At 40.5% G+C, this 144,179-nt stretch overlaps 2 protein-coding genes and 1 pseudogene across 2 annotated transcripts; 2 read left to right on the top strand and 1 right to left on the bottom strand.

Annotated features, from left to right (window-relative positions):
- The first annotated feature begins 25,460 nt into the window (after nt 1-25,460).
- On the top strand, nt 25,461-29,804 carry LOC139457234 (uncharacterized). Its single transcript, XM_071238645.1, has 3 exons — nt 25,461-26,153; nt 27,556-27,951; nt 29,355-29,804. The coding sequence occupies exons 1-3, from the start codon at nt 25,461-25,463 to the stop codon at nt 29,802-29,804; spliced, it is 1,539 nt and encodes a 512-aa protein (XP_071094746.1).
- Nucleotides 29,805-51,592: 21,788 nt separating this feature from the next.
- Nucleotides 51,593-92,646, top strand: LOC139458293 (mucin-17-like). The gene is made up of 7 exons (XM_071239681.1): nt 51,593-52,496; nt 73,617-73,731; nt 75,589-75,697; nt 76,789-76,990; nt 78,472-78,560; nt 84,255-84,485; nt 85,222-92,646. The coding sequence occupies exons 1-7, from the start codon at nt 51,695-51,697 to the stop codon at nt 87,253-87,255; spliced, it is 3,582 nt and encodes a 1,193-aa protein (XP_071095782.1). The 5' UTR covers nt 51,593-51,694; the 3' UTR covers nt 87,256-92,646.
- A 25,630-nt stretch (nt 92,647-118,276) lies between these two features.
- LOC139457233 (uncharacterized) lies at nt 118,277-120,217 on the bottom strand (annotated as a pseudogene).
- Between the last annotated feature and the right edge of the window lie 23,962 nt (nt 120,218-144,179).

Here is a 144,179-nt window from a genome sequence, read left to right as displayed (position 1 = left end):
TGTGTAACCCATGTAGATACCACACTCATCTCGTACATCGTCTCTGTCAGACACATGTGTAACCCATAAAGATACCACAACCATCTCGTACATCGTCTCTGTCAGACACATGTGTAACCCATAAAGATACCACAACCATCTCGTACATCGTCTCTGTCAGACACATGTCTAAACCATGTAGATACCACACTCATCTCGTACATCGTCTCTGTCAGATACATGTGTAACCCATAAAGATACCACAACCATCTCGTACATCGTCTCTGTCAGACACATGTGTAACCCATATAGATATCACAACCATCTCGTACATCGTCTCTGTCAGACACATGTCTAAACCATGTAGATACCACAACCATCTCGTACATCGTCTCTGTCAGACACATGTGTAACCCATGTAGATACCACAACCATCTCGTACATCGTCTCTGTCAGACACATGTCTAAACCATGTAGATACCACTACCATCTCGTACATCGTCTCTGTCAGACACATGTCTAAACCATGTAGATACCACAACCATCTCGTACATCGTCTCTGTCAGACACATGTGTAACCCATACAAATGTATAGATATCACAACCATCTCGTACATCGTCTCTGTCAGACACATGTCTAAACCATGTAGATACCACAACCATCTCGTACATCGTCTCTGTCAGACACATGTCTAAACCATGTAGATACCACAGCCATCTCGTACATCGTCTCTGTCAGACACATGTGTAACCCATATATATACCACAACCATCTCGTACATCGTCTCTGTCAGACACATGTCTAAACCATGTAGATACCACAACCATCTCGTACATCGTCTCTGTCAGACACATGTCTAAACCATGTAGATACCACAACCATCTCGTACATCGTCTCTGTCAGACACATGTGTAACCCATGTAGATATCACAACCATCTCGTACATCGTCTCTGTCAGACACATGTCTAAACCATGTAGATACCACAACCATCTCGTACATCGTCTCTGTCAGACACATGTCTAAACCATGTAGATACCACAACCATCTCGTACATCGTCTCTGTCAGACACATGTCTAAACCATGTAGATACCACAACCATCTCGTACATCGTCTCTGTCAGACACATGTCTAAACCATGTAGATACCACAACCATCTCGTACATCGTCTCTGTCAGACACATGTCTAAACCATGTAGATACCACAACCATCTCGTACATCGTCTCTGTCAGACACATGTCTAAACCATAAAGATACCACAACCATCTCGTACATCGTCTCTGTCATACACATGTGTAACCCATAAAGATACCACAACCATCTCGTACATCGTCTCTGTCAGACACATGTGTAACCCATATAGATACCACAACCATCTCGTACATCGTCTCTGTCAGACACATGTCTATACCATGTAGATACCACAACCATCTCGTACATCGTCTCTGTCAGATACATGTGTAACCCATATATATACCACAACCATCTCGTACATCGTCTCTGTCAGACACATGTCTAAACCATGTAGATACCACAACCATCTCGTACATCGTCTCTGTCAGACACATGTCTAAACCATGTAGATACCACAACCATCTCGTACATCGTCTCTGTCAGACACATGTGTAACCCATATATATACCACAACCATCTCGTACATCGTCTCTGTCAGACACATGTCTAAACCATGTAGATACCACAACCATCTCGTACATCGTCTCTGTCAGACACATGTCTAAACCATATAGATACCACAACCATCTCGTACATCGTCTCTGTCATACACATGTCTAAACCATGTAGATACCACAAGCATTAATTCACCTGATGAAGGAGTAAGTCTATGCCCTGAAACGTTGTATTCTTCATAGTTAAGAAGTTGACCTCATTTCCTTTATGTGTCTTGAGATTGAGTCCACAGTGTCATCTGCTTGTCTGTTTTGAGGGGAACCAGTTATTTTTATCTTGTTGTGCACATTTTTTTTCTTCGTATATTCTATAGGGTTTTACCAAGCACACCCAGATCCAATAAAAATAGTTGTATGTACATTTGTAGCATTTTTAAATACTATTTATGTCTTGACCTTCAAAGTGACATTGACCCTCAAATGTACCTCTTCGGTGTTTTAAATAAGCATGGATTTTAGGCAAAGCTTTAATAATATCCTATATAGAAAAGGTATTTGCAAACGGTGATAGGTATGTGTTGTATAAATCTATTATTAATGAAAATAGCAAAATGAAATAATGCACATGATGATTAAATGGGGGGTGGGATAAGAAATTACCAATTTTGTTTTAAATTATAAAAGTTATGTGGAATATGAACACTGTCATCTCATCACAAGACGTGTCGGCTTATTTTGAGATATCAAATTATTATAGCTTGGTGGATAATACTTATAAATCATTACGGTTCTTTTTCCAATAAATGGAAAATAGAGCAAAACTATTGCAAGACCATATTTTGTACTTATTTATTTTGTACTCAATTTTGTGAGAGGCTATAATTAGAAACATAATAATGATTCAAGTCTACTATGTTTCAACCATCACGTAAATGATAAGAATAAGGACTCAATGCATACATTACCTTTCTTTTTTTTTTCTTTTTTTTTTTTGGGGGGGGGACTTTATTTCATTTTGTCTATATTTTGGAGGGGTATGTCGGCAGTTTGAGGATCTTGCCACTGCTCTGTTATGTCTATGTTCTCAGAGAAACCTTTTGTTTCATTTGCAAAGCATAAGGCACTTTATAAACACGCGTCAAAAGAATTCACCCATAATGCACATATCACAATATCCCAGGACGTTGAATTAGCCATAAGCTTGTCTGAAAAGAATACATTAACAATGCATCAGGCAGTTATTAACACTTAAGTTTTCGTTCCAAGAATTCATTCTCTTTAGGGAAGATTCTAGTAACTGATGAATTACCTACGAGCTTATAAAGTAGTTGTCAACCCTTAAAAAGAATGTGTTAATATTTAACGTCACATCGGCAATATTTCAGCACTACCGTGACGTTATACATTAAATATACATATATTTAGACTTCATAAAAACCTGTCATCGAAGGACAGTATGATAACTAGAATATCACAGATAAGATTTAAAACTAGTTGAGGAACATCTAAAAGCAGAAAAAATAAGTGAACAACACAATATAAAAATGGGCTAGAGATCGCCAGTAACTAAAGGGAGATCACCATACCAGGGACAATGGGGACTTACAGTGCCTTTGCTTCCTGCATGGACCCTGGCAGGATTTATATCAACCCTTCAGTCACTGGCGATAGTTTACCAGTTAAGCCTTATATCAAAATGACAAAAATACGACGTTTTAAAATTCTGGCATGCATAACAATACTTTGAATGATGTGGGACTTACATACCCTCTTAGGGGGACAAAACATTTACGTTACTTCAACCCCCGTCGAGGGTACAGCCATTTACCATCTAAGTTATGAATTTGCACTACCAATTTATAAAATAATACATTAAGCACATCAAAATTTATAAACAAGTTCGATTTCTTTTAAAAAAAACATAATATTAAACGAGAATTAACATCATTAAAAAGGTCCCTAATTGTTTTAACACTGAAATATGTATCCCTTGTGATGGAAACATCAATGCAGTCAAGCATGACATGCTTGACTGTAATTCTTTCATCACAAGGGATACAAAACGGAAGATCCTCACCTTTTAACAAATACTCATGTGTATATCTCGAATGGCCAATACGGCATCGTCGCATAATGACCTCTTCAAATCTGGACTGACAGCCCAAGTAGGTGTAACCAATATTTGGTTTAATTTCATGTAATTTATTGATACCTACTTGGGTGTCCCACTTCTTTAGCATCAGATCACGGATGTAAGATCTAATTATAGGTTTATGGTCACTGTATGGTAAAAGAAGTGGTGTCACAGATTTGTTGAGTGCTGCTTTTGCAGCAGCATCAGCAATTGTGTTACCAATGATACCAACATGGCTTGGCAGCCAACAAAAGACGATGTCATATTGGCCAGTAGCCAGATCATTAATTAATTCGCGAATTTGGATTAAAGGTGGATGGTTCGAAGACATAATTTTAATCGCCTGAAGGCACGAAAGTGAATCAGAAAAAATTATGAATTGTTTATGTTTAGATTGATTACTGATACATTTTAGTGCAGTAAAAAGGGCGTGTTCTTCTGCTGTGAATATGAAACTGTTATCGGGTAATCGTGATGATATTGTTCTGGATCTAATGACAGTGGCACTAGCAACTTTAGAAATAGTTCAGGGTCCTTAAGCGGTTTATATTTTCTACAGAAATATATACAGTTAGTTTTTTATTTGGAAAATTTAAACCCGTTCTCTAGACACCACTTGTGAATTTTATTCAGACATAATTGTAATTGCCTTTCTATTGTGTGCATATTTTTACCACGACAAGATATATTAAAATCATCCACAAAAAGTGATCCATCAACTGAATCATTTAAAACTTTTGACAAACTGTTAATTTTTATACTGAATAAAGTGACAGACAAAATACTGCCTTGTCGGACACCCTGATCCTGATTATAATGATCAGACAGGGTTGTACCCACTCGGACTTGAAATTGCTTGTCTGTTAAAAACTGTGATATAAAATGAGGCAGACGGCCTCTTAATCCAAAATCATGAAGACCTTTTAAAATATCATGTTTCCATGTTGTATCGTAAACTTTTTCTAAGTCGAAAAGGATCGATACAGCATGTTGTCCATTTACAATGGAAATTTTAATGAACGATTCCAAACACACTAAATGATCGATAGTACTTCTGTTTTTACGGAAACCACATTGTATATTGGTAAGAGGATAATTTGTTTCCAAGTACCACACTAATCGATTATTTACCATGCGTTCCATAGTTTTACAAACACAGCTAGTTAGAGATATTGGTCGGACTTAGGAATTGATTCATCAGCAATTATATTCAGCTGATCTGAGAACAACTGAAGAGCATGAAGAGATGCCACATGATTGATTATCTGAATCATTTGTCTGACTCTCTGATGTTGTAACCATAGGCACAGGGTGTTCAAAGTGTGCCCATGTCAAGTCAGTTTGACATTCTATAGATCTTGTTGTAGAAGGTCGAGAGACAGCAGCAGCATAGGTTTGCGCTGATGGCGGTGTCCGGCTGGCAACGACCTTTTTAGCCTCCTGAAAAAAATGTTGTTTTGACATTTGACTGTTAAGATATCTTTTTCATGATTCAAAAGAGGACAGGATTTCGAAAACACATGCAATTAGCACATTTGGGGTCAGCTGTACAATCTGAGGCGTCATGATTTCCACCACAACGGTGACAAACAATCGGCCGATCGCATGATTTGGAGCCAAACTTCTGACACTGGTAACATCGGAGTGGATTGGGGACATACACCTCCACCCGATGTTAAAATAGCCTGCCTTAATAGATTGCGGTAAACTGAAGTGACATGTTAATCTTGGATTTCATCAAGAATATCATCTTCTGTCATTTCCGCCAAACAACGGCCTCTATCGCGGATGATCCCCCGACGCGAGTTTAACGTTCTGTGTGCCGAGACAGCAACTTCAGTGTTTGTAAATGTAGTACATTTCAAGAGATTGACAGCTTTCTGTCTCCGTGCACACTCTACCAAAAGAGAACCGCCCCGGAGCCGTGAAACATTCTTGACTTCACCACAAATACCTGCAATGGCTTTAGATATGGCAAAAGGATTTGTTTTTAGAGGTTATTCATTTCTTGATTCAACTACTAAAAACCGAGCCCAAGAATTATTATTTGGAATAACAGAAACATCATCACCAGATGATGAAAAAGTCTGTTTCCAGACGTCTCTTCTTTTCATTGCGGTTCGAACCAGAGTGATTGTGAGCAATGATGAAAGTAATTTATTCAACACCTCCCCACCCACCATGGAGTGCCACAAAGAGTGGAGTTATATTGCACCGGATCTCCAACATGCAAACATCAGGGATACAGAGGTGGTATACTCCAGTAAAAACAACATGAATAGCTGTATTTGTCTATCAAATAAAATGCCAGCCTGTCCGGCCCATGACAAGAAATTGAAGACATACAGAATTCAGAGGTCGAAAGTACTAAATTGGCCCATGAGCTACCGCCTTCTGGCTTGGGACTCTACGCAAGTTAATATCAGGGAATTTTCATGACAAGTATACCCAACATTCACATAATTCTAAATATTCAAATATGAACGTATTTCATACACAGGGCATGGCGTGACCAGCCGATTGATAGAACCGGGCCCATTCTACCACCCGTCTAGGTGAAGTAAGGGTCAAAGTGGTGTGTTGGGCAAAAGGAACTCCGGTTCCTGGTTCCAGTGCCCCCATCCACCAGATTCCTGTCCTCCACCGACACACGGGCGCAACCCAATGCAAACAGGTTGCCCAATTTTGTCGCCTCTTACGACCAGCAATGGGGTGCTGTCGAAACATTCTACCCTGGTTCCACACGGGGGAAGAGCTATTAGCGTTACCCAGCACTCACCACGGGCAGCTTGCTCTTCACCATTGCCCCTATAAAAGAGGCTTATTTAAGGAGTAACCTCTCCCCCCAAATAGAACAAAGCACAACAGAAGGTTTCTCTGAGAGCACAGACACACGCTCCAGTTGAAATCAGGAGAGTGGGTGACAATGGAGAGCATCACCCTTCTCTTGGTTATGTTCCTGGCAATCAGAGACGTCTTTGGTACAGACGCTTTCCTAGCCAAATTGGTACCGTCCTACCCTATGTGTTATTTTCTGTGTCTACACCACCAAGTGTGACTCTTTCATCTGGGATGCCGACTCGAGAATATGTCAGCTGCTTGACTCAACCGACACCTCTGTGGCCAGTACCTTGAAATACAAATATCAGGTATGGATACAGATTCATGTTGTTGGTTTGAGTGTGGGTTATGTTGAACTCTATATGACGCTGACCTGTAAATATACCAGTATGGACCAGACACACCACCCACACATGTAGGTAATGTGTCATGTAATTCAGTCCACATTGATTACGACTTATATCTTCTAAGATATGAATTGGAAGTTAATGGTTCTACCTATGTCACCATCGTGCCCCTAGTTATGGGTAAGTGTCCGACCATTTGATATTGTAGGGGACCTGGGAATAACATACATTTCTGGCTATCGGCTAATGAAATGTAGAATGTCAAATTTTACAAAAGATTTTGTCAGAGTGTGTAGGTGAACATTGTTATGACCTAGTTAACAATATGCACTTATGTGATAGTGGCCAGTGAAATATCCAAGTGAGGAGCTTCATCCTGGAACCTGGAGCCGCTACTCCTGCAGCTGAAATAAAGAAAACCGCTGGACAATATACTAATAACGGTAATAGGTGGTTCTGGGATGAGTGTGAACGACTGAAAAGAATCTGTTATGAATCTATGGCGGATAGTTTTAGAAAACATAAAAGATAGTTCAATTTTGGAAGAATATATAATAGAATCAGGAATGTTTGTACTAGAAAAAAATAAGGGACTGTTTCTTCCAAAGACCAGAGTGTTGAGAACGCAGCATTAATGATATGTGAGTCGTAAGCAGGTTTCAGGGAAGGATACACAACAATCGATGGTATCTTTACACTGCGGTTGCTCATTCAAAGATATTTAGGTTGCAAGGGTGGGACAATAAAATTTGTACGTGTTGCTTGACTATGTTGCAAAGGAATTGGCTTTTGTCGAGAAAAGTAATTTATGGAACTTTTTATTCGAACATGGTCTTAGTCTTAATTCCTAAACTGTTGAGTAACATACATGCAAATGTAATGGTTTGTGTTAGAAACAAGGTAGAATTATCTGAAACATTTAACACTGGTGTTAAAAAAAGGTTTTCTTCTCAAGAAGAATGTACTATTGCAGTTTGGAAACTAGAAAATCAAAAGTCTAAGCTTCCACAAAGAAATGATGTTTTATTCATAGAGCGAACATTAAAAAAACAAGTATTTGAATTCTTGGCACTCAAGCTTTGCTCATAAAAAAATTATGAACTATTTAGGCCACTAACCAATGAAGCAGGATGTAATCTACGCGTCCACCATATATCTATAAAATAATGTAAATGTGAAGTTATTGCAATTCTGTAGTAGAACTTCATGTAAGGCGGCTGTTTCAAACGACATGGTCAGTTACCGCCAGATTCTATCATCAGTTCGTTCCTTGAGAGCGGGAAGACATAGTTGGATAGGATAGGATAGGATAGGATAAGTTTTATTCCATACTGAAAGGCCCCGGGCCCATAGTACAATTCTAGTTGGAAAAAAGCGGGTTAAAAATGTGGGACCCAGGCGAGTTGGAAGAAAAAACTGGCGAGCGAGCCTGCACGTTTGCTATTACATTCTTTCTCGGCCTTCGGTCTCAAGAGTAGTTTGGACAATGAATATGCATGAATTTTGCTAAATGTCATGTGCATGACGATACACGTGAGCAGAAAGGGAATTCCCTCGACTGTAGTATTGGGATTCCCTGACATTCCGTAGTAATAAAAGTAGTCCGCCTCGGTGGGCGTGGCTTAATCTTTAGTGGGATATGAATGTAGTAACACGTGACCATTTCAGCTAATCAGACAGCAGGAATCCAAATGAGCACGACGAATATTTTATCATTGTCCTATGTACATCTGCTCTCCCTCGAATATAGGATGTCACACATGAGGTATCCACAGTTATGTTATCATATGAGGTCAGTGCATGATCTAAACGGAGAAAGAAATTAGGCTACAAACGTCAGACAACTAGTGTTTAAATGTGGTTATGGCTATGTAGGAAATGAACAACATGTAAATGTTAAAAGGCATTTTATGACGTCTTTCAACTAAGGTTGAAGGAAAAGAACAAATAACATACGCCTTTACGTTTAACTTAGGCGCGTATTTATGAATGAAATGTGGCAAAAATGGAATGGAATTAAAAGACTGTATTACAGTATATAAACAACAGCTAAGATATTCAAATGTACGCTGGTTAAAAGCGAGTGGACACATCGATCGGTGTGGAATTGGACACTTTAAAACATGCCCATTTTACAAACTATTTACAGATGAAAAATCAAATCAAGTAAATGAAACATTGTTTATGAACATAGTTTAACCTTGTAAACAATTTATGATATGATGCTGAATCTATTGAACGTATAAATAATAGGAGCTTATTATTGATCCATGTACATAGTTTCATTTGACTCACTGTAAGTCCGCATAAGGATAACATTTAAAAGGCATTGGTTCAGTTCACACACAACTCTCGTATACACTCCTATCGATTTTGCCGGAAGCAAAAAGAAAACAAACAAAACTCCGTTTCCTCAAGATGGTACAATCGAATCTCACAAATAATCACATCAATATTTAGGACATAGTCATTGTGTTTCCATGAAGAAGTAGGATGGGCGGCAATTTAACTGCACGCAAATGGTTTTCGATCCGAAAGTGCTTCTCAGTTACCAATTAAGAGTTTCCGTCCTCTCAGAATCAGGCACCGTTTCAAACAAAGGAATAAAAGAACAGGAATACACCCAACGAGTTCTACCATAAATTGTGGAATACGCCATTGTATAAATCACATTATCATAATATATATCTCTAATATACCACGGACCGATTCTATCGTATAACTGTAGTTATTCTGTCATGACAGACAGCTGGTCCGACGACCGTATACTGTATAAATGTATTCTGCCCTTAAAACAGTTTTTCATTGTTGTTTTTCTCCCAAGTGTATTCTTGGGTACAACCGATATATTCAAATGTGTATCATTTTTTCCATGATCTGTCTATTTATGCATACTTTTGTGATATTTGGAGGACCGGTGAGAAGAAGAATGAGCAGGACATTTTGGGAGTGCTAGGGAATTCCCAGGGGTTCCTAAGGAATGTGGAAGTAGTCCGTCAATGTTTACGTCATTTCAAGAACACGGACTCGTGAAAAACGTATGAACGTCACATTGTGTAGTTCATACACTCATAATCAAATTTTCGCTGTGTTCATTGTAATTCCTGCATTCTGATTAGCTGAATTGGTCACGTGTTATTGCATTCATTTCTCAATGAATGTAAAAAATTAAGCCACGCCCACCAAAGCGGACTACTTTTATTACAACCGAATGTCGGGAAATCTCATTACAGTCGAGGAAATTCCCTTTCTGCTAATGTGTATCGTCATGCACAGGAGATTCAGCGAAATTCATGCATATTCATTGTCCAAATTACCCTTTGAGACCCAAGGTCGACTAGAATTGAAACAGCAAACGTGCAGACGTACTCGCCTGTTTTCTGTCCGCTCGCCTGGGTTTCACAAATTTCATGACTTCGGGTTTCATATCCAACCCGCATTATTCCAACTGTGTCTTCGTGTTCTCATTGAAATATATTGAATTTGGCGGTAACTGATAATTGCATTTGAAACAACCGCCTTCTCCAGGGAAGATTTGTTGTGACTGTTGCAGTTCTTCCCACCTCTTGCTTTGACAGGTCCTATGAACTTTATTTCGCGGATTCATACAGTTTGCACATCGGTTTTTCGATTCATACCTCATTGAACCGAAATGTCGGTGACCGATCTCTCTTTCAGTGGAAAAGCCGTATATCGTGTAAACTTCAAATTAAAAAAAATATTGGTGTATGAACCTCCATAGTGTGAGACCAAACTACATGTTCCACTGTAATTCACAAAGATGAAGGACATTTTTAATTATTTTGGTGTCAAGGTTTATTTGTTTGTCATTTAACAGTGCACTCAGCAATATTCCAGCCGGTCTGTAAATAATCGAGTCTGGACCAGAGAATCCAGTGACTGACATCATGAGCATCGGTCTTCGCAAGGACGACAACGAGATCATATACCATGGGCCTCACCTTAGACAGAATTGTTTGACAAGGACAATCCTCATCAATAGGGGAAAAGACAGGAAACTGTACTTTTGAAAACAATGATTTTATTTCTAACAAGAATTAAATCAAAGCTTCTAGCTTATCGGTGTGTGAAGCAATTTAAGCAGGCCCTCCCTTGTTTCAATAGGCATATCTAAATGAAAGTAATCAGATATGATAGATATGGACACAACTGTGTGCATAATAACAGGGTACTATCAAAGATTTGCATACAATCATATTCGTGCATGGAATTACAGAATCGTACTTCAGAAGGTTTCCATTTACAAATTAACACTGACTGATAAACATGAGAAAAATACCTACAATAATAATAATGATAGTACTATTGATGATGATGATTGATGGATGATGGATGATGATTGATGGATGATGATCGATGGATGATGGATGATGGATGGATGATGGATGATGGATGATGGATGATGGATGATGATGGATGGATGGATGGATGGATGGATGATGGATGGATGATGGATGGATGATAGATGATGGATGATGGATGATGGATGGATGATGATGATGGATGATGGATGGATGATGGATGGATGAATGATGGATGGATGATGAATGATGGATGGATGATGGATGATGGATGATGGGTGATGATGGATGGATGATGGGTGATGGATGATGGATGGATGATGGATGATGGATGGATGATGGATGATGATGGATGGATGATGGATGGATGGATGGATGGATGGATGGATGGATGATGGATGATGATGGGTCATGGATGGATGATGGATGATGATGATGTCCAACACAATGCATCACTGTGTCCAACACAATGCATCACTGTGTCCAACACTAAACAACACTGTTCAACACAATGCATAACTGTGTCCAAGACAATGCATAACTGTGACCAACACAAAACAACACTGTTCAACACAATGCATCACTGTGTTCAATACAATGCATTACAGTGTCCAACACAATGCATCACTGTGTCCAACACAATGCATCACTGTGTCCAACACAATGCATAACTGTGTCCAACACTAAACAACACTGTTCAACACAATGCATAACTGTGTTCAACACAATGCATTACAGTGTCCAACACAATGCATCACTGTGTCCAACACAATGCATCACTGTGTCCAACACAATGCATAACTGTGTTCAACACTAAACAACACTGTTCAACACAATGCATAACTGTGTCCAACACAATGCATAACTGTGTCCAACACTAAACAACATTGTTCAACACAATGCATCACTGTGTTCAACACAATGCATTACAGTGTCCATCACAATGCATCCCTGTGTCCAACACAATGCATCACTGTTTCCAACACAATGCATAATTGTGTCCAACACTAAACAACACTGTTCAACACTATGCATTATTGTGTCCAACACTAAACAATACTGTTCAACACTATGCATCACTGTGTCCAACTCAAGAGCATCACTGTGTCCAACACTAAACAACACTGTTTAACACTATGCATCACTGTGTCCAACACAATGCATTACTGTGTCTAACACTAAACAACACTGTTCAACACTATGCATCACTGTGCCCAACACTAGACAACACTGTTCAACACTATGCATCACTGTGTCCAACACTTAACAACACTGTTCAACACAATGCATTACTGTGTCCAACACTAAACAACACGGTTCAACACAATGCATTACTGTGTCCAACACTAAACAACACTGTTCTACACTATGCATCACTGTGTCCAACACCATACATCACTGTGTCCAACACTAGACACCACTGTTCAACACTATGCATTACTGTGTCCAACTGAAAGCATCACTGTGTCCAACACTAAACAACACTGTTCAACACTATGCATCACTGTGTCCAACACTAAACAACACTGTCCAACACTATGGATCACTGTGTCCAACATGATGTAACACTGTCGAAGGGAATGCCTGTGTCCAACTCAAGAGCATCACTGTGTCCAACACTAAACAACACTGTTTAACACTATGCATCACTGTGTCCAACACAATGCATTACTGTGTCTAACACTAAACAACACTGTTCAACACTATGCATCACTGTGCCCAACACTAGACAACACTGTTCAACACTATGCATCACTGTGTCCAACACTTAACAACACTGTTCAACACAATGCATTACTGTGTCCAACACTAAACAACACGGTTCAACACAATGCATTACTGTGTCCAACACTAAACAACACTGTTCTACACTATGCATCACTGTGTCCAACACCATACATCACTGTGTCCAACACTAGACAACACTGTTCAACACTATGCATTACTGTGTCCAACTGAAAGCATCACTGTGTCCAACACTAAACAACACTGTTCAACACTATGCATCACTGTGTCCAACACTAAACAACACTGTCCAACACTATGGATCACTGTGTCCAACATGATGTAACACTGTCGAAGGGAATGCCTCACTGAGTCCAACACAAAGCTACACTGTGTTCAACACAACAACACTGTCAAACACAAAGCAACACAGAGTCATATATATTCATAATTCATTCAAACATTTAATTAAGAATACGTTTTACCTTAGGGATAAGCCGGGCATTTAATAGCTGGACCAACAACGTATAGGGTGGGTGACGCCATTTCTTGCAAATACGAAAACAACGGAGATAGCTCCCGTTTGAAAGTAGAGTGACCTCCCTTACCCAGTATGAACCACTGATAATGCGGTTTCACCATGATTTCTACAAATTTGCTGAAAATCACCAATCAGCTCCACCATCTACATCAAGGACATGTTCCTTGATCACCACACAACACTCACATGACACTAACTTGGCCATCTCACCGAGCGCTGTTCTTTTCCTCGCTCTCCCTCTTGATAAATACGGTTTTCTTTTTCATTTCGGAACCACCTCCACCTGGATCCTTTCTCTTCTTCTTTTCAGTCTTCTTTCCCCCATCAATGTTTTGTTTACCTCCATCAATGTTTTGTTTACCTCCATCGATGTTTAACCTGGACCGTTCAGTTGGGTAACTGTCAACTGGTTTGGCCAGATGTTCCAGTATTTTGGAAACCCCTACTTTGCGTGGTTCTGTGGAAGAACCTGCGGAATTGGGCGCGATGCTGACGGGAACTAAATTGCGGCAACTTCAGGACCCGCTCCGGAGCAGTCGTTACAGTCTCATTAGACTGGGTTGTCGGGGTAACAGTCACTGTGGCATTTGCCAATGCCTTTGTTGCGGAATCTACATGTGGTGAATTCAGCACTCGTTGACGCAACTTGGCAGCTATGGCTGAATTAGCAATTGATTTCACTGGATTCATATCTGCAGTAGAAGATCCAGACTGGGATTTAGAACTACTTTCCGGTCTGAATTTTGGAATGGGTGTTGATTTGGGTTTTGAATTAAGAAGTGTTTCTGTGACAGGATGAGAAGTTTGTTCCTTTGTTGAAGAAATGGCGTCAGGTATAGAGGAGGTAACTTGTGTGTCTCCATTGCCCATCTTCTTGGTTGCGGATGCTGTTGCACTTCCACCAGCCTGACTTTTGGTTTTCCTAAGTGATTTTTCAGATGCAGTTTTTTCAGACACATTCTGTGACTGCTGCACAGGCAGTTCTGCAAGCCTCATCCCTGGGGAAGGGGAAGCAATTTGGAAATGTCAGCCATATTGAATTCAGTGGATCTCAAACTAGGTGTTCGCTCAAAAGGCTGAGCTAATTTGTTACTGTTCCCTTTCTCCTGATCTTTTCCCTTAAACTCATCTGCTACCACAGAATTAAACTCGGGGGACCTGGACGTTGTCCTTGATACAAATTCTGATGGCCTCTTTTCCATTACCACTGCCATCTTGTCCATGATGCTGTTGCCAACGGTTACTCGAGGCACAGTTTCGGGAGGCTTCACTGCACTACTCTGAGTGAGGCTCACTTCATTGTCAGCAGCCAGTGATGAGGAAGCTCGGACAAACGTTGCCACTGGGGCAGTCTGTGCGGTGCCCTTCTGCTTGGTTGCGGGATTGCGGAGGGGAACAGCATGATTCCACACCCCGACTGCCGGGTCAGGCAGGTACACACTGACCTGAAACAACACAATACAACTTTAAGGAGTGAGCTTAACACTGCTTTGAAGCTTTATGTTGGAGGATTTGATTGTTTGTTGTTTAACAACACTCAACAATATTCCAGCTATATAAATAAATAATCGAACCTGGACCAGACAATCCAGTGATTGACATCATGAGCATCAATCCACGCAATTGGGATACGATGACATGCATCCACACAGTTAGTGAGCCTGACCACGCGATCCCGTTAGTCGCCTCTTACGACAAGCACAGTCGCCTTTTACGGCAATCACGGTTTGCTGAAGACCTATTCTACCCCGGATCTTTACGGGTCTAATTTTGGGAGGAATGTCTGTCTTAGGCCTTAACCAATTTGCTGAAACATATGAGCGCGAATTGCAGAATATGGCGTCCCCAGCATGCAACCCTGCATAGTATGTGCTCCTTCGGACACCTGGGTCCCAGGGCAAGTCTGGACCAGACAATCCAGTTACCAACAACATAAGCATCAATCTATACAATTGGGATACACATACATGCATCAAACAAATCAACAAGTCTGACCACCCGATCCATTCTGCTGCAACTTACAACAAGGATAGGTTGATGGGGACTTACATTCTAACCCTGAATCCCTCAATCCTTGCTTGAGCGGGACTTTCACGATACCAAAGACCATTTAGCAATGGGGGATTATTTCACACAACGGTCACATACCTCCGAGGCTGGAGACGATGTTCCACTCCCCTCCTCATCATTCCACTCCGATGCCCGACTCAGCATCTTCGTGATCAGATTGAAGTTGCGGGCTTGAGCTGCCATGATGGCTGTGCTGCCTGCATAGTTCAACACATCAGGGTTAGCTCCCCTCTTCAGAAGCATCTCTACCATGTCTATTTCATTGTTCTCAGCCGCGTGGAACATTGGTGTGCGTCCACTCTTGCCATCCTGGGATCAAACAATTAGTCATATCATCATGTTAAATGACTGTTTTGCTTTTTTTGTTATTTAACGACGCACTCAGCAATATTCCTGCTATATGACGGTGGTCTGTAAATTATCGAGTCTGGACCAGACAATCCTATATGTAAACATAAACATTAACAATGGAATACATAATGCACTAAATGTGAACGTTTAAGTACTGTAGCTAAAGTGGATAGAATTATCATAAATATACCCGCATATTAACAGAAATCTGCGGGCCACAGTAACTTGATAGCAGTCCGCTTTTCCCTGACGACGGTCTGCTATCTATTCATTGACGTCACATTTCTTGTTTGTGACGTCATCCTATAGTATGTTCTATGACGTTGCTATTTGTAACTCAGTGACCTCCGCTGTAAGTTTTTTTTCTCTATACTTTTTTTATAAATAAAGTAACGAGCGTGTTTTTTTTAATAAATAATGTCTCTGCTCATCACAATTAATGATATTAAAACACAAAACAGTGTCGAATAACGAATTTCTGAACCAGAATTTCAATGTGAAATATGTGAGGTGGGTGTTTGAAATTCAAAATGGCTGTCACTGACAGTATTCGGGCTCATGTGGGTTCAGTAGTTCTGCTCTCTGGTTGGTCAATCTCACTTTGAGGCATAATAAATCACAATATACAGCAAGAGTGATATGGTGAAGTTGACATCAATGATAAGTGAATATATCACAATACACAGCAAAGATGATATGGTGATGTTAACATCTTTGATACAGGAATCTATCACAATACACAGCAAGGATGATATAGGGATGTTAACATCTTTGATACGGGAATATATCACCACAAAGATGATATGGTGATGTTAACATCTTTGATACAGGAATCTATCACAATACACAGCAAGGATGATATGGTTATTATAACATCATTTATACAGGAATATGTCACAATACACAGCAAGGATGATATAGGGATGTTAACATCTTTGATACGGGAATATATTATAATACACCGCAAAGATGATATGGTGATGTTAACATCGTTGATATAGGAATATGTCACAATACACAGCAAAGATGCTATGGTGATATTAACATCTTTTTTACAGGAATATATCATAATACACAGCAAGGATGATATGGTGAAGTGGACATCATTTATACAGGAATATATCACAATACACAGCAAAGATGATATGGTGATGCTAACATCTTTGATACCATAATGTATCATAATACACAGCAAGGTTGATATAGGGATGTTAACATCTTTGATACCATAATATATCATAATACACAGCAAGGATGATATGGTGATGTTAACATCTTTGATACAGGAATATATCACAAGACACAGCAAAGATGATATGGTGATGTTAACATCTTTGATACCGTAATATATCACAATACACAGCAAGGATGATATGGTGATGTTAACATCTTTGATACCATAATATATCACAATACACCGCAAGAATGATATGGTGATGATAACATCTTTGATACAGGAATATATCACAATACACAGCAAGGTTGATATAGGGATGTTAACATCTTTGATACCATAATATATCACAATACACAGCAAGAATGATATGGTGATGATAACATCTTTGATACCATAATATATCACAATACACAGCAAGGATGATATGGTGATGATAACATCTTTGATACCGTAATATATCACAATACACAGCAAGAATGATATGGTGATGATAACATCTTTGATACCATAATATATCACAATACACAGCAAGAATGATGTGGTGATGATAACATCTTTGATACCGTAATATATCATAATACACAGCAAGGATGATATGGTGATTATAACACCATTTTACAGGAATATATCAAAATAAACAGCAAGGATGATATGGTGATGTTGAGTTCCTTGACAAAATCACGATATGATGATGTCAAAATGTACATGAATATTCACCAATCAATGATGTTGAAAGTATGCTCATATAATCATATTCACATTCTTTCATGTCTAAATCAGATATATAAAGAATTCCTTCAAGACAAATGTAATAAATCTGCAATCCAAGTTTATAATCAAACCATGTTATAACATTGATTCAAGACGGTAGGGGTGGAATTCAAAATCTCGTGCTCGCTAACGCTACACAAAGATCTGTTGACATCCAATTACAGGTCACGTAACAGGAAGTCGATATAAGCCAGAAAGTAGATTTCTCGAACTTTCAGGCAGTAGTTTCAAACTGGCGACTCCCTTTCCTTAATACACTTTTGAAATAAAATATTTTGACAAAGTTCTCTATTCAAAACTTGAAAACTAAACAAAAGAAAAATCTGGAATCTCTCATCGATGACAGAGATTGTATCGCAGTACTTCCCACGGGCTATGGAAGGTCTCGCTCCGTTTCTAATATCTATCCCACTAGAGTGAGTGAGTGAGTGTGGTTTTACGCCGCATTTAGCAATATTCCAGCAACATCACGGCCGGGGACACCAGAAATGGGCTTCACACATTGTACCCATGTTGGGAATCGAACCCGGGTCTTCGGCGTGACGAGCGAACGCCTTAACCAGTAGGCTACCCGACCGCCCCCTATCCCACTAGAGCGACAAGTCAACGATGATATTAATTTCAGTCATATAGCCTGTAACTGTCGCTCGGAATGCGTCGTGTTAACATTTTCGAGGTTACATGATTAGTAAACTAATGCAGACGTTCACTGATTGGACGGATGAAAAGACTTCTGACGTGACCCATGTGGGATGTCCTCATGTCTTTGTGTCGTGGTAGCGAGCGATAGGATCTGATTTTAATGAGATTGTTAGGAACATAATACAAAACTTATGTAAGAGGAAAGTTAACTTTTTTATTCTTCGGGGAAGCGAGCTGCTTGAGATGAATTAGAAACAAATTTTCAGAAGATGAATATCTGATTTTGTAATGGGAAAAATATCCCTTAAAAGCGAAACACATTGATTTCGGCACTCTGCATGATATTAAAGAACTGTTAATGCGTCAACATATATGCATTAACCAAATGCAGTGGTTGAGTATATCCTAGATCTCATTCAGAGATGTATTTGCTCATAAATGGCCATCCTCCAAATCCCTCCGCAAGTGTTCGTTGGGTCCGCTGCACAGGGTCTGTTGCACTGGTCATTGGCCACCTGTGCGTAGCCACTCTTGATCATCTTACCGCAGCGACATTCTCGTCCCGCCTTCAAAACAAAGCATGCGACTGACAAATTTGGAGATTTATTTAACGGTATTGATTTAATGGGAGTGAGTAAGTCCAAAGTTCAACTGTCATAGTGGCTGTGTTAATGTGTCATCTCACATCGACTTCTGTTGGGGGTGTCCACAAATACTACTACATTAGAATCCTGCTTAGCCAGTCAGTCAAGCCGGAGGTAGGTAGGTGGGTAAGTGGATAGTTATAAATACAATATTATAATCCTGCTCAGCCAGTCAGTCAGTACCTAGGTTGATAGGAGGGTAGGTGGATAGTTATAAATACAATATTATAATCCTGCTCAGCCAGTCAGTCAGTACCTAGGTTGGTAGGAGGGTAGGTGGATAGTTATAAATACTATATTATAATCCTGCTCAGTCAGTCAGTACGTAGGGAGGAGGGTAGGTTGATACTAGTAGTTATAAATACAAGATTATAATCCTGTTCAGCCAGTCAGTCCGTACGTAGGTAGGTAGGAGGGTAGGTGGATAGTTATAAATACAATATTATAATCCTGCTCAGCCAGTAAGTCAGTACGTAGGTAGGAGGGTAAGTTGATAGTTATAAATACTATATTATAATACTGCTCAGCCAGTAAGTCAGTACGTAGGTAGGCAGGAGGGTAGGTGGATAGTTATAAATGCTATATTATAATACTGCTCAGCCAGTCAGTCCGTACGTAGGTAGGCAGGAGGGTAGGTTGATAGTTATAAATACTATATTATAATACTGCTCAGCCAGTCAGGCAGTACGTAGGTAAGTAGGAGGGTAGGTGGATAGTTATAAATACTATATTATAATCCTGCTCAGTACAAGGGACCACCCACCTCTAGTCCAAAGAAGGAGTAGAATTTCTGAATGCAGTGAAGTCGACACCGTTCAACCGTCATCGTGTCCTCTTGGAAATTTTCGTCGGGAAGGACCCGTTTGATGTCATCGATGTAGCAGCCCCTATATACAGGATCTACAAGAGAAACATTAACCATGACAGGATACACATAGCAGCCCCTATATACAGGACTACAAGGGAAACATTAGATATTACCTGTTCACATAGCAGCCCTATATACAGGATCTACAAGGGAAACATTTGACGTTACATGTTCACATAGCAGTCCCTATATACAGGACTAAAAGGGAAACATTAGATATTACCTGTTCACATAGCAGCCCCTATATACAGGATCTACAAGGAAACATTTGACGTTACATGTTCACATAGCAGCCCCTATATACAGGATCTACAAGGAAAACATTTGACATTACATGTTCACATAGCAGCCCCTATAGATAGGACCTACAAGGAAAACATTAGATATTACATGTTCACATAGCAGCCCCTATACATAGGACTACAAGGGAAACATCAGACATTACATGTTCACATAGCAGCCCCTATAGATAGGACTAAAAGTGAAACATTTGACGTTACATGTTCACATAGCAGCCCTATATACAGGACTACAAGTGAAACATTAGACATTACATGTTCACATAGCAGCCCCTATAGATAGGACCTACAAGGAAAACATTAGATATTACATGTTCACATAGCAGCCCCTATAGATAGGACCTACAAGGAAAACATTAGATATTACATGTTCACATAGCAGCCCCTACATACATGATCTACAAGGGAAACATTAGACGTTACATGTTCACATAGCAGCCCCTATACATAGGACTACAAGGGAAACATTAGACATTACATGTTCACATAGCAGCCCCTACATACATGATCTACAAGGAAGACATTAGACATTACATGTTCACATAGCAGCCCCTATACATAGGACTACAAGGGAAACATCAGACATTACATGTTCACATAGCAGCCCCTATAGATAGGACTAAAAGTGAAACATTTGACGTTACATGTTCACATAGCAGCCCCTATATACAGGATCTACAAGGGAAACATTGGACATTACATGTTCACATAGCAGCCCCTATATACAGGATCTTCAAGGGAAACATCAGACATTACATGTTCACATAGCAGCCCCTATAGATAGGACTACAAGGGAAACATTTGACGTTACATGTTCACATAGCAGCCCCTATATACAGGATCTACAAGGGAAACATTGGACATTACATGTTCACATAGCAGCCCCTATATATAGGACCGTAAGGGAAACATTGGACATTACATGTTCACATAGCAGCCCCTATAGATAGGACTACAAGGGAAACATTAGACATTACATGTTCACATAGCAGCCCCTATATATAGGACCGTAAGGGAAACATTGGACATTACATGTTCACATAGCAGCCCCTATATATAGGACCGTAAGGGAAACATTGGACATTACATGTTCACATAGCAGACCCTATATACAGGACTACAAGGGAAACATTAGACATTACATGTTTACATAGCAGCCCCTATATATAGGACCGTAAGGGAAACATTAGACATTACATGTTCACATAGCAGCCCTATATACAGGATCTACAAGGGAAACATTAGACATTACATGTTCACATAGCAGACCCTATATACAGGACTACAAGGGAAACATTAGACATTACATGTTCACATAGCAGCCCCTATATACATGATCTACAAGGGAAACATTAGACATTACATGTTCACATAGCAGCCCTATATACAGGACTACAAGGGAAACATCAGGCATTAAATGTTCACATAGCAGCCCCTATATATAGGACCGTAAGGGAAACATTAGACATTACATGTTCACATAGCAGACCCTATATACAGGACTACAAGGGAAACATTAGACATTACATGTTCACATAGCAGCCCCTATATATAGGACCGTAAGGGAAACATTGGACATTACATGTTCACATAGCAGACCCTATATACAGGACTACAAGGGAAACATTAGACATTACATGTTTACATAGCAGCCCCTATATATAGGACCGTAAGGGAAACATTAGACATTACATGTTCACATAGCAGCCCTATATACAGGATCTACAAGGGAAACATTAGACATTACATGTTCACATAGCAGCCCCTATATACATGATCTACAAGGGAAACATTAGACATTACATGTTCACATAGCAGCCCTATATACAGGACTACAAGGAAAACATTAGGCATTTAATGTTCACACATCAGTCCCTGTATACAGAACTACAAGGGAAACATTAGACATTACATGTTCACATAGCAGCCCTATATACAGGACCTGCAAGAGAAACATTAGGCAGTTAATGTTCACATAGCAGCCCTATATACAGGATCTACAAGGGAAACATTAGACATGACATGTTTACATAGCAGCCCCTATATACAGGACTAAAAGGAAAACTCTAGACATTTAATGTTCACATAGCAGCCCTATATACAGGACCTGCAAGGGAAACATTAGACATTACATGTTCACATAACAGCCCTATACACAGGACTACAAGGGAAACATTAGACATGACGTGTTCACATAGCAGCCCTATATACAGGACCCACAAGGGAAACATTAGACATTACATGTTCACATAGCAGCCCCTATATACAAGACCTTCAGTCGTTATAGGTTCACTCAGCAGACCTAATATACAACATACAAGTGACGAAAGTCCCCGTTGTCATGACGGTTGGGATACGGTGAAGATGCCATTGTTGTTAAAGTGAGTGAGGGAGTACTGTTTTACGCCACATCAGCATAGGTCGTTTTACGTCACGAGCTTGAATTTGTGCGTGTATGTGTGGGTGCGTGCGTGCGTAAGAAATTATAACCTACCATATACATTTCCGTATGTTGTGTCAGAGAACCGTTGGACTATAGCAGCAGAGTCGTCCTCTGCTGTGAAGACTTGATACATGGTACAGAAGGATGGGTACCGTTTGTAGTCAAAACCGACACATTTTAGGAGTTTACTGCACTCAACACCGCACTGGGGGAGAGAAACCACCCGCTTCTGATCCAGAGTAGTAACACTGAAAGGAAATGGTTTATCTGTTGTCCTTAATGTCCACTGGTGGACGTCAGTTGATGCTGCAACTCCGGCAATGATAAGGGCAGGGCAAATGAGAGAAGCCAGCACCCGACACCACATTCTGCATGGATGTGTGATATTAGGATCCAGTAGTCGACTGGTCGGTTGACCCTGTATGATATTAAACTGTTGTTTTTCCAAATGTTACACACTAGTGATCTCCACTAACTTTCCATTGGCTGTGCTCCCTCGTGACTGCTGCCAAGTCAGTGATATTCAATGGTATGTTGAAGTATCAAAGCAATTGTCTAGAGGGTAAAGACACTGAGGGGGGTATGCATGATGCAGAATTTAGCAAGCCTCAGCTTAACAGTGCTGCAGAGAGTCCGATTGACTTCAGAATAATCAGTTGGTTCCTCACGATGAACATTCAATGTATACCACAGACATACATTACTGTTAGAAATGCATTGCCCTGGTGGCGAAGGTAAACAATAAAAAAACAAACTTGCCAAACTGGAACATAAACACGGATCAATATCCGGTTATTGATTGATGTGTTGCTAACTGCAATCTCCATGTATATGTTGCTAAATATGCACGTTGATTAACATCAGTTCCAAAAAAATAATTTCATGAGTTAAGACATGTCCGGGCATCTCATGGTTGGCTGTGAAAAGCAACTGCATTAGATTGGGTGATCATGGCCATGTGTTTTGTTTTTGTTTGTTTGTTTGTTTGTTGTTTAACGCCGCACTCGGCAATATTCCAGCCATATGACGGCGGTCTGTAAATAATCGAGTCTGGACTAGTCAATCCAGTGATTGACAACATGAGCATCGGTCCACGCATTTGGGTATTAATGACATGTATCAACCAAGTCAGCGAGCCTGACCACCCGATCCCGTTAGTCGCCTCTTATGACAAGCATAGTCGCCTTTTTACGACAAGAATGGGTTGCTGAAGACCTATTCTACCCCGGATCTTCACGGGCCTCATGGCACGGTGAATTGGCCCAGTGTGTGTCGTTGCACCCCAAACGCATAGGTCATTCTGTTCTTAGTTTCTGTTTTACCCTTATCTCGGTGTATGTCATGTTTGCACTACCCATCAGCTGTATAAAACAGGTCAGTAATGTATGTCATGTTTGCACTACCCATCAGCTGTATATAACAGGTCAGTAATGTATGTCATGTTTGCTCTACCCATCAACTGTATAAAACAGGTCAGTAATGTATGTCATGTTTGCTCTACCCATCAGCTGTATAAAACAGGTCAGTAATGTATGTCATGTTTGCTCTACCCATCAGCTGTATAAAACAGGTCAGTAATGTATGTCATGTTTGCACTACCCATCAGCTGTATAAAACAGGTCAGTAATGTATGTCATGTTTGCTCTACCCATCAACTGTATAAAACAGGTCAGTAATGTATGTCATGTTTGCACTACCCATCAGCTGTATAAAACAGGTCAGTAATGTATGTCATGTTTGCTCTACCCATCAACTGTATAAAACAGGTCAGTAATGTATGTCATGTTTGCACTACCCACCAGCTGTATAAAACAGGTCAGTAATGTATGTCATGTTTGCTCTAACCATCAACTGTATAAAACAGGTCAGTAATGTATGTCACGTTTGCACTACCCATCAGCTGTATAAAACAGGTCAGTAATGTATGTCATGTTTGCACTACCCATCAACTGTATATACCGGCTCAGTAATGTATGTCACGTAAGCATCACCCATCAGCTGTATAAAACAGGTCAGTAATGTATGTCATGTTTGCACTACCCATCAACTGTATATACTGGCTCAGTAATGTATGTCACGTAAGCATCACCCATCAGCTGTATAAAACGGGTAAGTAATGTATGTCATGTTTGTACTTCACATCGGCTGTATAAAACAGGTTTGCACTACCCATCAACTGTATATACCGGCTCAGTAATGTATGTCACGTTAGCACAACCCATCAGCTGTATAAAACAGGTCAGTAATGTATGTCACGTTAGCACTACCCATCAGCTGTATAAAACAGGTTTGCACTTCCCAGCAGCTGTATATAACAGGTCAGTAATGTATGTCATGTTTGCACTACCTAGCAGCTGTAAAAAAGCGGATCAGTAATGTGTATCACTGTTACTGACCTGTTTTATACAGTTGATGGGTAGTGCAAACATTGGGAATATGTCTAAAAGTTTTCGGTTTCAGTCTCAATACGAACAGACTAATGAAGTCCGACGCCAAATAAGGGGAGCTAATAAGTCCCTGACCCTATACAATTATTCTCCCAAGAACGTTATAAAATCTCAACAAATACACACATCCATAAACCATGTATAAACCGAGTGTAACTGTTCTGTTCGGTTACCGTTCTCTGAGATAAATGTATGTATTGATCGACACTTGATACATTTTACGAGGCGTATGTGGACGCGGAAACTAACTCTTAGAGGAATCAAAGAAAACATCAGGATCACTGTCCCGGAACATTTAATAAACAATAAACAACAAATACCAGATGAGTGGAATACCTACTCTGACAACATAAAGACAACGATAAGCGGAGTTTCCACCATAGATATACATGAGGTGAGCGGAGTTTTCACCTCAGACAAACATGAGGTGAGCGGAGTTTTCACCTCAGACAAACATGAGGTGAGCGGAGTTTTCACCTCAGACAAACATGAGGTGAGCGGAGTTTTCACCTCAGACAAACATGAGGTGAGCGGAGTTTTCACCTCAGAAAAACATGAGGTGAGCGGAGTTTTCACCTCAGACAAACATGAGGTGAGCGGAGTTTCCACCTCAGACAAACATGAGGTGAACGGAGTTTCCACCTCGGACAAACATGAGGTGAACGGAGTTTCCACCTTAGACAAACATGAGGTTAACGGAGTTTCCACCTTAGACAAACATGAGGTGAACGGAGTTTCCACCTCAGAAAAACACGAGGTGAGCGGAGTTTCCACCTTAGACAAACATGAGGTGAACGGAGTTTCCACCTCAGACAAACATGAGGTGAGCGGAGTTTCCACCTCAGACAAACATGAGGTGAGCGGAGTTTCCACCTTAGACAAACATGAGGTGAGCGGAATTTCCACCTTGGACAAACATGAGGTGAGCGGAGTTTCCACCTCAGACAAACATGAGGTGAACGGAGTTTCCACCGAAAAAAAACATGATTAGAGCGGAGTTTTCACCTAAGACAAACATGAGGGGAACGGAGTTTCCACCTTTGACAAACATGAGGTGAACGGAGTTTCCACCTTAGAAAAACATGAGGTGAACGGAGTTTCCACCTTTGACAAACATGAGTTGAGCGGAATTTCCACCTTAGACAAACATGAGGTGAGCGGAGTTTCCACCTTTGACAAACATGAGGTGAGCGGAGTTTCCACCGTAGACAAACATGAGGGGAACTGAGTTTCCGTTTTAGTAGTCTCTTACGACTAGCAACGGGGTGCCTGGGACACATTCTACCCCGGGTCTACCCCAAAGTACCATTGGCATGGGGGCGGTCGTGTATCTAGTGGTTAAAGCGTTCGCTCGTCACATCGAGGACCTGGGTTCGATTCCCTACATGGGTACAATGTGTGAAGCTCATTTCTGGTGTCCCCCGCCATGGGCATGTTGCTGACAAACCAAGATCAGGGCGAAACGGATTCGGTCACGACTAAGGGACACAACTGTGTGCAGCGACTTGCAGAGCATGCGACGTCTGGCCACGAAAACGCGAGAATGCGACATTTCATTTTCTCGCGATCTCGGGTTCTCGCGTTTTAGACGCAGTCCGTGCGCATGTGTAATATCAAAAGGTCAAGGCGCATCCGCGATCCAGATCCAGATCGCTGGCATATGCCGTTAAACATTCAACACAAACACATATGAACAGAAATAATTTGTTGAAGCGGGTGTAAAATAACTTTGCAATAACATCATTAACAAAGACTAACCAACTTGTCTTGGTACATGAAGTGTGAAGCCAGGAGTGAATGAGTGAGTTGGGTTTAACTCTGCTTTTAACATCATTCTATCACCATGTGTTGGCTTAATGTGAAAGGAAAGCCCGAAGTGATGCAGGTGTCAGACGTTTACCACTAGGGTGAAACCCACAAGCACAGGAATGGTGCTCACAAACCTAGAAACATAAACAGATCGATCCGGGATTCAGCTCATGGGTTTCACCGAAGTGGTAAATTTCTGAGACCTGCATCACTTCGGGCTTTCCTCCCACATTAAGCTGACACGCCGTGTTATAACTGAAATACTGTTAAAAAGCGGCGTTACACCCAACTCACTCACTCACTTAAAGAAACAACTACCCACGCGTGTTTTTTCTCAAGCAATAAGTGTTACTAATAAGTAGTAACGGTCTTATTTCCGAAGGCTGGAGACAAAGTATAATTAATACTATTCAGAAGTCGAATCTGACAAACCACAGAGACCCTCTCTCGTACCGTAGCATTACTTTAGCTTCAGTTGTGCTCAAGCTATATTGTAATGTGTTAAATGTCATGAGGTGAGCGGAGTTTTCACCTCAGAAAAACATGAGGTGAGCGGAGTTTTCACCTCAGACAAACATGAGGTGAGCGGAGTTTCCACCTTAGACAAACATGAGGTGAACGGAGTTTCCACCTCGGACAAACATGAGGTGAACGGAGTTTCCACCTCAGACAAACATGAGGTTAACGGAGTTTCCACCTTAGACAAACATGAGGTGAACGGAGTTTCCACCTCAGAAAAACACGAGGTGAGCGGAGTTTCCACCTTAGACAAACATGAGGTGAACGGAGTTTCCACCTCAGACAAACATGAGGTGAGCGGAGTTTCCACCTCAGACAAACATGAGGTGAGCGGAGTTTCCACCTTAGACAAACATGAGGTGAGCGGAATTTCCACCTTGGACAAACATGAGGTGAGCGGAGTTTCCACCTCAGACAAACATGAGGTGAACGGAGTTTCCACCTAAAAAAAACATGATTAGAGCGGAGTTTTCACCTAAGACAAACATGAGGGGAACGGAGTTTCCACCTTTGACAAACATGAGGTGAACGGAGTTTCCACCTTAGAAAAACATGAGGTGAACGGAGTTTCCACCTTTGACAAACATGAGTTGAGCGGAATTTCCACCTTAGACAAACATGAGGTGAGCGGAGTTTCCACCTTTGACAAACATGAGGTGAGCGGAGTTTCCACCGTAGACAAACATGAGGGGAACTGAGTTTCCGTTTTAGTAGTCTCTTACGACTAGCAACGGGGTGCCTGGGACACATTCTACCCCGGGTCTACCCCAAAGTACCATTGGCATGGGGGCGGTCGTGTATCCTAGTGGTTAAAGCGTTCGCTCGTCACATCGAGGACCTGGGTTCGATTCCCTACATGGGTACAATGTGTGAAGCTCATTTCTGGTGTCCCCCGCCATGGGCATGTTGCTGACAAACCAAGATCAGGGCGAAACGGATTCGGTCACGACTAAGGGACACAACTGTGTGCAGCGACTTGCAGAGCATGCGACGTCTGGCCACGAAAACGCGAGAATGCGACATTTCATTTTCTCGCGATCTCGGGTTCTCGCGTTTTAGACGCAGTCCGTGCGCATGTGTAATATCAAAAGGTCAAGGCGCATCCGCGATCCAGATCCAGATCGCTGGCATATGCCGTTAAACATTCAACACAAACACATATGAACAGAAATAATTTGTTGAAGCGGGTGTAAAATAACTTTGCAATAACATCATTAACAAAGACTAACCAACTTGTCTTGGTACATGAAGTGTGAAGCCAGGAGTGAATGAGTGAGTTGGGTTTAACTCTGCTTTTAACATCATTCTATCACCATGTGTTGGCTTAATGTGAAAGGAAAGCCCGAAGTGATGCAGGTGTCAGACGTTTACCACTAGGGTGAAACCCACAAGCACAGGAATGGTGCTCACAAACCTAGAAACATAAACAGATCGATCCGGGATTCAGCTCATGGGTTTCACCGAAGTGGTAAATTTCTGAGACCTGCATCACTTCGGGCTTTCCTCCCACATTAAGCTGACACGCCGTGTTATAACTGAAATACTGTTAAAAAGCGGCGTTACACCCAACTCACTCACTCACTTAAAGAAACAACTACCCACGCGTGTTTTTTCTCAAGCAATAAGTGTTACTAATAAGTAGTAACGGTCTTATTTCCGAAGGCTGGAGACAAAGTATAATTAATACTATTCAGAAGTCGAATCTGACAAACCACAGAGACCCTCTCTCGTACCGTAGCATTACTTTAGCTTCAGTTGTGCTCAAGCTATATTGTAATGTGTTAAATGTCATGAGGTGAGCGGAGTTTTCACCTCAGAAAAACATGAGGTGAGCGGAGTTTTCACCTCAGACAAACATGAGGTGAGCGGAGTTTCCACCTTAGACAAACATGAGGTGAACGGAGTTTCCACCTCGGACAAACATGAGGTGAACGGAGTTTCCACCTCAGACAAACATGAGGTTAACGGAGTTTCCACCTTAGACAAACATGAGGTGAACGGAGTTTCCACCTCAGAAAAACACGAGGTGAGCGGAGTTTCCACCTTAGACAAACATGAGGTGAACGGAGTTTCCACCTCAGACAAACATGAGGTGAGCGGAGTTTCCACCTCAGACAAACATGAGGTGAGCGGAGTTTCCACCTTAGACAAACATGAGGTGAGCGGAATTTCCACCTTGGACAAACATGAGGTGAGCGGAGTTTCCACCTCAGACAAACATGAGGTGAACGGAGTTTCCACCTAAAAAAAACATGATTAGAGCGGAGTTTTCACCTAAGACAAACATGAGGGGAACGGAGTTTCCACCTTTGACAAACATGAGGTGAACGGAGTTTCCACCTTAGAAAAACATGAGGTGAACGGAGTTTCCACCTTTGACAAACATGAGTTGAGCGGAATTTCCACCTTAGACAAACATGAGGTGAGCGGAGTTTCCACCTTTGACAAACATGAGGTGAGCGGAGTTTCCACCGTAGACAAACATGAGGGGAACTGAGTTTCCGTTTTAGTAGTCTCTTACGACTAGCAACGGGGTGCCTGGGACACATTCTACCCCGGGTCTACCCCAAAGTACCATTGGCATGGGGGCGGTCGTGTATCCTAGTGGTTAAAGCGTTCGCTCGTCACATCGAGGACCTGGGTTCGATTCCCTACATGGGTACAATGTGTGAAGCTCATTTCTGGTGTCCCCCGCCATGGGCATGTTGCTGACAAACCAAGATCAGGGCGAAACGGATTCGGTCACGACTAAGGGACACAACTGTGTGCAGCGACTTGCAGAGCATGCGACGTCTGGCCACGAAAACGCGAGAATGCGACATTTCATTTTCTCGCGATCTCGGGTTCTCGCGTTTTAGACGCAGTCCGTGCGCATGTGTAATATCAAAAGGTCAAGGCGCATCCGCGATCCAGATCCAGATCGCTGGCATATGCCGTTAAACATTCAACACAAACACATATGAACAGAAATAATTTGTTGAAGCGGGTGTAAAATAACTTTGCAATAACATCATTAACAAAGACTAACCAACTTGTCTTGGTACATGAAGTGTGAAGCCAGGAGTGAATGAGTGAGTTGGGTTTAACTCTGCTTTTAACATCATTCTATCACCATGTGTTGGCTTAATGTGAAAGGAAAGCCCGAAGTGATGCAGGTGTCAGACGTTTACCACTAGGGTGAAACCCACAAGCACAGGAATGGTGCTCACAAACCTAGAAACATAAACAGATCGATCCGGGATTCAGCTCATGGGTTTCACCGAAGTGGTAAATTTCTGAGACCTGCATCACTTCGGGCTTTCCTCCCACATTAAGCTGACACGCCGTGTTATAACTGAAATACTGTTAAAAAGCGGCGTTACACCCAACTCACTCACTCACTTAAAGAAACAACTACCCACGCGTGTTTTTTCTCAAGCAATAAGTGTTACTAATAAGTAGTAACGGTCTTATTTCCGAAGGCTGGAGACAAAGTATAATTAATACTATTCAGAAGTCGAATCTGACAAACCACAGAGACCCTCTCTCGTACCGTAGCATTACTTTAGCTTCAGTTGTGCTCAAGCTATATTGTAATGTGTTAAATGTCGCCTAACGTTATGAACTGAACTATATCGGACATATGGATAACATCAGTTACTTCTTTTTTCTTTGTAAAACGTCTCAGAGCTAATTCTTGCTTCTTCACTCACCTCATGAAAGACCGCCTCCGTGGTCTAGTGGGAGAGCGTCCGCCCGGAGAGCGGAAGGTCCAGGGTTCCATCCCCAGCCGTGTCATACCAAAAGCCGTTAAAAGATGGTACTTGTTGTTACCCTGTCTGGCGCTCGGCATTGAAGGGTTAAAACAAGGACTGGTCGGCTCGTAGTCAGTATACTGTGTCTGAGTGGGGTATTCATGTTAAACTGTGGCATGGTATCTCAGTGTGCTAACAATATAAATCGGCATCAGTCCGAACTAGTAAAAGCAGCCACACACACACACACACACACAAACCACATTTCACCTCACCTCACCTGATGAAGGAGCGAAAAGTTGCTCTGAAACGTCGTACAAAGAATACAGAAGTTGCTATCCATGAAAAAGAGTCATGTATTCTTGTTTTAACTTTTAACTGCCTATCAAAACCTTTTTTATTTGTGAAACATTGCTGGTGCAAAATATGCTGCGTTTCTGCAAACCGTCATTAGTCTTGCTGGAACTGTATTTATCTGGTTCATTTTAGTTTTGAAAGTTTCGCATTGCAAATTTTATGTCGTTCAATCATAATCTACACTTGCGTTTCATTTGCTGTTCAGTATTTTTAAATCGTGAGTGTATCGTACGGATTTCTTTGGCCCGTGGATAGCCAACACGTAACGTGAGGTAAAGGAAAGAAACGCTGCCCTTGGAGAGGAGGTGCATGGGTAACTCTGCTCGGTAGGGTTGACTTTAATCCTCAACCAACTAAATCACGGGTCATAAAATGACTGTGTTTACCTTTTGCAGTTGACTTTGTTTGGAATAAAGATACACCCAACAGCAAATGGTTAGATGAGATGCAAACTATTCTAGAGCCTATAGGGTTGGGTTGTATATTTCCCAGGGAGCTGAGAATGTAATTTGAGTACATCCGGACACATTGACTTTGGTAATAATTTTGCAGCACCATAATCACGCCTTTGGACATGGATACAGCCACAAATGTGTTTGTTTGTTTGTTGTTTAACGCCGCACTCAGCAATAGTCCAGCTACATGACGGCGGTCTGGACCAGACAGTTCAATGATTGAGATCATAAGCATCAATCTAGGTAACTGGCATGGGATACGATGACATGCATCAACCAAGTCTGCGAGCCTGACCACTCGATCCCGTTGGCCGCCTCTTGCAACAAGCATGTGTTGCTGAAGACTTATTCTAAACCGGAACGACTAAAAATAAATTCATTTTTTGATTATGAACACGTGTCAGAATGCACGCATTTCCCTCGTTCTCCACTGAAACATTCATGTCATGATCTGTATTATAGTGTACATGTTTGTTTTTTTTACGCATGTAGTGTTTTTAAGTGCCAAAAGTATCATATGGTCAATAACATACTGACCAAATTAAAAACTTAACAATCCTAAAATTTTAACATTTTGACCAGTTATCATTTTTGGTCCTTATTGTTTATTTAAACAGTAATAGCCACGTATTATCTTCAGATAACACCCGTTTTTTGTGCAGGTGAATCGATCAAAATCATGTGCACAGCACTATAGTGGCAAAAGTGGTTTTTCACGTGCAACTGGTCACGTGGCCATAATACCGGATGTGTTTTCAGCCATACTTGTTAGCAGTCATTAACAAAAAAAAGAAAGACACAAGAAAACAAAAGTCTTTACGGCCATTTGTAATGCCAAGCCTTTCAAATGTGCAACGTGAACGTGCCATCGGCATGTTGCAGACGGGAACGTCCGTAGCTGAAGTCGCAAGGACGATGGGTTGTAGACGACGGACTGTTTATGATTTACAGACGCGTCTACAGCAAACGGGTACCACCGCTGATCGCCCTCGGCCAGGTCGACCACGTGTGACGTCACATGCAGAGGATTGTCAGATTGTCTTACGCCACCCCCGTAACCGACTTTTGACGGATACATCAACCAGAAATGAACTGTTTAGGGGTAGACTGAGTGCGCAATTGAGTGAGAACTGCTCACCTTCAAGCACGACGGCCATACTGCGGGCCGATTCTGACTCAATTACACAGACGTCAACGTCAATTGTGGGCACAGCGATACTTAAGATGGACTCAGAGGAATTGGAATCAAGTCGTCTTCCGTGATGAATCCCGATTTAATCTTCGATTTGCTGATGGTAGGGCGAGGGTGTGGGGGCGCCGTCATGAACGTTACGCCCAGTGTTGTGTACAGGAAGTTGACAGATTTCGAGGCGGAAGTGTCATGGTGTGGGGTGCTTTCTGTGGCAATGCACGTTCCAGGCTTCTTGTCATCCGTAGCAACCTCAACGCTGCTGCTTACCGCGACCAGGTACTGGAACCAGAACTTCTGCCTTTTATGGCAGCACATGGACCCGGTTTGATCTTCCAACACGACAATGCCAGACCCCACACAGCAATTTTGATAAGGAATTTCCTTCAGAATGCAGGAGTCAACGTCATGAACTAGCCGTCAAGGTCTCCCGGCCGCAATCCCATCGAACATGTCTGGGATGCTCTTGGCAGAAGTCTGCGCACTCTCCAGAACCAACCACAGAATTTGCAAGATCTTGGCACCATTTTGCTGCAACAATGGCGTCGTATTCCCAATCATGTGTTCACAAGCATCACAAGGTCCATGCGGAGGCGTTGTGTGGCAGTTGTCAACGCACATGGTGGCCATACACGCTACTGAACTTGTGTGCCATCAGATTCTCGTGCTTGGGACTTATGATTTAAACTATTGATGTTATTACCGAATACCGTAGGTGCTTGGAACAAATTATGGTTACCACCTTTAATTAAAATCCTTCTTTGGACATTAATGATTAAAAAATACCTTCTCTGATACATTTGTCCGTTGTATATCATATATGGGATTACTTTTAAAAATGCGTAGTTTTTAATTTGACTCAGTATACTATATTCTCCATTGTGATATGTCTTTATGCGGTTGGCATTAATAACATTAAATAACAAATATATATTGTTTGCTGTTTGTTGGGGTGCCACCTAGCGGTGTGTAGTGCAGCAGCAGAGAAATGTCGCTCTGAGAAAAAAATGAAATAACGTCAAAACCAATCTACCACCAAAGGTAACATTTTGAGAAGTTCCTCATATCAACAACGTCTAGAAGATGAGCTGTGAAAATGCAGATTATACAGCCAGAATCGGCTGTTTTCACTCAATCTTTATCAACTTCATGTTCAAAAGAGCTAGACGAGCAGCCATGAGGCCGCACGTGCTGCGCGTGCCGAAGAACACCAGGTTACGTCTGCGTCTCTGTCTGTTTGTGTCTGTGTTGACGTTGACACTTAGCAACGATGTTGAGTCCAACCCAGGCCCGCCAAAAACCCGCCAACTGACGATTGAGGGAGAGTTTTCTGCTTCTGAAGTCCTAAAAGAACTGAAAGAAATGCGCCAGGAAATAAATGGGAACTTTGATAAACTTAATCGAAAAATTGAATCTGTTGAAAGAGATATGCAATTGGTGATGGAGGAAAACAAAGAACTGAAAGACACTGTGAATAATCTATCAAATAAAGTGGAATATCTGGAGGGACTTAGCAAGAGAGATAATCTGATATTCTATAATATTGAAGAATCTACTGGCGAAACCACAAGCGAAATCGAAAATAAACTTAAAGAAGTTATCACCAAAATGGAACTGAGACCCACAGACTTTGTATATGATGACATCAGACGACTTCCTACCAAATCACTGGGACCCGGACCTGTACTCGTGTCTATTAGAAATTCGCTTGACAGAAAATCGATATTGAAAGGATCAAGCAAACTGAAAGGATCGAAGTTTGGTATCTCTCAGGATTTTCCAGAAAAAGTACGGCAAACCCGACGTAAGTTGAAAACGTTTCTAGATGAGGCAAGAGATGAAATGAAGTATGCAGTACTGAGATATGATAAGATTCAAATTGATAACAAACTGTACAGACTTGATCACATAAATGAAAACCTAATACACATAAAGACATTCTCACCAGTCACTAGAAGTGGTATAAACAATGCGGCAGCAGTGACGGAATCAGCGGAAGCAACAGATACGAATGATGATGATTAGGGGTGTGGCCAACGTCCATTACGCACAGATATCAGCCTAAAACTGTCAGTGTGGAACTGTGAAGGTTTTAAGAGATTACTACAAAAGAGTCTTTCTTTAGATTTTATCAATAAACATCATATAGCATGTTTCGAGGAATCCTGGTTGAATAAAGAAGATAAAGTAGACATTAATGGATATAATACATACAGCAAAACCAGAACTAAAGCAAGTGGTGCTATCAGAAACTCAGGTGGGATAATCACATTCGTGAATCAAGACATTTCATCTAACGTCTGTGAATTACATGGCTGTACTAAAACAGATAATGTCCAGTGGATAAAACTTCAATTAAACATTACTGTGGTGATAGGCACTGTGTATTACTCTCCAGAAGGATCAACCAGCCCACACTTAAAGGAACAATTGTTTGATATTCTAGAAGAGGATATTGATACGTTTCGAAGTTCTTTTCCTAATTGTGAATTCATTCTACATGGTGACTTTAACGCCAGAACTGGGAATTTAGCAGACTATTTAGAAAAATGATGATACCACCTATTTGCCAATTGACGAAAATATAAACTATATAATGGATGAACCCGCCCCAAGAATATCTCAAGATAAAAATGTAAACAAAAGGGGAAAGTCATTGTTAGACTTTTGCAAGAAAAATGAACTCCGTATCTGCAATGGTCGTTTGTTTCAAGATAAAGACATTGGGAAAATAACTTGTGTTGTGAATGAGGGCCAAAGCGTTGAGGATTATGTTTTGTGCTCAAATAACATATTTCACCAGTTTACCAGTTTCGATATTTGTAACGAAGTTGAATCCACACACTTTCCTATCACATACTCTGTCTTGTTCAAGGGATATAGATCACCTAAGTTGACCAACGATACATTATCTAAAAAGTCAAGATATGTCTGGAACGAGAACAAAATGGTAAAATACACTGAAAATTGGAATTTAATATCGGAATATTCTATCCAAGAAATAACAACAATAGCAGCATGTGGGCGTGTCGAGGAAGTGGCTGAAACATTCCACGATTTGCTACTGTCATGTTCAAAGGACTTCAAAAAATCGTCAGTATCCACAGTCAACAAGGGACATAACTGGTGGGATGCGGAATGCTACCAAGCCAGGTGTGACGCAAGCCGTAAACTTCGTGCATTTTATGCAACTAACTGTACACGCGACCGCCTCACCTATATCGAAGCATGGAAATCATACAAACATTTATGTCACCTGAAATGTACACGTGCTCTCAATATGAAAAAGGAAAAACTTCAGGAGAGCCTTCTTAATAGGGACAACAAACTATTCTGGTCAATTCTAAAGGGAAAACGACAATTCACTAACCCAGTTATTACACCTGCCGAGTGGAAAAGACATTTTGAAAGCCACTTTAATAGTATAAGCACTTCACCCGATGAACAATCCTTTATTGAAAGCATAATGGACTTTATTGACTCAATCACCGATGACTTGATAGATACAACTGTAAATACGAATGATTTAGATAGAGATATTAGCTATGATGAAATTAATGCTGCTATTTCAGGTATGAAAAACGGCAAAGCTCCAGGATATAGTGGTATACCAATTGACTTTTTCAAAAATGCTCCATTTGCTTGCGTTAACCTATTACTGACTTTATACAATGCAGTATTGAGAACTGGGATCTATCCAAAACAGTGGTCACTTGGTGCAATACTTCCAATTCATAAAAAAGGAAATGTTAACAATCCTAAAAATTATCGCCCCATAACTTTATTGGAAGTTGCTGGTAAAATATTTGCTAAAATTATATGTGAAAGACTGACCAAATTTGTTGAAACTAATGATATTCTTATCCCTGAACAAGCTGGTTTTAGACATGGATTTCAAACACTGGACAACATCTTTGTTTTAGATACATTGATCGCTAAATACTTTGCTTTGTATAAAGGTCGATTATATTGTTGTTTTATTGACCTTAAAGCTGCATTTGATTCAATTAATAGAAAAAGTATGTTATATAAGATTTGGTTGTACAACATAAAAGGAAGTGTTGTTCGCCTTATTAGAAATATGTATTCCAATGTTCAGTCATGTATTTCACTGCAGGATGGTTTTACTGATTTTTTCAACTGCTTAAACGGTGTGAAACAGGGATGCCAACTATCTCCATTACTTTTTTCATTGTATATTAATGATATTATAGATATTTTGAATGTAGATGAGGACAGATGTATAGAACTGGGTATTTGTAATATTTTTATGTTACTGTTTGCAGATGACATGGCACTCTTCGATAGTACAGTAAAGGGTCTACAAAAAAGACTTGACAAACTATCTGTTTATTGTAAAAAATGGAGCCTCTGCGTTAATGTTGAGAAAACAAAAGTAGTTGTTTTTAGAAAAGGTGGTAGACTTAGGAAATATGAAAAGTTTTATCTTGACAATAGACCATATATTTAGGTGTTCAGTTCTCTAGCAGTGGTTCCTGGTATAAAACACAGAAAACTCTGTCTTTTCAAATGTCCAAGGTTTTGAACCCAATGCGCTCCCAATGCAATAATTTTAGAAATTTATCATTGCCAGTATTGCTGTATATTTTTTATGTTAAATTGTTTCCAGTGTTGACTTATGGATCTGAAATTTGGGGTTTCCATCCATCGCCAGACGCAACCCGCGTTTATGATACTTACTTTAAGCAATTACTCTGTCTTGGTAGAAAAACACCAAATGTTGTTGCTAGAGGTGAAGTTGGATATTGTTCATTAAAAGCTAAGATGTACATCAAAATAATTAAGTATTGGCTGAGATTAATCTATCAACAAGATAATGTGATTTTACAGCAGGCATATTCTTTTCAATATAGGTTAGCTGAATTAGATAAGAGTTGTTGGGCATATAATGTTAAAATGCTTTTATTTAAGTACGGTTTTGGATTTGTTTGGAAAAACCAAAATGTTAATTGTATCACTTCCTTTTTGTCAGAGTTTGAAGAGCGTTGTAAAGAGATTGATTACCAAATGTGGTTTGAGGATTTGTCAAAATATTCTAAATTGAAAATGTACCAGTCTGGTAAGACTGTCTTTAAATTCGAAGAATACCTATCACTTGTCATTGTACATCCTTATAGAAATGCTCTGACTAAATTTAGATGTTCAGACCATAAACTTATGATTGAATACGGACGTACACTTGGTATAAGTGCGAATGAAAGATTCTGTCCATTGTGTATCGTACCTTGTGTCGAAACTGAATACCATTCTATAATGATATAAGAAGTCTATTACCGAAATACTATGTACAAAACCCAACTCTTTTTAAATTCCAACAACTACTGTCATCACAAAATGCCTACACTGTAAATGTCTTAGCGAAATATATTTTCCTGTCAATGAAAAAAAGATGTAAACAACTCAATATTAATTAATTGTCACTTTGATTGACCAATGTATAATATTGTATGGTGCTCAATTGAATTGAAAAAATCAATGAAATATGTATTGTATAATGGGCCGGTGGCCCCTTTACTGCAATAAACTCTCTCTCTCTATAAGGTAATGATCAAAGGTAGGAAAGAGAAAACTGTCAGACACCACCAGAGTGAGTGAGTGAGTGAGTTTGATTTTACGCCGCTTTTAACAATATTCCAGCAATATCACGGCGGGGGACACCAGAAATGGGCTTCACACATTGTACCCATGTCGGGAATCGAACCCGGGTCTTCGATTAAAGCTGGGGGATTTCCTTCCGAATGCCCCGGGGTTCCTGGTCAATGAATACATTCACAGTTTATAAAAAAATAAACTGCACTGATTCTTAGTCAGCATTCAAATAGTATTTCTACATGGTTTATTTTTTAAGAATACAGTAAACTACGGTTATTACGAACACGCTTATAACGAACTAACGGATATAACGAACTAACTTTTTAGTCACGACTATTTGCTGTAGTTATGCTGTATATATGCTTATAACGAATTACGGTTATTACGAACTAAAATTAGTAGTCCCTTTGAGTTCGTTATAACCGTACTTTACTGTAGTTTGATTTAAAACTTTTCTATCTTTGAACATCAATAAATCTGCCTTTTTACAACACCACAGGGGTTCATGTGGTTGAAATAACATTTTTTACCCCAACTTCACTGAAGCAATATATTTGTACACAAAATCACCTCGCCACAGGTTACTTATTACAATGGAAGCAGGAATGAGTGATTTTTAAATAGACATAATCAAATTTAACAAAAGTTCTTTGCAATTTGCAAATACTTGGTTAGTTCGGGCGGGTGTAGTGCTTGGTCTGTGTGGTTATAGAAGATAAAGAGAAGATGAAAATTAGTAACATGTCATATTTTACTTCACAGAATAAAACATATTTTTCACATAAGACTTATATGCATTATCAGGCCTAAAGGCACGATGTTCACGACTACCAAACGCGGAGCAACCCATCTCTCTCTCTCTCTCTCTCTCTCTCTCTCCTCTCTCTCTCTCTCTCTCTCTCTCTCTCTCTCTCTCTCTCTCTCTCTCTCCTCTCTCTCTCTCTCTCACTCACTCACCCGATCACTCACCCGATCACTCACTCACCCGATCACTCACTCACTTACTCACTCATCCGATCACTCACTCACTCACCCGATCACTCACTCACCCGATCACTCACTCACTCGATCACTAACTCACTCACTCACTCACCCGATCACTCACTCACTCACTCACTCACCTGATCACTCAATCACTCACTCACTCACCCGATCACTCACTCACCTGATCACTCACTCACTCACTCACTCACCCGATCACTCACTCACTCACTCACTCACTCACTCATCCGATCACTCACTCACTCACCCCGATCACTCACTCACTCACTCACTCACTCACTCACTCACTCCTGTGGTACTTGCCTGCTCGATGTGAAATGAGTGTTCGCGACTATCCACGCCGAAGACCCATGTTCGATTCCCGACATGGGTACAATGTGTGAAGCCCATTTCTGGTGTCCCTCGCCGTGATATTGCTGGAACATTGCTAAATGCGGCGTAAAACTAAACTCACTCACTCGCTCACAGTTCGCGGCTGTCATGACTGTGTCGGTGTGCCTGAAAGGACATGCCTGCAACACCCGCCAGCAGGCTGACGTTTGGCTTACCCCTGACCCGCAAGGGAAACTTCATATCATTCAGCACACACCATGTACCCTTTACTTCCTTCATAAACGCAGTTACATTCAGTAGAATAGAATAAGTTGCCCATTGATCAAGTCGAATGTCAAACGAACAGCCCTTGACCTCCAAACATGTCCTCTATCAAAGGACGCGTCCTACCCGCATATATGCAAATGCTCGTTCAGGGCTGAATGCCTAGCCGATACCTCGCCTGGCATGGATATATATCCTTATGAGTGTACAGCTCACAGCGTATCTGATGCACAGCCAACACTGAACACAAGACTGCGACAGAATGTCGGTTAAGAATAAAGCTGTTAAAGATGTCCATGAAGTATAGACACTTAACGAGTGTGATTCACACAGGTACAAAGACCACCCCCACACGTCCATGATGTACAAACGTCGAGGACTGTTCACGGAGAAGTAAATACATACGCGTTGTAAATCTGATGACATATTTACGGCGTTTATCAACGCCACAGACATTAGACTAGATATTTCCCTTGAGGAATATGTAAATAAATTCACATGGGATTAACACATATCTGTAGTTGTGGTAGTAGTAGTAGTAGTAGTAGTAGTAGTAGTAGTAGTAGTAGTAGTAGTAGTAGTAGTCGTAGTCGTAGTCGTAGTCGTAGTCGTAGTAGTGGTGGTGGTGTTACTAGATGTAGTAGTAGTGGAAGTAGTTGTAGTAGTAGGGTTGGTGTGGTACTACTTGTAGTAGTAGTGGTGGTAGTAGTAGTAGTAGTAGTAGTAGTAGTGGAAAATGTAGTAGTTGTAGCAGCAGTAATTGTAGTAGTAGTAGCAATAGTAGTAGCAACAGAAGTAGTGGCAGCAGCAGCAGTAATAGTGTAATAGTAGTAGTAGTAGTAGTAGTAGTAGTAGTTGTAGTAGAAAATGTGGTAGTTGTAGCAGCAGTAATTGTAGTAGTAGTAGTAGTAGCAATAGTAGTAGCAACAGAAGTAGTGGCAGCAGCATTAATAGTGTAATAGTAGTAGTAGTAGTAGTAGTAGTAGTAGTAGTAGTAGTAGAAGTAGTAGTCGAAAATGTAGTAGATGTTGCAGCAGTAGTAATATTTGTGGGTGTTGTAGTAGAGGAAGCAGTATGTGTTTCAGGTCAATAGAAGTAGATAACGTAGAATAACAGTCAGTAGAATTACAGTAGAATTACTGCAGATTTACGCCAATTTTAGCAATATTCCAGCAATATCTTGGCGGGGGACACCAGAAATGATCTTCAGACGATGTGCCCGTGTGGAGAATCGAACCCGGAGTCTTCGGCGTGAAAAGCGAACGCTATAACAACAAGGTAAAATTGGGTTTAACGTCGCATTCAAGTTATTTACACTTACACGGATGTGTGAGGCTGCTTGAACTAATCCCGTTATCATGACATTATGGAATAAAAACTGTTGTGACGCTTTCGGGTTTCGAAGGAAATCTTCAGGTATCGATTCTGCTTTCGAAACCTTTGAATTAAAAAATCCAGTAAGTCTTAAAAAAACCTTTAAAAAACAGAACTGTACCATAAGACTGTGAGAGAAGACAAGATACACGTGGTGACACGTGTTTCAACCTATACATGGTTCCGCGGGACAGGCCCCCTGGATAACCCCGTCGACTGAGGATCAGTTTTATATGGCTTCATGTGAGCGGAACGCGGTGAAGGAAATGCTCGTACACAACTTTGGGTAAACCACGTGCTCTGGTATAGTTCTGACATACCAAGCGTAGTATTCGACCACATGGGGACGATGGGGTAGCCTAGTGGTTGAAGCGTTCGCTCGTCACGCCTAAGACCCGGGTTCGATTCTCGACATGGGCATAACGTCTGAAGTTGATTTTTGGTGTGACATTGCAGGAATATTGCTAAAATCGGTTTTAAATTACCAACTGACAGTAATTCTAAAGTAATTCTACTGTAATGCTACGTTTTCTACTTCTGTTGACTGTATACTGCTTCCTCTTCTTCAACAACCTCAAGTTTTACCACATATGATTACAATGTAATATACGCCATAATATTGCTGGAATATTGCTAAATGCGGCGTAAAAACCATACTCACTTACTATTTGATCCATGATGACTGGATCCTGGTACATGTAGGGGGTGGAACTATGCATAGCGAATTCCAGCACCTCAAGCTATTTGCGGCCAGCGCCCATTAAAGGAAGATACGTTAGTGAATATGCCACTACAACCTCAACAACTTCCTCTACTTCCTTCTTCCTCCAACCTCGTGGGTTTCACCCAAGTGGTAAACGTCTGAGACCTGCATCACTTCAACCAGTCAAAGATGTTCACGCTGAACAAAACCCCCGCATCGGGGAAACCATATTGCTATAACATGGGCGGATACAGCTTTTTTCAAAAGAGGGGGTGCACAATTAAGATCTATTTATTGTCTTTGGTGGTAATTTATACAGAAATAAAGATTTTTTTCGAAATAAAAAGGGGGGTGTATAACATTTCCCACAATGCCACGGCCAAGGTACGCTATGTTGGGCCATTATGTTGGGCGCTTCGAGGTTTTACCGATCATTTTTACGATTAAACACCGGATTCTCGTGGTCTAACCTGTACTCATATACGTATCAATGATATGAGGCATTTTGCATTTGCCAAAAAGCCAACATAGAGACGGTCATATCACAGGGGTGTGATAACAGGACCCGTATTACATCCCGGGTTGATATGGCTTGTCAATCCATTTTGAATGAGCGATCGATATAGCCCGGGTGGTAAAAAATTGGAGTTACGTCCCTTAGTCGTCTGCTCGTCTGCTCGGCAAGCGTTCCCGTGACAATGATGTACAATGTGAAAGTATATTGGTGACAGCCAAATCATTCAGAATGTAAGTCCGTAAATGTACTGCATTCACTTGCAAATAGATACAATTTACAATTTGCTGTTACAGTATATGATAAAAAGATTATATCATACGCCACATCAACCCTGACCCCCAAATAAGCCCTCTGACCTTCGGCCTTCGGCTTGTACGGGGGTCGGGGGTTGATATGGGGTATGATATGAAAACTGCCATGTGATACCGTCTAACTAATACACTCAATCACTACTGGAGAAGATACACCAGTCTGGGTTAATGTGAGGTCACTCGGGGTCACTCGTCCTGTTTTATCATTGGATGTTTTTGAACTGCAAGGTGTATCAGCGGTTCTACACGGTCGTGACTTTCTGGGCAATTGAAATGAGTTATTACTCCGATTGTATCTCAGCAGTTATCAATGGTCCCATTCAGCGATACAGCCGGGTGCTTCACCGGCCGACACGTTGGCATAATTTGTCACTGGCTATGTTTGTATGTTGTTCAGCTGGGTCCTTTTCTGCCTCCTGATTAACTGGGTGTATGTTTAGGGCAACGTTATATATCAGTTGGGGGAACAGTCACATTTTGGCAGTAGGGTCGGGGTTAGGCCGAGCTGGAGTTGAGGCTGGTGGTCAGGAAGTGATATAGGTTGTGGACAAGGTGGAATATGCGTGGAGGCCACGGTAGGGTCAGGGTGGGATATTAGTGGTGGTCAGGGTAGGGTTAGGGTGGGATATGGGTGGTGGTCTGGGTAGGGTCAGGGTGAGATATGGGTGGTGGTCTGGGTAGGGTCAGTGTGAGATATGGGTGGTGTCAGGGAGACCAGGTGGGGATCGAAGGTTACATAAGGATGGGCATCAATGTGAGTATCTCTCTCTCTCTCTCTCTCTCTCTCTCTCTCTCTCTCTCTCTCTCTCTCTCTCTCTCTCTCTCTCTCTCTCTCTCTCTCTCTCTCTCTCTCTCTCTCCCTTCATATGAAACAATAAGCGACGAGATGACCGGACAGGCTGTTGAAATTTCCGTCATATTTGTGTTTTATGTCGTGAACAGAAACTATTTTGGCAAGTCAGTGTCACGCGGTAGAAAAAACTTATTTTCGGAATCGTCCTTCTCCTTTGTCAGTTTAGACACGCAACGAAAGGGTGACTAATGTTAAAATTTCTCGTCAACAAAATAGATCGATTACAGAGCACCAAACTTAATCATTAGTCAAACATAACCTTAACTATGCGATCATTCAACGTCGTTTCAATGTCAGGAAATGTATAGTCCTACTGTGGAGAGACCATGAGCAACTGTTTAAAATTAACAAACTTCCTGACGATACATCGGTGTCGCCGACAAGAATACATCCATATTTGTTTATCTTCTTAGGTACGATCCTACAGAGTAGGAAAAATTGTGAAGCCAAATCTTGATGTTCCCCGACGTAATGTGGCACAAGATATCATAATTCGCAATGTTCACGTCATTAATATTCATTGAGATATTTGAAATACTTGAATTTGAGGTTCGTGGTCCGGAAATAGAGACCGCAGTTGTGTCCCAACGCTACGAACCGTATCTCACACTCACAACCGTCCATCCACACCCACAACTGTACCTCACACCCACACCCACAACGACACCCCCCACACACAACCGTATCCTACATCCACATCCACACCCACAACGACACCCCCCACACACAACCGTATCCTACATCCACATCCACACCCACAACGACACCCCCCACACACAACCGTATCCTACATCCACATCCACACCCACACCAGCATCCCACTTCCACACCCACAACCGAGTCCCACACCAACACCCGTACATCCTCACTGACAACCGAACCCCACATCTACATCCACACCCGTACTCCAAACCCGTACATCCACACTCGTACTCCAAACCCGTACATCCACACTCGTACATCCACACCCGTACATCCACATCCACACCCGAACATCCACACACACAGCCGTACATCCACATCCACACCCGTACATCCACATCCACACCCGTACATCCACATCCACACCCGTACATCCACATCCACACCCGTACATCCACACTCACAACCGTACATCCACACCCACAGCCGTACATCCACACCCGTACATCCACATCCACACCCGTACATCCACATCCACACCCGTACATCCACATCCACACCCGTACATCCACACCCACACCCGTACATCCACACTCACAACCGTACATCCACATCCACACCCGTACATCCACACACACACCCGTACATCCACACCCACACCCGTACATCCACATCCACACCCGTACATCCACATCCACACCCGTACATCCACATCCACACCCGTACATCCACACACACAGCCGTACATCCACATACACACCCGTACATCCACACCCACACCCGTACATCCACACACACAAACAACGATATCCCACATCGACACCCGTATATCCACACTCACAACCGCATCCCACATCCACAACTGTATATCCACACACACACAACTGTATATCCACACACACACAGCCGTACATCCACATCCACACCCGTAAATCCACACACAGAGCCGTACATCCACATCCGTACATCCACACTCATAACCGTATATCCACATCCACACCCGTACATCCACACTCACAACCGTACATCCACACCCACACCCGTACATCCACACCCATACCCGTACATCCACATCCACACCCGTACATCCACACCCGTACATCCACACCCACAACCGTACATCCACACCCATAGCCGTACATCCACATCCACAACCGTATATCCACACACACAAACAACGATATCCCACATCGACACCCGTATATCCACACTCACAACCGTATCCCACATCCACAACTGTATATCCACACACACACAACTGTATATCCACACACACACAACCGTATATCCACACACACCCCCGTACATCCACACCCACAACCGTACATCCACACCCACAGCCGTACATCCACATCCACACCCGTACATCCACATCCACACCCGTATATCCACACCCACAACCGTACATCCACACCCACAGCCGTACATCCACATCCACACCCGTACATCCACATCCACACCCGTACATCCACACCCACACCCGTACATCCACACTCACAACCGTACATCCACACCCACAGCCGTACATCCACATCCACACCCGTACATCCACACACACAACCGTACATCCACACCCACAGCCGTACATCCACATCCACACCCGTACATCCACACACACAACCGTATATCCACACACACAGCCGTACATCCACACACACACACGTATATCCACACACACACAACCGTATATCCACACTCACAACCGTATCCCACATCCACACCCGTATATCCACACCCACAACCGTATCCCACATGCACAACCGTATATCCACACACACACACAACCGTACATCCACACACACAAGCGTACATTCACACACACAAGCGTACATTCACACACACAACCGTATCCCACATCCACAGCCGTACATCCACACCCACAGCCGGACATCCACACCCTCAACCGTATCCCACATCTACACCAACAACCCTACATCCACACACACAACCGTATATCCACACACACAAACAACGATATCCCACATCGACACCCGTATATCCACACTCACAACCGTATCCCACATCCACAACTGTATATCCACACACACACAACCGTATATCCACACACACACAACCGTATATCCACACACACACCCGTACATCCACACCCACAACCGTATCCCACATCCACAGCCGTACATCCACACCCACAGCCGGACATCCACACCCTCAACCGTATCCCACATCTACACCAACAACCCTACATCCACACACACAACCGTATATCCACACACACAAACAACGATATCCCACATCGACACCCGTATATCCACACTCACAACCGTATCCCACATCCACATCCGTACATCCACACACACAAGCGTACATCCACACACACAACCGTTTATCCACACACACACGCACAACCGTATCCCACATCCACACCCGTACATCCACACCCACAACCGTATCCCACATCCACAACCGTACATCCACACACACAAGCGTACATTCACACACACAAGCGTACATTCACACACACAACCGTACATTCACATCCACACCCGTACATCCACACCCACAACCGTATATCCACACACACAAACAACGATATCCCACATCGACACCCGTATATCCACACTCACAACCGTATCCCACATCCACAACTGTATATCCACACACACACACACACCCGTATATCCACACACACACAACCGTATATCCACACACACACAACCGTATCCCACATCCACATCCGTATATCCACACCCACAACCGTATCCCACATGCACAACCGTATATCCACACACACACACACACAACCGTACATCCACACACACAAGCGTACATTCACACACACAAGCGTACATTCACACACACAACCGTATCCCACATCCACAGCCGTACATCCACACCCACAGCCGGACATCCACACCCTCAACCGTATCCCACATCTACACCAACAACCCTACATCCACACACACAACCGTATATCCACACACACAAACAACGATATCCCACATCGACACCCGTATATCCACACTCACAACCGTATCCCACATCCACAACTGTATATCCACACACACACAACCGTATATCCACACACACACACAACCGTATCCCACATCCACATCCGTATATCCACACACACACAACCGTATATCCACACACACACACAACCGTATCCGACATCCACACCCGTACATCCACACCCACAACCGTATCCCACATGCACAACCTTATATCCACACACACAAGCGTACATTCACACACACAACCGTACATTCACACACACAACCGTACATTCACATACACAACCGTACATCCACACCCACATGTTTTCTTTGTGTTTGTCGTTTAACGCCACACTCAGCAATATTCCAGCTATATGACGGTGGTCTGTAAATAATCCTGTGATTGACATAATGAGCATCGATCCACGCAATCGGCCTGGATACGATGACATAAATCAACCAAGTCTTGCAAAAAGCATGGGTGAACCTGCTGATACCAATTCTAACCCAGATCTTGAATGCATATAACTTTCATATAACTTTGCCGTGGCTGGGGCATGTGCGAGACCGATATTTTGAGAATGTAGGAAAAAATATATTCGAGGTCCAGGTCCTTAACCGAAAATAGATCAGTTTGGAAAGAGTATTCTTTGACGCCATATCGTCTTAACGGAGTTCGGGTAAAAGATATCTTCCTGAGGCAAGAGAGTTAACTGACTTTAAAAGGGGTAGCCTCGTGGTTAAAGCGTTCGCTCGTCTACTGATATGAACTAGTCAAGCTTCCGACGATCTTAGCTGAGACTACAGCTGCCTTTGAACGGTAACTGGGGTAGCATTGGGTGTGGACAGCACCCGCAACTAACTCTTCAACTTCACCAAGAATCCAGAATATACGCTACAAAAAAAACCGCAAAGGTGATTTTAGATGTATATTTTACATATCATACAAATAATCAGCAGATGGTAATCGATTGTTCAGAATTGGCCCACCTCGTTGTTATTGACCCAGGTTCCATATGGCACACATGGAGCAACAGATTTTCAAGATGAAGGTAATCTGCTTTCAATATCTTGTATGGCCACTATTAGAGTTCAAAACTGACTGGCATCGTCGTCCCATGGAGTGAGTGAGTGAGATTGATTTTACGCCGCTTATAGCGATATTCCAGCAATATTACGGCGGGGGACACCAGATATGGGCTTCACACATTGTACCCATGTCGGGAATCGAACCCGGGTCTTCGGCGTGACGAGCGAACGCTTTAACCACTCGGTTACCCGACCGCCCCCGTCCCATTGAAGCAATCAGACCCCGAATTGTGGCCCAGGGAATGTTCACCCAGTCTGCCTGCAGTGCTTGTCCCAATCGTCGGAGGTTCTGTTGTTGTTCCTGGCGATCTCGCAGTCGTTGATCCAGTGCATCTCATAAATGTTCGATTGGGTTTAAGTCTTGAGACCTGGAGGGCCATGGTAGGACCTGGATGCTGTGATTCCTGAGAAATGCTGTTGTCAGTTTTGCAGTGTGAGGTCTGGCGTTGTCTTGTTGGAAAACGACGTTCGCTGGCTGCATAATGGGAAGAATCTCATCCGTGTAATGTTTTGCCGTTAAGTTCCCAAGAACTTGCACCAAGCCTGTAAACACGACGTCTATATACCATTCGCACGGCGAAGCATGAAACATGGTAAAGGACACTGATAGGTGTAAGAATGGAGCTATGATAACTTAAGCGTTGTCTTCCATTGTCTATTGCTAATCACCTATCAGCGCCAATAATATGTTGGCTTCCTTTGTAAGCTTGTACCTTTGTTATTTTCCGCCTTTTGTTACCTTATTAATTTTGTTGTCCTTACATGTACATATATATGCTCTCTGACTCATGGCATTCCTTCACCTGATCAAGGAGAAAGCATATACTCTGAAACGTTCTGTTCCGCATAATAAAGAAGCTGACATCCATATATCCTCTTCCTTTAGTGTGATGAAGTGCTCGGTGGTGCCTAGTTTGACACGAGTGGGTTGAACTCTTGACCAGGAGAGATAACTCACCGGATGCCCATTGTGTAATTCCTATTCTTTGAATGACATTGTTATATACTTGTTACAACTGATATTCAATAAACCGTGTTTGTGTTTATATTCAAGTTGGTATTTCCGCTATCATAAGTGTGCAGTGATGCCGTCTTGTTATTGATAGTCATTTCGGAGACATAAATGCGAAGTTTATATTAGTTATATCACACCCAGTTTTCGCATTTAATTCACATTCGCGTAAAAATATTGAGACACAAAATAAAAATCATATGTATGATTGTGTTTACTATTTTTGTGTTGAAATATAGACATTAATAATATATATATATATATATTTATATATATATGTGTGTGTGTGTGTGTGTGTGTATATATATATATATATATGAAAAGGATTTCTGAGGAACCTCTTCAGACCACGAGTTATTTACTAAATTTGCTGGGAAGTTTACAAGTGCATTGATGCAGTTCCTGGAATACACGTTCAATGTCGCAATATCAAGAGGTATTACGACAGTATCCCAAGCGGCCATGTCTCTTACATCCTGTTTGCGACCAGTGTTAACCTAGCTGTGTTAGGTCAGCGTTTATCCAGCGATAAGATCATATATACTGGGTATATAAGGAGCTATATTCGCTTGTGCATGGCTTGCTACGATTTGTGCTTTTCTATTTTAAGATTAAAAGAGAAAGTCGGGATAAAAAAATCTGCATAAAATAATAGAGAAATAAATTCAATAAAAACATCATTCAGCAAAAATAGCTATTGACGTTGGTCTCGGCACTGTTCCACAAAGCGATCTTAGCGCTATAACAGTCGTAAGTCTATGTTAAAGTATGGGAGTTACGATCAACTTAGCGCTAAGATCACTTTGTGGAACGGGGCCCTGGTCTCAGTTTGATATATATAGGTCATTGTCGCTATTTCCAGGAAAACAGGATGTATTCAACCCTCGTGCTATAGGCCTAATGCATCACATGGGCGGATAGAGCTTTTTTGAAAAGGGGGTGTGCACAATTAAGATCTATTTATTGTCTCCGGTCGTAATTTATAACCCCCCCCCCCCCCCCCCCTCAGGCATTCAGATTCAAATACGCAGAAACAGCAGGCCAGGCGGTCATGGCATATATATATACGTGGGCCGATACTGTACTTATGAATTCACCAGCTTTTTTCATATTTTTCGCTTGAATTTTATCACAAAAATGATGAGATAATATACATAATTACATAAATATATGGAATCAACATATTCGAAAGATTAGTTGAACAGCGCTCCCCGATATTGCACAACTGACATCCGCCATGTTTTCGACCTCCGAAAATACAAAACTGGTTTTTCCACGCAAGCCATGTCGCTTAGGACGAGGGGAGATAACTTGGTAGTGAAAATGGCGAATTTAGTAACATCTCTTTGAATACAACACACGCAGACAAACTGAAGAAAGAATATACTAAGTGGACCTGAAATAAACTGTACTTCTTCGTCTCACGTGAAACAAGCCCGTGAAACACCTATTTTGCCTTGCGCAATATGGCGACTCCGTCTCGCTGAAATGAATATTTTCTATTTATATCTGCCACGTAAGTCCCTAATGCACCGGGGGAATCCCCAATTATTCGCAATACGTAGGTTTGATTGGCTGCGCGTGGTCACGTGTTCCCTGGGACTTTCCCTCCTGCTCAGGTCGGTGCTTTCCTGAACCATGTTTCCTTGGGATTTTACGTTTGTTAGAATTACAAGCTTCGTCCATGGTTCGATTGAAGAGGAAATTGGATTTGAGGGTGTCCCTCCTCAACAATGACAGCCACTTTAGTTGAATTTCCTACAAGTTTCCACAAACAAGAGTGTTTTAGGATCGTTATTTCCACCAACATGGAGGTTGACATCGATGAGAAGGAGCTTGCGGACAGAATGGCGGCCGCGGAGGCAATGTCTGCCTTGTCGTCTGTTGTGCGCGTCAACCCTGGGGATTCCCCCGCCTCGCCTCGGACTTCCAAAAGGATTGCTAGCAGGGGAACGCGAGGTGGAGGCAGAGGTAGGGGTAGGAAAATAAACCAAGGTGATAAAATGTCGAATTCAGAAGCGAAAAAATCTAGGTCACGTGCCAGGACAAATCATGACACGACAAAAAGCAGCGTGACGGATACCGCCCGAAATAAATCAAGTCGTGTGGCGTCGAAATCGAAAGGGGGTGCACAGGAGCAGGCTCCTAAACGGTCACCGAGGAGAAAATCGAAATCAGGTCAGCCTGAGCCAGAAACGCCCACAAAGACAAGGACGAAGCGGAAAAATACGAGTTCAGAAAATAGTGAAATGCCAGTGCTAGAACCCCAGGTTACAAATGCAAGTAGCACTGTGTCAAATATTCCTAGTTTACCAAGTACATTATCTTTGACTTTACCCAGTTTGAACATTCCATCACTGGGCACACTGCCGACTCTCAGCAGCATATCATTATTTCATACAGACTTAAACAGTGGTGACAGACAGAAACAGGACAATAAGTCGCTGCCTTTCAAGAAGAGGAGGCTGATTAATAATGAACACAGCGAAGATAGCGAAGACCAGGAGAGTAAAACTGAGGGTGCTCAAACTCAAGGTTACTATAAGGAAATTGTTATGTAATCCTGTTCAAAATCCTAAATCCTTGAATAAGCATCAGTGTTTGTCTTGGTATGTCCTCAAACCCGGGCTTAATATTTTTAAATGGGTCTTTTTTTTAACGTTTTAAGAGAATACTTTAACCAGGTATTTATTTTAAGCATGCATGCATTCCTCAGGAGTTGTGGGTCAACCCAGTACTTATTCAAGGATTTATGGTGATGCAATTTTTTTATTTCATATTGTGTTGAAACTTTTGATGTTCTGGGCAGCATAGCATATGAGTTTCCATAATGGTTGTAAGTAGTCTAGCTGGCTAATATTCATCCGTCGCCAATACATGACTTCAGCAAGAAACACTCCCTAAACTCCCTCCCCTCACTCACTCATTCACTCACTCACTCACTCACTCACTCACTCATCCTAACTGCAGCTTCCGTGAAGCATATTTATGTAGAAAGAGGCGACTAACATTTCAGGATCATTCAGTCAGGCTTGGGAACGGGTGGTCAGGCTCACTTGTCTTGGCTGATGCATGTTATCGTATTCCAATTACCGTATTCGACGTAATAAGCGCCCAGGGGGATATTTGTTAATATATTGGCAAGTGAACAATCCCAATTAGCACCCCTTCCAACTGATCAATGTACACAAGACTTATTTATTCGTGTATGATACGCACTCGTGTGTTATATGCACCCTTAATTTTGGGCTATTTAATTCTGGAAAAACATATCTGTCCTACACAAACATTTCAGGTTGTCAGCTTAAACCACAAAATTTATCTTTCAATTCTGTTTTTTTTAACTAAAATAATATTCTAATAAGAGCCCCCTATTCCTAATTTTGAGAGCGCCCCGGGCGTGTATTACGTCAAATACGATATGTGGATTGATGTTCATCATATCATCATATCAATCAATTTATAGTCTGGTCCAGATTCAATTATTTACAGACTGCCATCATTTAGCTGGAATGTTGCTGAGTGCAGCATTAGACAACAAACAAACAAACAAACACAATTTCAAAGAACAGTTCTCAGCATAGTTCAGTATTTTAGTCATAAGGCTAACATACTCCTCTGTGTTACCTCCATGTGAGGATGTTGAGATCCAACTGATTCCCGTGATCTTCCTAAAATACTTGTTTCACACCTGAGTGGGGTAGACTAACATATAGTCTCTGAAATGAACATATCATACAGAAAATAAAAATCTAATAAAAAGGGAGCCCAGTGATTCTCTTCACTGCAGTAATCTAGACTTGCCAAACATTATAGACTTGCATGGGCTGTAGTTGATATAAATGTATCAGGGTCTGTAAGACAGACTACTGAGTGGGGTAACAGCATCTCTTGCACTCTGCAATGGAAGAGAAAGCTTCACATATTTTACGAGTAAATGAAAGTCATGTGACACAGCACAAATCGACCTCAGCTCATGCTTACAGCTGTTTTCCATAAATTGTACATCAATTTTACAACAGTTTTCTATCAAATTTACATAAATTTTCTATCAATTTTACATCAATTTTCTATCAAATTTACATCAATTTTCTATCAATTTTACATGAATTTTCTATCAATTTTACATGAATTTTCTATCAATGTAAGGCCTACTGCTACGACAAATTTATCTTGCCGAAATGTTTCAATCTGCCATTGTAAACACATGAAAACAAGTTGAAAATTGATAGAAAACAGCTGTTCGATTGAGTTGAGGTAATCTTGTGCTGTGTCATGTGACTTTCATTGACGCGGACAGGACACACAAGGTCACTTATAAACCTACTGCCACTGTTGCCTTGCGTAGGTATCTTCCTATCTCATGGTAACATTGTGAGAGGTATTACTTTCACGTCAGATGGGCTAAGAGGTTTTACATTTGGATTGTAAGACCTAGGTTTTAAAAATGACATTTTATAAAATGGCCTCTTGATATGAATATTGATTGGTTAAAAGTCACGAATTTGTTTACATGACGTGAATCAAATCTGCAACCTCATCGGAGCAGGTGATGAAAGGGTGTTCAATTTTACATGTCATGACTTCATTTGTGTGCATGCTGCACATGTCCATGTTCTCGCACACTTTGATACAATTCCTGTTATACCATGGCAAACTGTATTGTTGGGGCCTTTCCCTCGCTTGCAGTTTTACGTTTTCAAACAGAACCTTGGAGTCGTGTTTTATCCTCAACATATACCCCTCGTGATACTGCTACTTATGATGACCATGTTGAGTAATTCCCCAGCTCTCCTACACTGTCATTTTTTTAAGTGTTTTATGTTAATGTATCAAATATAGTTTCCTCATAGCTTGCTTAATAATTTCCCCGTGCCCACTGTAGTCATAAGAACGTTTATGACTTAATTAAATTTTAACATGAAATTTTACAAGAAAATCAATGATATTCTTTTTAATGTTGTCCTCAGCTTAATTATTAGTTGGTTTAAAAATTGAACTGAAACTCAGTGTAGGTGGTCGAAAAAAATTAAAATTCCACTTCCAGATCGTCTTCCCGAGGCAAGAGAGTTAACTGACTTTAAACATTGTTAAAAGTCCAGTTTCCACCCTTGCCGAACTAGGCTGGTATTATGGAGTTACATTTTGGCTAGACTATTGAGTCTATGCATAGTCCAATCAAAATTGCGCTCCGAAATCAAAATCCTGTTCGTAAACTGTTGTGCAGATTACGGTCGATTGCAGGATTTGCAAAACATGTGCACCGTCAACTCGTTGTCGACAGATATTTTCCAAATCTTTTCATGTTTTTAATCAAGGTGCTCACATGATTTGATGCATTTCACGTTGTAAGACCCGTTTTATCACAATATAGATCTTGATAGGGTTATTATCGATTTGATAGGGTTGATGCATGTCATTAATCCCAATTGCGTGGATTGATGCTCATGATGTCAAACAAACAAACAAACTAAACAAACTAATGAATGAAAAATAAACTTGAAGTTAACACATTCATGGAAGTATGATGGTGTAATGATACTGATAGATAATGGATTGTTTTTTGGTTATAATAAAGATTTCTACACACTATTCACCATGTCTTGAGAACAGCGGTGATAAAATTTTGTGTGTTTTATTTTTCACTTCAAAAACCCCGCCCCCCCCTACCCCCCAAATTGTGAGGAGTTATTTTTTTTTTTTCTTGTTCCATTTTTAAAGGTCTGCCTCGAAAACCAACTAAAAAATTATATTTCATAATAATATATAGCAATCTGCACACAGTTCTGTACATGAAGCATGGATGGATTATTAGAAAATTAATAATTATATTTCCCTAAAGAATCCTATGAATGTGAATTTATTTTAGCTACTTTTCATGTTTTTGATAGAGTGCTTCCTGTTTGTTCGTAAAGAGACTAAACGTCAGATAGTTTTTATAAAAAAATTTGAATAAGTTTCCAACATGATCCGATGACCAATGTCTAGTACACGTTCTGATCTGACATTCTCAAACAATTTTCTAACTCAATACCAAGGAATGTTTAGGTCATATTTGATAAGTCATGGTCACTTTCAGTCACGTTACTTCCTGAATTAATTAGTCAATGTTTCATACAAACATCATCAATGCATGAAGTTCTTTTCAATGACATATATCAGTGTGCATACCCGTGTTTCAGTTTCTGGGCTGATAGCGACTAGCAGTGTAAAACTGAAGTGTTGTGACTCCTGCCTGTGTTAATGTATAGACGCACACTGTTAGAATTGAAAGAGGAAGTTGATTCACTCCCACAAGGGGAATCCCGACATGATAATGTTGAGCTGTGTTAGGCTGACCAAGTATTTGGTAAACAAGTATTTACGAATACAGTTATGTATTACTAAGTGAAAGTAAGAATAACATCCCCTTTGTAAGAGGGGGTGGTGCAAGTGACTGGTTTTACTTAAATGTACAAGCCGATCATTGTAATTTGCAGTCGGAATGTAGGTCAGTGATATTGATTACGCAATATATGCCTGTGATACTGAATCACCTTGTGACTCTCGCTCCCTATATAAATAGACGTATAAATTCCCTAAATATGTACTCTGACAGTTACAATTCCCCTAATTCTAAATTAGAATCATAATTCCCACTGTTAAATGAAACTTGAAAACATGTGTCTTCAAAACAGACAGTCATGGCTAGGCAGACACATCACCATGGAAGCACTTGACTCTCGAGAAAGATTTTATGAACTCTTAGAAATTGATAAGTCTAAAGCAGGCAAAAACCATCAAGAAAAAAGATATATCGACAAGGAGTTGTATGAAAAAACAATTCAAGCTGTTGAATCACGAAAATATGAGCGTTGTCCAACGGGCGATGCCCACTTTAAGGACTGGGCAAAGGGGTTTTCAGTGAAACAAGGATTAGATGGGGTTAAAGTTCTTTTGTCGAATCCTGACAAGTTGATAGAAAAACGAAGAAAGCAGGAGATACAACGAAGAAATAGACAAAGAAGGAGAGCAGAGACCGAAGAAGAGGAGGAAGATTTGGATAATGGGCGGAAGAGGCCAAAGAAGGACACGAAGGAGTTGCCTGTTCTTATCAAAGAAAATTATTTTGACGAGATTTCCAAATGTCACCGAGATGCCAAGCATAGTAAAGAGGGGACGTGGAGACTGGTAAGTATCATTTCATGTTCATTAATATATTTACAACTGTATTATTATGTTAACTGGATTATGGGGAATCTTGGATGGAACTCCACCCAAACAAATACTAAAAGTTTAGAATTTGTACTTTACAAAGAAAATGTAATCCAAAAATGTAACATATGTTACATTTAACCATAACATATGTTACATTTAACCATAACATATGTTACATTTAACCGTAACATATGTTACCATGGTTACATTTAACCACTTTCTTGTCTGTCTCCCAGACCCTAGCCCCTAGAGAAAAATATTTAAAAGGAGTCCAATCAAGTCTAGAATGATTTAACAAATCTAGATTGCCTCAGCTTCAGGAAGTTAAGGATTGTTCTGAGCTCCATTTGGATTTTATTATTTATATTTTGTGGATATATATTTTTAAATAAGATAACTTTATTTCCGGGAGTAAATGTCACTCAAACCACTTTCTCAAAGGTGTAGTTTATTTATATTCTAGCAGAGTCGTGTTAATTTTGAACACTATTGTTAAGGAAGTGTTCAGAATAGTCTGAATTATTCTCCCCAGACTTAACAAAGCTGGTAGAACATATGGTACTGGGTTCCGTCTATCCATGCTTGCATCCACTTAACACTCAGTCTCGCTGCTCCTTTTTAAATATACTACACCACTTTGATGGGGATGTTTCCCCCTTCGATGACACACAAGAATGATTTTCATGATATGAAAAGTGTATACATGTATTTAAATAGAATGACATATCTTATTAACCCTATCACAAGTGGAGTAGTAAATATGTTCATGACTTCAGAATGTGGAATAAAATAGGTCCCCTGTTTTCATATCATTTATTTTTATATTACTGTATTCGAAGCAATAAGCGCCCCGCTCTAATAAGCACCCAGGGCGATATTTCCTTATATATTGGCTAGTGAACATTCCCAATTAGCACCCCTCCGATTATTCAATGTACACAACACTTATTTATTCGCGTATAATACGCACTCGTGTGTTATGTGCACCCTTAATTATGGGCAATTAAATTCTGGAAAAATGTATCTCTCGTATATAAACATTTCAGGCTGTCAGCATAAACCACAAAATTTATCTTTCAACTCTGTTTTTTTTTTCACCAAAATAATATTCTAATAAGAGCCCCCTATTTCTAATTTTGAGAGCGCCCTTGGCGCTTATTACATCGAATACGGTACATGTATCACAAACCTAATGTAAATATGGACATAGTCATAGTTTTTAAATATGGTAGGAACTTATATGGAAAAGAAAAATTGCATTACAAGTATATTAACTTGGTTGAAGAATGCACATAAAATATTGCAAGCCAAGAAACATTTTGGTCTTAGTGTTTTGGACAATATTACAAGTGACATTTACTTGAAAATATTTTACACAAAAAGAAACCCGATTCTATTGTATAGATCAGAAATTTAGAGCCCCAAAGCATATTGCTGTTACTGACAAGGTGTTTCTTAAATGCATGAATAGTTGTAGATCACATGATTATTTTATTGAAACAGGAAGCTATATGGGCATTTTAGGAGAACATGGGCTTTGTAGATTTTGTAAAAATTGTTGTATTGAAGAATATCGCTTTTAACGTGTATATTCAGTGTATAATGATTTAAAAACAGAATATCCTCTTAACCTTTTCTACCACAATCCAAATTTTAACAAATGTTTCAAATTAATGACATGGGAATATACTGAAACTATTAGATATTTACTAAAGGCCTTTGGCCCTATCAGTATTATGACTTAAGCTTGAATATGTGATTATATATTAATGATAATTGATTAATGATAATTGTATGTATGTCATTTTGAAAATGAAATTAACAGTAATTCTGACTTAGAAAGTGAAACATGTCATAACAAAATACAAATCTCACTTGTTGAATCTTAAAAACATTTTATAACCAAAATCTAAAAAAATATAAATTATACCGTAAAAGCCGTGAGCGCTTATAAGAGCAGGGTGCTTATTACGTCGAATACGGTATTTGCTTTTGCAAGCCAGGTATTGAACATGACTATATCATCAGCGAAAAGAAGCAAAACTAATTTAATAGTTTTGGGATATTGTTGAATACTGTCAGTGCAATTATTTTGGATTGACATGCTAATTTATTTATGAAAAACAAAAATAGAAAGGGACTTAATATACACCCTTGCCGGACACAGATGTTACTAATTACTAACGTAATGGCTTTCGTGTTTGAAGGAGAGATGTGGGCACACAGTAGTTAAGGTGTTTGCTTGTCTCACAGAAGGTCCAGGTTCGAGTCCTAACTTGATAATTCAATTTTTTTCTGTGTAACTGCTATGCCAGAGCTGGAATATTTCCGACTTTATCATATACAACAAACATGCATTTGTATAGCAACCTACTTTGAACATGCTGAAGTTTATCATTTTATCATTACCTAATTCATGTCAAGGGTTCAAACTTCCTTGTATTAGAGTCGAAAGGCACAACTGTTGAAGAAGATATAAAGTTTCACACAAAAACTAACCAGGGCGTGATTTAAGGAACTTAATTCAACATGAGATAACATAAGCCTCCTTGGACTGCTTTACAGTGTTCCAAATAACTGCCTGTCTGGCTGCCCGTGACTGGTAACTTTTCTGTTGGGCAGTCTGATAGTTTCCTCCGCCTGCCCGACTGTCTGGCAGATAATTGTAAGACAACCTACGTATTCAGTTTTATTGTTACTCCTTGTAGATTCTCAATTAATTGAGCCCCATTGAGATCCCTGAACCTGTGGAAAATCTAGTGTTTGATTCAGTGCTATAGCATTACAGTTAGCGCTGGACGGAAGTGAAAATATGGTTCTTTGACCATGAGACAGACCAGGATTAGTGATGTAGTATGGCAGTGTTCCCGCTGGCTTTTGAAAAGGCCAGTCCTTGTGGACTGGCAACTCTAAAAATTATCAGTTCCCCCTAATTTTTGCCAGTCCCAACTTTCAACAAATAAAAAAACATATGAACATTTTTTGGTTTATTTTCTTTCAACATCATGTTCAGTGCAAAGATGTTGTCTCTGAACTTCAATAACTTAGTTAGATCATTCACACAAACTTCAGTCACAATTTTCTCTTCTTGTTATATTATTTCAAGACGAAGTCGCTACAACTGGATATTTAACCTAGAAATAGACAAGGGGAAACCCTGATGGTAACAGACAAGCTGGCTTTCTTCGGAAAATGTACTTAGGTGAATATCAAAGATTTATAAGGTACTTTTTTTGCCGGTCCACAGGGACTAGCAGTCACAAGAATTACTGGTCCAAGCCTAATTCTACTGATAAAGAAAATGGTAATTACAGGTTAACGGGAATGCTGTATGGTAAATATAGCTTAGAAGTATTGAGTGATCGGGTGGTCAGGCTCGCTGACTTGTTGATGCATGTCATCTTATCCGTATTGAGTGGAACGATGTTCATCATGTCAATTACTGGATTGTTTGGTCCAGACTCGATTATTTACAGACAGCCGTCATGTAGCCTGAATATTGCCAAAGTGCGGCATTAAACAACAAACATACAAAACCCTGCTCCAATAAGCGCCCCAGACCAACTGCTGGACCATTCTTTGAGCAGTCTTTGTTTACACATCATTTGTATTTTCTTGTGTCTGTTACAGATCTTTTAGAGTGAGTGTGTGAGTGAGTTTTACGCCGCTTTTAGCAATATTCCAGCAATATCCAATGGGGGACACCAGAAATGGGCTTCACACATTGTACCCATGTCGGGAATCAAAACCAGGTCTTCGGCATGACGAGTGAACGCTTTAGCCACTAGGCTACCCGACGGCCCCAGATCTTTTAGAAGAAAAACGTAGTAATGTAGAAGGTGGTATATTATTGTCTAGTAACTATTATAAAAAATGTCTATTCTCAGCCGCTTGGTCTTTGACAAGACATTAAACTTGTGTATGAGTTTATGCCAACCACAATACCTGGTTTTTCGCATTCTCTACTGTTACTGAAGTGCATCTAGTGCCCTTTATAATAATATAAAAATATTTATAAATTTTATATGGGGCCAATTTCCAGATTGGATATGCTCAAAGGTGCTTTTGCATGAGTCTGATGGTCAAAGTGAGAGTTTAGTGAGCTTTGTAGGCAGATTGGAACAGTCTCTTATATTCTTTGATATCGTTGGCACTTTTGATGTTGATGTGAATGTTGTTCCGAAGATTTGGGCCGGCCTTGGCAAGGCATCGGTCACCAAGTAACATGGTTCTGGTTTTGGGCACAAACAGGAGCTGACTTGCCAGACCTGAATGACAGTACTGGTTGATACTGCTGTATCAATTCACTGATGTAAGGTGGACCGATGCCATGAAGTGATTTGTATACTTACTCCAGTATTTTGAATTTGAGACCACCTCAAAGTCTAGTGGTAGAGCGTCCGCCCGGAGTGTGGAAGGTCTGGGGTTCGATCCACGGCCGCGTCATACCAAAAGACGTTTAAAGATGGTACTTGTTGTTACCCTGTCTGGAGCTCGGCATTAAGGGGCTTAAACAAGGACTGGTCAGCTCGGAGTCAGTATAGTGTGTCTGAGTGGGGTATTCATGTTAAACTGCGGAATGGTATCTCAGTGCGCTAGCACTATAAGGTCGCCACTAGTCAGAACTAGTTCAAGCAGCCACACACACATCGCTCTATAAGTGCAATAATCTTGGACGCGACATTATACCCATTTCACCTCACCTTTTGAATGTGATGCGCTTTGCAACCAGGAGCTTGTGTAGTTGCATTAGTACAGGTGTAATATGCTCGTATTTTCATGTATTGTAGTATGCCAGTTTGCAGATGTTACTGATGTGGTCATTGAGGCTTAAAGCACTGGTATCACCAATCATTGAGCGCTTTACAGAATCATTGCCACTGTTGTTTTGTTAAATTTAAATAAACACAATTACCATGAATATTCGTGACTATTTATGTCTTTTGTAGGGAGTTTGCACTACTTTGATAGCAAAAAGCGCCTAAAATGTTTAAAAAAGGTCTGAAATGGCTGATCAGAATCCAACACCGTGGTAAAGAAACTGACACTTTGACACAGTCACCCTGATTTTCATTTTTTATGGGTATTTATCAGGTTATCTGTTGTCATACTGTAGCCGAGGAAGTCCAGTGGTTTTAAGGCAATTGTCAGTCCCTTGCTGTGTAAATTTAGACGTGATGTCACTGAAATACAATTCAAAGTATTGTGTGTTTCACAGTTGCGTCCCTTAGTTGTGTCAGGATGCACTGATTCTTGGTTATATTTGTTCAACTGTTTTTCAGCTCCCGACCCATGCTCATAGGTTTCATAGAGTAAATATGCAGACATCCTGATAAGCAGTGTATTTTCATAGAATATGCAAAGTTAATCACCACAACCCAATTAATCTTGAGCTGCGTACAAATACTCATGAAGATGAAATATTTCAGTTCATATTTAGGATAAAATTGATGTATGTCAGGTCTACATAGCTAATTTCCATCTGTACACAGACAGAATAATCAATTCTATAATCAATCAATATATATTGATAATAAAATTTCTAATCATTGATGGGGCGGTCGGGTAGCCTAGCGGTTAAAGCGTTCGCTCGTCATGCCAAAGACCCGGGTTCGATTCCCGACGTGGGTACAATGTGTGAAGCCCATTTCTGGTGTCCCCAGCCGTGATATTGCTGGAATATTGGTAAAAGCGGTGTAAAATCATACTCACTCACTCACTCTAATCATTGACACCTCCAATTTTCTCTTTCATGATACCTCTGCAATAAAGTGTGTGTTTTGTTTCAGGTGAAGGATCGTTGGTGTATGGTGACAAAGCAAATAGTTACTCGATTCTGTCAGGCATGCCCAACCTGCAACATCACCCAGAAGAGAAGGACTTGTCAAGGTCCATCCACTTCCGACTGCTCTGCAGCAAAGAGAGCATGTCTGCCCACTGTCAACGAGACTGAGGGATCATGGTCAAGTTTCAGCTCATCTCAGACAGATGATACTACACCGGTGACCTGGAACGACATCTCTTCAAGCAGGAACCAAAACACACCAAGAACATCTGAAGCTATGCCTGGAATGCTGGATATCTACAGTGACCATTCCCAGAACCTTCCATCTGATCTACAGAGGGTAGATCTACAGAATCTGGACTCGGTATCGACTCCTATGAGTTCCTTTGGATGCCCTTCAAGTCTGTCGGGTCAATTGTTCTCTGTCGGTCCAACTTACACTGATACCCAAACACAAAGGTATCAGAGGTATTCCTCCTCAAGCATTGATTCATCAGCTTCTTCATCATCATTTTATGCTGTGGAAACACATGGGTTCCCTGTCAAGAAATCACCAATACACTCCTCGATGATTCAGACGATAACAGGCCCTTGTCTCACAGGGACCAGGTCACAAGGAGCGACAACATCCCATGGACCTTTCACTCACTCTGGACAACAGGGGACACATGTATCCACAATTCCTAATCAAGTAGAAAGCACATACCAAGGACTGTCAGGTTCTTGTCCGTTTATGACCACAACTTCAGCTCAGGGATGGGCATCCAATATGGAATTACAAGCGACAAATATTTCCACAATGACATCTCCTTCTGAAGTAGAACCCAAGGTATTGTTTGCCTCCAGTCCCACCTTGACCTCATCTTCAACAATGACTCAGAGATGGGTAGCCAACATCCAGTCACCAATGACACATATGTCCACAACGACACTTCCTTCTCAAGGTGAAACAACTTCCAGAGAATTGTTGCAGCTGGACTACAGTTCCACCATGCCTGCCACCTCAGCTCAGAGACTGGAAGCACTTAATCCACAAATGATGGACATGTCCAAAATGACTCTTCCTTTACAAGACGAAACCACTTCCCAGGAATTGTTTGCATCTAGTCCCATTATGATGGCACCTTCTACAGAGACTCATGGATTGGTGGTTCCTACTCGAGCACAAACTCTACATATACCACTTATGTCTCAAACAGGACCAATGTCTCACAGACTGCCCAACATCGCCATCCCTCCAGCCTTAACATCAGATCAAAGTCCAGTGGCCTATTCGCAACAAGAGGAAGGTGGTCAGACCATCACCAGTGTTGGCCAGACCCCCAGTAAGTCAGCAGTGTTCAACACCACATGCACCCCATCATTAACCTATTCCCACTCAAGTTATTGCTTCTACCAGGCTCAGGCTAGTCCAGGAGTCAGCTCAAGTTCTGAAACACTGAGTCCTGGGCAGGGGGGTCAAGAAGCATCACAGGTTATGAATCGATGGAGTCATGCCCGCAGCTGTTATCCGGCCCCATCAGAATCCTTATGTGTCTCTGCAGCCCTGTCCACATCTCCCACCCAAGATCAGACTTACCACACATTAACTGTGCCCTCGGGAATTAGTAGTCATCAGGCGTATGTTTCTAGTTTTGATCAATCCAGACCAGGTTTAATGTCACTCTCATCCAGACCTGATCAAATGTCAGATCTATCCGGGCTTGACTTGTTAAACTCTCCCAGACAGGGCCAAATGTCACACTTCCCCAGACAGGGTCAAATGTTTAACTCCCCTAGACAGCCTCAAATATCAAACTCATCCTGGCCAAGTCAAATGTCCAACTGCCCAAGACATGGCCTAGTAACAAACCCTTGTAAACAAAGTCTAACATCAGACTCTGTGGTTGCTCCAAACACCTATAAAGCTAGCAACAGCTCCAAAGCACACAATCCCTCTGACACTAACGTTTGTCGAAAACAGGAAAATTTTCCTTTGCTAATACATAATCTATGCCAACCACATTCCCAAGCATCGTCTCGAGATTGTTACAAGCCAGGTGAGATCCCTGTTTTAGGCACTGAGCAAACATCTTTCTCATTTCATCAGACCAGAGAGTTTGATCTTGGAGTCTCAGGAATCTCAACTGCAGATGCTGGGAGCAGCCTGCTGAGACCAGCAGGAATCCGTAGAAGCTCCACAGAACATGATCTCCTTACTTCAAGGAACTTAGTACCAACTCAGAGTAGCTCAGCATGTGATGTCCTTACGTCAAGGAATTTTGTTCCAAGAAGCCAAACTCAGAGCAGCTCAACAGAATGTGATGTCCTTACATCTAGGAATTTAGTTCCAAGAAGCCAAACTCAGAGCAGCTCAGCATGTGATGTCCTTACATCTAGGAATTTAGTTACAAAAAGCCAAACTCAGAGCAGCTCAACAGAATGTGATGTCTTTACATCTAGGAATTTAGTCCCAAGAAGCCAAACTCAGAGCAGCTCAGCATGTGATGTTCTTACATCTAGGAATTTAGTTCCAAGAAGCCAAACTCAGAGCAGCTCATCAGAATGTGATGTCCTTACGTCAAGGAAATTAGTTCCAAGAAGCCAAACTCAGAGCACCTCAGCAGAATGTGATGTCCTTACATCAAGGAATTTAGTTCCTAGAAGCCAAAGTGAGAGCAGCTCAGCAGAACTTGTTGTCCTTGAACAGAGTATCTCTGAAGTTGGCCATCCGAGGTGGACCCCAGCGTTACAAGATGTCCTTCCTGAGCAGAACTTAGCAGCACATGATGTCCCTACAAGCTATCGTTCTCCTCAAAGTCATATCCTTCCAGAAAGAACATCAACAGAACAGCAAGCTGCAGCAGAGAGTAATTTGTTCACCCAAGCGAGCTACACAGACCTGTCCCAGAGCATGGAAGAGCCCGATGTTCTGCTGCAGTGGATCCTGGACCAAACACATGGACTCACTGGGGACCATACCAACAATTGTGTAAGTTTAAAAGAATCAAAAATATTTTCCATGGAAGGAGTGGTACACGAAGCTCAAGACCATTCTCTGAGATCGGATCATGAAACATTTGTGTTGTCTGTTGATGGAAGCGATGGACACAGACAAGATATTGATCTAGGTGATGTATTTGATGTTGGGTATAACATGAGGTCATCGAGGAATGCACATGTTGAACATGGGCCAATAACTGGTCACTTTCTCTCCGATGTGCCATCAACTGTTGGTCAAAGCGTGTCACCATCGGTTGGTCAAAGCGTGTCACCATCGGTTGGTCAAAGTGTGTCACCATTGGTTGGTCAAAGTGTGTCACCATTGCTTGGTCAAAGTGTGTTGCCAAATGTTCCTCAAAGCCTGTCACCATCGGTTGGTCAAAGCGTGTCACCATCGGTTGGTCAAAGTGTGTCACCATTGCTTGGTCAAAGTGTGTCACCATTGCTTGGTCAAAGTGTGTTGCCAAATGTTCCTCAAAGCCTGTCACCATCGGTTGGTCAAAGTGTGTCACCATTGCTTGGTCAAAGTGTGTTGCCAAATGTTCCTCAAAGCCTGTCACCATCGGTTGGTCAAAGTGTGTTGCCAAATGTTTGTCAAAGCGTGTCACAATCGGTTGGTCAACATGTGTCACCATCTGATAGTCAAGAGAATCTGATGAAAGGGAAAACTTCAGGTTGAATTTCTTACACATTAAATCATATCATGATCATATTATCTGCCCCATGTCCTCTCATCCTCGCATTCTTCATCCCAGGTTCACCCTGATTATGTGTTTCTAGGTTTGTCAGCACCATACCAATGCTTGTGGGTTTCACCAAAGTGGTAAACGTCCGAGACCTGCATCACTTCAGGCTTTCAACCACAGTAACCTGACACTCAGGATATAACACACACTGATTTAACAGGAATGCAGTTAAAAGCAACGTTAAACCCACTCACTCATTGTTCACCATTTGTTCATAGTTTGTTTCTGAATTTAAGCCATTCAGACATTATCTAGCCTCAGTTGGGTTCCACAAACATAAAACTATACTTTTGTTTTTCTTGACTAAGTATATTTCAGTGCCTGTTGTGAATGAGTCATCTGATTATTGTTTAGATCAGTTTGCTGAGTTGGGAATGTAAAGCTGACCAAGATGCTAGACAAATCATGATGAATATTTAAAAATCAAGAGGAAAAATAAAATAAAAATAGAATGTCGTCAGAGTAGATTTGAAGTTCCCAATTTTGACTTGTACCATATGTTCCCGTGTTTTTTCAGGTGAACGAATGACTTGCCATTGCATGTGTTTGTGGTGGTCTCAGGTGGAGCAGGATACGCTCACCTTTTTTAAACACCTGGTGTCATCACTATTTGATAGTGATGCATAAACACATGCTTATGATATAGCCGGAATTGTACAATCGATTATGAAAAGGATTTTTGTTGTTGTGATTGATGAAATTACTCCTTACTCCTGTAAGAGTATGGTTGTGAAGAGTGATCAACACCATTATTTGTGTTAAGAGATGTATATTTACAACAAAAAAACAACATAAACACCCGTGTTTGATGTTGACTAAACATGATCCAAACAAGAAATGCTTATTCGATGGTGATTTGTTTTAATATGGTATCAAAGTTATGGTTTTGGACCTTATTTTATATACACATGTGGATAAATAATGAGTATTTGATGAAGTGGTCTTGAGGCCGATATTCAGTCCCAGGTATATCCACGATAGTTGTCAATAAAACTAAATACTATCCTAATTCAAATTAATGTTATGCATAAGTTTCATCTGGATAAAATTTGAGTCTCGTGTATTTAATTGAAGACTGGAAAGATGATAAAATGTCTTTCCTGCTTAGTTGTACATTATAGCACTGGCTGCGATGAAATGCTACAATATATCCAAATATTAAAGGAAGAAATTTCAACAAATCCTGATTTTGGACATATCAATGTTGATTTTCCCAATTTACCAGCCCTTCGTACTAAGCTGTAAACCTGACTTAAGTCCCTGGGAATGACGGAAATTATGACAAGCATCCTACTGTAATATCTAGTTTAATTCCTCAGAAATATAACTTCCTGTATGGAATGTGGAGCATCCTACACTCGGAAATAGACAGGGGTGTCTAATCTGATCGCCTACAGCGCACTTTACCTACAGTGTTATCAAAACAACGTAATGGTGCAGGGCACACAATAGCAAAACCTTCATCCCCTATATGCCGTAATGAACTTATCCATGCATTGCCATTGTCAACAAACAAAAAATAATTTTAGACATGTAGTACCCCGGTACACTTGTAGTTTATTTTATATACCTGATATACATGTATATGAACATGATAAAAGGTGGATAACAAATATTTGACACTTCTCTTGTCAAAACTCTTAACTTATCAAAACACAATACTTACTAAATATTTTAATCTACTAATTTGGGAGTTTGTCCATAACTGGCTTGCTCACGAGCTGATCATGGGGTTTGGATAACAATATCTTGACTCTAAACACAACTATTTTTTTCAAAAGATTAATACTTGGCGTTGAGAGGAAATATACAAGCAACATTTTTCAAAGCAACTCACAGGTTTGTCAACAGAGCATAAAATAATAATGATATACAAAATACTTTGGACTAGTCTAAAATTAATGTAAGGGGTGCATTTTTCATAGTGTAGTCAAAGTGCTCTAAAAACCAGCTTTACTGTAGGCGAAATGCACTGTAGGCGAATATTAATGGAACATAGGTACATTAGCTGAAAATAAATTAATTGAAAAGCAGTGTCACTTGTCCTTGTGAAAATCTACTTATCCAGAAGTTTGAACATATTAAATTTTAAAAGTATGGCCTTTCAATGGACCTGTGACTCGACTAAATGCCTCCTTGAATGCCTTGCATTTCTGAACAAAAGAAATTTCACTAGATTCAGGATTCCATCTTTTACAACTTTGCACTTTAAAGTTATTTCTTATCTATAAAGAGATTTCTTATCCACATCATACCATTTCATCAAATAATGGGATTGCAGAAGTGTCAGTGGAATGAGAGAAGTGCATTGTAGTATGTTCTTGTCTGGTGGTCAGAAGGTTAAATACAACTAATTATATTGATCTCAAAACTAATGTGGTCATCAAATTAATACAGTGTTTTTGTATTTAATGATTGAGAATTATATTTGATGATGGAGTGTTGATATATTTCATATCAAAAGATGCGGGGAAATTCTTTATATGTAGAATTCTTTTTAAATGGCTCAGATTTTAATTTATTTAAGTTATTAGGAACTCTCACCCCAGGCAGAAATATTTTCTGTACAACTTGAATATTAATTTATTAATGTTTTAATGTTCATAAATGTCCATTATCACTTGTTATTTATTTAAATATTTAATATTTATTTTATTCATCATGAAATATATATTTGTATATTTATAGCCCGAATTGTGTTTGTATGCATATTGTCCTTTGATCTTTTCTGCTGCAATTCTATCAAATGTCTCATCATCATCATCATCATCATCATCATCATCATCATCATCAATGATGTGCACATGAGAACTCTTGACAGGATTGAGACTGGTACATGCTTACCCTTCTTGCAAGCACCTGTTGTCATCACTGATTTATGTTGATCCATTCCCACTATTTTTACCATTTTGCCCAATGGAATCTCTTTACGGCAGATAAAAGGGACTGGTAATTCTCATTACATTGACATTTTATATATATATACATTTTTTATAGCAAGTCTTTAATTTATTTGATATTGCCAGGTCTTCTGTTTTTATCGGGTTGTGTTTATTTAATTGATTTCCTGCTGTGTCATTGGATGTTTGTAGAATGACAGATGTTCACATTTCTTTTTTAGTCTTTAGTCAAGCTTCAAATATCGTACACTGTAAATGAGATTATTAATTATGGTCACTGTCACATCTACCCCCAAATAATACCGGTACATCAGAGATCTTCATAAAAAAATATTATACTTAACAATAAAGCTTTTTGTGTGTTTTTTTTAATATTTTCTGTATCAATCAGATGAGACTACTGGAGAAACAGTATGATGTGACAGGGTTCACAATTCCTTGTATTAGTAGGGCTTGACCTTGATCTGCATAGCTTAGGGGCCAGGGGACCTCCATTATTGAGTTTCAAAGCAGGGCTCAAGTTAAGGAACTTGATTTAACCTGCACCAGGTGCATGTTATAAAAAACTAGATGCACCAGACTAAACCAGGTTGCACCCTGGTCCCATAACCTTATCAAAGTTGAAACACAAGCTGCATTAACTAGCCTTACTAAATAAAATCTCAGATCTCTGAGACTGTGTCATGTGTCTTGAATTACACATAACACAGGAATGAGTGATATTATAACGGTAACAATATTTTTCAGGGCATTATCATTTGCAGAAGCCCGAGGTCTTCCATTAACTGCCCGACGATGGAACTATAGACAAGCAGTCAGACTTTATAGTCTCTTCCCTTCACACCACAGCCTCGCTGACTTGGTTGATGCATGTCATCGATCCCCATTACATGGATCGATGCTCACAATATCAACCACTGGATTGTCTGGTCCAGACTTGATTATGTACAGACCGCCGTCATATGGCTGGAATATTGTTGAGTGCGGCATAAAACAACAAACAAAAAGACAGTCATCAACATAGGAATATGACGCAATGCAAAACCATCAACATCCAGTTTTCATTTCACATATACATGCATTATGATATCCCAGTACATGGTACATCTACGAAAGACCCGTGAAGATCCGGGGTAGAATAGGTCTTCAGCAACCACGCTTGCTGTAAAAAACAACTCTGCTTGTCGTAAGAGGTGGGATCAGGTGGTGATGCTAATTTCTTAAAGACTAATTTTATTCCTAACAATTTGTTGTATCATGTTTGAATCTATTGTCCGAAATGAATTCACACTCACAACCCCATGGCCGACTCATATAATCCGATGACCACGTCATACCAAAATATGTTCAAAATGGTACTTGTTGTTTCCCTGCCTGTGGTCGGCATCAAGGGCCTAAAACAAGGACTGGTTGGCTCGGAGTCAGTATACTGTCTGAGTGGGGTATCCTTCATAAGTGGATCCAGAGGCAGGATCCAGGGAGTCTGGACCACCCCCTTCCCCTTTTGAAAACCAATTGTAGTACGTTGGAAACGTAGATATTTTGGACCCCTCCTTTTTAAAAATGTTGAATCTGCCCTTGTCCATGTTATACAAATACAAGCAAGCACACACAAACACACACACATGCATAAGTTTTTAAGTGCATGCGCACAACTAAAACTCGCTGTCCAATCAGATAACAAGAATCAGGAGTGCCACTCTGTAGATGACAAAACCATGCATAGTAGCTAAACGGATTCTGGAAAGCAGTAAGAACATCTTTGAACAGTATGTGTTTTCATTGAACAAGGGGGGCCCAGTCGTCTAAGGCGGCGCGATTCGCTGTGCAGAGTTGCGTCCCTTGGGCACGCCAGAAACCTGTGATTGTGGGTTCGAATCCCGGTTCGCCCCGATTATGTTTGAAGGTTTGTCAGCACCATACTGTGCTCATGGGTTTCACCGAAGTGATAAACGTCTGAGACCTGCATCACTTCGGACTTTCCTCCCACATTAAGCTGACACGCCGTGACATAACTGGAATAGTGTTAAAAGCAGCGTTATACCAAACTCACTCACTCACTCACTCACTCACTCACTCACTCACTCATTGAACAAGGACTGTGGGACCGACAAGGTATTGAATGTACTGGTATTTTTAAGATTGGTTGGTTGGTTTGTTGTTTAACGCCGCACTCAGCAATATTGCAGCTATATGACGGCAGTCTGTAAATAATCGAGTCTGGACCAGAAAATCCAGTGATTGATATCATGAGCATCGATCCACGCAATTTGGATCGATGACATGCATCAACCAAGTCAGCAAGCCTGACCAACCGATCCCGTTAGTCGCATTTTACGACAAGCATAGTCCCCTTTTACGGCAAGCCTGGGTTGCTGAAGACCCATTCTACCCCGGAATCTTCATGGGTCTGTATTTTTAAGAACTGCTGGCCCAGTGCGCCGGTACATTTTAAACTCAATGGAAGCATGATGTTATCCATTGTGTACTGTAGCATCACAGTGGTCACATGCAGCCCAGAAACCCTCCACTCCCGCTGTTGTGATGCAGATCAATGAGTAGTTTCGCACTAAATGTCACCTCCTTGAAAATAGCTGTGGTCACATTCAGCCGTAAAAGGCGACTATGCTTGTCATAAGTGGCTACTAACGGGATCGGGTGGTCAGGCTCCCTGACTTGGTTGATGCATGTCATCGTATCCCATTTGCGTGGATCGATGCTCATGATATCAATCACTGAATTGTCTGGTCCAGACTCAATTATTTACAGACCGCCGTCATATAACTGCAATATTGCTGAGTGCGGCGTTAAACAACAAACCAACCAACCAATCTTAAAAATACCAGTACATTCAATACCTTGTCGGTCCCATCTATTAACTATCATGTGATTCATATCAAGCAATGGTTAAGTTTGGCTAAATATAAATGAGGAACTTTCCAGCCTCTTGCAAAAACAAACGTCTTAAGACATCACTTTCAGACAGCTTAATATTCATAAATCTAGACAGAGATTTGGTCAGGCTCCCTGACTTGGTTGATGCATGTCATCGTATCCCAATTACGTGGATCGATGCTCATGGTATCAATCACTTGATTGTCTGGTCCAGAATATTGCCGAGTGCGGCGTTAAACAACAAACCAATCCATGGGGGGCAATTGTCAGGTCATGATTTTTAGCTCACCTGACTGAAAGTGAGCTTATGTCGTTGCACGTCCATTCTTCGTCCCTCAGTGGCTTCAATCCCCCCCTGAAATACAAGGCCCATGGAGCTAAGACTTTGTACGAATGATTCCTGCTATGATGTCTCTGATACAATGCTCAACGAATTCTGACCGATTTGATACATAGTTGTTATTCAATCTTATTTAAATCAGGTCTTAGTTCTTGCTACCCTAAAACAAAGATCTGAGGTCATCCCATTGCAGGTCATGAAAGAAGGACCTTTTGCGACTTTGACTGACCAAAGAAATAACTAACACGAAGTGGACATTAGCCTGTCACTAAACAGCTTTCTTGAGCTATAAGGCACTAGTTTTAAACTAGCAACTTCGCTTTGAAAAATATTTTGACAAAATCTCGACTCAAAATTGGAAGACTTAACAAAAGAACATTGTGGAATGCCTTATAGAATTCTGGAAGTCTCTTCAGTGTTTGTCCCACTGAAGAAAGAGATAGACGATGATTTTGACGGATTCAGTAAATCCTGTTACTGTCGTTCGAAATACCTTGTTAAATGTTTCGAGGTTGCATGATTAGAAAACATATTCCAACCATCACTTTCCTGATCTGTTTCGCTACCCTCTGATTGGTTGGATGAAGGTCCCGTGACCCGTAATGGGAAGTCCTCAGGTCTTTGTTTGGCGGTAGTGAGAACGAAGATCTGATTTAAATGAGATTCATTTGTTATTTATAAATCAGCTGAGCTTACGTAGCTTGTGTGTATGTCGTATGTTTGTATCGTATTAGTGTGTAACGTGTATACTGTGTGTATGTTGTAAGTTTGTCTCGTATTAGTGTGTAACGTCTGTACTGTGTGTTCCAGAGCAAGGCCCTAACACGCCCTCACAGACCCCGAGTGTCCAGATTGACCCGAGTCAGCACTTCCGGCTGTTCCAGGAAATCCAGGCAGCATTGACAGCGGATGAGGATGGTGATGTGTGAGTACCGAGAGAAAAGCTCCAACCTTGAATTTTGTACCAACAGTCATTTATATGGAAAGTAAGGTGTGTGCAGAGTTGCGTCCCTCTCGCACGCCAGGTTCCTAAGATCGTGAATTTGAATCCTGGTTTGCCCTGATTATGTTTTTAGGTCTGTCTGTACCTGTCCCATCGGGTTTCCTCAAAGTGGTAAACGTTGGAGACCTGCGTCACTTAGGGCTTTCCCCCAACATTACCGTATATCGCTGTCTATAAAGCGACACCACGTATAAGGCACCCCCCCCCCCCCCCCCCCCCGTACAAGACTTCAAAATCAACGCTAATTTATATACCCCGTCTATAATTGTATTTCCTGTTCTGCTAGGCATTGTTTTAGAATATTGACAGAAATTTTGACTAAAATTATTAAAATGGATTACAAACATATGTCCAGATATACAACGAACACTTTTTATGACCAGATAGTGTAATTACATGATTAATGAACAGATTTGTTGACAAGGTATTTCAGGTGTTACGTCGTCACAGTAATGTCTTTGTGTTGGGGAAAAACCCCATCAAAACTCTTCATCCCCCTTGAAAGCCCACTAATTCTAGGTACAAAAATCTTGCCTTATACACAGTGATATATGGTAAGCTGCATGCCATGATATAACATGGGGTACTTTTCAAAGTGGTGTTAGGGGGTGTCGGGTAGCCTAGTGGTTAAAGCGTTCACTCGTCACGCCGAAGACCCGGGTTCAATTCCTGACATGGGTACAATGTGTGAAGCCCATTTCTGGTGTCCCCCGCCGTGATATTGCTGGAATATTGCTAAAACCCTCCTCACTCACTCAAAGTGGTGTTAAACCCAAGTCACTCACTCACTCACCAAATGGAAAGTAACACTAGTGACTGTCGACATCGTCTGAGCCAAAGGGAAACGAAAGGGAATAACAACAACTATGACTTCATGGAAAACCGTGTGATGGCTGCTGCAATTGTTGGATACCAAATCATTCGCTGATGACTCACAAACTGTTGTTGTTTAGTCATAAACTATTGATTTTAAAAATATTTATTTGCAGCTGCAGTTAATCAAAGCTTTGTTGGCTTCCCAAACAATACAGTGTTCGAACAACAACTCTCTGTGCTGGCTGATTTGGTCGCATCTAAAATGCCATGTAGGAATTAGTTTTAAAAATAAGGAAATGATTAAAAAACAACACCAGGGAAATAATTTGTCCCCCATCTTGAAAGAAAATGGAAAGCCAATAATAAGTACCTGTAACATAACCTGTGAAAAATCCAGATTGGAATTCTTTTTTTAAGATATATAGACAATTTTTTTTTTACAAAACACAGGTAAGGTTATTAAATGAGTCCCAGAAGCTATTGTTATGCCTGTTAATGCGGTTAGTAGGATTCATATTAGAGGTATGGATATATTTTTGTAAATTGGACATTGACACAAACATTCATTCACACACACACATACATTCACATTCTGTACAGACCCATAAAAAGGTTTGATAACAATGATATACAGTAAACTATGGTTATAACAAACTCAAAGGGAGCAGTACTTCTAGTTATTATGTTTGTTATAACCATAGTTAGTTATAAGAATGAATACAGCATATACAACAATGTCACAGGACAAATAAATCCAGTAGGTTATAACTGTCAGTTGGTTATAAGCGTGACGTTATACAGTTTATTGTAGTGACAGCAAAACATGCGTTTAAGGAAGCAAGATATATATTGAATCAGGATCACTGAGCTCCTGAAGTAGACATACCTACATGGTAAAACATTCACTAGGTATAGACCTTAGAAATGACTGCATATTACACCTTGCAACACTCCCTGTTGCAGTCCCTTGCATCTGGCAGTGGTGCATGAGCACATCCCACTGGTGAACAAGTTTATCCAGCTCATGAAGATCGCCAGGAAGAGTGTGGACCGCTTCAACAAAGACAAACAGGTAAACTGTGGTTGGTTACTGGTCGATCTGTTAGTTACTTTTTTTGTTTGTTTATTGTTTATGACGGCGGTCTGTAAATAATTGATTCAGAAACAGCAGTGATTGACATCATGAGCATCGATCCATGCAATTGGGATACGATGACATGCATCAACCAAGTCAGCGAGTCTGACTACCCGATCCTGTTAGTCGCCTCCAACGACAAGCATAGTTGCCTTTTGCTATAAATATGGGTTGCTGTAGACTTATTCTACCCCGGATCTTCATGGGTCCTACTGCAGTGCATATCAGTGCCTGATAACATACTCTGTGGCTGAAGTTGTCTGGAGTGCTACGGCTGTTGTAAGTCTGTGTTAAATTTGTTGGAGTTACGATGCCCTTAGCGCTAAGATCGCTTTGTACAATGGCACCCCGATAATTACTGTCACTCTCCTTCCCACAGACCCTGCCGTAGTACTAAACAAACTAAGCGCTACAACTGTCGTAAGTCTAGTTAAGGCATGGGAGTTCAGCTCTCCTTAGCGCTAAGATCACTTTGTACAACGACACCCTAATAATTACTGTCTCTCTCCTTCCCACAGACCCCGCCATAATACAAAACAAACTTAGCGCTACATCTGTAGTAAGTCTAGTTAAGGTATGGAAGTTATGATCGCCTTAGCACCAAGATCACTTTGTACAATGGCACCCTGATAATTACTGTCTCTCTCCATCCAACAGACCCTGCCGTAGTACAAAACAAACTTAGCGCTACATCTGTAGTAAGTCTAGTTAAGGTATGGAAGTTATGATCACCTTAGCGCTAAGATCACTGATCATTACTGTCGCTTTCCTCCCCACAGACCCCACCATTGAACAAAACAAACTTTAAACTACAACTGTCATAAGGCTATGTTAAGGTATGGGAGTTATGATTACCTTAGCGCTAAGATCGCGTTGATCATAACTGTCGCTTTCCTCCCCATAGACCCCACCATTGAACAAAACAAACTTTAAACTACGACTGTCAGAAGTCTAGTTAAGGTATGGGAGTTATGATCACCTTAGTGCTAAGATCTCGTTGATCATTACTGTCGCTTTCCTCCCCACAGACCCCGCTTCATCTGGCAGTGAAGCTGAACTTCCTGGGGGGAGTCAAGGCACTGCTGGAGGCTGGCGCCGATGTCAACTTCGTGGACAAGACCGGCTGTACGTCCATCCACCTGGCTGTGAAGCACCAGCTGCCGGAGTGCCTCCAACTCCTTGTCAATGGCACCAAGGAGAAGGCGGACTTCAATACCAGGAACTTCGAAGGTTGGTTGCTGTGTCTGGTGTGATATTGTGACTGTGACTGTAAAACAACTGACCATCCCAAACTGACTGACACAGCTGATGGCTTGGTTCCTGTTTCATTGCATCCAAATGCTTTGCTGGGCCCCGTTCCACAAAGCCATCTTAGAGCTATGGTTATCGTAACTCCCATACTTTAACACTTGCTTACGATAGTCGTAGCGCTAAGATCGCTTTGTGGAGCGGTGCCCAGATCCTTGGGAGGTCATCAGTTGCCTTGCATTAGGATCAAATGACATCAATGATCTCTCTGACACTGAAGCTGGCATTCGTGATCAACTCGTGTGACAAGCCAAATAGGGACTCGTGCCCTTCTGGGCCACTTTTGTGACTGGGTTCTGTCTTATCGCAAATGGGCATAGCTAAAAGAATTGTCAACTCATTGTGTAATGATTCATGCATATTTCCCCCATATATCATACATATTTCAGATGTTTTTTAACACTTATTGGGACTTGTGGTTTTACACAGTTTGAATTGATTGAACACGTTTAACTGTATCTGGGTATGTTTTTCGATACAGGACATGCCTAAAATAATAAATTATTCCTGAGGGATTCTTTGACTAAAGTACTCGAAGTCATACGTGCATTCTGATTGGTTTGTCGTATTTTCGCACATACCATTCATCGACGAGTTACGGAAGGGGCGAGTGGTGACTGTGTTTTTCTACACTCAATGCTCTGCTTATAACTGTTTAACCAAAGAAAAAGATTTCGGATGATGAATAGCATCTCACTTTTGTGTCTTTTGATATCAATTATACCCATGATTTATCGATATCAGTTGAAGATTCTGCTCTTACTGTTTCACTTATTGTCTTTGTTAACAAGAGTTCACATTCAATTTTATGGTTTGTTTCCAATAAAGGACTTGTTACCTGTAGATTTGACTTTGCTAAATTTAACATTTGAAACGTTACATTCCAAATTTCAGTTCCAAATTTTGGTCCGTCAAATATACGAGTACAGGTACCATTGCTCCTCACTGAAAACACAATACATCTTGATCTCCTGATACTTCAAGGCCTGTCATGAGTGATGAGGGGCATGAGTGTGAGGCAGAGGGATGTTTTGGGGGACTGGTCATTTGTTATTTGGGGTGGGGGGGATTGGTTTTGGATTGGGACTGTATGACTCATAAATGGCCAGGTCCGAAATACGGTTCAAATTAATAACTTTTGTATTTTCGCTGCATCAATCTTTCATGAACCCCAAACTTTATCTCACTGGCCACCATTCCCCTGTAATAAATGACCAGTCCATTGAGGGTTTGCGTTACTTTGTCTCAATCTGCCCTGTTCAGAATTATTGGAGCAGTGGGTTAACCTCGTGGTCAAAGTGTTCGCTTGACTCGCCGATGACCCGGGTTCGAATCCCAACATGGTACAATGTGTGAAGCCCAGTATTATTGTTGATAAAACATCCTTGGTGTTTTCTCCACAGGGTTAACTCCCCTGCACACAGCGGTGGAGCTGAGAAACAAAGACCTCCTGACATATATCCTGGACCGTGGCGCTGACATCAATATGATGGTGAATAGACGCCACCAGTGGCAATTTGTTATTAAAACTCACTTTGAACACACAGTGCCATTTAGAGAGTGGTCAGATGTAAGAAATGTTGTATTTGGGATAACACTTTCTCAGTAAAGTACAGATACTCAAACGTTTTGGGTTGAGTCCCATCACGAGTGTGATGATTCCCATCATGCAGTAGAGAGTTTTAATAGAACAGATACTATCTCAGTCCATCTATCAGTCTATCTGTTTAACATTCCTGGTTCCATTTACAATACTTACAATACGATTACATGCCATACAATACTGAAAACCAGATGTAAAAAGCACACAATATTTATTTTTTTTACCACTGACACTGAAAGAAGAAACCCAAATTCCGTAAAGCAGCTAAAAACAATAAATTACCTTATCTGCAAATATACTGATGGAAAGAAATAAGGGAACACTGAAATATATAGGGAAATAAGCTTTACTGTTGAAATAGTGTGCATACAAATTCAACACGTCAGAATCAAATGTTGAGATGTGTTTGTGTGCATTATTTTCATGTGTATTTGGTGGACAAGGCTGGGAACCCATGATAGCATATCAATTAACTGTCTCTAAAACTAAATATTCCCTTATTGATTTCCTTCAGTATATGATAACAAATATTGGGCATTACAATGTAATTAGATTATGCCTCAGTCACACTTGCTGCGGCGGCCATGGGGTCTAAAACATCTACGGCTAATAGATGTCACACATGTTAGGGTAACCGCACGGCGTATTTTGAATTTCCGGAGACAGAAAACCTGCGGTGACCGTGCGGCCAGACTGACGCTACCGCTACACAGGGCAGACGCACGGCAAATGCAAGGCCACTGTACGCCCGACGTATGGTCACCGTGGAACCACTTTATGGCATGGCTATGGCATGTCTAACTGCCTAATTGGTTCAGTGAACATAGAAATTGAAAAAGTTATAATCCCACAGCAACCCCTACGGCCTGTAAAAGATAGGGATATGCCCTAAGGGGACCCTGAGGCCACCACAGACCCTCAGAAGCCACTGGAGATCCTCTGCGGCCGCCGGAGATGTTTCTTGATTTCGGGGGGCTACGGCTGCCATATCCTAGTCGTAGAGCAAATGTGACTGAGGCATAAACAAATGTGCAGAGAGTAGATAAATACCTGAAACATGATTAAAAAGCACGATTAGTGGAGTGAGATAATATTTTTTAGTTTAATCATTAAATTCACTACGAGATCTAGCATCAAATAATATTCAATTGAAATGGCCCCTACAAAAGACGATGGTGTCATAATGACACCCAGTTTTAAGAGCCTAGGGCAAACCCTGGGATTGAGCCTCAACAGACACCCTAAAATATAAAATGTATGGTCTCTGGTCTCAAATCAAATTCCTTTGTTGTATTTGGCTGCTCGGTGCTATATAACAACATGATTTGGGAAATATTTAAATGATTAAATATTTTTACTGCTCATTGCTGCAGACATAGGTCTGAATATGGGTCTCTGTACAGGCCTAGATAAATACTGGATCGACATTGCTGGGATTAGAATGAACTGGTGATCTAATAATGTCCAAAGACTATTACCCACCTCTGATTAATTTTATGCATGAGACTGCCAAATGCTTGTGCATCTAATTCATAACATTCCTCCCAGGTTTTTTGCGTGTTTAGAATATGTACCTTTGACCATATCTTTGCTGTAACATGACTAACACGATAGAGCTGGAGGAGTTGTCTCCCTTAGTACAGTACATGTGCCCATTCTAGTGAAGGAGTTCTCTCCCTTGCACATCTGCCATTATAGCTGTCAAACCCAACATCTGTATATGTATATATGCAGACATTCGTACAACCAGGGTATTTTGGAAAAAGGGTTTTTAACATTAGCTTAAAATGTAGTTTATTAAATTCTATCAGGCTTTGGGTTAAAATACAGATGGTGAATACTGTGCAGGGTGAGGGAACCACCAACAGGTCAAACATCTGCCCGAGGCAAGAGAGTTAACTCACTTTAAAAGTCCAGTTTCCACCCTTGCCGAACCAGGCTGGATTTCCTGGGCTCGATCGTAGCGCCACCAGTGGCTATTAGGAGTAATGTCCTTTCTATGCCTCTCCTATTGACCAATCAGATTCCACCTCTCGTATCACTTGCATTTGCTTCAAACAAAACGGTGGCGCCCAGTCAAGACGATCTGATAGATAATCAAGATCTATATTGTGATCAAATAAAAATGGCTATTGGCGGAAATTACCAAGATTGCTGGAAATGGAAATGATTGTTTTGTGGGATTCGTTGTCGAATCCCGATCTCACAGAGAAATGGGTTTTCATCTTAGGGTTGTTTGAGTTATGAGTATGTTTGGTTTTGACCAATGATTTAGGAAATTAACTGAGGGTTTGGTCAAGAGGAACTTCATGGTAAAACTGATTGGAATGGAAATTGGGGTTCATAAGGAGGTGAGCGATGGGACTCATTTCACATGATGTCAAACATAATTTCGGTGGGAGGAGCTAAAGTTATCATCGATAGTATTTTGTTAGTTGACCGGGAGTGGTGCGGGGATTCAGAAACTCACGGCTGAACAGAGGTTCTCTCTGTAGACTGAGATTCCGAGTCAGAAAATTAGTAGAGGTAACATTGGATCAGAAAAGCTATCCGGCTCGTCAATGCATCATTTAGGTATGTGTTGTATTTAAGTGATACAGGCAACAAGAAAATAACTGAGGACCTTGTGTACATTTACCATAACTTCTATCTTCAATAAATGGACTGGAGCACCCAAGTTGACTTGTGATTTGAAAGCTACATCATCCCCAGAACCAAGGAGTGGTTAACCAGAGCAAGTGACCAAAGGTGGAAGGGTATAGTACCCGACACCCAAGGTTATATTAGGGTGTTCTGCGGATCCACAATTTTCCGTGAATTAGTGACCACAAATTTGTTAAATTCTGAACCTCCCTTAAACTCACCCAAATTATGGACCACGCTCCATTGAAAAGAAGTTTCAGCTGAAAAGGAAAATATCCTTTCTCATCCCTGTATATGTACATGTTTAGTTAGGAATTAAGGGGTCCCATGTTTCACCTGTGGTTTTCTACCACAGGTGGGCTAAAGGGGTCGTTTTTGGCGTATACAGAAAGGTACCCTAGGATGAGTCCATTCTGCCGCCGGCCTCAATGCGCTTACCTCGTTCCTTGAACACTTACATATTGACACATCCTGGATGTCAAACCACGGTAAATGTCAACATGGCTGTATAGGTTAGGCCTTTGTATATTTTCCCCTCGGTATTTCCTTTACAGAAATGGACTGCACTGTTATACTGTTGTATGAGATGCATTCCAATGCGCTATATAGAAAACAAGCATTCACAGTGCCGTACAGTGCTCATATATACCACAGTACAGTATTTTCCAGCATGCACTCATCTAATCAGATGAACCAGGGCCCACTAGCACAAAGTCATCTTTGCGCTAAGACTATCATGAGCCTATGTTAAGATATGGGAGTAACGATCATGTTAGCGCTAAGATCTTTTTGTGCAAGTGGGCCCAGAACTACAACCGTTTTAGGGTTGAGGAATATGGACTCGTCAACTGTTTAGGGTACGAGGTACATTTCTGTATTCTGATTTTGGCTGGGGTTGATATTTCTGTACGCTGAAATGTATGTGGGATACAGATCTGAAGTAACCGTGCTGATTATGGCCCCTTCAGCCACAGTAGGCCTACTCTAGGTATCAATTTAATTTTGAAGTTTAAACCAGGCCACCTTTACAGCGAACTGATATCTGATCACCTACAAGCCCATCTACCACTTATTAGTGACGTGTATAGGGCCAGGCTTTTTTTATTTTTAGGATTACGGATTTTTCAGTCCAAAGTCCAGGGTTGGAGGAGGGGAAAATAAAGAAGAAAAAAAAGCCAGATGCATTTTTTTTTTAATGTAGAACGCCTCTGGCCTACTTTATGAACATATTCTGTGCTCAAAAGACTGCCATTTGTGACGATAAAGCCCCTTGTAACAATAAAAATTCTGCCACTTACAACACGGACAATTGTCAAAGGAGGCTATTCATGTTCGGCTTCGAGATCAACAAATATTGATTATGCATCTCTTTACTTGTTTACAACGGTAAATTCATATGTTCTTTATTAAAATTTGATGAGAACAAATAAAATAACTGACTACTGGGAAATAAAAATGGAAATCTGATTGGTTTTTTTTACATTTTCTCAAAAATTAGAGTCGGCGGGTTCGTAATCTGGAAAATATAAAACGCCTGGCCTAGCAAACTAAGAAATCTCACTCAGTGTCAAGTGTCAATTGGCTGTATGCAATCAGCGGTAAATCAACACAATCAGCGGTGACGGATCAATCTTGTTAAACTTAAATGAATGTTATGAAATGTTATCAATTGAATGCCGTGAAGTGATCACTGCTAATACAAGTCAATGCTGCAATTATGTGTATTGTGTTTTGTTTGATCCAAGTTGGTGGACGTTTCCGAGCGAAAACGGATATAACGAACAACGGATATAACGAACTGATTTCTTTGGTTCCTTGTATTTCATTATATCCATGTTCTGCTGTAAATTGAATTTGGAGTGTATTCCCATGGCCAAAGGGAATCAGGAAGGGTCACTAAAACATTGGACAGTCTCAGGGGAGTGTCATAAAACATAAATCACGTACAGTCCGTTTGACTCCAAATGAGAACGATGGATTGCAAAATAATCATACACATTCAACATCAAGTGTTTAACATCTGCTGAGTAGCGCATCTTGTCATTGAATGAACACGGTCACTGTGTAGCACGTGCAGACCGTGCTTGCGCTGTTCCTTCCACCGTTTGTCCCCCTACGTGTCATGTACACATTTCTATACAATATTACATGATAGTTTCTTAAAGAACTTCATCCGTCATGGGTCTTAAAATAAACAAAATTCAGATTTTGTTGGGTACAGGGTATTCATGGTCAAGTACTGTATTGATGTTTCATACACTTTTCTGGATTTTCGAGTTATTTTGCAATTCATCGTTCTCATTTGGAGTCAAATGAACTGTACATGAAAAAAATGTACGAGGACATGAGGAAGGTACCGTTCAACTGTATATATTACAAGCATTCGGGGAGGGTAATTATTTTCCGTACATCCCCACCCCTCTATATATATATATATATATATATATATATATATATATATATATATATATGTATGAATTATTTGTATATATTGTAAATTAAAACCACAAGTAAATACTGTATCATTTCTGAACAGTGAGTGCTCATTCCATACAAATGAGCTGTAAAAATGGTTTAAAAGTCTCTGCACAAACTTATGAACATTCGGGTCTTCTAAATAAAATAGAATCTGCCTGATTCACACAGTATCTGTCAGTACCTGCTGGATTTAAACATAAGCCGTTAAAGGCGACTATGCTTGTCGTAAGAGGCGATTAACGGGATTGGGTGGTCAGGCTCGCTGACTTGGTTGATGTATGTCATCGATCCCACTTGCGTGGATCAATGCTCATGATGTCAATCACTGGATTGTCTGGTCCAGACTCGATAATTTACAGACCACCGTCATATAGCTGGGATATTGCTGAGTGCGGCGTTAAATAACAAAAAAAGCAAAAACGGGTATTTAACATGATGATATGACTAATTGTTTGATTCCAGGATGGCAAAAGTGGACGCACACCACTGTTCCACGCGGCTGAGAACAATGAAATAGAAATGGTAGAGATGCTTCTGAAGAGGGCAGCTAACCCTGATGTGTTGAACTATGCAGGCAGCACAGCCATCATGGCAGCTCAAGCCCGCAACTTCAATCTGATCACGAAGATGCTGAGTCGGGCATCGGAGTGGAATGATGAGGAGGGGAGTGGAACATCGTCTCCAGCCTCGGAGGTATGTGACCGTTGTGTGAAATAATCCCCCATTGCTAGATGGTCTTTGGTATCGTGAAAGTCCCGGTCAAGCAAGGATAAAGGGATTCAGGGTTAGAATGTAAGTCCCCATCAACCTATCCTTGTTGTAAGTTGCAGCAGAATGGATTGGGTGGTCAGACTTGTTGATTTGTTTGATGCATGTATTTGTATCCCAATTGTATAGATTGATGCTTATGTTGTTGATCGCTGGATTGTCTGGTCCAGACTTGCCCTGGGACCCAGGTGTTCGAAGCAGCACAGGTACTATGCAGGGTTGCATGCCAAAGCATGCTGGAAAACTTGCGATAATGCTACCACATATGTGTACGTTGTATGCTGAAATTCATAATCATATGTTTTAGCAAATTGTCAAGGTCTAAGACAGACATTCCTCCCACATTAGACCCGTGAAGAGTAGGTTAGAGTAGGTCTTCAGCAACCCGTGATTGCCGTAAAAGGCGACTATGCTTGTCGTAAGAGGCTACTAACGGGATCGGGTGGTCAGGCTCGCTGACTTAGTTGATGCATGTCATCGTATCCCAATTGCGTGATGCTCATGATGTCAATCACTGGATTGTCTGGTCCAGGTTCGATTATTTATTCATATAGCTGGAATATTATTGAGTGTTGTTAAACAACAAACAATAAAATCCTCCAACATGAAGCTTCAAAGCAGTGTTAAGCTCACTCCTTAAAGTTGTATTGTGTTGTTTCAGGTCAGTGTGTACCTGCCTGACCCGGCAGTGGGGGTGTGGAATCATGCTGTTCCCCTCCGCAATCCCGCAACCAAGCAGAAGGGCACCGCACAGACTGCCCCCGTGGCAACATTTGTCCGAGCTTCCTCATCATTGGCTGCTGACAATGAAGTGAGCCTCACTCAGAGTAGTGCTTTGAAGCCTCCCGAAACTGTGCCCCGAGTAACCGTTGGCAACAGCATCATGGACAAGATGGCAGTGGTAATGGAAAAGAGGCCATCAGAATTTGTATCAAGGACAGCGTCCAGGTCCCCCGAGTTTAATTCTGTGGTAGCAGATGAGTTTAAGGGAAAAGATCAGGAGAAAGGGAACAGTAACAAATTAGCTCAGCCTGTAGAGCGAACACCTAGTTTGAGATCCACTGAATTCAATATGGCTGACATTTCCAAATTTCCTCCACTTAAGGTGCGAGATATGATGCAGAAAATATTGGCTGCAAAGCAGCAGATGAAATCCTCTTCCGGACCGGAGAGAAGAGGAAGTGGTTCAGTTCAAAAAGCTGGTTCTGATGTGATTGTGTCGCGTTCCAATTCAACATTGTCCTTGACAAAAGTTCTGTCCACGGATCAGATTGTTGCGTCAAGCCCAGAAACTGTGATGTGTCAAACGCCTGCCACATCTCACCTGCCTGTGACATCGCATACATCTGCGACGACTCATCCAATGGTGACAGCTCATCCGTCGGTGATGTCTCGAATGTCAGTCACTTCTCAAGTGCCTGTGATGTGTCATCCGTCTGTGACGTCTCATCCATCGGTGACTTCTCAGCGACCTGTGGCATCGCGCTCCCCAGTTATATCTCATGCAGGGATGCCAATAGTGACATCTCACCCAATTGTGACATCTCACGCAATTGTGACGTCTCACCCAATCATGACGTCCCATCCAACCGGAATGTCACACCCAGCTGTGACCTCACATCAAATCTCCCGTCAGAATGTCACGCCATCTCCACCATCATCTGTCACACCTCGACCCGAGTTGACAACATCACGTCACGTGGCCCCGTCATCACAAATAGTGGGAAAAGTGTCCCAAGTTATTGAGAAGCTTCCACAGCAGCCTGAACGAATTATCAGCACTGGGATGGTTGTAGAGCACCCAGAGTTTGGGCTTGTGTTTCGGCCATTTAGTGCTGGACCTGTTCATAAACTTAACCAGCCAGAGACAGCTCCCAAGTCACATCCCCCTTCCCCAGGGATGAGGCTTGCAGAACTGCCTGTGCAGCAGTCACAGAATGTGTCTGAAAAAACTGCATCTGAAAAATCACTCAAGAAAACCAAAAGTCAGGCTGATGGAAGTGCAACAGCATCCGCAACCAAGAAGATTGGCAATGGAGACACACAAGTTACCTCCTCTATACCTGACGCCATTTCTTCAACAAAGGAACAAACTTCTCATCCTGTCACAGAAACACTTCTTAATTCAAAACCCAAATCAACACCCATTCCAAAATCCAGACCGGAAAGTAGTTCTAAATCCCAGTCTGGATCTTCTACTGCAGACATGAATCCAGTGAAATCAATTGCTAATTCAGCCATAGCTGCCAAGTTGCGTCAACGAGTGCTGAATTCACCACATGTAGATTCTGCAACAAAGGCATTGGCAAATGCCACAGTGACTGTTACCCCGACAACCCAGTCTAATGAGACTGTAACGACTGCTCCGGAGCGGGTCCCGAAGTTGCCGCAATTTAGTTCCCGTCCTCTCAGCATCGCGCCCAATTCCGCAGGTTCCTCCACAGAACCACGCAAAGTAGGGGTTTCCAAAATACTGGAACATCTGGCCAAACCAATTGACAGTTACCCAACTGAACGGTCCAGGTTAAACATCGATGGAGGTAAACAAAACATTGATGGAGGTAAACAAAACATTGATGGGGGAAAGAAGACTGAAAAGAAGAAGAGAAAGGATCCAGGTGGAGGTGGTTCCGAAATGAAAAAGAAAACCGTATTTATCAAGAGGGAGAGCGAGGAAAAGAACAGCGCTCGGTGAGATGGCCAAGTCAATGTGATGTGAGTGTTGTGTGGTGATCAAGGAACAAGCCCTGTGCTTTGTAGGAGGCATTGATGTCAATGGTGGAGCTGGTTGGTGATTTTCGGCAAATTTGTAGAAATCATCTAGAAACCAGGTATAGAGGTCTATAGCAGTCACCTTGATTCTCAAGTCGAACCAGATATTGAGACGTAAAGCCTGCATGACGGGCATGAAGGGCCACAGGTTTGTAGATGTGATGAATGAGTGCTTTAAACATAGATGGAAAGTAAAGTGGATGTGACAGAGTGTTTCTGCAGTTTTGTCATAGTATTGTGGGATGCATTGTGTTTGACAGTGTTGTTGTGTTGAACACAGTGTAGCTTTGTGTTGGACTCAGTGAGGCATTCCCTTGGACAGTGTTACATCGTGTTGGGCACAGTGATGCATCGTGTTGGACACAGTGATGCATAGTGTTGAACATTGTTGTTTAGTGTTGGACACAGTAATGCATTGTGTTGGACACAGTGATGCATAGTGTTGAACAGTGTTGTTTAGTGTTGGACACAGTAATGCATTGTGTTGGACACAGTGATGCATTGTGTTGAACAGTGTTGTTTAGTGTTGGACACAGTAATGCATTGTGTTGGACACAGTGATGCATAGTGTTGTTTAGTGTTGGACACAGTAATGCATTGTGTTTGACACAGTGATGTGTGGTGTTGGACACAGTGATGCATTGTGTTTGACACAGTATTGCATTGTTTTTGAGACAGTGATGCATTGTCTTTGACACTCTGTTGCTTGGTGTTGGACACAGTAATTCATTGTTTTGAACACAGTAATGCATTGTTTTTGACACAGTGATGCATTGTCTTTGACACTCTGTTGCTTTGTGTTGGACATAGTAATGCATTGTGTTGGACACAGTAATGCATTGTTTTTGACACAGTGATGCATTGTCTTTGACACTCTGTTGCTTTGTGTTGGACACAGTAATTCATTGTTTTTGACACAGTGATGCATTGTCTTTGACACTCTGTTACTTTGTATTGGACACAGTAATACATTGTGTTGGACACAGGGAAGCATTTTGTCGGACACTGTAATGCATTGTCTTTGACGTTCTGTTACTTTGAGTTGGACACAGTAATGCATTGTGTTGGACACAGTAATGCATCGTGTTGGACACAGGAATGCATTGTGTTGGACACAGTGATTTATCATGTTGGACAGTGATGTATTATGTTAGATACAGTAATTTAGTGTGTTCGAATGTGTATACATGGCAGAGGATGAATATTTATAAGAATGGTGAACTGAATTTGTGTTCAGGGATAGGATATGACATACAAAGGAGAGGGTGAAGATAATGTACACTCATTATTGTTGTATTTATACATGTATCATCTGCTCATTATAAAATCAGTCATGGTGACAGATAACCCATTTATCTTTTCAGTAGACCGATATTGCTGTAATATCGCTGACTCGAGATCCTATGATGTCGCTGTAATATTGCTAACTCGTGTCTCTGTTTTGTAGCTGTGATATTGCTGACTTGGGATCCTTTGATGTAGCTGTTATATTGCTGACTCAGGATCCTGTGATGTGTCTGTAATATTGCTGACTCAGGATCCTGTGATGTGTCTGTAATATTGCTGACTCAGGATCCTGTGATGTAGCTGTTATATTGCTGACTCAGGATCCTGTGATGTGTCTGTAATATTGCTGACTCAGGATCCTGTGATGTGTCTGTAATATTGCTGACTCAGGATCCTGTGATGTAGCTGTTATATTGCTGACTCAGGATCCTGTGATGTGTCTGTAATATTGCTGACTCAGGATCCTGTGATGTGTCTGTAATATTGCTGACTCAGGTTTTCATGTAATATTGCTGTCCCGGGATCCTGTGATATGGCTGTAATATTGCTGACTACAAGACACATTGATATAGTGGAATATTGCTGGCAAATGTCTGAACACTGTTCACTTTGCCACTCTTTATGCATCATTTTTTATCAATTACTCCTGTTAGCTACAATCTATGGTTTGTCTTGTAGCCTAGCTGTAGTGTCTAGAAACGTAATCAGACTTTATCAAATTACTCGTAATCTATTGGACTATTATTATGAACAAAATAGCCCAAAGTGCTAATTTTTCTAATTATTAACAAAGGCACCTTTTCCTGAAAAATTTTCACAGCGAAGGTCCCAAACTGTCTGTACTGTGGTGTCCTGACCTTTTGTGTTGTCCCAATGTTACAGTCTATCACAGACTGTATTCTGTTTCTTCACATTTCATCTCACGTGTTGTTTTGAGTTGTTTTAAAGACATGGCATTTATATGTTTGTACTTGATAATGGCAGCACCAATGGTACAAATTTTCATCAGTCAATCTCAACATCATTATCATCACCTAGTTCGTATCCGAATCTGTAGCTAACCTCATCGATGTGACACTGGCATCGAAGGTGACAATTGTTCAACAGATTCAATATAAACATTATTTTACAGACAACCTGAATTTTTCCTGATTGCATGGAATGGTCTAGACATTGTAAATAGTGCTGTGTTTGAGTGAGTATGGATTTATGCCTCTTTCTGCAATATTTTAGCAATGTTATGGCGGGGGACACCAGAAATGGGACCCGTGAAGATCCGGGGTAGAATAGGTCTTCAGCAACCCATGCTTGCCGTAAGAGGCGACTAACGGGATCAGGTGGTCAGGCTCGCTGACTTGGTTGATGCATGTCATCAATCTCAATTTTGTGGATTGATGTTCATGATATCAATCACTGGATTGTCTGGACTCAATTATTTACATTATTTTCATCATATAGCTGAGTGTGGCATTAAACAACAAATAAACAAACAAACCAGAAATTGCCTTCGCCAACTGCACCCATAAGGGGAATCAAACCAATGTCTTCAACGTGATGAGCGAACACTTGGCTAGCCCACCTCTGTACTTTGCTGAGACTGCACTTTAACCACCTGCCTACCCACTGCCCCTGCCCTGTGATACATGAAGTTTAACCGATCCGAAGAAAGATGCAAGAACAACATGAGAAATGTGGCACCATGAAAACTCACTTGGTTAATGGAATCTTGAGTATTTTTGTTAGGAACAGGATATTTTTTGGTCACTCCACAAGAATTATCAGTGAACAATTTATGTTTGGAGCAAAATATGAAGACAATTTTTTTCCATTTTTTAAAAAGAAAATCCCAGGGCCCTTCTGAATTTGTAATGGTCGGTCCCCATGGCCATCTTTGCATTGTTGAGTTTGGCTTTGACATACACATGCTATTCAGCTATTGAAAAGGATACTGAACTAATTCGTGCTGCTCCAGAACAGTTCTTGATAATGTGTGTTCATCGTAACTTTAAATGAAGCTACAAAGTGGCTCGGTTGCATGGCATATCAAATACTATTTGCTTGGCAACACTTCCCAACAACAAGACACATGCACTCAGAATATCCTTATCAAACATTGAGTTGTACGTAGTAAGGAGAACTTTGTCAGTTAATGGGTTTTATGCCTGAAAATTGGTTTCTGATGTTGGTGGCATAAAAAAATCTTGCAATACAGGTTTGATTCCCCCCCCCCCCCCCCCCCCCCCCCCACACACACACGCACACACTCATGTTTTTAGATTTAAAAAAGTGAAAGTGGTGTTTCAACAACTTAATTTTATTTTCCTGAGAGTGAGTGAGTAGGGTTTTTCACCACTTTTAGCATTATTCCAGCAGTATCATGGCGGGGACACCAGAAATGGGCTTCACACATTGTACCCATGTGGGGAATTGACCAGGGTCTTCAGTGAGACCAGCGAATGCATTATCTATCTTGTTTGCTTTGCAAATTTAACACCATATTAGTTGTATTAACGCCTTGGGCCTTGTATTAACTGATAAAGGGGCACTTTTTAAGACCAAACAAAAATAAATTTGAACAGTAGAACGCAAACGTATCTCAGACTTCCATGAAACTAAAACTTTTTGGATAACAGTTTGTGGCAATTTTATATGCTGCTACACTGCTGTGTGTTCTGTGACAATATATGTTAAAGGCTCTAGAAAATACTGTTTTGTTAAGTTTCAGGCAAAGAACTGATACCTTATAAAGATAAAGTTTGTACAATTCTTGTAACTGCTCATGAGTGAAGGGGGCATTGGCGGCCCAGTCCTAAGGTGTCACAATTTGCTTTGCAGAGTTGCATCCCTTGGGCACAGCAGAAACATGATCTTGGGTTCAAATCCTGGTTTGCCCTGATTATGTTTCCTCATTTGTCAACACCATACCTGTGCTTGTGGCAGTCTCCAAAGGGGGCAATGTCTGCACCACTTCGGGCTTTCCTCCCTCTTTAGGCTGACACGCTGTGATGTAACTGGAACATTGTTCAAAGTGGTGTTCAGCTGACTCACTTCTTGGAGCATTCAACTGTCTCCCTCTGACATTAATATTGTTCAAATTGTCATAAACTCTCTGAATGGGGGACACGTGTGGCCCAGTTGTCTAATGCGTTACGATTCGCTGTGCAGAGTTGTGTCCCACACCAGAAACTTATGATTGTTAGTTCGAATCCCGGTTCGTCCCGATTACATGTATGTTTCTAGGTTTGTCAGCACCAAACCCGTGCTCGAGGGTTTCACCGAAGTGGTAAACGTGTAAGACCTGCATCAGTTTGGACTTTCCGCCCATATTAAGCTGACACACCACAATATAACTATAATACTGTTCAAAGCGGTGCTAAACCCAACTCACACACTCATTCACTCTCTGAATAAATAGTATGAACGACACCTAGAAGTATAGTGAGTGAGTGAGTGTGGTTTTACGCCGACTTTAGCAATATTCCAGCACTATCACAGCGGCGGACACCAGAAATGGGCTTCACACATTGTACCCATGTCGGGAATCGAACTGGGTCTTCCGCATCCTAGAACTACAAACTTCTTCATGCAGTATTGGGGGATGAAGTGGTTGAAACGTTCGCTCATCACTCTGAAGGCCCAGTATGGATTCTCCACATGGGTACAATATGTGAAGCCCATTATTGATGTTCCCGTGATATTGATGGAATATTGCTAAACGCAGCGAAAAACCGAACTCACTCACTCACTCATACCGTATCTCACGCTCACTGCAAACAATAAAACTCTAGTGAGGACAGGTCTTTATCTATTATTATTATCTTTATTAATAATAATATTATCATTATAATTATTGTAGGTATTTTTCTCATGTTTGTCAGTCAGTGTAAATTTGTAAATATGACACCTGACGATTATGCTTTGCCATGGAAACCTTCTGTAATTCCATGCACAAATATGATTGTATGCAAATCTTTGATAGTACCCTATGCCTATTGAAACAGGGAAGGCCTGCTTAAATGGCTTCACACACCGATAAGCTATAAGCTTTGATTTAATTCTTGTTAGAAATAAAATCATTGTTTTCAAAAGTACAGTTTCTTGTCTTTTCTCCTATTAATGAGGATTGTCCTTGTCAAACAATTCTATCTAAGGTGAGGCCCATGGTATATGATCTCGTTGTCGCCCTTGCGAAGACTGATGCTCATGATGTCAGTCACTGGATTCTCTCGTCCAGACTCGATTATTTACTGACCGGCTGGAATATTGCTGAGTGCACTGTTAAATGACAAACAAATAAACCTTGACACCAAAATAATTAAAAATGGCCTTCATCTTTGTGAATTACAGTGGGTTTGGCCTCACACTTTGAAGGTTCATACACAAATATATTTTTTTAATTTGAAGTTTACACGAAATACGTCTTTTCCACTGAAAGAGAGGTCGGTCACGTGACCGCGAAATTGACGTTCATTTTAGGAATAACTATGGATTTGTTTCGGTTCAATGAGGTATAAATCGCAAAACCGATGTGCAAACTGGATGAATCCGCGAAATAAAGTTCATAGGACCTGTCAATCAAAGCAAGAGGCGAAAAGAACTGCAACAGTCACAACAAATATTCCCGGGAGAAGGCGGTTGTTTCAAATGATTTTTGTAAGTTACCCCAGATTCAATATAGTTCCTTGAGAACGGGAAGACACAGTTGGAAAAATGCGGGTTAGATATGAAACCCGAAGACATGAAATTTGTGAAACCCAGGCGAGCGGAGAGAAAACAGGCGACCACGTCTGCACGTTTGCTGTTTCAATCCTTCTCGACATTGGGTCTCAAAGGGTAGTTAGGACAATGAATATGCATGAATTTCGCTGAATGTCCTGTGCATAACGATACACATTAGCAGAAAGGGAATTTCCTCGACTGTAATGAGATTTCCCGACATTCCGTTGTAATAAAAGTAGTCCGCTTCGGTGGGCGTGGCTTAATTTTTTACATTCATTGAGAAATGAAAGCAATAACACGTGACCAATTCAGCTAATCAGAATGCAGGAATAACAATGAACACAACGAAAATTTAATTATAAGTGTATGAACTACACAATGTGACGTTCATAAGTTTTTCACGAGACCGTGTTCTTGAAATGACGTAAACACTGACGGACTACTTCCACATTCCTTAGGAACCCCTGGGAATTCCCTAGCACGAATAAATACAGTTTTATGTTTCTCATCATTTAGGACATTTAATCTTGAACTTACTTGAACATTGTCAATGGTACACATTTCTCAAAACAGGAAGCATGCTCATTGCAAAACATTATCATGGCACGTCGTAGATTGTCCGAGGCATCAAGGTGGCAGGTTATTAAGAATGAAAAATGCAGGTATGTCTTGGGCGTCAATTTCAAGATTAGTGCAGCATTACTAAAGCTCTCTGGACGAGTGAGTGAGGTTTTACGCCGCTTCAAGCACTATTCCAGCAATATCACGGCGGGGGACACCACAAATGGGCTTCACACATTGTACCCATGTCGGGGAACGAACCCGGGTTTTCGGCGTGACGAGCGAACTCTTTAACCACTAGGCTACCCGACCGCACCCTCGCTGGACGATGTACAGTTGACAACAGAACAGCTTTAAAGGCACAGTGGCTACCAAACCGCCCCCTGGCTGGACGACGTACTGTTGACAACAGAACAGCTTTAAAGGCACAGTGGCTACCCGACCGCCCCCTCGCTGGACGATGTACAGTTGACAACAGAACAGCTTTAAAGGCACAGTGGCTACCCGACCGCCCCCTCGCTGGATGATGTACAGTTGACAACAGAACAGCTTTAAAGGCACAGTGGCTACCCGACCGCCCCCTCGCTGGACGATGTACAGTTGACAACAGAACAGCTTTAAAGGCACAGTGGCTACCCGGCAGATCCATGTCAACCAGAATCATCAGAAATCGTCTGTAAACTGTTATATACAGAGCCAGAAGACCATTCAAACGTCCCTTGTTAACTCAGGCCTATAAAGCTGCTCGTTTGGTAGGGTCTAATCCACGTCTAAACAGGACTACTGCATCATGACGGAGAGTCCATTGTTCTAAACCCAACTCACTCATTCACTCGTGATTTCTCAGGTATTTCCCCACTAACAAAAAATTAGACAGTGTTGACGTCAGTCAAATCAAGAATACAGTCTTGTGAAAACGTATGAACGTCATTTTTAACACGTGTCGTTCAAGCATATGAACGTCCGTTTCGCGACAGACCCCTCGTCCAGTGGAAAAGCCATATATCGTGTAAACTTCACATTAAAATAATATTGCAAGATGACGTTGTCCATCGTACATGACGTTCCAGGAATAAACTAATTGAACGTGTCTTCTCTTGAGGTCGTAAAACTGGACTTTTACTGTCAGTTAACTCCCTTGCCTCGGGAAGATGGCACGTAGCAACATAACAACCATTCCCGACATCTAGCTATAGTTCAAAGGCAAAACAGCGAAAAAAACACATGCAGGACACTAGGCGAACATTTGTCAAATATCAAAGGCAGTAAAGGTAACTCACTGAATTTACTTGTGCATTTATATAGCATCTGATATATCAGTCCCTGGTGTATACTCTATCAGTCCCCGCTATAGTATCCGTTTACATATTAAATTCTGCAGTATATTTGACGGCAGATAAATGTTTTAAATTCTGCACAAGTTCTGTGCAAAATGTGTTTTTTTCTGCAATACCGGTACACTCCTGCACCGAGTGTGCATTTCAGCACAATATGGAAACTAATATATACTCACCGTCAAAAGAAACGCGAACACCACACACGTTGGCTAATATATGAAGAATTACTCATATTCGAGAGATATCTGATTGGTTCGACGCACAAAAGAACATACTGGTATGTTTTGTGAATCGACGCGTATGAAGACATCGCATGTGACGTCAGAGCCCCATGACTCGAGATGCACCATTTGTCTGGTGCAGGATTAGCATGTAAAGTTTGGAATCACTTGCAGAATATCGTGATAAGAATAAAGACATTGTGGTAACACTTGAGTGATTGTTAGTTTTGTCATTAAGGGGAACACATTGGAAACATCCCTTCTTAACGTACATACGGCTCTACCTGACAACGTCTCAATATGTAGTGTGTAATTCTAACTATCTGACCGCGTCTCAATCTGCAGTATGTACATCCAACTATTTGACGACTTCTCAATCTGTAGTATCTACATCACACTACATGAGAACCTCTCATAATGTAGTATGTATATTCAACTATAAGGGCCCATTTCTGGTGTCCCCCGCCGTGATATTGATGGAATAATTGCTAAAAGCGGCGTAAAACCATATTCACTCACTCACTCAACTATAAGGCAACCTCTCAATATTTAGTATGTATATCCAACATTCTGACAACCTCTTAATATGAAGTATGTCAATCTAACCCTCTGACAAGCTTTTAATATATAGCATATATATCCAACCATCAGACAACTTCCTAATATGTAGTATGTACATTCAACTATCTGACAACCTCTCAATCTGCAGTATGTATATCCAACTATTTGACAACTTCCTAATATGTAGTATGTACATATAGGGGGATAAATCTGACTGGTTGTTTAGAGATGCTGTACGAATAGGATCCGATGTGTACGGAATTCTTTATGAAAACATGCAGACAGTTAAGCAGTACATACATTTTTGTTTGTTTGTTGTTAAACGCCACATTCAACAATTTTCCAGCTGTATGACAACGGTCTGTAAATAATCGAGTCTTGACCAGACAGTCCAGTAATAGACATCATGAGCATCGATCTTAGCAATTGGGATAATATGACTTGCATCAACCTAACCACCCGATGTCGTTAGTCGCCTCTTACGACAAGCGTAGTCGTCTTTTACAGCAAGCATTGGTTGCTGAAGACCGGATCTTCACGGGTCATTTAATCAGAAACTTTTGCTGTGTGTTCACGCAAAGACGAGGTTTAATGGATTTCGTGTTTAGTTGTCTAAGTTTTTAAATGGTGAAATACAAAATTTAGAAGGAATTAGCTAGAAGGAAAATAAAGGTACACAAGAATAGAAACAGGATACAGGTGTATCAATATATAAAAACCCAGTAAAGTTCTAACTCTTAGGCACAATATAGTAATAATTAAATAAGTGGAGTAAGATTGAACACAGTTTTAATAGGCTAGCGCTTTCAACTCGTACCACGTATGAGTCCCACCAAGTCATAACTGATTAACGGACAGGAAGTGGAGCATATGTAAAAGAGGCATTGAAATTATTCTGACAAAGAAGGTGTTTATCTAATAATCACTTTATAAACCCAAATACACTCCCCATAAAAACAAAATTTCAACTGGGAGCAAATATTCATTAATACTATGCAACAAAACTAAAAAATCCATTCTGGAATGAATGACTTTTTATGTGGGTCACATATTATAAGAAACATAATCAGATCTGACAGGACTTGAGGCAGTTATCCATGAACCACTTTGGCACCACTACCAATTCAGATACCCCTTCACATTGACAAATGTATCCATTCCATAAAAGACACATGCACAGATCAAGGCCCCATGAACTTTTATTCTCTTAAAAAATACAGTATAATAGATACATTCTTGGACTATAATGGAATGTTATATAACAAAGATGGAGAGATCTGATTTGATTATTATCAAGGTCACTTATACAGAAATTAAATATTGAATTTGTATTCTGGCAAGGAAGAAAAAGGAAAGCAAGTATGTTGGTTAATGTTTGAACATTTCAAATTTCATGCCTGAAACGACTGCAATGGTCATTGCATATCAAATCAATGGTCAAGACAATCCGGTGATTGACGTTATGAGCATCGATCTACGCATATGGGGTACAATGATATGCATCAACTAACCTGACAACAGCGAACCTGACAACCCGATCCCGTTAGTCGCCTCCTACGGCAAGCATAGGTTGCTGAAGACCTGTTCTAATCCGGATCTTCGCCGCGCTCGATGACCGGTGCCTGTACCGAGATGAGATTGTAATGATGCACACACAGCAGAGACAGAGATGAGATTGTAATGATGCACACACAGCAGAGACAGAGATGAGATTGTAATGATGCACACACAGCAGAGACAGAGATGAGATTGTAATGATGCACACACAGCAGAGACAGAGATGAGATTGTAATGATGCACACACAGCAGGGACAGAGATAAGATTGTAATGATGCACACACAACAGAGACAGAGATGAGATTGTAATGAAGCACACACAGCAGAGACAGAGATAAGATTGTAATGATGCACACACAGCAGAGACAGAGATAAGATTGTAATGATGCACACACAGCAGAGACAGAGATGAGATTCTAATGATGCACACAGCAGGGGCAGAGATGAGATTGTAATGATGCAAACACAGCAGAGACAGAGATGAGATTGTAATGATGCACACACAGCAGAGACAGAGATGAGATTGTAATGATGCACACACAGCAGAGACAGAGATAAGATTGTAATGAAGCACACACAGCAGAGACAGAGATGAGATTGTAATGATGCACACACAGCAGAGACAGAGATAAGATTGTAATGAAGCACACACAGCAGAGACAGAGATAAGATTGTAATGATGCACACACAGCAGAGACAGAGATGAGATTGTAATGATGCACACACAGCAGAGACAGAGATGAGATTGTAATGATGCACACACAGCAGAGACAGGGATGAGATTGTAATGATGCAAACACAGCAGAGACAGAGATGAGATTGTAATGATGCACACACAGCAGAGACAGAGATAAGATTGTAATGATGCACACACAGCAGAGACAGAGATGAGATTGTAATGATGCACACACAGCAGAGACAGAGATGAGATTGTAATGATGCACACACAGCAGAGACAGAGATGAGATTGTAATGATGCACACACAGCAGGGACAGGGATGAGATTGTAATGATGCACACACAGCAGAGACAGAGATGAGATTGTAATGATGCACACACAGCAGGGACAGAGATGAGATAGTAATGATGCACACACAGCAGAGGCAGAGATGAGATTGTAATGATGCACACACAGCAGAGACAGAGATGAGATTGTAATGATGCACACACAGCAGAGACAGAGATGAGATTGTAATGATGCACACACAGCAGAGACAGAGATAAGATTGTAATGAAGCACACACAGCAGAGACAGAGATGAGATTGTAATGATGCACACACAGCAGAGACAGGGATGAGATTGTAATGATGCACACACAGCAGAGACAGAGATGAGATTGTAATGATGCACACACAGCAGGGACAGAGATGAGATAGTAATGATGCACACACAGCAGAGGCAGAGATGAGATTGTAATGATGCACACACAGCAGAGACAGAGATGAGATTGTAATGATGCACACACAGCAGAGACAGAGATGAGATTGTAATGATGCACACACAGCAGAGACAGAGATAAGATTGTAATGAAGCACACACAGCAGAGACAGAGATGAGATTGTAATGATGCACACACAGCAGAGACAGAGATGAGATTGTAATGATGCACACACAGCAGAGACAGAGATGAGATTGTAATGATGCACACACAGCAGAGACAGAGATGAGATTGTAATGATGCACACACAGCAGAGACAGAAATAAGATTGTAATGATGCACACACAGCAGAGACAGAGATAAGATTGTAATGATGCACACACAGCAGAGACAGAGATAAGATTGTAATGAAGCACACACAGCAGAGGCAGAGATGAGATTGTAATGATGCACACACAGCAGAGGCAGATATGAGATTGTAATGATGCACACACAGCAGAGACAGAGCTAAGATTGTAATAATGCACACACAGCAGGGACAGAAATAAGATTGTAATGATGCACACACAGCAGAGACAGAGATGAGATTGTAATGATGCACACACAGCGGGGACAAGAACTACGGTGAGATGATAATGCGATACAGAGATAGTCTCCAGGTTCCGCCACATTTTGTGCTTGGGTCACCTCCGCACGCGTAATTGCACTCGTGGTCATCTCTCTTGGTGTACCCCTCTTTGATGACGTTGCCACAGTAACACTCTCTGGAGACCTGTTGTGAAGGTACACATATCGTAGGATAGAGAAAAACTTTGGAAGGGGAACTACGCTCGATGAGACTGCCAGCCATAGAAAATGTTGTCTGCTAGCTCAAAGTTTATTATGCGAGGTGAAAAGGGGTTTGACGTCGCGTTCAAGATTATTGCACATATATAGCAACGCTTGTACTTCTCCGGACTAATGCCGGTTTAATAGTGCTAGCCCACTAAGGTACCATAAAGCAGTTTAACATGAATACCCAATCAGACACATCATAGACTCCATGCCGACCAGTTCTTGTTTTAACCCTTAATGCCGAGCCCTTGTCAGGGAAACAACAAGAACCATCTTTAAACGTATCTTGGTATGAGAGCGGTCGGGGGTCGAACCGCCCAGCTTCCGCTGTCCGCTATATTCACTAGCCCAAGGAAGCGGACACGTTTATTATGTATGTCAGTGAAGCAGTTTATTACAGAGAAACACTGTTTTATTTTCACATTATCACGTATTACATACTCAATGCCTAGATTGGAAATGAGTGAGTGAGTGAGTTGGGTTTAACGCCGCTTTTAACAGTATTCGAGTTATAGCGCGGCGTGTCAGCTTAATGTGGGAGGAAAGCCCGAAGTAATGCAGGTCTCAGACGTTTACCACTTTGGTGAAACCCACGAGCACGGGTATGGTGCTGACAAACCTAGAAACATAATCGGGGCGAAACGGGATTCGAACCCACAATCATAGGTTTCTGGCATGCCCAAGGGACGCAACTCTGCACAGCGAATCGCAGTGCCCTAGACGACTGGGCCACCCGTGCCCCCAGATTTAAATGGAAACCGGATCTTGCTGCACCCCCAACCCCTTACTAGGACTACCTCAACGGATAATTGGAGAAGTATTTTCTGAATTTTCTGAACTGATAGCAAAATAAAACACTCACCTCCATGCCGAAGTAGGAGTAGCTATTGCTGTGACAGTGAAGCATGCACCAGCTAAGTGTCAGACTTTTGGTCAAAGTCCCGGCGTGCGGCAGTATCCGGTCCGAATCGTCTTCATAGCATCCTTCGTACTGGTTGGACACTGGTGAAAAAAAGAAAGCGAGACAGTCAACACTGTGGAACCATGGGATTCCAAATTATTCATTAAAATATAGACTTTTTATTTTGCTATCATGCAAAACACGAAAATATTTTACGGGAGATGTTAATAAAAGCGACAAAGTTCATTCCATGACATAAGAAATCTTGGTAATAGTAGAGCCGATTGTACGATTCCGACGATATCATGAGCATGTGTTTATGAATCACTATCAAATGGTTATGATACGGTTGCACGGTATCAGCATACATATGACTGCTTGTTTAAACCCCCATCGCTGTTCAGGTATAACAAAACTATGGTACTGTATTTCCAGTGATTTCGTGTTTAGTTATTACTTTTACGAATAACGAGAAACAAGCCAGGAGCAGGTTTGTTATTCAAGGACTATAAATTAAGTAAGGATGCTAACTTATTAATTACAATTAGCAGCTTGGATGAGTGGATGTACTTGTCCACAAGGTTGTTGAGTCGGTTGATGGTTGAGATTGCCACGTCTCCATGAACACGACGAATAACCTCTTTGAGGGGCATTTAGATGTTGGAGTACTAAGTAAGGTGAGTGAGTGAGTTGGGTGTAACGCCGCTTTTAACAGTATTCCAGTTATATCACGGCGTGTCAGCTTAATGTGGGAGGAAAGCCCGAAGAGCTGACAAATCTAGAAACATAATTGATGCGGACCGGGATTCGAACCCGCATAGGTTTCTGGCGTGCCCAAGGGACGCAACTCTGCACAGCGAATCGCGGCGCTGTGCAGAGTTGCGCAGCGAATCGCGGCGCCTTAGACGACTGGGCCACCCGTGCCCCCCACTAAGTAAGGTTAAGATATATGGATGAACAACTTCTTTATTACAATAAGGAGCAGTTGTAATAAATTGTAATAAAGAAGTTGTTCATCAATAAATCCTATCCTTACTTAGTACTCCAACTTCTAAATGCCTCTCAAAGAAGGCTGTATATTAAACAACGACAATACGTCATTCTAATACCCCATTAGACAAACAGTAAAAAAAGGAAGCTGTTAGCTGGCCGAAGTGTGCCAGAACGTTTCCCCAAGTTCCGAATACATTTTTGAGGTTAGGGTTTTATCTCCGTGACTGCATACTAGAGACTAGTACTTTGACCTATCTCATTGGAATCATCTGGGTAATTCCGATACGACCTTAATTTTAAAAAATGTCTCTCCAAGAGATCCATTGATAAGCTATCTTTCTTTTACACAAAATCAAAGGCCTTAAGTCAGTGGGTTGAGTTTGGTTTGACACCCCGTTTCGGTCATATCGCGGTCTGTTTGATGTGGGGGAAATGTCCGTAGTAAACAGGTCTTATAGATTAGACGTTTACCACTTTGGTGAAACCCACGAGTATTATCTATATGTTGTGACTATTTAGCAAAGAATCAGAACAAAACGTGTGAAGTTGTCAATTATCTTAATCTTCATATAAAATACATTCATCTCAGTTTTCGTCAAGTCATTTGTTTCAAAAAACAGTATAAATAATATTGTTATGCCCAGATATGTTTGGCAAATTTGTTTTTAAACATAACTTTGTATTCGTGAGTCACTTGTGTATGTATCAACTTGTTCTCGTCGCTATATGGCTGAAATAATGCTGATGTGCCTATTTAACTCACTCACTCACCCATTGTATCATGAGAGGGGACAAGCCAAAGTGAGGTTACAGTAACCGTTTTCCTTACCATTTGTGACACGTCCTTCAGAACTGAACAACGCACTTGCAAGTGTCTGGGTTGTAGTCACTGGTATTCAATAGAACCGAATAACTAAACATAAAGAAAACAACTAAAGATGATCGAATATTTGATAGAATTGTTAGACCTAAACTGAACAGCGAACCCGATGCTGGCTTGTCTTTCCTTATTCAAAGTACTATAACTAAACGACTGTTGAAACATAGCCTATCTTATGTTTGTAGCGGTGGTGACAGTGAATATAGTGTGTGTTGCACGTGCCTGGTTGTTATGTTGTAGTAGTGATGACGGTGAATATAGTGTGTGTTGTACCTGCCTGGTTGTTATGTTGTAGTAGTGATGACGGTGAATATAGTGTGTGTTGTACGTGCCTGGTTGTTATGTTGTAGTAGTGATGACGGTGAATATAGTGTGTGTTGTACGTGCCTGGTTGTTATGTTGTAGTAGTGATGACGGTGAATATAGTGTGTGTTGTACTTGCCTGGTTGTTATGTTGTAGCGGTGATGATGGTGAATATAGTGTGTGTTGTACGTGCCTGGTTGTTATGTTGTAGTAGTGATGACGGTGAATATAGTGTGTGTTGTACGTGCCTGGTTGTTATGTTGTAGCGGTGATGACGGTGAATATAGTGTGTGTTGTACCTGCCTGGTTGTTATGTTGTAGTAGTGATGACGGTGAATATAGTGTGTGTTGTACGTGCCTGGTTGTTATGTTGTAGTAGTGATGACGGTGAATATAGTGTGTGTTGTACTTGCCTGGTTGTTATGTTGTAGTAGTGATGACGGTGAATATAGTGTGTGTTGTACCTGCCTGGTTGTTATGTTGTAGTAGTGATGACGGTGAATATAGTGTGTGTTGTACGTGCCTGGTTGTTATGTTGTAGTAGTGATGACGGTGAATATAGTGTGTGTTGTACCTGCCTGGTTGTTATGTTGTAGTAGTGATGACGGTGAATATAGTGTGTGTTGTACCTGCCTGGTTGTTATGTTGTAGTAGTGATGACGGTGAATATAGTGTGTGTTGCACGTGCCTGGTTGTTATGTTGTAGTAGTGATGACGGTGAATATAGTGTGTGTTGTACGTGCCTGGTTGTTTTGTTGTAGTAGTGATGACGGTGAATATAGTGTGTGTTGTACCTGCCTGGTTGTTATGTTGTAGTAGTGATGACGGTGAATATAGTGTGTGTTGCACGTGCCTGGTTGTTATGTTGTAGTAGTGATGACGGTGAATATAGTGTGTGTTGTACCTGCCTGGTTGTTATGTTGTAGTAGTGATGACGGTGAATATAGTGTGTGTTGTACCTGCCTGGTTGTTATGTTGTAGTAGTGATGACGGTGAATATAGTGTGTGTTGCACGTGCCTGGTTGTTATGTTGTAGTAGTGATGACGGTGAATATAGTGTGTGTTGTACCTGCCTGGTTGTTTTGTTGTAGTAGTGATGACGGTGAATATAGTGTGTGTTGTACGTGCCTGGTTGTTATGTTGTAGTAGTGATGACGGTGAATATAGTGTGTGTTGTACGTGCCTGGTTGTTATGTTGTAGTAGTGATGACGGTGAATATAGTGTGTGTTGTACGTGTTTGTTTGTTATGTTGTAGTAGTGATGACGGTGAATATAGTGTGTTGTACCTGCCTGGTTGTTATGTTGTAGTAGTGATGACAGTGAATATAGTGTGTGTTGTACCTGCCTGGTTGTTATGTTGTAGCGGTGATGACGGTGAATATAGTGTGTGTTGTACGTGCCTGGTTGTTATGTTGTAGCGGTGATGACGGTGAATATAGTGTGTGTTGTACGTGCCTGGTTGTTATGTTGTAGCGGTGATGACGGTGAATATAGTGTGTGTTGTACCTGCCTGGTTGTTATGTTGTAGTAGTGATGACGGTGAATATAGTGTGTGTTGTACCTGCCTGGTTGTTATGTTGTAGTAGTGATGACGGTGAATATAGTGTGTGTTGTACGTGCCTGGTTGTTATGTTGTAGTAGTGATGACGGTGAATATAGTGTGTGTTGTACCTGCCTGGTTGTTATGTTGTAGCGGTGATGACGGTGAATATAGTGTGTTGTACCTGCCTGGTTGTTATGTTGTAGCGGTGATGACGGTGAATATAGTGTGTGTTGTACCTGCCTGGTTGTTATGTTGTAGCGGTGATGACGGTGAATATAGTGTGTTGTACGTGCCTGGTTGTTATGTTGTAGTAGTGATGACGGTGAATATAGTGTGTGTTGTACCTGCCTGGTTGTTTTGTTGTAGTAGTGATGACGGTGAATATAGTGTATGTTGTACTTGCCTGGTTGTTTATTATTGTAGTGGTGATGACGGTTAATATAGTGTCTTGTATGTACCTGGTTGTTTTATTGTAGTACTGAAGACGGTGATTATAATAGTAGGAAAATACTTTTCGAGCATTGTTTTGGTGGAAGTGTATTGATGGTAACAGTGGTTATAGTGTGTGTTGTACTTACATGTTTGTGTTGTGGTGATCGTAGTGGTAGGCGTTGTGGTGGTAGTAGTGGTAGGCGTTGAGATGGTCGTAGTGGTAGGCGTTGAGGTGGTAGTAGTGGTAGGCGTTGAGGTTGTAGTAGTGGTGGTAGACGTTGAGGTGGTAGTGGTGGTAGATGTTGTATTAGTAGTAGCTGCAGGCGTTGTAGTCGTAATAGTGGTAGGCGTTGAGGTGGTAGTAGTAGTAGTAGTGGTAGTGGCCGACATTGTGTAGTTAGTAGTGGCAGGCGTTGTGGCAGCCGTGGCAAGCGTTGTGATGGTAATAGCGGTAGGCGTTGTGGTGGTCGTAGTGGTAGGCGTTGTGGTTGTGGTAGTTGGGAAGGCCACCATTCGAAGACAGACATAGGCTTTCCCTGCCTCCACGGGAACACACGTGTCATGTTCCCCACACGTGTCATGCATACAAACCCCCTCGGGCAGCTTCTGACGATAGAAATAATTGTCACACAATATGTGATCATTGGACGAGAGTCCGTTACGGACATGGTCGCGAAACTTTCCCATTCGCTTTTTAAAACACTTCTGGGCTTGCTGAGCGGGTACCCTATACACGGTTATTGGTTATGACATTTTAATCCTAAAAGCGCCGTTTCTGAAAACCCTAACAAACCCTCACTCTCTGAATTTCACCCTTCATTCCGCACCATGTTGTCATTGGTCTTTATTTGTTGTTTGACGCCGCACTTGTCCAGTTTTATCACGTTGCCTTGGAAATAATCGAGTCTGGACCGATTCACATGCAATTGGTGTTTTACACACTTTCAGGGGTAATTTTTCAATGAATGCCATGTCTCACCTTTCACTCATCAATGTGTATTTGTTTGTTGTTCAACGCCAGACTCAGACATATACCAACTATATTACGTTGGCTCGTAAATAATCGAATCAGGACCAGACACACCAGTGATTGATATTATGAGCATGCCGCTGGAGTAAGATGGCACGTCATCAATCAGATCATCCAGCCTGACCACCCGTTTCATTAATTTGCCTCTTATGATAAGCATCGCCGCGAATAGCTGCAAAATTGCTGATGCGGCGTTTAGCAATATTCACTCACTCACTATGATAAGCAAGGGTTACCGTGAAGATCCGGGGTAGAATAGGAATTCAACAACCCATGCTTGCCGTAAAAGGCGACTATCCTTGTCGTAAAAAGCGACTAACGGGATTGGGTGGTCAGGCTCATTGACTTGGTTGATGCATGTCATCGATCCCAATTGTGTGGATCGTTGCTCATGATGTCAATCACTGGATTGTCTGGTCCAGATTCGATTATTTACAGACCGCCGTCATATAGCTGGAATACTGCTGAGTGCTGCGTTAAACAACAAACCAACCAACCAGGTATTTGTTTCGTCGGAATCCCATTGGGATCTTAACAGTGTAGCAGGCTTTTTGATGTTTAGAAAGAGTGAGTATGGCTTTACGCCACTCTTATCAATATTTCAGCAATATCACGGCTCATACTCCAGAGACTGGCTTCAAACATTGTGGATTGCCCATCAAATCCGGGTCTGCAGTGTGACGAGTGAACACTGTAACCATTAGACTGCCCCACCGCCACTTCCATGGAAAGTAAATGTCCTGCTCATTCTTCTTCTCACCGGTCCTCCAAATATCACAACAGAATGCATAAATATGCAGATCATGGAAGAATAATACACATTTGAGTATATCGGTTGCACCTATGATCATACTTGGCAGAAAAACAACAATGAAACACTGTTTTAAAATCTGTACCTGTAGGTATACATTTATACAGTATACGGTCGTCGGACCAGCTGTCTGTCATGACAGAATAACTTGTTGACAGTAATATGACAGACTCGCTCCGTGGTATATTAGAGGCATGATAATGTGATTTAAACAATGGCGTATTCCCCAATTTATAGTAGAACTCATTCGGTGTATTCCTGTTCTTGCATTTCTTCTATTTGAAAAAGTACCTGATTCTAAGTAGACGGAAACTCTTAATAAACCGATCCAGTCTGTCAATCAAAATTGGCGCATGCGTCAGTTTGAGCCAATCAGAAGGCAGAGACAGGACCCATGCAATAATGAATTACCTGATCCTATTCTTGTGAAATGGAATCATCCCTTCAAGGTTAGAAAGAAGAGGAACATTTCGTGAGAAGGAAGTGAATTACTGAAATATTTTGACAGATTGAAATACAAAAAATCATTGTTGATCTAAGAAAATTATTCGTTTAGAATTGTTTGCAACATAAGTTATTCACTGGTAGTGGAAGCTAACTGATATACATTTTAGTGAAACAATATAACTGTTAAAAATGATTATAAGTGTCTTGTCATTTTAATTTTTTTATGAACTTAGAGTAGCATATTCAAGTAATGATATAAATTATAATCTAATCAAGTTATTAATAATTATTCCAACCAGTTATTTCATTGTGCCGTATAAGAGTGAGATTAATATGATTTAATTGCACTAACAAACACTAAATGTTTGATGGTACAACATCCACCTGGTATAAAACTTGGCTTGTTGGCTCTTTCTATAGGACATATCATTATTTTAAAAATCTTTTTAAATAATATATTTTTTTAAAAGATAGTGTTGAAAGTGATTACCTGTATCATAACGCATGATACTTATTTCAAGATACAAAGAAGTTGTAAAAACAAAGGCAGTATCTCTTTGTCACTCCTTGATCAGGCATTATCCAAGTGCCTGATCAATTCTGATATAGAATAAATTATATAATTCTCAATACATTTCATATATAACTGTGAATATTGAAATGTATTTAACCCAAAATGTAATTCTTTACCTTGATTTGTGGAGATTGTCAATATTTAATAATTGAGGAAGAGCTAGTGTTTATTAAGGATGTTGGTTATTTACATATTGTTCAAGGTTTGGTTATGATTATGTTGAGAATGAGCGTTATATTTACTTCACAGTGCTTTTGCTGGCTTCAGGACATTTTCAAGTGTTTTTTTTATCTTTTGATGTCACTTTACCAAATTTGAGAACAACTTTAGGACATTATGGATGACAATCAGTCAGTATCCTAGAAAAGAAACTGGTCTGAATCCCTGTTTGTGTGTATTTTCATTATTTTGGGAAAGGTCATGGTCACACCAGTATTTGTGGAGCATACTTGGGATGTATGTTAAAATATCTAATCAACTCCAGGTGTCCAGCAACTTGATATTTGCATTTAAATGTATGTTGTTTCATGCATAAGTAATACTTGTCACTTCACATGTGATTTTGAAAATGAAATATGTATTATTCAGTGTTATGTCCTATAGGCATCTGGTTTCTGGAGCAATAAAGGAATTATTTCTTAAGTAACAGTCATGATGTCAACAGGTAATTTTGTTGATTAAAACTTTGAACTTATGACATATTTAAGTCTTTGGATGGCATTTAGAAGTGTTACACATAAGGAAGAGAATTTAAGCATGGTGGTGTTCCTCAAAATTAAGAAGTTGACATCCATCAATTCTCTTCCTTATGAGATATTTGTTGTACTTAATTTACATGTTTAGTTGTTGACAGTAATAATTCTTGTAATTCATGACAAGTCTTTTGAATAAAAGATCATATATGAATTTTAATTTGTGTTGTAAATTTTATCAATGCAAGTTAATTGATGGGAAGTACTGCAGACCCTGTCTTCAGATACTTTTACCGTCGCAGGTTTCCCTTTTCTGGAACATGGATCCGATTGATTTGATATAACCATAGCAGTTACAGGTGCTCATTTTATTTTGGAACCTCTCAATGTTTTCCACTGTTCTCACATCCATGTACCTAAACACTGGCAGTTTATTTAGTCCAATATGCTGGAAGTGTGATCAGGGATTTTTATCTAAATTTAGAACTCCAAACAAAGTGCGCTTGGCAAACAGATTGGAGAGAAAGAAAATAACATAATTTCCATACATTCTGCATTTTTTTAGGATCGCATTGACATGTTAAAATTACTGAAGAGGGACAGTTTACCGACATCTGATGCAGATTTGGAGCTGAATATCAGCCTCTGAGGTCTAGATTTATCCCTGGTGACATGCCCCACCCCATGTTCCAGATGCCCAAATAAAATATATGTTATGATTCATTTATTATATAATAAAAACCTATGTAGCAGTGAGGGGAAATAACGTACTGCCTTGATTTTATCAACTATTCTTTTATGTTTATTCATTAAAAGGTTATATTGGTTTTACGTAGAGCACCAGACAAAAAACGTGGGCAATGCAACTGTTGACAATCTATTCATAGATATCCACATGATTTGTAACTTGTGCTTGTGTTTACGGTTTCCAGTACTTTCCATACACTTACATTACGATGGAAAGTTAAAACAAAGTTACTCCGCCCTTGGATGAATAATGTATAATTGACAATATAGTATGCTCTGCCTGACATGAGTGCTTCGAAGTAGTGCAAGCTTCTAACTTTCAGCCATGGTGACTTCCTCATTGACCGATACACCATTACATCGGACTTATGACTCATTCTCACTCCCGCTATGCAATTTGACAACTAAAATGGAACCCAAAACAGATCATGTATAACTCTCTTTAGATATTTTTGACACACGACCGGTAACAAAGCATTCTGAGCCAAATTCATCCCCCGCGCATTCAAGTTTCGCCGGCTGTCACAGCCAGTGGTTGTCCCCCCTAACGCCTAAAACGAGGACGGCAGCTTGTGGGCGGGGCTTATCGGTCGGGACTGGATCGGTCTATTGGTAACTGAGAAGCACTCTCGGTTCCAAATCCATTTGCGAGCAGTTAAATTGTCGTCCATCCTAATTCTACATGGAAACACAATGACTATATCCTAAATATTTATGTGTTTAAGTGTGAGCATTCGAATGAAACATCTTGAAGAAACGGGGTTTTGTTTGTTTTCTTTTTGCTTCTGGCAAAATCGATAGGAGTGTATACGAGAGTTGTGTGTGAACTGAACCAATGTCTTTTAAATGTTATGTCTCGCATTTCAATCGACACGCCTCAGTGCAATAAGACTCAGCACTGGCAGGAATCCAAAATGGAAGTATACTGGCGGGCTAAAGAAGCTATACCGCTCTCCTGATTTCTTCGTATCGAGCTTGTCTCAGGCTAACGTGTCCTTAAAGTAGAAGTTTGTATAATGTAGACGCTGATGAAGGAATGCAACTTGTGCGTTCCACTGATTATATAAGAAGGAGAGGGAGTTGGACAGTCAGTCAGTTTCTTAGTTTTTACGACACTTTCTGGCATAGCTAATTTCGGGGTCGTGTTTGGGTTGTTGATAAGGAAATAACTGCCCTGCGCTTACATTAGGCCAGGTTCACACACTTCCGATTATTGCTCCCGTTTGAGATCAGACAGCGCTACGAAACGAAAAGAGAAAAAGTCGGATTACTATCCTCAATGATCTGGAATGTCCTATCATTTTGTGAACGCAGTCGTATACGTTCGTAACAGAGTCCTTATGATCGGGAAAGGCCCAGAGAGGTCGGCCAAGCGCTCCCGACAGTATGGTGCGTCATGTAATATTCGGGAAACTCAGCCGATTTTGTCTAGTCGGATTACAATCGTGACTATGTCGTGACAGATTCTGCTGTATCGGATTAAAATCGTAACAATGTCCTGTGTTTTCTGGACGGTGTCCTGTGGATCGGAACGCTGTCGTGATGAACGGGCATGAATTGTTCATTGCCGTTTCTTGTCGATTGAGTCCAGATTGCTCCCGATCTTGCAGAATGCGAACTGTCTTTGTCGTTTCATTGTCCGGTCACTGTCTGATCTCTGTCGAGACAGATTCGGTCGGGGTTTTTCATCATGCGGAAGATACAAATCACAGGACCTTGATCAGACGTTGGACAAATTTTAATCGGGAATGGTCTTATCCAGGACAGCAGTAACAATTCTGAATGTGTGACTGAGCCCTTACCCATAATATTGATTCAGAACGCAATTTGCTCTGATTGGTTTAACTGTATCTTCATTGTTTAATGTTATCGCTATAATTGAATTTACATATGCTATTTTCATGTGGTGTTTCCGGATTTAACAATGCGCATATAGTTAACCTAATAAATATATATGGTAAGGAGACTTGCATTCATTTGAATATACAAACATAAGTCAGCGAGCCCGTTATAGTCGCCTCTTACTACAGGCATGGTGTGAGGAGGACCTATTCTACCCCGGATCTTAACGGATTCACTCAAGCTGTATGACAGGCTTGGCCTTTGTGTTGAGTTGCCCTGACCCATTGTTCGTTCAACTATACTCAACAACAAAAGTTCCTGTGACACCAATATTTTCGTGTATTTTTCAAACAAGTAAAGTTTGGTTTTCTATATATTAGTACACGTATGGAATCAAGTCACAAAAACGCAACTGCTACAGAAAAGCATGCATTCCATGAACAAGTTGACTTTTATGCAAGCCCCATGCATTTACCTACCCAAGAATGGGTATAAAAACATGTGCGCTAACGGGATTCCATATGCATTGTTTAGCATCGTGCTGACAACAACCACTCAGAAAAACAACCAAATTACGTAATTATTCAACATTACGAAATGCCGCGCCTGTCCGAAAAGGAGCGTTTGCGAGCCATTGGTATGCTTGAAGCAGGATCGAGTCAACGTGATGTTGCAAGACAATTTAACGTCCACAGAAACACTATATGGTGTTTATGGCAATGTTGGCAACAGACGAATGCAGTCAGAGACCATCCTCGGAGTGGCAGGTAACGCTTAACCAATAATCGACAAGACAACTTGATTCGAACAACACACCTATGAAATCGATTCCAGCCAGCAACAGTGACTGCAAGAATCATCCCTAGCCTTCGACGAATATCTTGACAAACCGTACGTCGCCGTCTCAGATGTGCAGGGATTGTCGCCAGAAGATCCGCCAGACGTCCCATTTTGACAGGAGACCACCGTCAAGCACGTCTACAGTGGTGCAGACAGCGTCTACGCTGGACGGCCATGCAGTGGGGACAAGTTCTATTCACTGACGAGTCTCGTTTTCACCTCAGCCACAGCTATGGACGGATTCGAGTGTACCGACGTCGAGGTGAACGTTACGTCAATCATTGTGTTATGGAAGAAGATCTGTCCGGGGGCGGCAGCGTTATGGTATGGGGTGGGATTACAGCAAGACAGAGGACCCGTTTGATAATGGTAGTGTGAAATATAAATGGACAGCGCTACAGCGACGAGATCTTCGGCCCTGTTGTTTCTACCGTTTTTGCGTCGTCATGGCCCAGGCATTACCTTTAAAACAACATATGGCCTCATATTGATCGACTTGTTCAGGATGCTCTTCAACAAAACAACGTGAATGTCATCCCCTGGCCGGCTCGCTCCCCTGATCTCTCACCAATCGAGCACATGTGGGATGAGATCTTATGAAATCAGGCATTTTCTGAAGTCAATATGGCAAATTAAACCATTTGAACACTAACAGGCGTCTTTTATCTGTTGCAAACCACAAAAATTTCAGATTTGGTAAAAAACATAACTTTGCATTAAATATTATATTCAATGTCAGGAACTTTTGTTGTTCAGTATATGTTGAAATCTGACATTGTTTTCAACATTGAATATTCGATATTTGAAATATATTTAGAATTTGTGCAACCAAAACAATAACAAACAAGCATGGATAATAAATTTATTCATATTAAAAATATATATATAGTCTGGCCGGGAGACAAAGCTGTTAGGCAAAGCTCTGTAACAATTTGAAAAATAGAAACTAGCCCAACTATATGATAACTAAAGCATAATTGCAGATGGCGTTGTTTTTTTCAAATATTACAATATCAAAACTTATTTGTAAGCAATAATAGAGCAAATGGCGCGCTATGACATCATGTTTGATTTTAAATTGAAAATATCTTAAGATGGCGATATTATATTTAAAAATGAACTGGACTGAAGCTTTGTCAGCACTCAAAGAATACTTTTACATGGTTTTAATTTATAAAGTATAATTATATTTGGAACTTTTAGAAATAAAAATAAAAATCGTAAATCACACAACTGCTGATGGGCATCTTAGCCATTTTATTTTTGAAAATCACGAAATTTGATAATTTTCGGCACAAATTGCAACATTTCTAAAACGGTGGGGGTCATGTGGTACAAAATGCGTTTCTTACCCCAGTTTTCACTGAAGCAATGCATGTAAAGTTCAATAGACATAAAGATTTTCAACATTTTTTTTTCAATATCATGAAGTATATCAGAACAAAGTAACTATGATGTCAAAATACTCTTCTTTATATTCAAAGTACTTTCTCTCCTTTCAGATGTTCACTTACAATGTAACGTCATCCTAACAATATGACGTCATAATCATTGCGGTGTGAAGTTATGACCAGAGTGAGTGAGTTAACAGTTTACATCGCATCGGCGATATTGTAGCCATATTGCGACGAGAACAAAGTAGTTACTGTTATTAAAGACCTGTCGACGAAGGACAGTAAAACAGTAAGGAAATATCAGTTTAGATATAAAACAAACCTAAGCAATAATAAAACAAAGAATTTTTCAGTATATTAGTTCATATAAATTAAAACCAGGCTATAGACCACTAGCAACCAGGAAGACCTCCTAACTGGAAATCATAGAGACTTATAGTCAGTTATGACCAGAAATGAAACGTGGGAGTCAAATTAAACTATTTACATGGATCAGTAATAACCTCCTGTTATTTTTACGTTCAATAGATTCAGCATCATATCATTAATTGTTTACAAGGTTAAATTATGTTTATGAACAATGTTTCTTTTTCTTGAGGAAACTGACATGTTTTAAAGTTTCCAATTCCACACCGATCAATGTGTCCACTCACTTTTAACCAGCGTAATTTGATTATCTTAGCTGTTGTTTATATAAAATTAAAGTATAACTGTAATACAGTCTTTTAATTTTATTCCAGTATTGTCACATTTCATTCAAAGACACGCGCCTAAGTTAAATGTAAAGGCGTAAGTTATTTGTCCATTTTCTTCAACCTTTGTTGAAAGACGTCATAACATGTTTATTTCCTACATAGCCATAACCACATTTAAATACTGGTTGTCTGACATTTGTAACCTAACGTGCAGGCTCGCTCGCCAGTTTTTTTCTTCCCGCTCGCCCGGGTCCCACATTTTTAACCCGCATTTTTTCAACTATGTGTTCCCGCTCTCAAGGAACGAACTGATGATTGAATCTGGCGGTAACTGACCATGTCATTTTAAACAGTCGTCTTCTCCCGGACATATTTGTCTCGGTTCGTTACAGTCTGACTGTTGCAGTTCTTCTTGCCTCTTGCCTTGATTGACAGGACCTAAGAACTTTGATTTGATCATACTCTCCGTTGATTGGCTACTGATTTTGTGGGCGTGTCAAGTTATGTGCATATATGTATATTTTGTATTGAATAAAGTGGACAGAGAATTCTTGGACAAGGTATTCTTGGTTTTATAAGCTAACGTAGGTAAAGTAGATTACAATTTAGGTAACGTGGATTACTATAATCATTTCAGGATGGGAGAGTCTCGTGCATAGATATTTCCAGAATGTATGAACAAAAATGTCATCCTTGTCATTATAACACCACGATGTATATTGATTTTATTGAATATTCTTAATCCAACTTAAAAATCAGGCAGATTTTCCTTGATATTGTTAGATTTTGCTATTTTTAAAAGGTTTTCACTTTGAAACTTCAGTATTTTTCTTATGAAGACAGTAATAAGAAATGATTACATTATTGAGTCATTGTTAAAAAAAACCGTTACAAGCCTGGAAGCTCCATTGTAAATTTGTTTGTTTGTATAGTATTGTGAAATCTACGTGACTGAAAAAGTATTTGTTATCTTGCAAAAATGTGTTACTTTACTGTGTAGATTCTGGACATGTTATTCTTTGTTGAGAGGTTGATAAAATTATATGTTCACTTTGTTTTCCTGAATTTTTAGGCATGTAGAAAGCATTTATAGGTTTTGTTGAAAGCAAAACGTCTAAAAATCACTTTAATGTTTAAAGGTTAGCTACATTATTAGTAAACAAGCATGGCATACTTTATTTGTGAAACATTAATTACATGAAGTTCTACTACAGAATTGCAAAAACTTAACATTTACATTATTTTATAGATATATGGTAGATGCGTAGATTACATCCTGCTTTATTTGTTAGTGGCCTAAATAGTTCATAATTTTGTTATGGGCAAAGCTTGAGTGCCAAGATTTCAAATACTTGTTTTTTACTGTTCGTTCTATGAATAAAACATCATTTCTTGGTGAAAGCTTAGACCTTTGATTTTCGAGTTTCCAAACTGCAATAGTACATTCTTCTTGAGAATGGGTGAAAACCTTGTTTAACACCAATGTTGAATGTTTCAGATAATTCCCCCTTGTTTCTAACACAAACCATTACATTGGCATATATGTTACTCAACAGATTAGGAATTGTATAACTAAGACTATGTTCAAATAGAAAGTTCCATTACTTACTTTTCTCGACAAAAGCCAAATCCCTTGAAACATAGACAAGCAACACGTACAAATTTTAATGTCCCACCCTTGCAACCTAAATATCTTTGAATGAGCAACTGCAGTGTAAAGATACCATCGATTGTTGTGTATCCTTCCCTGAAACCTGCTTACGACTCACATATCATTAATGCTGCGTTCTCAACACTCTGGTCTTTGGAAGAAACAGTGTCTTATATTTCTTATTTTTCTAGTACAAACATTCCTGATTCTATTACATATTCTTCCAAATTGAACTATCTTTATGTTTTCCAAAACTATCCGCCATAGATGCATAATAGCCGTCTCCTAATATTTATGCATGACCCCGAGGTCACAATCCAAAACGAGGCTTACCCCGCAAGCTGTCAAACTATGACATCATGGCCGCCGAACACTGCCGTGTGCCTCAAAGCATGTCGGATGCACGTTATAACAAATCGGTCAGTTTCCACAGCTTCCCTCGGGATGCTGATCTGCGGACACTTTGCATAGTGGCTATTCGACGCGACGAAGGACCGTTTTTTACGGTGGGTAAACATTTTCAGCTTTTTTCGTTTGAATCTAGGACAACTTGTAACTGTCACCTGTCAAACAGTCGTGTTGAGCATAATGCATGCCGTTGTCATATAGTCCTCATATAGTCAATACGTAGTAAATTACAATCAGAGGCAGGTATAATACCAGGTTCCAGGATCACATAAGTGAATAATGTTAACTAGGTGATAACAATGTTCACTTACACACTCTGACAAAAAATTTGTAAAATTTGACTTTCTACATTTCATTAACCGATAGCCAGAAATGTATGTTATTCCCAGGTCCCCTACAATATCAAATGGTCGGACACTTACCCATAACTAGGGGCACGGTGGTGACATAGGCAGAACCATTAACTTCTAATTCATGAGTTAAAGATATAAATCGTAATCAACGTGGACTCAATTGCATGACATATTACCTGAATGTGTGGGTGGTATATTTACAGGTCAGCGTCATATAGAATTCAACATAACCCACAAGCAAAAACAACAACATGAATCTGTATCCATACCTGATATTGAAAAAAATGGGCAAATGACTTGTTACTCTTTTCAGCTATTTCTTGTGCAACGAGTCGCTACTAGGAAACATCGCTCGTTCGTGACATTTGAGATACGTATACGAATCATCAGCGGTCTGCATCTAATTGCCGTAGTTATGTTTCTTAGATGAATAAAGATAATTAGACTTTTGTATGCTTTACTGGTGATTAAATCGGCACAGACTTAATTTCTGCTTATATGGATTAATGACATATTCCGATGTGGTACTGACATTATTATCATCTGTCTTCAGGTAACAAGGAAAGCAACTGTCTGCTCCAACCACTTTTTGAATGAGGACTACAAGTACACGCCAGTCAGGAGAACCTTGAAGCGAGGGATAGTGCCATCTGTGTTTCCCTGGAGCTCTGCAAAAAAAAACAAGGAAAGGTCTACCATCAAGACAACCCCTCCGACCAATAGCAAGAAGAGAAAACAAAGGTCATGGTTTATTAATGTCAAGTGATTGAATCAGACACAAATCTATACATAAAACATGTCAAATACCATGTTTGAACATCGAAGTGTAGTGTTTGCGTTTGATTTTGGGGTCAAAGCAAGCAGGATTTTATGTAATTCTCAGTAAATTATTTGAATGAAATAAACTAGCAATATCATTAAGCTTTAACCTAACAGGTCAGTTCATTTTCCTTTTGTTATACACTGGCCAGACACCATAAAATAGAGGGAGGGCCCTCCCCAGCATTTCATCATAAACCATCAGCTCTATTTCATGGTCTCTGACACTGGCAGACAAGGTTTCATAAAACTTTCTGAGAATTGAATACAACTGTATCATTACGTTAACCTCGGTTTGACAATGTTTATGTTTCAGATTTGAGAACTTGCAACAAGAGCCTGTCTTTGTAAACCCTCAGACTGAGACACAGACTGACCTTTGCCTTCCTGACAGCCAACAGCTCCACTTGCGGATCCTTGTCAAAATTGCTGTGTGGGGTCTGGCATTGTCGTGTTGGAAGATCAAACCGGGTCCATGTGCTGCCATAAAAGGCAGAAGTTCTGGTGCCAGTTCCTGGTCGCGGTAAGCAGCAGCGTTGAGGTTGCCACGGATGACAAGAAGCCTGGGACCTGCATTGCCACAGAAAGCACCCCACACCATGACACTTCCGCCTCGAAATCTGTCAACTTCCTGTACACAACACTGGACGTAACGTTCATGACGGCGCCTCCACACCCTCGCCCTACCATCAGCAAATCGAAGATTAAATCGGGATTCATCACTGAAGGCGACTTGATTCCAATTGAAACCATCGTAAGTATCGCTGTGCCCACAACTGACGTTGACATCTGTGTAATTGAGTCAGAATCGGCCCGCAGTATGGCCATCGTGCTTGAAGGTGAGCTGTTCTCAGGCGGTTTCGAACAGTTATCAGCTTTGTCTTTAGTTTGCTGCCAGCTATCTCGACAGAAGTATAATCTCTCTATATGAATGGATTTTGTTGACCAAAATCGCCCCACACCAGGCCAGTCATGGCTAGCTGCATCTGTATTTGGTGATAGTAGTTGTCATTTGTCTTTAAGCAAAGGTTACCATTGACCCAGGTCAGGTTCTGTAGATCTTGGATGTCCTTGTTACTAAGGTCAGGGCACTTGATTTCCAGGAGGCGAAATGGTGGAATGGAGCTTTGGTCAAGCAATTTCCTGTCTGGTGAGGCAGCCATCCAGGAACACTTGGGGTTGGTGACAATACGTGTCTCCCCTTGGTATGTGCCATATCTGTGGCAAAGATGTCTTGGCAACATCTTGGGGGATGGACCTCACTCCACACAGCTTGTAATGAGCCACAAGAGACAAAGTCTCAGTGATGTGTCCACAGCACTGACTCGGGCCAATTGCACATGAATAGCTAGCAGAGTTGACACTCACCGGCTCGATAGTGGAGAATAATCTGCATATGTAGAGAAATATACCACATAATAACATGTTTTACTTGTCTGCAACATAGCATGATGTGGTGAGAGTACTGAAATAATTCAGTGGTAGTAATGGTTTTTTTACAAACAGAAGCCGTGTAGTGTTATGTCCATTGACATCATTAATTGTAATGCTTGGAATTATTTTCAGTCACTGAAAATTCCAATCCAGCCAAATTAGTAATATGGTCATACAAACTATTAATAGTCTTTTCACATGTTCACCCTAGCTGCTAGCTGCCTACACTCCTGTTAAATAACGTTCGGCAACATGTGAGATTCATTCGTACCTGAATATCATGTGGGGATTCGTTTTTTCCGCTGTGAGCGATAGCACCTTGCTGTCAAGCGGCAACAGTTGTCATCACAAGAAGCTGGAAAAAGGAAATAAAAATGTATATTTTATATCTCTAGATCTATAGGTATTGAGTATTCACGCAAATAATAGATTAAGAATGTTCTTGTACACGTTACTTGGTACGGTTTGCATCATTTTGTTTTAATCATCAACTCGGTACTTAGCACTTCTAATATGTATAATGACTTTGAATTTACGCATATGTTCCAACTTACAATTGACTATAATAATATTTAATACACGTCTTTGAGTTCATGTAAATATATCAGCACTTGCGAGCACATGAATATGACAAGGTCAGTGGCACCTGTCAAAGTGAAGTGATCGTCAAATTGGTAGTAAATGAATGAGAAAGTTACCCTTCAGACTGGATATGAAACCCTCGCTGAAGTACTTGAACCCCTTGTTCAGCTGAGAAGTTCCTGCACTCCTAGAGTTAGCTTGAACAAAGTTCTCCACGAATGCAAAAGTCAAGCGCGGTACGCGAGTCAAGTCGGTTCCGGGAATTTGTTTTGACGCCACAGTTGTTGTCTGCGGGGAAAGTCTAGTTTTGGATTGCTTATTAATATTCATGAATAAATATTAAGAGAGGTATAAAGGTTCTTTTCAGTCGTTCACACTCATCACAGAACCAATACCATTATTAATATATTGCCCAATATATTTCAGCTGCAGGAGGAGCGGTTCCAGGTTCCAGGATAACATAAGTGAATAATGTTAACTAGGTGATAACAATGTTCACTTACACACTCTGACAAAAAAATTGTAAAATTTGACTTTCTACATTTCATTAACCGATAGCCAGAAATGTATGTTATTCCCAGGTCTCCTACAATATCAAATGGTCGGACACTTACCCATAACTAGGGGCACGATGGTGACATAGGTAGAACCATTAACTTCCAATTCATGAGTTAAAGATATAAATCGTAATCAACGTGGACTCAATTGCATGACATATTACCTGAATGTGTGGGTGGTGTCTGGTCCATACTGGTATATTTACAGGTCAGCGTCATATAGAATTCAACATAACCCACAAGCAAAAACAACAACATGAATCTGTATCCATACCTGATATTTGTCTTTCAAGGTACTGGCCACAGAGGTGTCGGTTGACTCAAGCAGCTGACATATTCTCGAGTCAGCATCCCAGATGAAAGAGTCACACTTTGTTGTGTAGAGACACAGAAAATAACACATAGGGTAGGACGGTACCAACTGGGCTAGGAAAGCATCTATACCAAAGACGTCTCTGATTGCCAGGAACATAACCAGGAGAAGGGTGATGCTCTCCATTGTCATCCACTCTCCTGATTTCAACTGGAGCGTGTGTCTGTGCTCTCAGAGAAACCTTCTGTTGTGCTTTTTTTATTGTGGGGAGGAGTTACTCCTTAAATAAGCCTCTTTTTATGGGTTGACCGCTACTCTATAAGGTCGTAGGTAATTCATCAGTTACTAGAATCATCTCTGAAGAGAATGAACTCTTGGAACGAAACTTAAGTGCTAATAAGTGCCTTACGCATTTTTAATGTATTCTTTTCAGACAAGCTTATTGCTAATTCAACGTCCTGGGATATTGTCATATGTGCATTACGGGTGAATTCTTTTGACGCGTGTTTATAAAGTGCCTTATGCATTGCAAATGAAACAGAAATCGTCTCTGAGAGCACATACATAACAGATTTGTGGCCAGGCCCTCAAAGCTCAAAGTGCCGACATATACCTCCCCACAGTGAACAAAGCAGACTTAGGACTTCCTTATCTTTTTGTATCCAACAGACAAGACAATGGTGGTCGTGGTCAAATGCTATGGTGGCAGATACTGTTTTGAGGTCAAATGCACTTTTCTGTTGTATAAATAAACAAAATCAAATAAAGCTCCCCCCCCCCCCCAAAAAAAAAAAAGAAAAGAAAAAAAAGAAGGTAGTGTATGCATTGAGTCATTATTTTTATCATTTATGTGTTGGTTGACACATAGTAGAGTTGAATTATTATTATATTTCTAATTATAGCCTCTCACAAATTGAGTTTTAGTAAAAATAAGCCAAAATATGATGAATTTTGCCCTATTTTCATTTTCCATTTATTAGAAAAAGAACCGTAATGAATTATAAGTATTATCCAGAAAGCCATTTGATATCTCAAAATGAGCCGACACGTCTTGTGATGAGATGACAGTGTTCATATTCCACATAACAATACAACTTAAAAGAAAAATGTCAATATGTTCAATAACTTCACAAGAAAGCTAACAGTTAAGTGGCGCTGATAGGTGATTAGCAATGGACAAATGGAACAGTTAACAGCCTCCGAGCCAATGGCAGAGGCACGAGCAGCGCTAGCCCTAACCCCAGAGGATGTATATACCTGAGCCCCTACAGCTGTGGCCACCAGTACATTGGAGGAACCCACAGATCCCACAACGCCAGACTCAAAGAAATCAGACCTCTGTCAACGGACTTGACCTGAAATCCTCTTTGTCCGAACACATCATTAAGAACCTAGGCCATAACATCATGTGGGAAGCCACCTAAGTCCAGACTACCAACAACTGGCGACAAAGAAAGCTACAAGAAGAGACTACTTCTGAAGAAACTAGCCAGCCATGAACCCTGACCAGGGAACCTATCTGCTCAGTGCTTGGGACTTATTGCTTTGATCATTGTCTGTGCTAATTATTCAGCTGGCTTCCATTTGTACATGGGCATTTCTATTGCTATTACCTATCAGTGCTAATTACTCCCTGCCTCCCTTGCCCATTGTCCATTGCCTATTTCCAATCAGTGATAGTTTAGGTCCCGCTGTCACCTATCAGCGCTTATTAACAGCCAAGTGTTGGCTTCAATTTGTCTATAGCTAATCACCTATCAGCGCCAATTAACTCTTGGCTCCCCTTGTTAAGTTTCCACCTTTGTTATCTTTTGCTATTCTTACAGGTCCATATGTGTTTTCTGATTCATAGCTTTAATTCACCTGATTAATATACTCCGAAAAGAGACCCGTGAAGATCCGGGGTAGAATAGGTCTTGACAAACCCATGCTTGCCGTTAAAGGCGACTCTGCTTTTCGTCAAAGGCCACTAACGTGATCGGGTGGTCAGGCTCGCTGACTTGGTTGATGTATGTCATCGATCCAATTGCGTGGATCGATGCTCATGATATCAATCACTGGACTGTCTGGTCCAGACTCGATTATTTACAGACCGCCGTCATATGGTATATTGCTGAGTGCGGGGTTAAACAACATACAACAACAATCAAAGCTTTTCTACCATCATTTTTGATATCTCTAATAACTAAATTCATGCTCCTATCGTCAAGACATTAAACGAGTTCTGCAAATGCATTTGCATATTTGTTTTCATCTGGAGGTTGGTCATTTGCTTCAAAGACATCAATGAGTTTCCGCATGTGTCAAAGAAACTAAGTTCACACCTTGACTCATCTCCTGAGACGTTCACTGGGACCATAACCTATTAAAGACATCGTTTCAATTCCTTCTTCAAATACAACAATTCTTCTTTAGCTAAAAAATCTTTATCTCGTACTTCACAAAACGACTACATCAAAAGTCAGCAATTTCTCATACCCACAACAGAAGAGAAGCATCTCTTGCATAATAACCTGTAACATAAAATAGTAAAGCATCCATAAAATCTTTCTTTTAACTAAAGTTTACAGTACACTCTAACAATAACATTTATAGTTCATGATACCCGACATATTTTTGAGAGCATAATATGTATTGTGTATGATCTATTAGTATCATGGTTCGATGAAACTATTTTATGGTTTACTAAGAAATAAAAGTCCACAAATGGAGAACAATTTAATGAAGGCATCTTTTCAATGATAAATTGCAAGTGAAGTGTATCCGTTATATGAGATCATCCAATATATATCACAAGAGACCTGTGAAGAACTGGATAGAGAATAGGTCTTCAGCAACCAATTCTTGCCGTAACAGGCGACTAACGGGCGGGGTTAGGGTCGCTGACTTGGTTGATGCATATCATCGTATCCCAATTACGTGGATCAATGTACATGACGTCAATCACTGGATTGTCTGGTCCAGACTCGATTATTTACAGACCGCCATCATATATATAAACACAGTTGCAGGGGATCTGGTATATACACCCTCGGGGGTTGGGACTTACACTACGTGTACCTCTGCCATTGGCTTGAAGATGGACTTACCGCTATTTTGGCTTTGATCTTGATGAGGCGGGAAACCTGATGAGTGACAGGGCCTTGGTAGGGTAGAGTGATTCTGATGGGCGACGGAGCTGGTTTGGGCCTGGGGTCGGAGTTCTAGAGGGTCTTGCGGATAGTTTTAGAGGCTAGGTGGGCAGAGTAATTGTTGTGGGACGTGAAGGTTTTCTTGAGGTGGTCCAGTTCACTGTTCAGGGTATCAGGGTGACAAATGGATTGGCACGTCATCGGCTTCCCTTGTTAAGTTTCTACCTTTTGTTATCTTATTACTTTTACCGTCCTTACATGTAAATATACTAGTATATATGCTCCCTCTCTCATATCAGTCATTCCCCCGATGAAGGAGAAAGCATATACTCCCAAACGTCGTGTTCCTCATAATAAAGAAGTTGACATCCATGAATTTTCTTCCTTATAATATTTACATCTAGCAACAACATATATAAATATTCTTCATTCTCTCACTGATCCAAAATTAGTAATGACAATTTCGTGCTCCATGCAGTAATTTTATCGATTTAAAAAAAAAATCTTTTCGTGTGGTTATTCTGACCCGAAATAAAATGCTAAGATATCAGTGTGCATACACCGAGGTTCAATTCTGTTCTTTGGTCAGAACCCTGTGGACAATCAGATGTCCCTTTTGGACGAAATTCCGAATTGAAATGTTTGCACATTTAATGCAAACAGCAAACAAATATATAAATCTTTCTGAAATGTTCTAAATGTAATCAGCTTGAATGTTCATGCATCCTAAATTATTTACGAAAGACATATACATACAAATAACAAATATATAAAGAACTTTAATAATATGAGGGCGGTTCGGGTAGCCTAGTGGTTAAAGCGTTCGCTCGTCACGTCGAAGACCCGGGTTCGATTCCCGACATGGGAACAATGAGTGAAGCCCATTTCGGGTGTCCCCTGCCGTGATATAGCTGGAATATTGCTAAAAGGGGCGTAACACTATACTCACTCACTCTAACAATATGACACACCCATAAATGCGCCATAATAAGAAATAATTTTATTAGCCTTGATCCTGAAATTAAAATATGGTGGTTTTTAATATTTGGATACAGTCCGTGTTTCGTGCTGTGATTGGTCTAGTAACCAAGTAAATCTAGATAATCTTCAATCAATGACAGGAGGTCTAATTCCAGTTTAATTCAACTGGCATGATTTCATTACACAGTAAACTACGGTTATAACGAACTCAAAGGGACCTTTAACTTTAGTTCGTTATAACCGCAGTTCGTTATAAGCATATATACAGTATACTAAAGCAAATAGTCGGACAAAAAATCAGTTCGTTATATCCGTCAGTTCGTTATAAGCGTGTTCGTTATAAACGTACTTTACTGTAATAGCTTTCAGACATATGTTATTAATGTGGATAGTCTGCATGCGTGTCACATAGGCGTATTCTACAATAACCAATGTTAACAGACAATTATTTGTGTGTACACTGGGAAGAACCGGGTGACAATCGATTTTCAGCCACGTATGTTTGTCGTAAGAGACGACTTACGGGATCGGGTGGCCAGCCTCGCTGACTTGGTTCAAGAATGCCATCGTTTGCGTGGATCGATGCTCATGATGTCAATCGTTGATTATTTAGTCCAGTCTCGATTATTTACAGACCGCCGTCATGTAGCTGGAATATTGCTGAGTGCTGCGTTAAACAACAAACGAAAAACAAAATATGTAATAATATATTTTGTGTGTTACAGTAAATGAGTATATTTTCAATGTACAAAACGCCAAAATATTTCGGTCATTTTACAATTATTTTACCGTCAGATTGTCTCAAAGTTATTAAGAATTCAAAAGGGTTTAAAACCATCACAATTTTAACTCCGTATCCGACATGTCGTGACTCTACATACAATGCAATACATTCTAGCATTTGTTTGGTCACTTGTAACTAAAATGTTCCCACTCAGCTATCTATATTGATACCCAGCGTTTCACATCGATTCCGTGTTCTACGATATTGACTGATTGTGATCCAAAACGTCCTGAAGATATATTTCAAATTTGGTAATAATAAAGAAGATATTTCCTGTGACCACTTTTCTCTTTCAAAACCACTGAAACTAGATATTTCTAGACTTTCTCCGATTTTACGAAATCGGAAACACAAGAAATATAGTTACCGACTGAGAATATAATTATATTTACCCTAACATTCGTTCACAGTATAAATATTTTCGCTCAAAAGATCAGAATGGTAGGCTTTATCAATAGAACAGCACAGAGAGAGCGAGAGAGAGAGAGAGAGAGAGAGAGAGAGAGAGAGAGAGAGAGAGAGAGAGAGAGAGAGAGAGAGAGGGGCATTCAGAAGTTGGAATGCTGTATACAGTTCACAGTATAGATATTTTCGCTTAAAAGATCAGAATGATAGGCTTTATCAATAGAACAGCACGGAGAGAGGGGGGGGGGAGAGAGAGAGAGAGAGAGAGAGAGAGAGAGAGAGAGAGAGAGAGAGAGAGAGAGAGAGAGAGAGAGAGAGAGAGAGAGAGAGGCATTTAGAAGATGGAATGCTGGGCCAGGATGGAGTATATGGATGAACAACCTCTATATTACTATTAGTAGCGACTTAAGGGTGTAGGCTCTAACACCGTTGTCAATCAAGTATAAGTATAATCTTTGACGTTCTCTGGTTCACGTTTTCGAAGCAAATAGGCCAGAATTTGATTATGCATTTTCCCAGTTTTTATTTGCTCACTTTGGATAGCAGCATGTCAATAAATTCTATTGTTTAGGCTCAACAAATGCCCTTCTTAAGTCTGCAATCAAGCAGCTTACGAAATATTGGTAAATATTTAGATATGACTTGTTAAGAGATATACACAATGTCTTCTTACAGGAGCATCCGCTTCTGTGACTGCAGTGCTACAGGATATCATTATTGATGACTTCATTAGAACGCAACACATTCAATAAACGGTATATCAGTGATATCACGTGGCCGCCTGGAAGAATCGATGTCGCACAGTTTCTTCACGTTTACCACTTTGTTTATTTTCAAATATTCAGATCGCCTCTGTTATGCAGTGAATAGAGTCTGTCCGCAGAGCGGAAGGTTGGGGGTTCGACCATTCGATATCTCTTGGCTCATGATCAGCGCTAGAAAAAGTGCAGACAAGCTGACACACACACACACACACACACACACACACACACACACACACACGTAGACACACACGTAGACACACACAGATGCAAATGATCTTGAACGCGACGTTAAAACCAATTTGTGGAAATATAAAACGTCAATGCAAGAGAATAACCATTTGGCGTAAAGTGCAAAATAGCTGTGAAAATGTTATGAATGGACCACTTAAAATCAGTATTGACACATATTCGCGAAAAGGGTAAGCATGCCCTGCCCTATCGGTAGGCTCCGCCATTCACACAGTTTGCATAAAAAGGTAAGTATGTATTGCCTGATGAAGGAACGCTGAATTTCATGCAGATCTTAGACGTTCACCACACAGGGGTATGGTCTTAAACTTATGATCATGAACCAACGTTAATAATCGCCAATTATGCGCCGCTCGTAACTCCGAATGTTTAATAGATTTGCTTGTTCTCATAAACAAACATAAGAATATATAAGGACTTGACAGATGAACCTTATATAATGGGTGCAGTCGATAAACAGCAGAGCTGTAAGGCTTGCTCAAGTCTACAGTACACGTGTCGAGTCAACCTGGCGCATTGATGAAGAGACGTATTAACACCAGGCGCGCACAGGAATGCCGTCCCTGTTCGACGTTTTATGTAGCAGTATATAGTGTACGTTTATTTCTGATGATTGTGGGGTGATCGGGTAGCCTAGTGGTTAAAACGTTCGCTCGTCACGCGATTCCCGACATGGGTACAATGAGTGAAGCCCATTTCTGGTGTCCCCCGCCGTGATATTGCTGGAATATTGCTTAAAGCGGCGTTAAACCACACTCACCCACTCTGATGAGTGGCTAGTGGCAGCTAATTGAAGCACTCGTAAAATGTCAAGTGCCGTTGTTTCTAGATATTTCTTTACAGCCATAGTCCCTGGGAGTTATCCGCGTCTGTGTATCGACACTGGGATAGACTACACTGTTTGAGTGGTTTCGGGACGGCAGTTTGTACAACATTCCCTATATCTCCAGGGCTAACATTGAGGTAAACCTAAAGCAACCAGAACAGAACAGAACAGAAGTTTGTTGCTCGTAAGAAAATCAGACAGAGTGATTACAGAGAATACATGAGGTTGAGTATATACACAACCACACCAACAATAATATCTAATAATATATACATACACGAATACATACATGCACCTAATCATCACGCATAATGCATTTCTATAATACATGTATGATCTGCATAACTACACACGTGAACACATAAAATATACACATATATTATATTGTAGAGTGAAATTCACAAATTTTAACGTCGCTAGGGCAATTTTCCAGCCATAGATCGACGATCCTATGATATTTAATTATGTAAATAATGTTAAACCTTTTTTACAGAACTGAGCCAGTTTTACTAGAATGGGTTTGTATGAACATTTCATTAATTGATTGTATTTTAGAGTGGAGGGATATTTAGTATAGTATGCCGGAAGGTATTGTTTTCGAAGGTCATTTAGTCTTGGACATACTAATAGAAAGTGAAATTCATCTCCTATTTGGTCGTTACATATAGTGCAAGTTCTCTCAGTACTCTGTGTGTTAAACCATCTGCCTTTCGCTATTGGTAGTCTATGATTTGATGTTCTCAGTTTAAGAATCCAGATTGCTTGTTTCAATAGGAGAGATAATAGATACTCATCAAACTGTGGTTTGTCTTAGATGAAGAACAAGCCTTGACATTCCAGCTTTGATAGAAGTTGTCTATTAAGGTTTGTTTAACGTTTGTTTTAAGCCAAGAGAGATTTGGAAAAGAGTTAGTATCAAAGACAAAATTCAAACCAGTGTCATATAACATATTTTATCCATTTGGATCCATTCCCTTTGGAAATAGCCGCCCTTGATTTTCATTAACATTTTACCGACCAATCAAATGTCGACATAAGGGAAAGGGTAAGGGAGGTAACTCGTATTACCTGGAAACCAAAGCCACCGCTAGTTTTAAAAGGCATGGAAACATCATTTCCATCCAAAAGATTTTTTTAGGGCTTTCTTTTGCGTGTCAGTTCTTTTTTTAATGTTGTCAAAAATAAATACTTCGCATTGTAACTCGCATTCTAGATCTGGTAGCGTAGCCAATTAAATTAGTAAATAGAAATCAAGGGCATGTAATTTGATATTGCGAGAACAACAGGAATGGATCCGGGGGGTAGATAGGTTAACTGAAATGCGAGCCCTGTAAATATAGAGGATATACCTATTGTACCCATATCAGCACGAGAAGATGGTTAACGCCACATCTGCAGCTTGATTCAAGAATAAAGCACGTGCCTCATTCAATACATTCGACTGTGGCAAATTCTGGACATTCGTGAGTGCTGAAACTTGTCAATAAGGCCTTTTATTTACTGCTACCGTCACTTATTCGATGCATTGTATTGCCTTTTATTATTGTAAACCTACCCCAGTGTGTTTCCTTATAATTTGTTGATTTATCATTGATCTTGTACCGTTAAAATGATTTCAGATAATAGTTCTGTACCGGCCGATTTCGGGGTTAACGTTCGTGTGTCAACTTGGGCATCGACAGCAAAAAGAAATTGATTCTTCGGTTGACGCTGAACGCCGACTGTCCCAAAACTGGAATTTTTCTTCTGTTTGCTTGGCAGTAGTTCATATTCTAAGTCACATAAACAGTAGCCGACCATCTATGTCCCGTGCATGAAAGGGTCTGATAGTGTCTTGAATGTTGTATTGAACGTTGAAAGGCATGTGTAATTTATAAACACACAGTGTTTTTTTTTTCTGCATAGCCAACACAATGTGTGACCCATGTGGACCTTATGGTTGCTAGGATACAAGTGTGTTGTGACGTCATAAAGGAATAGGTCGCGGACTGAACATAAATATATCATGTTTATCTTATTAGTAAATGTAATAATAACATAATCTTCAAAATATGTCAGCATACATGTCTACTCTCAATTAATCTGACATTAGATATAAAAACTACAATTATTACTTTTATTAACAGGCATAAGTCCGAAAATGGGACTTTGCAGAAAATGAGTCCAAAAATTTAATGTTATGTGTCTCTGTGATAAGTATTAATTGAAGCTTGTGAATTGTATTTTTGTGTTCCAATATACTGTAGTTATAAAAAGTCATGAAAAGTCAAATGTGATTTTTCACCCATAAGGCTTTTTATCTCATGGTTTTATCACAGATTATAAACAATGCAAATCTATTTCCTTTTCGCCGCTGCGACTGATCATCAAATACCATCCGAGCACATGAGTAAATGTCTTTGTCCAAGAGCGTCACTGTGATGAATAGAATAAGCCCAGGGCCTCATTTTCACAAAGCGATCTTAGCGCTAAGATGATCGTAACTCCCATACTTTAACTTGGATTACGATAGTCTTAGCGCTGAGATTATTCTGTGCACGTGGTCCATGTTGTCTAGTGTCGCGCCATCCATGCGGCATCTCTGAAAGGTATGACGTCTGATGAAAGACAAACCAAATTAAATTCATTCCTGATGTTGGAAGTTGTTGTATGATTCATATAAATGTCAATCTCATTAAAATCAGATCTTAGTTCTCGCTATCGCTAAACAAAGATCTGACATCCCATTACGGGTCACGTCAGAGCGACCTTTTATCCAACCAATCAAAGCGTCGCTTACCAGATCATGAAAGTGACTGTCGGGATGTGTTTTCTAATCATGCAACCACGAAATATTTAACACGGGGTATTCCGAACGACAGTTACGGGTTTTATGATTATATCCATACAATCTAGGCCATATATAAGCCATTCCAGAATGTTCTTCGTATCAGTTTTAATTTTTTTTAATCATGAATACGTCAAAATATGTTTCGAAGCGTAGTCGCCAGTTTGAAACTAGTGTCGTAAAGCTCGAGGAAGCTGCCTTATGATTGGCTAATGTCGATTTCTTGTCAGTCATTTCATTGGTCGGTCGAAATTCGAGAAAGGTCGTTCTGACGTGACCCGTACTGGGATGTCCTCAGACCTTCTTAGCGGTAGCGAAAACTAAGATCTGATTTTGATGAGATTGTATAAATGTTGATTTCAAATATATTAATCATTCGGATTAGGGGTGCGGGCGTGGCCCGGGTGACTATATACAGTTAGTAATACAAAATCGCTGCTGCATTTGATTTCTGTTTCATAAAGTTCCGACAGTTGTTCAGATTTCCTGCGAAAACTTTTCAAAGCGACATTAAACACAACTCACCAACTCAACTCATTCAGTTATAATTAACATTACACTTACACACTAATAACTGAATGAGTAGTGCCGGTGAGTTAGATGTGTTAATACCGCTTTGAATAGTGTCAGCAAGAAATTTGAACAACGTTAACTGTCAGAACTTTATGGATAGTGAGATAAAAAACAACAACAGTGAAATGCGTTAATGAGCTGTCAATGAGCTGTGTTCACCAGGCCATAAACACAAGATCGGCCCGTCTTAATTAGTGTTCGGTGCTGGACTTTTATGGCGCGAAACATTCCACGTTCGACAGAGTAATCACTAAACTCCAAACAGGACACACCAACCTAAATAACCACCTAAATTTTTTAAAAAAAACACTACAGGTAACTGCCCACACTGCAAACAACCAGAAACCCCAGAACACGCACTCATCCACTGCACACACTACCTAGCACATCGAACGGCATTACAAACCACCCTCAATCTAAACAAGGCTCTCACTCTAGAAGCAATACTAAACCCACGAAATAAACTAGAAAACTTCAAGGCCTTAGGCGTATTCTTAATCAAAACGGAACTAATAAAACGCATCTAAAAACACATTAACCTACCAAATCAAAATCAAATAAACAAACAAACATCCACCATACCCAGCTCCCTTAGTTCTCCTCCCCAACCCCATCGGCATCTATTCCAACTCTCAAAATTCCCAAAGTCTATACAAGCAACCCCTAAAGCCCCCTCTTGAGTTGCACAGACCACTTTCACCCTTTCTGAAACACATTAAATGGCCTGGCCGGTCCCGTTTGCGAAATACGCATCAGTCGGAAAGCGCACGTTAAATCTCCAAAGTAAGTAAAGTAAAGTAAAGCACGAGGGTCCAGTCTAGCCATTGTGGCTGGCCGACAGTACAACAGCAGTGAATTTAGATGCGTTTTTATTGCTAGGGGAACCGATTTGACACGATTGTCGCGGGTTGGTAAACGTTCGCCATGAATGAAGTGATTGTTTGTGGATTGCGGACAAATACGTTTTATGTTTTGCCCACATGAGTCATTCCAGCTTATTGCAGATATAACCTTTTTCGTTCGCCAAATTTATGCTTTAGATAGTACAATTATTATATAGCCGTCACCACTACTAATGTCTTATTTCTTCGCGTAAGGACATGTCCCAATTCCCCACACCCCACTTTCTGTTTTGTATTTTGAAAGAACTAATACGAGAAAGTTTTGCGTGGGACTCTAACATTTTTCATTAATTGACTGAAAAATCTGTTCGTTTATTTAACAAATTGACTACAAATGATTAAGACGATCAAAAAGGCTTAAAAACATCACAATAGATTAATCATGCTCAGATTAGAGGTCAATTAATTTAGAAATGTACTTTTAATCCTCACATTTTCAGTCACTTGGTGATGGTATTAAACATAAAAAAATGTTTGGAATTCGTTATCATAATAATACAGATGGACATATTCTTCAGTCAATTTGTAAAAGAACTGAATATATAAATTCACTTAGTGTACATTTTGACTGTAAAAATATGAACAAGATAAAATAAGCAATGCTCAGGTGAAATATTTACTTTGTGTTGCAAGTCAAAATAGTGTAAACGAAGATCTCACAATTACCAAGCAAGTGACTTATCAAACCTTCATCATTATTACAGATGCCATCCACAAAGATACCTAGATTTACTTACTATTTCCAAAACTATTTAATTTTGTTGATCAATGTGACCATATGCCCTTATACTATCAATATAAATGCGCTTACGAATGGCGGACAACACAGGTCGCGAACTAGTCTAGATTTCTGCTATATCATCCGAGTACTCACGGGGAAGAGATGGACAGCTACTTGAACCTATATAAACAGAGCAACCAAAGATAAAAATGAAACTATATCAATATAAAAAAAATTATATGAAAATAGAAATCATATCAATACAAAAACAGAAATTATGTGAATACCAAATTTACAATAGATATGTGTACCCTACTCACACACATGGGTCTCAAAGAGGGACAGGTCAGCAGAAATTGCTCAGGCAGAAGGCGACCTCTTAAACACTTAATGCAACAAAAACAGTCGCGGGGAGTTGCTTCAGGTCAGTGCCCGTTTGTACGTTGAAATAATATAGAAGAAGAAACAAGAAAATATTTTATTTATATGTCATCACATGTTGTTTGTGTACACATTAGACATAAAAAAACTTGCATAGAATACATACAACGTCAGGCCATAAAATGCCGATGAGACACAATGGACAATGAAAAACAGTTTTTATATACAAGAATAAAAGAAGCCCCCGCGGTTTTTCCTGACCCCCAGGGCATGCCCCGTCTACCAAAACCGAGGGAAAGTTTTTTTCCATACTTATAAACAGTCTATATTGATTAAATGTTATAACGAGCATCTATAAATGAGGCGCTTCATTATAGCGCTTCCTTGAAGACGTGATATCATTACTTGCACGTGAAATTCGCTGACTTGCCAGGCGTTCAAGAGCACTTGGATGTGTCAACAACAAACCACAACTAAAATACTTACTTTTAAATGAAAGTGAAATCTTCGGTTTCTAAATGTTTGTGTTGCAATATTCAACTTCTTTTAAACTTTTCAAAACGAAAATTCGCAATTTTTAAAGGTGTTTTATGCTTTACAAGATTTTCGACTTTAAACAATCCAAATGTTACATAGAAGTAGTTGTGACCTAATGGCTAGCAGTTACTGCACGTGCAAATTGTGCAGCATTAATATTGATAAGCACTTGTTTAAAAGCACGTGTTTTGAAACCTCGTTGTCGTTTCACCAGAGACTCTAAAGTGATGTCGCTTTTAAATGTCCACGCAGAGCTGTACACATGATATTCAATTTTAATTGAATACAAATTTTGAATTGCTACTTGTCATTTTTTCAGTTACTAGTACTTGGTTAAACCTGGGATTTGAGGTTTTATATTCAAAGTAAAACCTCCCGAACGAAAATAAAACCTCACAATAGGTTTTAATGCCTATAGAAAGAATTCTCTTACTTAATAGAGATCCCAATGAATAGGTTTATAAGCAAAGCCAAAACATTGTTTACCCAGGATTTACGGAATTTTGTAGACCATTTACTAATCCGACAAAGAAGTCTACTGGGATCGACCGCTTGAATTTGCCACCAAAAACGTAATTATTCAATATGCTGTTTTGTAAGTGGGCTCGTCTACCCCATTTCACCACGGACTGAGCATGATAAATCTAGAGTTTTGTTATCAACCGCAAGGAAGAAGCGAGCAGCTCTGTTTTAAACAGAATTAATACAGCTGAATTGCTTGAGGCCCCAGATAGCAGAACCGTCCGAAAGTATAGGATTATCATACAGTATTAAAAACTGAAAATGACACACCACCCGATAATTTAAATACAGCTGAATTGCTTGAGGCCCCAGATAGCAGAACCGTCCGAAAGTATAGGACTATCATATGGTATTAAAAACTGAAAATGACACACCACCCGCTAATTTAAATTTACAGATAAGAGCACCAAGAGCTCTATTTGCTGATTTTGTCAATTCCTTAACAGAATAATTAATATCCAAATGCTCATGGAGCAAAAATCCTATATATCTCTAGGCGTTAATAATGTCAATGTGGAAAAAAAACAATAGTAAAGAAAAACTCACAAAATCACATCTAAAAAGGAGACATCAGCAAGTATATGTGTATTATCCTTTTTCGTCAGGGTTTTAAAATTTAATTTTCTCTCCTTGTTACCACCCCCAGGTTCAGCTTAACACGGGTCCTCCTTTGGTCAAAAGTTTGTTCCCCCTGTAGTGAGTGTATCACGCGTTGCACACGAGTGACGAACGGGGTGCACACACGTGTGCAACGCTTTGCACACAGGTATGACACGCGTGGCGGACGCGTGGCGGACGCGTTACACATGAGTAACCAACCCGGTGCACACGGGTTGCGTAACACGTTGCCCATGCGTGTAAGGGGAATGAACATCTAGGCAGTAGTGTACTTCACGCTCAGACGTTTCATCAAATGCAGGGTCCGGGGAAGGTATAAATTCCCATGGGACCGTTGTAATCAATCAGATTAATAAAACCTTCCCTTATTGATGTGTCAATAATGTGCAATCATAGCCTTGACGCACGTTTTTCTCTGCTCGTTTCGGTCAAATAACAATTGCGGTACGCTTAATCAATAGGATAGCATAGGAAGCCAATTCATCAATGTATTTACTGTAAGCTTTGATGTGGTTCAGAACGTGACTCACCTGTAATACCTGATCACACGGTTGACAAGGCGACCTGTCTACATTAACAATTAGACAGCCTCCGTGGCCTAGTGTAGAGGATCATCTAGGAGAACGGAAGGTCGGGGGTTCGATCCCCGGCCGTGTCAAACCATGAGACGTAAAAAGATGGTACGTGTTGTTACCCTGCCTGGCGCTCGGCAAAAAGGGGCCGAAACAAGGACTGGTTGGCTTGGAGAAAGTAAACTGTGCCTGAGCGGGGTATTCATGTTAACCTGCGGCATGGTATCTCAGTAGGCTAGCTCTATGAAATCGGTATTAGTCCGGATGAGTACAAGCAGCCACACACACACACACACACACACACACACACACACACACACACACACACACACACACACACAAACGCACACACACACCGAAGTCGCTGTATAAGTGCAATAATCTTGAACGCGACTTAAAATTTCATCTAACATTGTACGTGGTCTATTACATGTTAAATATTACTGTATTGTGGGCTGATGGATGAACTATTGTTGAAATCATCAAATGCTGTTTTAGTCGACATTCATATATGACTTCGCCTAAATCCTGAATGGCTGAATGGTCTGATATTGGCGCTCTGCTTGCAATTGTCTAGAGCTCCGGATCACTCAATATATTTTCGACTGCACAAGGAGTTCGAGACAATAAGATTTTTCTTTTCTCTTTTCTGTATACTGCGTGGTTTAATTTTGTTTAGTGCACAACTTTGTCCAATGTCGTTTTTTGTTTCTTTTAAAACAGTTTCAGATATTCCTGCCGCCCTTCAACATTATGTTTGCTCTGAGTCCATGTCTCACTACAATCAATAATGGAAGTAGTCATACACCGCAGATACGCCAGTGCTTTAATCGTTACTGCTAAGTGCTGCTCCACATTAAGATCATTCAGATACCAGGCTTGATGTAACAATGCAATGAGGTTGTAAGTAATAAGATGCCTCACAATCACATAGGAACCTGATATGGGCCTTACTGCATATCTGTGAAATCTGCATTTGACATGCAAACGATCTTCAAATAGTCAGATGGCTGTGAACACCAGGGCCCACTTGCACAAAGTGATCTTAGCACTAAGATGATCGTAACTCCCATACTTTAATAACATAGCCTTACACCAGTTGTAGCGCTAAGATCGCTTTGTGCAAGTGGGCCCTGATCCTCCCCCCCCCCCCCCCCCCCCCCCCCCCTAGTTTTATCAAAGTAGTAGCACCTTCAGATCGTGTTTTCCTACTAATTTATCTTATTTCAAATTTATTTATTCGAATTTAAGAACAATATCTCATTCAGGCTGTTATCAATAAGATGTCCACCATGCAACGAAAATCTTCTTCTTTCAACATATTTTGTCATGCATCTATTGCGTCCATTACTTAAGCAATTTTCATTTTTTGTGTCAGTTTCACATAATTAAGGATCTAATGATCTTTAAATGTTATCATTTGTTTTTAATGTGAAATTTTCACTATGTACGGCTTTTCCACCGCAAGCTCAGACGTTCATACAGTTTGACCCTTACTCTATGAAGGTTCACACTCCAACTCATACGAAGTGAAAGTCAATTCTTGAATAGCCAGCGCCTGATAAACTTTCTCAAGGAATAAATATTATTTTTCAGACGATTCCCTTATCAGTATGTTGACCGTACTGATCCCGGATCCAATGTCCCCCCGAAGGATATTCAGGTGCAATGGATGCTTCGTGTTTACCACTCCATCACGTTACACCACTGTGGAAATCGATTCGATTTTATCTACACTGTGTCAAGTGGTGCAAATTCCTCTTATCATATTAAGTGGTTTGATATTTTTATTATACAGAATCACTGTGCAAATTTTGGGCACGGGTGACCAAGTTGTCTAAAGGCTCCCCCACACTGACGCAGCGCGCGAGCGGCGCAGCGCGACAACGCGTTTTTTCTCCACAATAACGCGCTGTTTTACCGCCCATACTGAAGCAGCGCGTTAAAGGCAAAAATATGGTTTTATGCCTGTGACCATTCGTGAAGGATATCAATATATCACAGATCCAATTTTATTTAACAGTCTTTTATTTGCTCCAGATCATTAACCATGACTAGTATCCGACGTACAGCAATCCTGTTGTATCTCATGAGGAGAAGACAAACAAAATAAAAAATATCCAAGTAGATACCTAAACTACAAGAAAAAAGAAAAGAAACGGGAGAATACAACACATTGGTGAAAGAACTAGAACTTGATGATAATAATTATGTTTTCTGAGTATTTCAGAATGCCGAAGACCAAGTTATTGAGATATATTGGACCATCTATATCTAAAAAATCAACCAACTGTAGTCGGAAGATTTCACCCCGAGAGCGTCTTGCCATAACACTGAGGTAATGTCATGTGCATTGTATATTCACTGAATATATCATTTACAGATATTGATAGGTTGGTGTGTCATTATAGTTCCACTCCTGGTTCATACCATTCTGGACCGCCTCCGTGGTCTTGTGGTAGAGCGTCCGCCCGGAGAGCGGAAGGTCCGGGGTTCGATCCCGGGCCGCGTCATACAAAAAGACGTTAAAAGATTGTACTTGTACCCTGTCTGGCGCTCGGCATTAAGGGGCTAAAACAAGGACTGGTCGGCTCGGAGTCAGTATACTGTGTCTGAGTGGGGTATTCATGTTAAACTGCGGCATGGTATCTCAGTGGGCTAGCACTATAAATCGGCATCAGTCCGGACTAGTACAAGCAGCCACACACACACATACACGTGCATGCACGTCGCTATATAAGTGCAATAATCTTGGACGCGACGTTAAACCCAATTTCACCTCACCTCACCTCATACCATACTGGTTGGTTCCCATAGTAGATTGTCCTGGCTTGGTAGAACCTGAACAGACATGTTGGAATTAGGGAAACATTCGGCCTTGTACATAATTTCATGGATTAAAAACTTAACTTCCGCTCGTTTTTGGGGGGGTAGGCGCTTTAGTGCTTGGACTTGTGATCGACGAAATATCTTATCTTCATCTTTAAGGCGCCGAAATTCACTGTGCAGAGTTGAGTCCCTTTGGTCGTGGGAATGAATCCCTTGCTAGTAACAAACCATACAAATCCAGTCATAGATATCATGAGTATCGATCCACGCAATTGGGATACGATGACATGCATCAACCATGTCAGCGGGCCTGATCACCCGATCCCCTTAGTCGTTTATAGTACTTGGCGATAGACCGATCAAGCATACTCGCCTCTTACGACATGCATGAGTTGCTAAAGACAAAATTCTAACACGGATATTCACGGCTGTTGGAATCATCCCCGTAGATGAAAGTACCACGTATGTAGATGAAAGTATCATGTATGTAGATGAAAGTATCATGTATGTAGATGAACGTATCATGTATGTAGATGAAAGTACCATGTATGTAGATGAAAGTACCACGTATGTAGATGAAAGTATCATGTATGTAGATGAAAGTACCACGTATGTAGATGAAAGTATCATGTATGTAGATGAAAGTATCACGTATGTTGATGAAAGTATCAGGTATGTAGATGAAAGTATCATGTATGTAGATGAAAGTATCATGTATGTAGATGAACGTATCATGTATGTAGATGAAAGTATCATGTATGTAGATGAAAGTATCATGCATGTAGATGAAAGTATCATGTATGTAGATGAAAGTATCATGTATGTAGATGAAAGTACCATGTATGTAGATGAACGTATCATGTATGTAGATGAAAGTATCATGTATGTAGATGAAAGTACCATGTATGTAGATGAACGTATCATGTATGTAGATGAAAGTACCATGTATGTAGATGAACGTATCATGTATGTAGATGAAAGTATCATATATGTAGATGAACGTATCATGTATGTAGATGAAAGTATCATGTATGTAGATGAAAGTATCATGTATGTAGATGAAAGTACCATGTATGTCAATGAAAGTATCATGTATGTAGATGAAAGTATCATGTATGTAGATGAAAGTATCATGTATGTAGATGAAAGTACCATGTATGTAGATGAACGTATCATGTATGTAGATGAAAGTATCATGTATGTAGATGAAAGTACCATGTATGTAGATGAAAGTATCATGTATGTAGATGAAAGTATCATGTATATAGATGAACTTATCATGTATGTAGATGAAAGTATCACGAATGTAGATGAAAGTATCATGTATGTAGATGAAAGTATCATGTATGTAGATGAAAGTACCATGTATGTAGATGAAAGTATCATGCATGTAGATGAACGTATCATGTATGTAGATGAAAGTATCATGTATGTAGATGAAAGTATCATGTATGTAGATGAACGTATCATGTATGTAGATGAAAGTACCATGTATGTAGATGAACGTATCATGTATGTAGATGAAAGTATCATATATGTAGATGAACGTATCATGTATGTAGATGAAAGTATCATGTATGTAGATGAAAGTATCATGTATGTAGATGAAAGTACCATGTATGTCAATGAAAGTATCATGTATGTAGATGAAAGTATCATGTATGTAGATGAAAGTATCATGTATGTAGATGAAAGTACCATGTATGTAGATGAACGTATCATGTATGTAGATGAAAGTATCATGTATGTAGATGAAAGTACCATGTATGTAGATGAAAGTATCATGTATGTAGATGAAAGTATCATGTATATAGATGAACTTATCATGTATGTAGATGAAAGTATCACGAATGTAGATGAAAGTATCATGTATGTAGATGAAAGTATCATGTATGTAGATGAAAGTACCATGTATGTAGATGAAAGTATCATGCATGTAGATGAACGTATCATGTATGTAGATGAAAGTATCATGTATGTAGATGAAAGTACCATGTATGTAGATGAACGTATCATGTATGTAGATGAAAGTATCATGTATGTAGATGAAAGTACCATGTATGTAGATGAACGTATCATGTATGTAGATGAAAGTATCATGCAAGTAGATGGAAGTATCATGTATGTAGATGAACGTATCATGTATGTAGATGAAAGTACCATGTATGTAGATGAAAGTATCATGTATGTAGATGAAAGTACCTTGTATGTAGATGAAAGTATCATGTATGTAGATGAAAGTACCATGTATGTAGATGAAAGTACCACGTCTGTAGATGAAAGTATCATGTATGTAGATGAAAGTACCATGTATGTAGATGAAAGTATCATGTATGTAGAATAACGTGTCATGTATGCAGATGAAAGTATCATGTATGTAGATGAAAGTATCATGCATGTAGATGAAAGTATCATGTATGAAGATGAAAGTATCATATATGAAGATGAAAGTATCATGTATGTAGATGAAAATATCATGTACGTAGATGAAAGTATCGTGTCTGTAGATGAAAGTATCATGTCTGTAGATGAAGGTATGATATCCTATATTTGATTGTGGCACTAATACACTTCCGTCTGTAACACATTGAAATGTCCTCATCTGAAATGTACTCATCCTGTTGCGAACACCTGATATCATCACTATTTGATAAAGTATTATAAACACACGCTTGTGATACTGTCGGAATCGTACAAACGATTCTTGTGAAATTTCTTTTGAATATGGTAAGGGTTTTGTCGCCTTCATTTTATTTATATTAAATGGTGTAGATGTAAATAATATGTAATTGATAACAAATCGCCTATATTTACATACAAATGTCTGTGGCTATACCCTCCTGTTTCCAAGGAGTAACGGCGCCGCGAATCGCTGTGCAGAGCTGCGTCCCTTGGGCACGCCAGAAACCTATAATTGTGGGTTCGAATCCCGGCTCGCCCCGATCATGTTTCTAGATGTGTCAGCACCATACCCGTGCTCGTGGGTTTCACCGAAGTGGTAACCCGTGAAGATTCCGGGGTAGAACAGGTCTTCAGCAACCCATGCTTGCCGTAAAAGGCGACAATGCTTGTCGTAAAAGGCGACTAACGGGATCGGGTGGTCAGGCTCGCTGACTTGGTTGATGCATGTCATCGATCCCAATTGCGTAGATCGATGCTCATGATATTAATCCCTGGATTGACTGGTCCAGACTCGAATGTTTACAGACCGCCGTCATAGAGATGGAATGTTGCGGCGTTAAACAACAAACCAACCAACCAATCACCGAGGTGGTAAACGTCAGAGCTGCACCACTTCGGGCTTTCCTCCCACATTAAGCTGAAACACCCTGATATGACTGGAATAATGTCAAAAACGGCGTTAAACCCAACTCACTCACTCACTCCAAGGAGTAGAATGAACCATAAATGCATGTGTCTAGAATATGTTCTACGTATAGAATGACATTTGCATCCTACACACGTAATTGTATTGAACTAAATGACAGCTGAGACTACATGACCCCAAATATTGACAATACTAGCATGCATCGAAGTGTCAAAACATGGGCATTGGACTTAACAGTTTAATAAATGTGTGTATTTGAATTTGATTTCCTATATTCAGTGCGACTCTGATAAACTACAAAAAAACTTACCCTTGACATCTTGACCCTTAAATGAATTTGATGATTGGCAACATTGCCCATTTCCACAACCTGCATACTAATTATTGGATTCAATTATAACAATATGCAATAATATGAATTTATTGACCTTATGTGATTGCTTAATTCGGTACGGTACTCGTATCGATTTCGATGAGAAAAGAGTGCTATGCTTGCTTGCCATAAAAGTAGAGAATTTCTGTGATTGATTTTCGACATAATTTTACATGATGTATGTTATGAACAGAGTACACGGTGTATGTCAGCCATTAAATGCTACTGGATTAAACAAGACGTGCAGTGTTCAAACATTGGCATTTAAGAAAAAAGTTACTGTTGATAAAATCAAACACGAAAATGCTCTCAACTTATTTACATTAGCAATTTAAGTAAGAAATGCAATAGTACTTTCAGTTACATAATGAATCGATGTTACTGAATTTCGACATTTCACATTCGTTCTGTCTGTGTAGTTCCATGTCCATTATATCATATGCATAGTTTGTGTGGCATTTCTACCTCCCACTGATGAAAGAAGACAACAGAATACTTGTCATAAACGTAAGGTAAGCCGTGTTGTGTTATCTTGATTATAATTTGTAGATTCACGAGTAGCTTTCTGACTTCGAACAAGGATATCTATACAATGTCATTTAAGTTGACCTGAGGTGCGTCAACAGTTTTGAAAAAATGTGTTGGTGTGAGTTGCGCTGTTAGAATATGTTCCAACATTTTCATGCGCTGACCTTCACGGCCGAGATGCGTGTAACTACATTGTATAAACATTCAGATGCTAAGGAACACCCTTGATTCGTGTGGTAACTGGACTTTTTTAGTCGGTTACCTACCTTGCCTCGGGAAGATGTTGGTTGGTTTGTTGTTTAACGCCGCACTCATCAGTATTCTAGCTTTATGACGGCGGTCTGTAAATAACCGAGTCTGACCAGACAATTCAGTGAATGAAATCATGAGCATCGATCCACGCAATTGGGATACGATGACATGCGTCAGCGAGCCTAGTGTAAAGAACGAAGCGTGGTTTATTTCACGATAAAACATTGTTCTATCATGACGTCTTTCCTGGAGATTCAAACATGCGCTCGCAACTGGCTAAGGTCATATTTTTGTCTAGGGAAGAGTCTAGTAAGTTGTTCCCCATAACTGGGCAACGTAGATAAATGCAATGGCTGACCTATCGCATTCAAAAGTGGGATAGTTGACATTCGCTATTGAGAGAAAAGTGGGAGAGTTATGACATTCGCTATTGAGAGAAAAGTGGGAGAGTTATGGCATTCGCTATTGAGAGAAAAGTGGGAGAGTTATGACATTCGCTATTGAGAGAAAAGGAAATGTAATCGACGGGAATATCCGGGAAATACCAGCCCTAAATCCCCTCCTCATAACATAGATTTGGCTGACAATGTCGACGTCGGATTGTATTCAGGGAGTCATCATAATGCGCCCCTCGTGATTTATTCTCACTGCAGTATTTTATTGAACGATAAATATCTCCCACTCGTCGTTTTTTCTTAATTAAAAGTGTCAGGCCATGAGAACGTATAATGCAATAAATCAGTGGTAGTCCGTGGATCAGGGTACTTGTGCAGCACCGACAATTGATTTTTCAAAGTGACACAAAGTAAGTAGAACCGCGAGATTGTTTGAGTACATTAGGGATTTCTGCATGAACCCGGTTGTCAATTTCCGAGATTACCGATTGAATATTCAATGCTCACTGTTAAATTGGCATTACCCTATTGGTCGAAATCATAGCGAAATTACTTAGCAATATGATGCTGTCCGTCGTCTTCGTGGTTGTCATGCTGAACTACATGTATAGTAAGTCAACTCTTTATTGACTTTGTATTGAGATCCGGGGTAGAATACGAGGTAGGTCTTCAGCAACCCAGGCTTACGTAAAAGGTGACTATGCTTGTCGTTTGAGGCGACTAACGGGATCGGGTGGTCAGACTCGCTGACTTGGTTGATGCATGTCATCGTATCCAAATTGCGTAGATTTATGCTTATGATGTCAATCACTGGATTGTCTGGTCCAGTCTTGATGATTATTGTCGTCATACATATCGTTATCGTTACATTATTTACGAATGTGTGCAACAGTGTTTAACAGCAATGTATGTGTACATTAAAAAGGTGTTTTGTTGAGGAGTGATCGAGGTTTAAGGCGAGGTACCGTTAGTTGATACAACTCTAAAACGTCAACGGCAGAGAATAACCTGCCTCGAATATCCGACGAAACAGATTCCACTGGGTGTAAAAGGCAAAATAACTGAAAATAGTATAAATTATGAGTGGATCACTGAAATCAGTGAGGTCACCAGGGCCCACTTGCACAAAGCGATCTTAGCGCTAAGACTTTTGTAAGCCAATGTTAAAGTATGGGAGTTACAATCATCTTAGCGCTAAGATCGCTTTGTGCAAGTGGGTCCTGGTGTCGGCGAAAAGAGTTCGCATGTCCTGCCCTGCCCGTAGTAGGGGCGGTCGGGTAGCCTAGTGGTTAAAGCGTTCGCTCGTCACGCCGGAGACCTGGGTTCGATTCCCGACATGGGTACTATGTGTGAAGCCCATTTCTGGTGTCACCGTCGTGATATTGCTGGAATATTGCTAAAAGCGGCGCAAAACCATACTCACTCACCCTGCCAGTAGTAAAGGATTAAATTACTCACATATGCTTTCTTTGCAGTATGAGGGAGCTATTGTTGAGAGTGTAAAATATATCATACTGTTGTCTGTTTTTCTCCGTATTTATTAACGTAATTACTTTTGTGTAACGTAAGGAAAAAGGACCATGTAATTATTAAAAATACACAAATTTTAGCAGATAATTCTCTTCATTCCTCTCCTTAAAGTATTGTCGC

This window comes from Haliotis cracherodii, unplaced genomic scaffold (genome assembly GCF_022045235.1).
Source record: "Haliotis cracherodii isolate W230 unplaced genomic scaffold, xgHalCrac1.p SCAF_12, whole genome shotgun sequence".
In the NCBI taxonomy this organism is placed as follows: Eukaryota; Metazoa; Mollusca; class Gastropoda; order Lepetellida; family Haliotidae; genus Haliotis; species Haliotis cracherodii.
Note: the sequence above shows the minus strand (reverse complement) of the source record. Positions and strands in the feature narration are given on the sequence as shown.

Coding starts and splice junctions, on each gene's coding strand:
- LOC139457234 (XM_071238645.1), top strand. CDS start 25,461: ATGTGGACGCGGAAACTAACTCTTAGAGGAATCAAAGAAAACATCAGG. Junction 26,154..27,555: donor CCACCTTGGACAAACATGAG/GTGAGCGGAGTT, acceptor AAATGTCATGAG/GTGAGCGGAGTTTTCACCTC. Junction 27,952..29,354: donor CCACCTTGGACAAACATGAG/GTGAGCGGAGTT, acceptor AAATGTCATGAG/GTGAGCGGAGTTTTCACCTC.
- LOC139458293 (XM_071239681.1), top strand. CDS start 51,695: ATGACAGCCACTTTAGTTGAATTTCCTACAAGTTTCCACAAACAAGAG. Junction 73,732..75,588: donor GCGGATGAGGATGGTGATGT/GTGAGTACCGAG, acceptor TCCCTGTTGCAG/TCCCTTGCATCTGGCAGTGG. Junction 84,486..85,221: donor CATCGTCTCCAGCCTCGGAG/GTATGTGACCGT, acceptor GTGTTGTTTCAG/GTCAGTGTGTACCTGCCTGA.